This window comes from Hylobates moloch, unplaced genomic scaffold (assembly GCF_009828535.3).
Source record: "Hylobates moloch isolate HMO894 unplaced genomic scaffold, HMol_V3 SCAFFOLD_22, whole genome shotgun sequence".
Classification (NCBI taxonomy): Eukaryota; Metazoa; Chordata; class Mammalia; order Primates; family Hylobatidae; genus Hylobates; species Hylobates moloch.
The window spans coordinates 39,538,977-39,683,155 of record NW_026652297.1 but is presented as its reverse complement, the minus strand read 5'-3'; the positions used below and the strand labels follow the sequence as shown (position 1 = coordinate 39,683,155).

The following is a 144,179-nucleotide window of genomic DNA, read 5'->3' as shown; positions in this document are numbered from 1 at the left end:
TTGTTATGGATAAATGAGCCGGCACATGTTCGGCGGCCTGATGAATGGTGAGTTTAGAGAACTAAGGAGGTTTGATACAGCTAATGCTCAAGTGTGTACAAGATGAAAAGCAGCAAGAAATAAAACAGAAAAGGTCATCTGGTACCAGTTCCAATAGGGATTCTGCTGCTTGATTAAGGATTTTGATCTTTATCCTTTAGGTGATGGGAACCTCTGAAGGGTTTTCAGCAAATGAGTGACATAATCAGACTTTTATTTAAGGAGAGTAACTCTGATGAGTTTGGAGATTAGATGGGGTGGGAGCCTGCACCTTAGAGGCGGGAAGATGGCTGATTCAGTATTGCAGGTAAGAAAGGAGACTGAATCAAGATATGTGTGAATATGCAATTTTTTTCACTTTGCCCTTCATCATCATTCAAAAACTATTGTTTTCTCAAAATACAATTTTTCTAACATGTCTTAATAATTCTCTATTCAAACAGATTGAATAACACATCCTCATGGAATAAGCAGCAGCCACACTGCAGTCTACCAATATGCCTTGCACACTTGCACAAATGCTGCCAGAGTGCCATCCCTGCTGGGTCGACTGAATACCAGCTCATTTCTCACGTATACAATCATTGATTCCTTCTCTTCTTCCCTTCTGCATGGGCACTTTGCTGAACATAGTTTTGTTTTTGCTAGCCTGACTAGAAAAAAAAAAAAAGACTTGTTTAGGTAAGATGCTTAATTAACGAATAGTGCTCTCTTGTTCCTTTCAAGCTGTCTCCCACATTTTAAATTTACTAGACAATGCTAATAAACTCAAATGGGACCTAATGGTTTTCTTTGGGGATAGAGAAAGTTAGAAAATTGCTAAGTAAACACAGCATAGTGAAGACAATGCAATGCCAAATTCGAATCTTAATGATACCACACATTACACAGATAGTAAAGGAGAGGATGTCAACAACGTTTGCTTTCTCATACACATTAAAATTTTTAAGGGCTAACTGTTCCAGGAGCAACCATGTCAAATCTTTTTATGCACAAAATGATTGAAAAATGAAACATAAAAATATTTTCTTATTTATATTAAAGATTCCAACCTCTCAGACACATAATCTTAAGGTTTTTTTTTACTTTTTTTAATCACAATTTTCTTCTTGAATCCAGAAGTCAATCCTCCATTCATAATTTTAAAACTTTTTGAATTATATGCTTTAGCCTTTCTAAATCTGATTTTTATTTCATAGGAAGGAAGAGAAACCTATTACACGTGGGCATTGTGATTTTATAATCTTAGGGTACATTATTTTCTCCAAGTTATGTCCACCTGCCTTTAACAAATATATTTATTTCATCCTTATTGAATCTTTATTATTAGTTCTGTCTTTGGATGAGAGTCTGTTCTTTTCCAGAGAACATGTCCTCATTTTTTTCTTTGTTAAGGCATTTTCTTTTGTAGTAGCTGGCAATTTGTGATTTCACCACACACTTGGCAGATATCCTTATTCTTCATAATGATCACATCAACATCAGCAATGAATATCAATGATAATGATGTCCCTCTTCAGGCTCTTTCCTAGGCTGATGCATCTGGCCGCCTTGAATGGCATTCATTAGAACCAAGCACCAGGATAATAATACACCAAAGCCAATGATGCCAGCCTTTCTCTCTTTGACCAATTACCTCCTGGACCTTGTTCAAATGGAAACCAAACCACCCTGAATAACTTTACTCATCTTTAGAAGTTAGGAAAATACATGAGAAGCTACAAATAAAACCTCAGAGCTCTTTTTTTGGATGACATAAAGAGATGTTCCTTCTAACTATATAATATCAGCGTTTTCTTATGCCATTGTTTGTCAGTACTGCAGAGCAGAGAATGAGTTTTATACAGATATTCAAAGTGATAGTGTATAAAGTATTGAAAGTTTAGGGCATATGTTTATATCCTCAACTGTAGGATAACCTGATGGTCATTAAATTAAAGTCTAGGGCTACAGTAATATTGGATTAAGAGAGATTTCTGAACTGTTATATCAATCAAAGTTAAACGAATTTGATGATTAGTGGCTATATCAGTCAGACACTTATCACAGTATAATTCTGTAATGAATAACAATAAAAATAAAGCGTAGTATTATGATACTCATGTAGGATACCCGATTATTATTTTTTTAGTACAACATGGTAACTGGAAAATAAACACAGTAAAGAAATAGAGTTATTAGCAACACCACAAAACCAGATTGAGAATGAGTCAAAATGTCAGAGTGAAGATAAGCTTTTGTGGAAAGCAGCTGAAGATCCTAATTAAATCATAGTCTACACACTTTGATGATAGTACTGATTTCTGACATTGACATGTATATAAAACATACCATTTTATAGGCATATTTACATATATGTTGGTACACATATATAGATACACATATAAGCATAGATGTAGACCAAAACTCCTCATAAAAGGCTTAGCACAACTTTAAATAATTTTACACCAACCATATAATCGTTGTTAACTGATATTCTGCTAATCATATCTTTCTTTTAATTGGTGTTTCAGAACATGTACAGTACCATTATGTTTAATGACACTGTAGTATAGCTTAATAATTTAAAAATGGATTTTGGGCCGGGCGCAATGGCTCACGCTTGTAATCCCAGCACTTTGGGAGGCCGAGGCGGGCGGATCACGAGGTCAGGAGATCGAGACCATGGTGAAACCCTGTCTCTACTAAAAATACAAAAAAATTAGCTGGGTGTGGTGGCGGGCACCTGTAGTCCCAGCTACTCGGGAGGCTGAGGCAGGAGAATGGCGTGAACCTGGGAGGCGGAGCTTGCAGTGAGCCGAGATTGCGCCACTGCACTCCAGCCTGGGCGACAGCGCAAGACTCTGTCTCAAAAAAACAAACAAACAAACAAACAAAAAAATGGATTTTGGAGTTATTGCTTAGAAACCAACGAAAGGAAATTATTTGAGAACTACAATAGTGTTTCACCAGAATATTCCATTTTTAACAACACCAGGTAACAAGGAGTTAGTATTTTTATGTTAGTCATACCTTTACTTATGTTCACTGATATCTGCCTTTTATCTCAATTAACTTACAAACTTCTCAAGGACAGGGCATTTGTTAAAAAATCTTTGTTTCTATGTCTGGTTATGATCTTTCAATATAGACTGAAGGTTCATCTCAAATGATAAATGTAACATGAAATCACCTCATAGATTGTGCTAATTTAGATACTATTCTGTGTTAGTTGTGATAGCTCAATTAAGCTGTACACCCAGTGCCATAGGCAACAGATATCCAAGTGTTAGGTCTACCCAGAAGTAGAAGGATCCGGAGCTACTCACATATTGGATAAGAATCTCATCAACCATGAGCTTGGCACACATGAATAAGTAAGTCATTGTAAAACTTTGTTAAAAACGTTTTAATTTTGTTCAAATGTTTTAAGTGTTTAGAGAAAAAAAGTTTTGGTTCCTAAAGAGAACTACAACAAAACAAAAAAATAAAGAATTTATGGCCGGGCGCGGTGGCTCACGCTTGTAATCCCAGCACTTTGGGAGGCCGAGGCGGGCGGATCACGAGGTCAGGAGATCGAGACCACGGTGAAACCCCGTCTCTACTAAAAATACAAAAAAAAATTAGCCGGGCGTGGTGGTGGGCGCCTGTAGTCCCAGCTACTCGGAGAGGCTGAGGCAGGAGAATGGCGTGAACCCGGGAGGCAGAGCTTGCAGTGAGCCGAGATTGCGCCACTGCGCTCCAGCCTGGGCGACAGAGCGAGACTCCGTCTCAAAAAAAAAAAAAAAAAAGAATTTATAAAGTACAGTTAATCCTTGAACAACGTGGGGGTTAGGGGTGCCACCTCCCCCCAACCTGTGCAGTTAAAAATTCATGTATAACATTTGACTTTCCAAAAACATAACTATAAATAGCCGTCTGTTGACCAGAAGGCTTATCCATAATATAAACAATCCATTAACACATATTTTGTATGTCATGTGTATTATATACTATATTCTTACAATAAAGTAAGCTAGAGAGAAGAAAATGTTATTAAGAACATCATAGGGCTGGACGTGGTGGCTCACACCTGTAATCCCAGCACTTTAGGAGGCCAAGGCAAGTGGATCATGAGGTCAGAAGTTCGAGACCAGCCTGATCAACACAGTGAAACCCCGTCTCTACTAAAAATACAAAAAATTAGCCAGATGTGGTGGCATGCACCTGTAGTCCCAGCTACTCAGGAGGCTGAGGCAGAAGAATCGCTTGAACCCAGGAGGCGGAGGTTGCAGTGAGCTGAGATCGCGCCATTGCACTCCAGTGGGCAACAGAGTGAGACTCTGTCTAAAAAAAATACAAAAATAATTTTAAAAAAGAGGTTTAATGGACTCTCAGAGGATCCCTCATGATCATGGCAGAAGGCACAAAGGAGCAAGTCACATCTCACATGGATGGCGGCAGGCAAAGAGAAGAGAGCTTGTCTAGGGAAACTCCCATTTCATCAGATTGAATGAGACCCATTCACTATCAAGTGAACAGCATGGGAAAGACTCACCCCACATAATTCAATCATCTCCCACTGGGTCCCTCCCACAACACATGGGAATTATGGAAGTTATAAGATGAGATTTGGGTGGGGACACAGAGCCAAATCATATCACTTCTGATTTCAAATTCCCTGTTCTTTTCACTAGAGTATGAAAGGCTTCAACTCTAAAATGATGATATTTCTAAGTTCCACAATTCTGCCAAAGATTGGTTTTAAAATACATGTTAGAGGTTTACAAATGATTCGTAAGAGTAACTACATTTCTACATGAGGGAGCGTATGTTCACTGTTCAAAGGACTAGTGTAAGGTTGCAGCATATACATGTGTAATGTATTAAAAATTAAACATGCATTTGATCAGAAAACAATAGAGAAATTTTATTTAAGATCACAGGTGTTTTACCCCATTGTTCCCTCAGTGATCATATGTCTACCAACAAGCAAGTAGGCAGACACAGAGATCTGTTTGTCAGGCAATCTCATTTTCTTCCTGCCACTTCTAATGTGAGTATCTCACCACAATAAGTATGATTTGACTGTTTAAAATATTTTGTTGTATGAGCTTTTTTACCTTAGGCGTTGTCTTTAAAAACTAAGCTCTTGGGACTCAGCTCTACAATGTTTTTATTTGTTGTTTTGTAACAACGTTTTTGAACATGCCTGCATAATATTAGTTCTATATGATGTTATACAAATAAAAGAATAAATTCTGAGTCGTATTAATAAATTAACAACATTGACTGCAGGATTTTTCAGTTCGCTTCATATGCAAATGTGAGCGTGAATCTCTAAGTTCCAGGGCAGAGATATATTGGGCAAAATTTTCTAGTGTGTGTCATGGGCCTTGTGTACTTGGGAACACATTTTCGGTTTTACACACACACACACATATACACATGCACACACAATCATATATATATGCACATACATGTATATAATTTTTGTATATGAAACGTAGAGCTGTTAGCTTTTTGTGATGAAATATATACTCTCTAATGTTAGAAAGAGGAAATAGGCATTTTTGAGATGGTTGAAAGAAAAGAAAAGGAAAAGGAAGAGACATGTCTGGAAGTTTCCATGGTATTTACTGACTCAGGATTAAGCATCCAATTGTGAAAAGACTTGAGGTTGGAAAGTATTTTCTAGATGCTGGTCAAACTAGGTCCAAAGGCACCACATGGAAAGATTGAAGGGACACTGAGTATGTGCAGAAGAGAGCTGTGTCTGCTGCCATCCCCACTGTCCACCCAACCAAAACCAGAGGGTAGTCTGTTCATTTAAATGGGAGGGCTAACTAAACATCTAGCCATTCTGCAGCATCATCTGAAAATCTCAGGGTGGACCAAATGGGAAGGGTATGATACCAGTAAAGGATAATTTCTGAAGGAAATAATGTTTATGTTAGAAAAAGAGGAAGCTGAGCCCTGTCCCAACACTCTCTTTTGAAGCCATTTGCTTCATTCACCTTCAGGTCCTCATGAAGGAAACTATTATAAGTAATACAGCCTAATAGGAATGAGCATTCTGGCTTTTTCTGTGGGGGAGTTTGTGGGAAGACTTAGTATACACCATTGACCATCCCAAGTTGTTCTGAGAGGCATTATAGCCATGTTGGCTACAAGCCAACCTGCTGTACTAGTGTGGTTGACACAAACTACACATGAATCATCAAAGGAATTTATTTCAAGGAATTTTACCATAGCAACATTGACCTCTATCATTCTTGGGAAAATGAGTGTTAATGTGAGATATTCCCAACACATTTTTAGGCAATTACAGTAGATAGGATAGAATCCAATGGGACAATTCCAGGCATCCCTGGAAACTAACTAATTTAAAACTAGCCTTCAGGCTCCCCACCATCCTATCTTCACTCAAAGTCTGTGTTCTTCCACTGTGGAAGATATAATAATAACTATGGGCCAATGAGACCAGTGTGACAGGGAAGAGAGTCTGCAAAATACAAGTCCAAGGTCAGCCACGAGACACCACTTTCCACAAAAATCCATTCACCTTCATGCAGAGGAAATAATGGAACAGTTTTAAGATTGTGAAATTCATGCAGGCACATTTCAAAGTCATGTAATAATTTCTTGTTTAATATGACCATATCTCTCTGTTTAATTGGATCACAATCAAAAGGATAGTTTGATACTGTTTCTGTAACTGTGTTCAGAATCAGAAACCGAATTAAGCCTTATATTTCTTGGGATAAGAAGAAACAATTCAAGCACAGAATTCCAGGAAAAAAACAAATTTCAGAAGGAAAGGTAGAGAGAAACATATCTGGGTAAAGACAAGATAATCTTCACTTCTTCTTTAACATGGCATGCACACCCAAGCACATCCACCACACATCTATCTACACATAATTTTTCCTTTTATTGGACTTTATGCCTTCCCCTCAGCTTGAAGTAAGGCAAACTTTTGGACTATTGACAATGATAAATAATTGATGATACCTTATAAGTTTGCTCACAAACATCTAAATATCAGAGAAATACTCTGCACACTCCTGGAAACTATCTAGATGTTCATCTAGAAACATCTCAAGGTGCTTATTCATTAGGGTTGTTCTCTCTTCCTTACATTGCCAGGTTGGTTATATGTGTGGCTAAGAGGGAGAATGCTTACCTGTACCCTGTGATGTAGCACTCTAATAAGGGTTGCTGACAGAGCCATTCACCAAAAATATAGTCATCATATGTCTGTCACAGTGACCAAAATCCAAAATAATACTCCATTGGGGCCACTCATTAAAAAATTATGACATAAAGAATCATATATTTTAGAACCAGAAACAGGACTTACTGCCATTTTGTTAATTATTTTCAACTGTTTTTCACTTTTGTCTTCCTTTATGATAATTTTTTATGGTAGTTTACTTTGATTCTTGTTTTATTCTTTGGTGTATTTACTATAGGTTTTTAAATTTATGGTCACCACGGGATGTACGTAAAACATTTTATAGTTATAACATTCAATTTTAAACTGACAACAATTTATAAACACTCTACCCTTTAACTTCTCCTCCCATTCTCATTTTATGTTATTGATGCCACAATTCTTATTTTTTATATATTATGTATAATTAATAAGTTATTTTAACTATGTTTATTTTAATGCTCACCTTGCTTGTACAGCCTGCAGGACTATGAATCAAATGACCCCTTTTTCTTTGTAAATTTTCCAGTCTTAGATCTTTCCTTATAGCAATGCAAAATGGACTAACACAGATTTCATGGACATGGATGTTCATTTCCCTCTCCAAATTTGGGAAATTTTCTGTCATTTATTTCTTTAAATTAGCTTTCTGCCTCTTTTTCTTTCTCTGCTTCTTCTGGCATCCCTAGAATGTGTATATTGTTTCACTTGGTGGTATCTTATAAGTTCAACAGGCTTTTCTTTGCTTTTTCCATGTTTTCTTTGTTTTTTCCTCTGATTAATTTCAAATTTCTTTAAGCTCACAGAGTCTTCAATCTACTTGACTGAGTCTGTTGTCAAAGTTCTGTATGAAATTTTTTCAGTTTAGCCATTGTGTTCTTTAGCAGAAGAATTTCTGTATTTTTTATGGTTTTTATCTCTTTGTTAATGTTCTCATTTTGTTTGTATGTTATTTTCCTGATATTGTTCAGGATTCTATCTGTGTTCTTTTGTAGCTCACTGAGCTTCTTTAAGACAATTATTTTGAGCTTCTTTAAGATAGTTATGAACTTTCTCAGGCAGTTCATAGATATCCATTTCTTTAGTATCTGTAACTAGTGCTTTAATTTGTTCCTTTGTTGATGTCATGTTTTCCTGATTATTTGTGATCCTTATTGCCTAGTATTGATTTTTGTGCATTTGAAGAAGTAGGCACCCATTTCAGTCCTTACAGAAGGGCTTCATTAGGAAAAGCCCTTCACCAGTCAGCTTATCATATATTCTTGGCAAGCTCTCTGGTAGTGTCTGCAGTTAGGCTTGCTGCTGGAGTCTTTGGGCAGATGGGTAGGGTGCATGGGTCAGCAGATAGGCAAGAATGACACTGGGCTTACAGGTCATAGTCAGGTTTCTGTGTCTATATGATTGAGACTGGAACTTGGTTCTGCTGGGGTGGACCTGGATTCTGGGTCCATGAGGGATGGCCTGGTGCTGGAGTTCACCGAAGTAGACCTATTTACTGCATCTGTTGCAGGAAGTCAGGGACCCTGAATGGAGGGGGCTGGCTGGAGCCGTGGCAGAGGAACATAAATTGTGAAGATTTCATGGACATTTTTCAGTTCCCAAATAATACTTTCATAATTTCTTATGCCTGTCTTTATTTTAATCTTTTAATCCTGTTATCTTCGTAAGCTGAGGAGGCACGTCACCTCAGGACCACTGTGATAATTGTGTTAACTGTACAAATTGATTGTAAAACGTGTGTTTGAACAATATGAAATCAGTGCACCTTGAAAAAGAACAGAATAATAGCGATTTTTGGGGAACAAGGGAAGACAACCATAAGGTCTGACTGCCTGCTAGATCGGGCAAAAAGAGCCATATTTTTCTTCTTGCAGAGAGACTATAAATGGACGTGCAAGTAGGAGAGATATCGCTAAATTCTTTTCCTAGCAAGGAATATTAATATTAATACCCTGGGAAAGGAATGCATTCCTGGGGGGAGGTCTATAAATGGCCATTCTGGGAATGTCCATATTATGCGGTTGAGATAAGGACTGAGATACGCCCTGGTCTCCTGCAGTAGCCTCAGGCTTACTAGGGTGGGGAAAAACTCTGCCCTGGTAAATTTGTGGTCAGACCAGTTCTCTGCTCTCAAACCCTGTTTTCTGTTGTTTAAGATGTTTATCAAGACAATGCATGCACCGCTGAACATAGACCGTTATCTGTAGTTCTGCTTTTGCCCTTTGCCTTGTGATCTTTGTTGGACCCTTATCAGTAGTTCTGCTTTTGCCTGTTGTCCTGTTCCCTCAGAAGCATGTGATCTTTATTAGACCCTTATTAGTAGTTCGGCATTTTAGCCTTTGAAGCGTGTGATCTTTGTACCTACTCCCTGTTCTTACAACCCCTCCCCTTTTGAAACCCTTAATAAAAAACTTGCTGGTTTGAGGCTTAGGTGGACATCATGGTCCTACTGATAGGTGATGTCACCCCCCAGCAGCCCAGCTGTAAAATTCCTCTCTTTATACTGTCTCTCTTTATTTCTCAGCTGGCTGACACTTATGGAAAATAGAAAGAAGCTACACTGAAATATTGGGGGTGAGTTCCCCCAAAATGCATCTGTGGGAGTGGGCCTAGATCATCTGTGGGAGTCAGCCTCAAGCTTGTGTCTATGGGGACCAACCTGGTGCTAGGTTGAACCTTAAGCCTGAGTCCACAAGGGATGACTTGGTACTCAGATGGTCCTGCAGCCTGGGCCCATGAGGCTGGGCCTGTGTCATGGATATGCTGGAGCAAGTATGGATCCTGAGTTAACTGGAACTTGGGCCTTCAGGGATCAACCTGGAACCTGGGACCAGCCTGGTAGTGGGGAAGACCTTAAGCTTGAGTCAGCAAAAGCTGTTTTGTAGTCTGGGTTCATAGCATTGGTCCTGGAGCTTGGGTCTGTGGATGCCAGCCAAAGCCAGGCTCTAATAAGATGGGCCTGAACCCTGAGTCCACAGGAGCTTGGGGTTATTGGAGGTGACCTAAAGTCTAGGACCCTGGGTCTGGCCTGGTGCCTGGGGCCACAGGGAATGGCCTGAATCCTGGATCTGCAAGAACCATACAGAAGGCTAGGCTCATGGGGGCTGGCTTACAGCCTGGAGCCACAGGGGCTGGTCTGACACTGGATAGGACCTGAAAGCTACGATCTTATAGGGCAGGCTTGAACCCTGGGTCTGCTGGAGTGAGCCTGGACTCAGGGTCTACTGTAATGTTTGTCTGCAGCTGCTGGCCTGGAGCTGGGGCCATAGGGGTAACTCTGGTACTGGGATGGGCCTGGTGATAGAGTCTACAGTATAGTCATGTTCACTTCCCTTTCATTGACCCACATGAAGGGTGGCTGTCTTTGCACTATGGTGCCCAGGCTTGGGGAAAGGATGAAAAGGGTAATGTAAAACAGTGTTTCTACCGTCTTCAATATATGTTTTCTTGTTTCTTTGTTACACTCAGATGCTGTAACTTGTCACCTGGATTTTTTTGGCTCTTATGAAGATATTTTTGTGCATGGATAAATTTTTCAAATCAATCTTTCTGCAAAGGACCAGCACTGGAAAATCCTATTCCACCATCTTGCTGACACCATCCTTCAAAGTCTCCAGTTATTTAGAATCTTTCTATTCCTCCTGGTAAGAAGAGGAATCTTCATTCCTCACAAATGAAGATTTCCTTTAGTAGTGTAAATATCCCTTACAAAAGGATACCTTTCTATCAGTTTCTCCTGAGTGTACAGTTTCTCAAAATAATCAACTCAAAATAGTATTTATGCCAAAGAGGCATATTCTCGGGTGGGATATTCCATTTTCCTATAATTTATATACCCAGTTCTATTAAGTAACACTTAGGTTGTATCCTACCTTTTTGTTTTACTTCTATGCACGACATTGGTACATTTCCAACAAGTAATAGCTTTACACACTTCTTTAGTTCTTCCCTAATACTACATCTTTGTATATGGAATCTCCTAAGTCAAAAGTTTGCCAATATTCTTAAGATTCTGGTATGATATTGTCAGATGCATTTGAATTGGAGCAATTCCATCTTGAACAGGGACTGGATAAAATGAAGCTGAGACTACTGGGCTACATTCCCAGAGGGTTATGCATTCTAAGTCACAAGATGAGATAGGGGGTCAGCACAACATACAGATCCTAAAGACCTTGCTGATAAAACAGATTGCAGTAAAGAAGATGGCTAAAATCCACCAAAACCAAGATGGCAACGAGAGTGAATTCTGGTCATCCTCACTGCTGCACTCCAACCAGCACCATGACGGTTTACAAAGCCATGGCAACATCAGGAAGTTACCCTATATGGTCTAAAAAGGGGAAGCATTAATAATCCACCATTGGTTTATCATATAATCAAAAAATAACCATAAAAACAGGCAACCAGCAGCCCTCGGGGCTGCTCTGTCTATGGAGTAGCCATTCTTTTATTCCTCTACTGTCTTAATAAACTTGCTTTCACTTTACTCTATGAACTCGCCCTGAATTCTGTCTTGCACAAGACCCAAGAACCTTCTCTTGAGATCTGGATCGGGACCTTTTTCTTGTAACAATATAATAGCATCTCTTTCTGAAAATACAAATATATCTACTACCAGCTGTTCTCAGGAAAAGCTGTCCTCAATGATCTATCACTACTTCAATGCATTAACAAGATGGCATGTTCAAGGCTCTGTTTGGTGCCACTGTGTTCTATTTGCATGGTTTCTTTTTAAGCTTCTTGTTTGGAAAAGCCCGGGGATCATTTGAAGTGGCTAGGGATCAGACAGGAGAGAGGAGGAAGAAAAGAATGCAAAATATAAGAGGGAACCAATGACCAAGAAAATGACCCTTTGTTCTATCAGTTCTGGAATCAAAACTACACCATTGTCTAAAAGCAAAAGAAAGAAATATAGTGGGGCATGAAATTTTACTGGAATACTGGCCAGTCAAAGCAATTGCAATGATATTTTCCATTATGACCAGAAAGATATAATTTTCACTGAGAAGGGAAAATCAGGAGAGAGAGATGTAATGATGGTTCAAGAATTCCTATTGCCCTGTGTGTGTTAGTTGTAGCCTCTTCCCTTTGAGCAGGCTAAGCCCTCTTTAAAGCTCTCCTAAGCTACGGCTCCAGGGTAACATTTAAACAGCTTACACTCTGCCTTGAGTTACAAGCAAAGGTGAACTTATCAATTTTTGCAGCCATGCCATTCTGGGGAAGCGTTTGCTTTTTTAATTGCTCAGCTAGGGTTCATTGGACATAATTGAACAGCTACCTGATTAGAGGGCACAGGCTGAGAACAGCAGGAACCAGCTGTCATGAGTCTCCTGCACTTTGAGTGGGTTCCTCCTGCCGGCTTTCTCCCTGCTGGGGTGAATGAAACTGAACCATTCACTCATGCTACCTTGACTGAGGAAGTGAACAGGAAGTCCTTCAACGGAGCCAGCTAGCCAGCAGCAAGAAAATAGCCAGCCAAGTGTTTCTCTTTCACAACCAGATGTTAACTGAAAGCTTCAAATTTCAGGGATTTCATTAAATGTGAGAATTACACCTCCTCCTCATCACCTGCAAAAAGCAGCAGACTCCCTGGGGAAGAAAGGCAGCTCCACTTGCAGAGTGCCTCTTTCCTGGCTCCCTGCTGACATCTTTGAATAGGGCTGATGCCATGAAAAGGGATCTAGTTTCTAATCCCGAGGGGCCTTAGGACAGGAAGCATTCACATGGAAGGAAAGAGAACATTTTCTGTGAGCATTTGTCTTTGCCATTGCCATAGTTATACTAACTAAAGTTCATAAGCTTTTGAAAAACAATCATCTTGCAACGCAAACAGCTGCTCCAGCTTGATCTTGCTGATAGCTTTCTAAACACTGCAGGCAGAAACTTCTCCTTTGCCCACTCACTTCTTCTTAGCCCACTTAATTTGAGTAAGCAAATCTCTCATAATTATCCATAATCTCTTTATATCGTAACATGATAGAATTTTAAAGTGAGTAGAAGCAAAGTATTTGGGATAACCTTATTTTCATGAAATTTATTTATTTATGGTAGTAATAATAAAAGTGTAACCTTATATGACCAAAGATGCCAAAAAATAAGGCCAATTATGCATATGCTGTATTTGACTTAGTACATTACTTCTTTTAATCTCTATCCCACGTAGGGAAAAAATGGATAAACTTTCCCTTTAACCTCTGAAGTTTCACTGAAAAGTTAACTTACAAAGATAGGTTAATTTTGAAACCATCTTTACAAAAATCATAACAGTGAGAAAATAATGACAGTGAAATAGATCTGATCTAACCAACCCTCATCTTGCCTTTAACCTCCAAACTGCCCTAGGTGATTCCCAGGCTTGGGCCAAGCCCTTCCCCAATTCTAAACCACCTTTATAAAACTAATGAAAGGCCACCAGTTTGGGGGGATCAGGGGCCTGAATTCTGCTAAAATGTAGGTGTAATTAAATAATTACCAGCTGTTATTCTGGAGGTTAAAAGATTTGCAACTTCCCCAATTCACTATTGTGAAACCTAAGATTGGCCTTTTCAGATGTCTTTTCAGGCTTTTGCATTTCTGAATAAATGGCCCCATCCATTTGGCTCAACCTGTCCTGTGGCCCCCACCCAGAGGCAGATTCAATGCATGAGGACCATTTTCCACACTTTTATGATTGCATTCCCAACCAATTAGCACCACCCATTCCCCTAGCCGCCTGCCCACCAAACTACCCTTGAACCCTGCCTCCAAATTTTTGGGGATATTGATTTGAGTAATTACTGTCTCCCACATGTTGTGACCGACCTTGTGTCAATTAAAGTCCTTATAGCGATGCCATAATCTCAGTGAATTGGTTTTGTCTTTGTGTAAATGCCCAATGGGTTCACCTTGCTGCTGCCTACACAGGGGAATTACAATAGAGAAAGAGTAATTCATGAAGAGCCAACTGTGTGGGAGACCACAGTTTTATCATTACTCAAATCAGTCTCCCTGAGCATTCAGGTATCAGAGTTGTTAAGGACAACCTGGTGGGTGGGGGGAAGCCAGCGAGCCAGGAGTGCTGATTGGTTAGGTAGGAGATGAAATCATAAGGAATTGAAGCTGTCTTCTTGCACTGAGTCAGTTCCTGGGTGGGGGCCACAAGATCAGATGAGCCAGTTTATCAATCTGGGTGGTGCCAGCTGATCCTTGAAGTGCAAGGTCTGCAAAATATCTCAAGCACTGATCTTACGAGCAGTTTAGGGAGGGTCAGAATCTTGCAGCTTCCAGCTGCATGACTCCTAAACCATATTTTCTAATCTTGTGACTAATTTGTTAGCCCTACAAAGGCAGTCTAGTTCCCAGGCAAGAAAGAGGTTTGTTTTGGGAAAAGGCTGTTATCACCTTTGTTTTAAACTATAAACTAAGTTCCTCCCAAAGTTAGTTCGGCCTATGCCCAGGAATGAACAAAGACAGCTTGGAGGTTAGAAGCAAGATGGAGTTGGTTAGGTCAAATCTCTTTCACTGTTTCAGTTACAATTTTGCAATGGCAGTTTCATCCGCAGTGAGCAGGAAGAACCCATTACGCGATTACAATTGGAGAAAAGGCACACAAATTTATTAACGTGTACAAGGGGAAAATCACAGAGTGATTACCCACCTCCCAATGGAGTTCAGAAGCTTAACTATCACCCTGGCAAAATAAGTTACAAGAGGAGCAGAAGAGGAATTCTGTTGAGGGGCGATAAGTGATTACTAGAGAGAATGAATTGTTCAGAGAACTTGTAAATAGTTCTCTTTGGAATTTGAACGATACGGAGAGACAGACATCACCTTGGAAAAAGGTCTGTTCAGGTGTAGTTACATAGTTGGTCTTTTCTGCAATGGATAATGAGGTAACAGTTCCTCAGTCTTAGGGTTCCTGGAGGGGTCTGAAAATAAAACAGCTTCTACTTAAAGCCAACTCACCAAAGAAAACAACTCTTTTGTTTTGTTTCTTGTCACCGCAGTATGTTCCTTCCTTAGCAACTTTTAACCAGAATTATTTACTAAGGAGTCAGCGGAAACCAGCTCTAGAAAACAAGAAATGGATAACTCATTTCTTCATCACCTTTAGCCAATCATCTAAGGTCACAACTGACTTCCCTGCCCTCTTTGCGGTTCCAGTGTAATAGCTCCCCGGTTTCACAATACATCCTTCCTAGTAATATTAGAGACCACAGATCATAGAGTGGTTTTGGCCAGTCTAGGAGGATTTGCAGTGGGGGTTTTCATATTCACTTCTTCAGCATTTGATGTCAGAGGGCCAATAGCTGCACCCTCCAATCATACGATTGCCCTATTTTTTGTACATGGAACCCATGAAGAGGCATGGTGCTCAATTGTGCGTGAGCATGTTTCTCCTTTCATAAATATATGACTCTTCCTATGGCTTATTGATTAGTATATTTGGCCACCCCATTCAGCATAAATCCCTGTATTATTCTTCTGACATTTGAAGTCCTTATTTTTGGATTTCTGGCCAGAGGCTGCCCTTCTCAGTCAGTCAAAATGGCCACCTGCCGACTGCAACCCTTTATGAGAAATAAAACTCTCTTTTCCAAATGTATGAACCTCATCATTCTACAGCTGGCACCATAATCCAGGGATGTGCTGCTCCAGCAGCACTTTTTGCCATATTTATTGAGAAAAACACATTCTGCTTTGAAGTTGGCTTTATGAGATGTACTTATATGTCCAGAAAATGTCAATCGACATATTTATCTTGAAGTTGACAAGCTGGAAGGAAGCTTGCCTTTCTAGCGCTTATGTATCATGGCTCTTTCGTGGCTGCAGGCAATAATTTGCTATATTCTTGTTAACATCTATCCCTAAAAGCATCCCCTTCAAATGGTAGCTGTGAACTGAATTGACCTCAGAAGTAAAGAAAATGAAATTGTAATTAAAATGCAGATAGATTCACAGAATACTCTCTCCTAGTACACAAATGTTTGTAGGCTAATTTCCCAGTTGATGATGTGGAACTCAGCTTAGTCAATTGGTTTGGGCTTGTGAAAGCTAGTGTTGTGGACATCTTGTTGCTTTTTTGACAGAGAAACAATGTGAGGGTGGAATTGAAATAGATTCTGAGACATGTTTCTTTAGATCATGAATCCTTTAGATCATGCATTCTCAAAGAGTCTATTACTCCCAAAGGGATAGAATTGATTCTTACTTTTGTGGGTTGAAAAAGTGTATATGTTATACATACACACATATTATATATATATTTCTATGTGTATTTCATAAGTAGTATATCTATAGTATTAAAATTTCATGAGAGATGCAATTAGAAAAAAATTGTCTAAAAAAATCTTCCATGGAGGAAAATAAAATTGAAATAAAAGTTAAGAAACACAGCTTTAGAACAAAGATAAAAGAAAACTAAAATAGAAATAAAGACTGCTTAAAATTTTTATTTAAAAGCAAATTAAAATTGATAGAGCAGGAACCCGGTGAAAGAGAAGAAAAGACAGAGTTTTTTCTAGGGAGTGAAAATACACAAATCATTTTCAGCTTAGGGGCATAAATAGGCAAGTGCTTTAAAACTTATGTTTAGAGATAGCAAGCACCTGCTAACAGAAAGAGGAGTGAAAGCACAGAGGGCTCTTTTAATAAATTAAGCATATGCTGAGTTAGTAGAGTAACATAAAGTTGCACTTTTAAATTATGTTAATTCTATGTAATGTCTTTTAAATACCTTCTTGCTTTTGTGACACTAAGTTGCTCATTTAAATTGACTAAGAATGCTATACTTTAGAGGAGAGAACAGAAAAGAGTCTGGCATAGTCAGGGCCAGGTTCATGGACATGCAACCTGTGCAGTCATACAGGACACCATATGTAGGGGGACCCTGTGCTTGGTTCAAGACTCTTTGGGCAAAGGAACCAGCATTTCATTTTGTACTATGTCCTGCAAACTATGTAGTTGGTTCTGAGTAGAATACTAAAATAAGGGCTATCCTATATGAACAGATAAGTCTAGTCTTTGCAGAGATATTTCCCTTTGCCGATTTAGGTGTTATAAGAAGGAAGCTGCCTAGGGGAAGTTGTAGACAAACTCTTCTTGCTTAAGTGCTCTAGGGGTAATGATTTACTAAACATTTGCAGAAGTGAGATAACATAGTCTTTAAATGTCAACATATATTCTACTTATAAGAAAGTATTGCTACCACCAACTTCAGCTTCATGCTGTTACTCAATTGTTCTTCCTTTATGGTCTTCAGCTCCACCACCATTATGATTGCCATAAAAAATTGCAGGTGTTGGAGCTTGGAAACCAATAGCTTAACATATGATTCTTTAATATGCTGAACTGAAGAAGAAACTTCAAGATCTCTTTGACCTCCCTTCAACTATCTCTCCCAAAGAACAAGATAAAGTTGTTCTCTAAAGTTATTTTATCCACTTAAAGCTGACTCACCAAGGAAAACAACTCTTTTGTTTTTTTTTGTCTTCTCCCTGTCCTTTCATGGTCAGGAACTCAATTTTTAGGGTTTCTTTGGGGTTCCCTTGGCCAAGGGGGGATTCTTTCAATCAGTATTTTATTTTTTGTTTCTCAATGGGGACATTGCCATGGGACTAGAGAAAGAGTTGGATAGAAAGTTGCCTGAGGCTAAAGATAAAGGGCACAGATAGAAGACTTCAGCACTCTGGTCAGCTTCCCAGGCAAGGAAAGAATGGCCAAAGGCAGTTGTGAAACACGAACATGAAGTACCACTTTTCCTAAAGATAAGATCAAACTTTCCCAGATCTTTTTAAATGATATTATTGCATCAGTTGATGAATTATCTCTTCTAGTGCATGAAGACATGGCAAAAAGATTAAAGCAAGCACAAAGTATTTACTTCCATATAGCAACTAGCTAACCATGGAATGAGGTTTAACTCAGCTTGAAAGAGATAGCAAAATTTAAAGCGATTTACTGTCTTGGAATTATATTGCTTGGACCACCTTGAAATTATATTGCTAAAGTAGGACAGCTAGAAAAAATAAAGATCAGTGAAATCATCAAATCCCCATTGTATCTTATTATATCAGCCTTTTTTATGTTTAAACCTACCATAACAACTCCTGAAATAAAGAGATACACAAGTTTGCTTTTTCCATCTAGGAAGAAACTATATAGCAAGCAATGAAATGTCAAACTGGAAAGGGTAGAAGAGAAACAGGCAACAGTCTGTTGAGAACCTATGCTTGGTGAATAGAAAATCAGGAGACATATTAATAATTCCTAGTGGAGGACCCCATGATGTTGTTCATTGCTTATTTTTGCTTTTATGTTTTAATTCACCAAATGGTCATTGAGCACCTATTGTACGCAAACAATTATGCTAGATATTCTGTGAGATTGAATTTAAGCTATAGTCATTTTTCTTCCAAGCCTGCCTTCTCCAATATTTATATGTATTTACAGGGTTTTATTTATATTGCAATAGAGGCTCCCTTCATCTCTCCACCTCCTAGCATCCATACGTAGCTTTAAAGCTCTTTTACAATTAGCTTGAATGTGTGTGAATGAAGCCCATCCAGGAGCATGTAATGACTAACCTTCCCCAGGCCTGTAAAATATTCAGCAGTGCAGCATTATTTCTCTAGTCATATTAATCTAAATTTGAGGTGAGAAAGGAGCAGGGAAGATGAAGCTGGACCTTTTAACTGAGAAGCATGTTTCTCAAAGACTCAGTCCCTCCAGATCATAATTTTTTTCTTGCTGTAAGATCTATGATCTGCTTCATCATTTGAGGTACAAGAAAGACTACATTTTTTTTTTCAGTTAACTACTTGGAAACCCCATTTCCTATTACTATTAACAGACCATTCAGTGCCTGCCTATTAATAACATCCAGCATCATCAAACAATCCAATAACTTCAGTGGGTTTCCCCAGAGGACACAGGAGAAGAAGGGTTCCCTCTCAGGGTTCCTGGCGAGGTCTGAAAATAAAACTGACAAAGACAGACACAGGAGAGAAGCATAAGCATTTATTTAATAAATTTTACTTGACATGGGAACCTTCATCAGGAAATAAAGACCCAAATAAACAGGGAATTCTGTGTATATTGTCTGCTAAGTCTGATAAAGAAGTGGATAGTTGGAGAGAAACAATTGAACAAAAAGGGTTAGGATTTAAGTCATAAACTGGGGGGAAATCAGCAAGGCCTGTTTGTTCAGATTCTCTTCTGTGTCTTTGTGTCCTCAGAGATAATGACATTCCTTCCCTCTGGGGATAGGTAGGACCCCTTTTGGAAGGAGGGTCTTATGATTACCTATTTCAAGGCAAGTTCAGCTGGGCTTCATGGCCCACTTCAGGGGCAAGGGGCAAAAGGAATTCTGTTTCTGTGGCCCACTTCAGCATATAAAGGGATCAAGGATATTTCAGTTTCTTTGGTCCACTTCAGGAGAGAGGGAGTTGGGAAAAGTTCAGAAAGACCACCCTGCTTTTTCAATTTTCTCAATTTTTTTCAGCTTAAAAAACTCCATATGCCAAGGTGCCATACACTGGGATATTGTGTTCTGATCCCCAACGAGTGTAGTATTTGTAATTCTAAGAATGGGAATCTGATTGTTCCTATGAGCGCCTAGTTTCAGGACTTCCCTAATAATTCTAAATAGCTCCCTTGAAGAGTAAAACCACCCACTCAATTTACTGTCTGTATTATGAGTTGTCAAGCTATGGCTTGCGGGTCAAATCCAGCCTGTGGCCTCGTTTTGCATAACCCATGGGCAAAGAATAGTTGTTTTTTTTATTATTTTTAAAGCGTTATAAATAAAAGCAAAAACAAAAGCAAGAAAGAATATAAAATAGAGTACTTATGTGGTCCCCCAAACCTAAAATATTTATCATCTGATCATTTAAAGAAAAGGTTTGCTGACTGAAGCAGCTACATTTTCTGGGGTATATGCCCTGGGGTTCATTGTTGCATGCCAGGAAACTTTAAGACGTGGATATACATGAGGAGTTTAGGAGTGGAGCTTTAATAGGCAGAAGAGAAGAGAAGGAGAAACAACTGTCTCTCTAGAGAGAGAGGTCACCAAGTGGAAAGGACTGGCTAGCGGCATATGTGCCAGATTTTATAGTCAAGGTTGAGGAGAAGGTGGCTGGTTTACATACGGCTCACAGATTGGTTTGATCAGGTATGATGTTTACATAGTGCATGGGGAAGGCTTGTTGCCCCACCCTAATCTTATTCTGTAAATGGGCTTTTGATTTGACCGGAGCCATCTTGTCTGCTTCTTACTGTACACATGGCTGGCAGAGAAGAGAAGATGGAACCACCATCTTGAACATGTCTAGTCCCTAGTTCCTGCCAGCTTTCACCCTAGCGAGCTCCCAGCTTGCTTGTATATGTCTGCAGCTTGATTTTACAGGCTTCTCTTCATTAAAAAATGATTTGTAGCTGCTTTTCATTAAAAGGAAAAGCCTTACTGAGGACTCCCATACCCTTGCTATCTGCCTAAGTAATTTCTTCTTAACTCCTGTATCATTCCCCTGTCTGGAGTGGTAACCCTAACTGCTGTTATGCGGTGCTGGACTATGACTCTTCTGACTACGTCCTGCTGAAAAGGGGAGTTGTGTAGGGAACAGCAGCTAGGGCTCCTCCTGTGGTCGATCTAAGGGTCCTTGGAAGAAAAGTGTGTCTATTTGTGGTTCTGTCTGCAACACCATTTGGAGTTTGATTGCAGTCAGCCATCCTGATGGGCTGTAACACAGGTTTGCCTCCACCAGATGTTGCTGAAACGTTAGGATAAAAGTGACATTCTGGCTGGGTGCAGTGGCTCACGCCTGTAATCCCAGGACTTTGGGAGGCTGTGGCAGGCGGATCACCTGAAGTTGGGAGTTCGAGACCAGCCTGACCAACATGAAGAAACCCTGTCCCTACTAAAAATACAAAATTAGCCAGGTGAGGTGGCATATGCCTGTAATCCTAGCTACTCCGGAGGCTGAAGCAGGAGAATTGCTTGAACCTGGGAGGCAGAGGTTGCAGTGAACAGAGATCAGGCCATTGCACTCCAGCCTGGACAACAAGAGCAAAACTCCATCTCAAAATAAATAAATAAATAAACAAATAATTTTTTAAAAATTAACATTTCTTTTAGGATAAGTGGCATTGGGTTTGGGTGGCTAGAGTAACTTTAGTGTTAACCTTGGCCAAATCTTTCCTTCAATTATTAATCCCTTCATGACTTCCACATACCATCTAAGACATGCTTAAACACTCTGTCTTGTCCTAAACATCCCTCTTTTAAACAGCCAACTATTCTCTTTAGGAAAAGTATTTACCATACAAGCTCCTTTTTTATATAAAATCTCTTTTCTTTATAATCTTCTTTGCATAGACAGGATATGACATATTACCAAACCCAATAAGAAGTTCTAGAAGATTCGGTGATAGTAAAACTTTTATGCTTCCTTTATGCTGGTAACTATTATCCCTGCTATAAGAATAATAATTAAGCAAAATACTACAGCAATGGAAACTCTTTGTCCGATATTTCAGTTAGAAGATGCTACCTTGTATAGGTCTACTGCAAATAGCAGAGGGAGTATAGCAATTCCTGCAAGGGTGACATAGTAGAGTATTTCCATCTAAAATTTTACTTGTCAAGATATAAAATTTCCATTTGGAGGTCTATGAATTCCCTTGGTTTTATTTTCCCAAAGAAACCTCCAGGTTATCAGCATTCTACTCACTTTCATTACCTATCAGAATTTGCAGGTTAATTTCCCAGAACTAGCATATTGATCCAAATCTTTACATTTTTCATCCCTTTTTATTTCTTCCAAGCTGCAGGAGCTCACCATTTGATTCACAGGAATAAGCAGGGTTAGTCTACAATGTAGGCAGAAAGCTTAAAAACAATTAACGAGAATAGGATTTAATGGCAAATGTATAATAAGCTTGGGAGCACAATTTCTCTCTCCAGTCCTCATTTTCAGTAAAAACAAATTATGATAGGACCCTGTTGTTTGTAGAATAAACTGTAGTCTTTTACTTGACCTGATTATTTGCATAAAGTGGAGCAAGAATAATTATTTCTACATAGGCCTTTTTGATTGACTTTGATGAAACTCTGTTCCACAAAGAATCTCAAATAAGTCCTCTTTTAGCTAAGCCCTGCCATGGGTTTGTATCCTTAAATACCTGTGAGTTGAGTGATTCTTTTCTCTTAAGGTCACGTGATAAACTTGGGGCTCCTATACCTGTTAGAAAGTGACATTCTTTACAGACCACAGGTCAGGAACCCTATGCAGCGACTGTGTATGTGAGGGTATGAGGCCAGTTTTCCCCATGGGGCTTTCAGCTCTGTGAGTCGAGATTGACTCCTTAAAGGGAAACACAACCTTCCAGTCAAAGCCTTGGTAAAATAACCAGTTATTTCCAATTGTGTCCTGTTGCAAAAGAAAAAATGGATTCTTACTGAACTGACTCAAATGACTGTATTGCCATAAGAGTACTCACAGATAGTTTCCAAATTCTAGAGGAACCAGACAGAGAGAAACAAACATGCTCCAAGTTTTGTTCACAGGAATATACCTTACTAAATTATTAAAGGCCATAAATAGATCAAAATAAGTTTCCTTGATTCTGAAAAACAAACAAGGATCAACAATATTCCAAGCATGGAGTTGAACAGGTTGCTTTAGCTTTCTTAGGGCAGTCCATTTAGTCAGCTCTTGTTTTGCTTGATATCTATCTGTGAACATTTCAGTTCTTCACAAGTCCTGTATGTTTTTATTCTCTATTCTAACGTTACAATCTTCAAGGTATTAAAAACCTGCATTTGAGAACACATGTTAAATTCCTATAGCTTGATTATAAACCATCTTTTGAGAAGGAACAATGCAAAACAACAGTTATCTGCTAATTACAAAATTTCCAGGTAGTTAAAATTAAAAACATGACTGACAAAGAAGTTTAGTTATCCCCATGGTTTACAATGACTTTAACATTAATTATGATTGATAGCATATACTTAGACATTAGATTTTAGAAATCCCATACAATTTTGGAACATATGTTAGTATTACTCATCAAAACATAACCCAGAGAATATTGGACATGATTTTGGCAATCTCATACAATTAACAGGTCAAATAATCCTGTTTACCACTTCTCTGGATGTTTCATGGGCCATCTGAACCATCCAGAAAGCCAGGCATCAGGAAGACAATTTTGAAACTTGAAGTTTCAGTGTTGGGACACCTGTTAAATGTTGAAGGTTTAAAACACTTGATGTTATGAAATAGAATTCCAATTGCTATAAATTATATATTTTGCCAAAATGATGACTCAAAAGGCAAAAATCTTTATTAGCCTTTACTATTACATGAAAATCCTGTTCAAAGCCAAATTTTACATGTAAATAAGTTTATTAAAATTAAACCACCTTTTGATGAAACCTCATTGAAAACTTCATCTAATCATAACCAATTTGACCATGAGGTAAAATCTTTACAAATCCTTTATAAACCCTTTTGCTAAAAGGCAGACTAGCATCTTAAGACAAACATCTGTGCTTTTATTTCAATACTCAATTTATAAAAAGACCATGTAATACCCTTTTGAATTTAGTTAATGTTTACACATTTTTTGCAAGACTAAATTTTATAATCTTTCCACAACTTACTTGGATGTTTAGCTTTATCTTATCAAATTTAAGATAATCTCTTATCTCTGGGAAAAAATTTACATTTCCATGCTTTCTTATAATCTTTTACTAAAAACCACATTACTGTTTTTATACACCTTTCATGTAAAACCATTTAGTGATCTCAAATACGTTACATGGTTAACTCTTAGCAAATTTTACTTTTGGTGAAAAACCTAGTTAGTAAGCGATTTTAATTATGTACAAGGTGTGGAGCCAAGGACCCAGACAGAAGTGCAGATAAGGTCTGATTCTTTATAGCATCTAACTCCACGTGTCCCAGGCCTTACCTAGCTGTAAAGGGACAGTATACAACCTTGGAACATTTAGCAAACCTAGTATCTAAGTTGTATAATTTAGACTATTTGCATTTTGACAACACTTGCATTTTACGAATAATCCTTAAGACTATTTTTATTTCTTAAATATTTAAGGCACATGAACTAAAAAATACTTGATTTCAGTGCTTATTTTTCCTTAAGCCAATCAGTTAGAGCTCTTTTTATAGACATTACACACAACACATATATATCAACATAAAACTGACAGAAGATTCAGCACTTGCAAGATTTTTCATTTGCCAGTTTCTTAATTGGCTTACTGACTTCAGCATGGGGCCCTTGGAGGAAAAGCGCCAGGATAGTATGCATTTTTAGGTCCTAATAAGCAGAAACAACTGAAGGCAAAGACAGATCCCCAAAATTAAAAGTGCCATTTTGTACTGGATCTTGGATCTCTGAAAAAAGGGGAGATACTGTGGAAGAAGATAGTGCAGTTTCTACTACCCATTTCATTGCAAGGCAACCCAAAACCAATCACCTTATTTTGTAATCAACCCATCCCCCATGGGAGTCTCATCTCTCGGTGGGGGGGTGGGAATGTTTCCATAGCTTTCAGTTGGCCATGAGCATGCTTCTCTGATTCAAATGGGCAGAGTTAAGTATCCCTCCATAACTACTATTAGCCATCACTTAAAGTGTATTTCCTACCTAGTTATTACACACCAAAGCTCTCTCATAATGCAAGGTAATTTCTGATACCCACAAAACATAAAACTGTCAGGTAACACATTGCAAAACAGAACACAGTCTTTGATTTTGAGAGAAATCGATCCAATTTTAATTCCTGGGGTTTCATGAGGAAAACATAGGTTTTTTGTTTTTTTTTTCCCTCTCAAAACGAGGTCTGTGTCTCCTGTTTTTTCCAAGGAGTCCCAGGGTACCAGAAGTTATCTTAGGGCCTCTCATGCTTGAATTAAGAGTGGCAAGACAAAAAATGGAGAAAAATAATTCAATCGGCTGAGAAGAAAAAAAACCTTTTTCAAGAAAAACAAGATCCAAGAACAGAAAAACATAAAGGTATTTAAGTATACTTATAACTTCAATATCCACTTTTAATTAAGCTGAGCACTCTTTAAGAAAATTTATTTAAATCCCTTGTTACTCTACATTAGCCACACCAAGCAGTTAAAGTTTTTGGCTTTTGAACTTTACAAAAAGTAATTTCACAGGTGAAACCAACAATCCCTAATTAGGTTATGACTTAACCATGAGTGTAAAAGGCATTTTTAAAGACATGATAAACAGTTTTAAAACCATCATTGCAAAACTGTGACTGAGACAGTGAAACACATCTGACCCAAACAACCCCATTTTGTTTCTAGTCCCCAAGCTGTGCTTGCTCATCTTTGGGTGTAGGCCAGACCAACTTTGGGAGGAGCCTGTTTTACAGTTTATAGTCTAAAACAAAGATGACAACAGCCCCTTCTTGAGATATACTTCCCTTCTGCCTGGGGACCAGATCAAAAAATTAGCCACAGGATTAGAAACTATGGCCCACAAATCACGCAGCTGGAGGGGACAGAATTTGACCCTCCCTAAACTGCCCTCAAGATCAGTGCTTAAGATATTTTGTAAACCCTGCCCTTGATAGATCAGCTGGCCCCACCCAGATCAATAAACTAGCTTACCTGATTTTTTTCCCCCACCCAGGAACTAAGTACAAGAAGACAGCCACCATTGCAAAATGGCAGAGACCATAACAAAGTATTGCTACATGGTTACAGGTTATGTTCCCAAGGACATAAAACAAGATGGAGAACTGCAGCAAAGTTTATTACTGATCATTTTTTTGGCTGGCTTGAAGGGAAGGCTTATGGGGTCCTGGTCCTCCATTCTAACATAACATACCCTTTCTTTTGACAGAAAAATACAGAAAGACATAAAAAGCACACCAAATTGGCTATGGCTTAAGACCAACCTCACAAATTAAAAGTTTACAGAGAATATAAACAATGATGCTTATTATCCATTTTGCCAGTTTGAACAGGGAGAGAGAAGCAAAAACTCAACTGGTAAACTTTTACCCTTTTGCTGGCATGTCAGGCATCTGGGCTCCCTTCCCCCTAGCTCAACTCTAAGCCAAGCATTTTAAGATTTGGGAAAATTAACTTTTCAGAGTTTTGAGGAATATTATAAAGAAAGAGATAGGAGCAATTTTAAACTGTAAAAGAAAAAACACCATAGAAAAGTCTGGAGGTTCCAATTAGGATTATCAAGAGGTACTGTCCTTCTTCCTATTGGAATTAGTGTTTCCCGTATTTCTTCACCTTCCCTATTTTCTCTTTTCCATTATGGCCTAGTATAGGAGACCTATTGCTCATCTCTGAAATTCTCTGCTGTTTTCAGAGATGGATGCTTCTTAGCTGCGGTTAGGGTTTGGCTCAGGAGCAGCATAACATTCCTCCATGAGAGGTTAAATGTCTGAGTTAAATTTTGGAAGGCTTCTATATACCTATCAGGGTCTCAGAAAATCAGCCAAGTCTCCTTTTACTTGCCTAAGGTCCTTCAATGAGAAGGGAAAATGAACCCTAGTGGCATTACCTTCACTGGGCATTTCTTGTAGGAGTAAGAGTGAAGGTGAGGAGTAGGAAATTTTGGATATGGTGGAGGTGGAAGAACTTGTGGTGTGGTTGGACTAGAAGGGCTATGACACCCAATAGCTGCCTCAGATGGTTCCCCTGGAAGTTGCTTTTCTAGTCTTGGGGAATCATTCTGTTTGGGCCTGCCTTATATGATTGCTAAAAGGGCTGGGTTGATTTTGTAACACCTGCAAAGGTCTAGTAAGAAGGCCATGGCCCTGTGCAAAAGAAAATGAGCAACTTTTTCATCAAAGTCTCAGGGTCAGTGGAGTCTCTGTGCTTCAGAATGCACTCCAGAGGAGTACAGGCCAAATATGATAAACAGAAGTGAGAAAAAGGCATCCCTTTAGTCTCCTTCCTTTTGGTGTGACCCAGGGTGGAGAGGAAGACAGTGGAGTTGTCCCCTCTGCTGTTTTTCCCTCCATGGTTCCTGGGTCCCAGCACCTTGTTGAATGTGCTGCCCATGGTTGAAGACATTATCTCCAGCAATGGAACCAGGGGAATTAAGAGATTGGGGTTAGTCATGATCACCCATGTGGCTCTAGTCCTCTGCCAATGATTTCCCTTTGACTTCCTAGACTTGTGTGGCCTGCCTGTCTCCCCAGAAAGTGGATCTCAGGGGAGAGACTATGTGCTTGTTGCATTTGGGCAACTGTTGTACTTCCCTCCTTAACGGAGAAAATGTGCTGATTTGAGCTCTATATCCTTCTATTATGGCCTGTGCAAAAGTGTTTACCCTTAGAGAATGGTTTCAGTTAACTTCCTAAATTAAAATTCCCTTATTAATTAAGTACTATTCTAATTAGAAGCAGAATAGGTGCCTTGAAAGAATGTAGGGACAGAATGGCCATTTTCCTGCTGATGGGACCGTATTGAGACTAATATTTGGCTCTGGAGGATATTTTACTCCTAATTGTTGAAGGCAGAATTTTCCCATTTACAGAAGCAGAATAAAGCCTTGTCTCTAGTAGAGGGGCCCAAAAAGGTAAAACTGGGAAGTTAGAGCGTTTCACTAAAAGGCCAACAATGTGTCTCATGGAAAGGATCCCTATTCCACTAGGTGTCGCTGTTGACCTTGGAATGCCATGTGCTCTCCAGAACAAGAGCAGAGTGACCTTGACATGCCATGTGCTCTCCAGACCAAGGTCAGAGAGTGACCTGAAAGTGCCATGTGCTCTCCAGACCAAGGGCAGAGAGTGATGCTCACTGTGTGGGGGGACCCTCTTTTCCTAGAAAATAAAAAAGACACCTTCCCTTGAGCTATATCCCTGGTTACTACAACATTCCCTGATTTTCCCAAACAAGATTACTTCCCTAAACTGTAAAACTTCCCAGACATTGCATACACAGAGAGGATAAGAGGTATGACTCTCACTGACAGAAAAGGAGGAAATTGCAATAGAAAATCTAGAAGCCTTTGGATAACACCGGGGGTAGCCCCAGTCAGAAATCCTGTTGCCCCAGGACTTCTTTCATCCCCACATGATGGCTAAGTCCTCTGTGAAAGGAAGCTGGTTCAAACATGGCCAACATGCCCAGCAACCTGTGGGTGCTGGAGGACTCTCCATGTTCTCCCCAGTAAGCCACTCTAATTGTTTTTAAATGGCTGAAGGGGGCCCAGTATTTGGTTTGATTTGGTACTAAAATGGAGACTGAGATCCTTAAAATGAAAGGATCTAATTGGAGTCCACTCCTCTACTCACTATTTTGATATGTGTTGTACCTTGTTATCTTGGGCAAGCCCCCATTGTGAAACGGCTACATTGTCTGGGATTTGTTGTCATGCAAGAGGAAAATTTAGGACATGGACACATATGGGAGTTTAGGAGCAGAGGTTTCATAGGCAGAATAGAAGAGAAAGACAAACAGATCTCTCTGTAGAGAGAGGGGTCTCTGAGAGGAAAGGACTGGTTGGTGGCTAGTGTGCCAGATTTTATAGTCAGGTTTGAGGAGGCAGTGTCTGATTTACATAGGGCTTACAGATTGGTTCAATCAGGTATGATGTTTATATAGTGCACGGGGAAGGCTGGTGGCCCCACCCTAATCTTATGCAAATGGGCCTTCAAGTTGATCTGTGCCATCTTGTCTGTTTCTTACTGGACAGTTTGGCTGGCAGAGAAGGGAAGATGGAGCTGCCATCTTGAATATGTCTAGTCCCTAGTTCCTGCTTGCATTCACCCATGCAAGCTCCCAGCTTGCTTGTATATGTCTGTAGCTTGACTTTACAGGCTGCTCTTTGTTAGAAAATGATTTGAGGTTGCTTTTCATCAAAAAGAAAAGCCTTATCAATGGCTCCTATACCCTTACTATCTGCCTAAATAATTTCTTCTTAACTCCTGTATCACAACCACTAATATCCATTAACAAGATTTTATCATTTCATTGTCATTACCAGTATAACTTCACAATTCCAGGAGACTCTTGGAAAATAAATTGTAGATAACTTTATTATTCATTATAACAACTTCCAACTTCCAGAATGACTAATCAGCTCTTTAATAAAGAATCAACACAGGCAGTTTGCATCCTAATAATCTTGAACTTCTCTCTTCAAAATCTTCCTTTGGCTCTGTCTTCAAATCCTAAACTATTTTATCATGATTCTTGCCCAATACTAATCTTTTCCCTAACCCCCAATCCTAACTCAAACTTTATTATCTCAATAGATAGACTTTATTCTTCCTCCTCTGTTAGGAAGACTATCAGATTCCATTGAAGCAGTAGTCTCTCTTAATGCAATAAAAAATAAACTTTCCTTTGTCTTAGCAACATGCTTTTCAGATGACATTTGGGAAAGTTTTAAAGAAAAGATAACTCTGACACTTGTTAAAAGAGCGAGGAAGACTATACAAGACCATTGTAAAAGGTGTCAAAGCCATTAGAATAGTGAGGAGAGATCAGAATCAACTTCAAGTACAGCAAAAATAGCTGGGGACTTACAGCCAACGAGAACAGTGAAAGGATCAGTGGGTGCAAAATTACTGAGAGGAGACATCAAGGGTAGAGGAGATCCTTGCTAAACCTACTTAAGGAGATTCTTGATAAAGGCAGGCCAGGGTCACCAAGTACAAGGGTAGAGGTTGAAGAATTCCATCAGACATCATCAAGAGTGATCAGATATCAAGGGTGGGGGATTTTTGCTAGACTGACTTAACAAGATTCTTGCTAAGACTGAACAATGCAGACCCTGTGAGGATGGAGACCAACATGAAGGCCTTGTTAGGAAGAGGGCTCAGAGGAACCTAACTGAAGTTTGGTCACGGAAACTGTCTTTGTCGTGAGGTAGTATTCTCTAGCTACTCTCTGCAAAACTATTCTGCTTTCTTTCGTGTTGCGGGAAGTCAGGGACCCCTAATGGAGGGACCGACTGGAGCCGCAGCAGAGGAACATAAATTGTGAGGATTTCATGGACATTTACTAGTTCCCAAATAATACTTTCATAATTTCTTATGCCTGTCTTACTTTAATCTCTTAATCCTGTTATCTTCGTAAGCTGAGGATGTAGGTCACCTCAGGACTACTGTGATAATTGTGTTAACTGTACAAATTGATTGTAAAACGTGTGTTTGAACAATATGAAATCAGTGTACCTTGAAAAAGAACAGAGTAGCACTGATTTTCAGGGAACAAGGGAAGACAACCATAAGGTCTGACTGCCTGTGGAGTTGGGCTAAATAGAGCCATATTTTTCTTCTTGCAGAGAGCCTATAAACGGATGTGCAAGTAGGGAAGATATCACTAAATTCTTTTCCAAGTAAGGAATATTAATAATTAATACCCTGGGGAAGGGATGTATTCCTTGGGGGAGGTCTATAAATGGCCGCTCTGGCAGTGTTTGTCTTATGCGGTTGAGATAAGGACCGAAATATGCCGTGGTCTCCTGCAGTACTCTCAGGCTAACTAGGGTGGGGAAAAACCCTGCCCTGGTAAATTGGAGGTCAGACTGGTTCTCTGCTCTCGAACCCTGTTTTCTGTTGTTTAAGATGTTTATCAAGAAAATATGTGCACCGCTGAACATAGACACTTATCAGTAATTTTGCTTTTGCTCTTTGCCTTGTGATCTTTGCCCTGTGCCTTGTGATATTTGTTGGACCCTTATCAGGAGTTTTTGATTTTGCCCTTTTCCTGTTTCCTCAGAAGCATGTGATCTTTGTTCTCCTTTTTGCCCTTTGAAGCATGTGATCCTTGTTCTCCTTTTTGCCCTGTGAAGCGTGTGATCTTTGTGACCTACTCCCTGTTCTTGCACCCCCTGACCTTTTGAAATCCTTAATAAAACTTGCTGGCTTTAAGGCTCAGGTGGGCCTCACAGTCCTACTGATATGTGATGTCACCCCAGGTGGTCCAGCTGTAAAATTCCTCTCTTTGTACTCTTTCTTTTTATTTCTCAGCTGGCCAACACGTATGCAAAATAGAAAGAATCTATGTTGAAATATTGGTGGTGGGTTCCCCCGATACTTCCCTTTATTGTGGATAACCTATCTTAAATTATCTTATCTTTAGTTACTGACTTACTTTTAAATTTTGTGTCTCTGCTACCAGAATTTAATCTCTTTATTTTGTATTTGTTAAAGATGGGGTCTCACTCTGTAACCCAGGCTGGAGTGTAGTGGTGCCATCACAGCTCACTGCAGCCTCAACCTCCCAGGGTTCAAGTGATTCTTCCATCTCAGCCTTCTGAGTACCAGGGACTGCAGGTGCACACCACCACCCCTGGCTGATTTTTGCAGATATGGGGTTTCATCATATTGCCCAGGCTGGTCTCAAATTCCCAGGGTCAAGTGATCCTCCTGACTCAGCCTTCCAAAGTGCTGAGATTATAGGCTTGAGCCACTGCCCCTGTCCTACGCTCTTTAAGGGGAGAGATTATGTTGGTTTTGTTTGCTACTGTATTCCCAGATCCCTAGATGAGATCTCATTACATTGTAGTCACTCAAATATTTAGTGAAAGAATGTTTGAATTACCTTGAAGAGGGCTGTAAGATGTCACTAATGAAAATAAGTCTTATCCAGTTCTAAGCATTCTTGCTCACTGCTGTGTTGCCTTTATTACTCCAGATCTTGATACCATCTGCAATGGTACCTTACACTGAAGTTTGCCAAGCAGCAACCATTTGTATTTCCTAATCACATTCTCAGCTTTTGCTCTTAAAGCAAGGTTATCATGTCAGGGTTGCTGGATCCAGGAGACTTTCCAACCTCAAGCAGATACAGGAATCAGCACCAAGTGTCTTCAGTAAAACTTTTCAGTTCTCATGAAAAGCCTGTGTTATCAGGATGCTTTTCCATTTCTGTTCTTTACAGTTCCCCTTGGACAGTCTTGGTCCTAGCCTGCCAGCAGATCTCAATTAGAGCCTTTCTGTAGATAGATGAGATTTGGTGCAGAATTAAATCTCAAAAGGGAAGAGGTCAGATTTTCCATCTTTTTCCTCCAGGATGGTCTTTTGGCAAATTTATGCAGTGACCAGTTTTGCATCCCAGGATATATTTGGAAAAGATGTCTTTAGGTCACAAAAGGTCTTCCTGCTTATCCTCCGAGGTTAAGCTTGGGTGGCTACTAAACTAATATTTACATAACCAAACAGGGTTACTCAAAGGCTGCTCTTCAAACTTAGATTTGTTCAAGGTAAATTTTTGTATTTCTCTAAGCCTAGGTGGTATACCTTGTGATATGTGACACATCTAGATTCCTCTTCAGGAATGAAAAACTATATGGCAGTTGCTGGGAAGTTGCAGGAGACCATCTCCCTTTGGGCTTACAGGAGTTATCTCCCTTTGGGCTTACATCTGCTGAAGAGAGCTGAGGTCATATCCCTTCCAGGGAAATTGCCCACATTAATGACTGAACTGTGTGGGAATAGAAAGACCTGGCCATCTTACACTGACTTGGAATATCTCTGAATTTTCATTCCAGCTTCAGATTATCTGTAGTATTGACTAGGACTCCCAAGAAAACTACATGGCCGTTCAACTTCCCCAAACAATTCTATTCCCCATTCATTCCTTCCATGGCTATTAACCCTAAGGGCACCTCATGCATGGGAACACAACATGACCACTTGTAATGATAATTATTTTTATTGTTAAAAAGCCAACACTATTATAATGAAAAATAACCTGTGACAATTTACTTATAATTTGAAAATAAAGACACTAAAGTTTGAATAGTAGGCTAAACAATGGCTAAGTTTCTATTACAATAAAATGAAATTAAAAATGAAATGTAAAAAGATAGTTAAACAATAGAAATGACTATAGAGTGATTGAAATTAAGATGAAAATGTACCAGGGAAAAAGGAAGGTAACTTGCCTGAAATTTTGCAGACAATGCTGACCGGTGATCCAAATAGTAATTCACATTTGCATTTGCTTTACAATTTCTAAAGAATTTTACATACACCAACCTCTTTTGACATCTCAACAGATCCTGGGGGAGGAAGGTGGGTAAAAAATATTTGCTTTTTAAGAGTTAGTGAACATGCTGAAATATACTCTCTCCCCCTACAATGTAAGATAAATCTTAGATCACTCATTATAGGGGATCTGTGAGAATAAAGTAAAATGTTATTTGAAACTATTTAGCATAGTCATCAAATGTAGCAAATGCTTGATCAACGTTAGCAATCACCATCATCACCATCATCCTCCCTCCAGCTCCTTATAACACCCTTCCTGAAGGTACAAGATAGAACTTTGTAGTCCACTATTGAGTTCCATATCTTACCAATGTTGGAACTAAGACTCTAGGAAGATTAAAAACTCTACTCAAGACAAATGGGATAGTAAGAGTCACAGGTAAGAGTACAACCCGGGTCTCCTGAGTTCCTGTTCAGAAAGTTAGGACTTCCAAATGTGCTCGAGTTATGCATTAAATCTCAGAGAATCTGGTTTCTTCCATCTGCTAGATACCAAAATCGGAGAAACTATGTAAAAGAAAATGATTTTAGTGTAAATGTAATAGATTTGTGCTCATGGCAAGTCAATACATGGTAACAAGTTGCAGAAGAGAAAGAAATTTAATAACAGGGCTGTTGAATGAGGAGACAGGAGGAAACCTCAAATCAGTCTCCTTGAGGAACTTGGAGTTAGGGTTATTAAGGGTTTTGGAATGGACTAAAATGTGGAGATTATTGATTTGTCAAGAGGCTATACTGAAGTCATGAGACAGGGAGACAAAGAAACAATATTCTCATGCCGATTTGGTTTCTCTGTAGGGGTCTTCAAATTGGTTGGTGTCAGCTATTCTGCTGGAAGTCAGGATCTGCTTAAGCAACTCTTAAACCAAAGCCTTATGATCCTAACATGAGAAATCCCATCTGTAGAAACAATGGAGATGCAAATGATCCCTAACTAGTGTTAGGTGACTTTTGGTTACAAGGAAGTGGGTTGAAGGACTGCTTAATTATAATTATATTCCTGTTCAGAATTCTTATTAACCTTGTGACGATGGCTTCATTATTTAGAATGTAAGACAAAATCTACAAGAAAATTTTGCTCCCTGGATATTCAATCCAACCTATCCCATAACAGGATGAAAAGTAAACACCAGGCATTATACCTTCAACAGGGATGTGATGGACTTAGATTATGAAGTTGTGTGATTGGTTAGGTCTATGATTGAAACATAAGTAAGGTTATTAATGTGAGTTAATGTGACTTATTGACTCAACACCCTCAGACACCTCCCTGTCCACACTCATGTGTAAACCCTCTCCATCTCCCCCTTGCTCTCCCTCCTCTGTTCTTATGAAAGAAAAATGATGTATTGCATTTGTTTCCTTAATGCTCTGGAGATTCTGCTCAGTGGATTATTTTAGTTTACTTATCTATTTTTTTGTTTTAAATGGAGGTTAATTGAGGAGATTTACACAGGCTTGTGGGGTGCTTTTGGTACTGGCAAGATACTAGCTTCTAAGATCCTTTAGTCCTGACACTGAGTCACTCTGCTTTAACACCACAGAATCTGAAGTGAAGTGAAGTATTTGCAAAGAGTCTCTCTTGTGTTACTCAAAATATGTATCTTCTCCCTTAACACTGCCTAAGCAAACTCAAACTTGCCAATTAGCAGGTTCTTGCTGCTGAATTCACCCTTGCATTTCCCAAGTTGTTATTTTTAACTTAGGAGATAAAACTTCTATGTCTCCATTTCTAAGTAGAGAATACTAAGGGCAAAGGTGAAGAGCTACGAAGATGTTTTCTAACTTTATATCTGTTACAAAACAAAAGTAACAACACAGTTCATATTGAGTAAGAAACTTTCTATTAAAAAAAGGAAGAAAAAAAAAAAAGCAACAACAAATTTCCCTGAACCCAATTGCCTGAATAAATGCAGATGTTTTGCTACAGTTTCTACTGTGGTCTTCTTCAGTGGTTGAAAAGAATGCTGAACTTAATAAAACTGTGGTACACATGGAACCTGTGTTTCTCTTCTCATTTTATAATAATAAATGGCCAGATTAAGTAGGATAAAAGAAAAGATATAGAAAGTTCTTAGGCAGGTATAGTATGCTTCTAAGCAAGAACTGCTGAATATTAGAACCTAAAATATGGAAGATAGTACTTGGAAATTATTATGATACTTTCATTTCCTTTCTTCTCATTTAGTGTTTCTGAAATATTAGAGACAGCAGATTGGGGAGTTGTACTTATTCTTGATGAAATGGTCTGTGCAAAGTCTCTCAGCACTGATAGTGAAGATGAGGAGTTGAAACCAGAGGGGATTCAAAAGGTGAATCTGTGTGATGCTCTTCAGCATTTCTGAATAATCTATTTTTTATTGACGAAACCAACTTTTTCATTTATGTTAATCCCCACTCCCACCTCCAATCCTGAGACCCTGAGATGTCTCTTGGTAATCCTTTCATAGGCAAGTCTTAAATTTTAAAGTTTCTCACAAAAACAACAATAATAATCATAAAGGTCAAATAGGTACATTTGCATTTTATAGAAAAATTAAGTATTTATTCCCAATGTGTCTGGAATTGGTGGGTTCTTGGTCTCACTGACTTCAACAATGAAGCCACGGACCCTCATGGTGAGTGTTACAGTTCTTAAAGGCGGTGTGTCCGGTGTTTGTTCCTTCTGATGCTTGGATGTGTTCGGAGTTTCTTCCTTCTGGTGGGTTCGTGGTCTCACTGGCTCAGGAGTGAAGCTGCAGACCTTCACAGTGAGTGTTACAGCTCTTAAGGCAGTGTGGCCCCAAAGAGTGAGCAGCAGCAAGATTTATTGCAAAGAGTGAAAGAACAAAGCTTCCACAGTGTGCAAGGGGACACCAGCAGGTTGCCACTGCTGGCTGGGGCAGCCTGTTTTTATCCTCTTATCTGGCCCCACTCACATCCTGCTGATTGGTCCATTTTACAGACAGCCAATTGGTCTGTTTTACAGACAGCTGATTGGTCCATTTTGACAGGGTGCTGATTGGTGCGTTTACAATCCTTGAGCTAGACACAAAAGTTCTCCACCTCCCCACTAGATTAGCTAGATACAGAGTGTCGACACAAAGGTTCTCCAAGTCCCCACCAGAGTAGCTAGATACAGAGTGTTGATTAGTGCATTCACAAACCCTGAACTAGACACAGGGTGCTGATTGGTGTGTTTACAAACCTTGAGCTAGATACAGAGTGCCAACTGCTGTATTTACAATCCCTTAGCTAGGCATAAAGGTTCTCCAAGTCCCCACCAGACTCAGGAGCACAGTTGGCTTCACCCAGTGGATCCTGTACTGGGGCCGCAGGTGGAGCTGCCTGCCAGTCCCATGCTGTGCGCCTGCACTCCTCAGCCCTTGGGTGGTCGGTAGGACTGGGCACCATGGAGCAGGGGGCGGCACTCGTCAGGGAGGCTCGGGCCATGCAGGATCCCATGGGTGGGGGGAGGCTCAGGCATGGCGGGCTGCAGGTCCCGAGCCCTGCCCCATGGGGAGGCAGCTAAGACCCAGTGAGAAGTCGAGCACAGCAGCTGCCGGCCCAGGTGCTAAGCCCCTCACTGCCCGGGGCCAGTGGGGCCGTCCGGCCACTCTGAGTGTGGGACCCACCAAGCCTGTACCCACCCGGAACTTGCGCTGGCCCACAAGCACTGGGTGAAGCCCCGGTTCCCGCCCACGCCTCTCCCTCCACACCTCCCCACAAGCTGAGGGAGCCAGCTCTGGCCTTGGCCAGCCCAGAAAGGGGCTCCCACAGTGCAGTGGTGGGCTGAGGGCTCCTCAAGCACGGCCAGTGCAGGTGCCCAGGCCGAGGAGGCACCGAAAGCGAGCGAGGGCTGTGAGGGCTGCCAGCACGCTGTCACCTCTCACCAAGGCCAAGAATTTTATAGTGTTTAGTCCTAAAATCAATTTTGGAGACAAATTGTAAGAACTGCTAAGGCAAATTGCTAAAATGGAACTCTTCCATAAGTGTCTGTAACGAAGTGGCCACAGTAAAGGTGAGTCTGAAAGCACAATTTTCCTTCGTCTCACATCTCTGCTCAGAATTAGAATTGCTTCTTTGTCATGCTAACAGGGACAGATTTTGAACCTTCTGTTGAAAAGAGACCTCATGGCTAACATAAACTCAGGCTCTATCAAAAGCAAGGACAGGAAAGCATAGAGGTTTTTTATGCGTTTTTTACTTGACTTTTGTTTGCAATTTTTCAAAAAAAAATCCCATTTTATTATGAAAATTTTTAAGTAGAAGAGAAATTAAAAAGACAGTAGGGCGAATACACACATACTTTCTACTTAGGTTTTAAAATTAATCTTTTATTCTAATTGTTTTATTTAATACTACCCACCAGTCCATTCTTCTAATTATCCATCAATCCATCTAATTTCCTTGATGCATTTCATACTATAGAATCAAATTATAGAATTGTGTCCTAAGTTTATTCCTTCCAGTGGGTTCATGGTCTCACTGACTTCACGAATGAAGCTGCAAACCTTCATGGTGAGTGTTACAGCTCTTAAAGGTGGTTTGTCCGGAGTTTGTTCCTTCAGATGTTTCCAGAGTTTCTTCCTTCTGGTGGGTTTGTGGTCTTGCTGACTTCAAGAATGAAGTCGTGGCCCAGTGCAGTAGCTCACGCCTGTAATCCCAGCACTTTGGGAGGCCGAGGCAGGTGGATCACAGTCAAGAGATCGAGACCATCCTAGCTAGCATGGTGAAACCCCATCTCTACTAAAAAATACAAAAAATTAGCCAGGCATGGTGGCAGGTGCCTGTAGTACCAGCTACGTGGGAGGCTGAGGCAGGAGAATGGCGTGAACCCGGGAGGTGGAGCTTGCAGTGAGCCGAGATTGTGCCACTGCACTCCAGCCTGGGTGACAGAGTCAGACTCTGTCTCAAAAAAAAAAAAAAAAAAAGAATGGAGCCAGGGACCTTTGGGGTGAGTGTTACAGCTCTCAAAGATGGCAGGGACCCAAATAGTGAGCAGCAGCAAGATTTATTGTGAAGACTGAAAGCACAAGACTTCCACAGCATGGAAGGGGACCCGAGTGGGTTGCCCCTGCTGGCTGGGGGTGGCCAGCTTTTATTACCTTACTTGTCCCCACCCATGTCCTGCTGATTGGTCCATTTTACAGAGTACTGATTGGTCCATTTTACAAATCTCTAGCTAGCTACAGAGCACTGGTTCATTTTACAATCTTCTTTTAAAACAGAAAAGTTCTCCAAGTCCCCACTGGACACAGGAAGTCCAGCTGGCTTCACCTCTCAGAATCAACTACTTTTTACCACAAACCACTTCAGCACACGTTTGCTTGTTTTGTTAACTTACAATTCTGTTTGCAAGAAAGCTTTATAAAGAAGCCATGCATGTAAGATCCACAAAACGTGTCTCAATTTCAGACTTTTATAATTACTCATTTACTACCTCCATTATATTTAATATTATAATTTATATAAAATGTTATTCATATGAATTAAATATTTAAATATTATAATCACTTAATTTTATAACATTAAATATTATAATTCAATATTTTTAATAATAATATGTAGTTTCAAATTAGACCACACCATTTCATAAAACCAAACTATTATACCATACATCATATTGGAAAAACTTGAACTTTTTATTTTAAAGCAAGCAGTATATAATAGAATTAAATTAATAACTAAAGTTTCTTGCTCCTGCTCCCATTACTAGCCCTACTGATTTCGGCTGTTTCTGTTTTCACTTCTACAGTTGATGGTCACCTTAACTCAAAATAACTTAAATAACAATAACAATTTCATTTCTGGATACACCAACTTTAGACCACACAGCTCTATTGTAACAGAGAGGAATTCTTACCTACTTTTTTCTTTTTGTTCTGCCCTATTTTAAAAAATATGTCCAACAGCTAGGTAAGGTGGTACATGCCTGTAGTCTCAGCTTCTCAGGATGCTGCGGCAGGAGGGTTCCTTGAGCCCGGGAGTTCAAGATAGCCTAGGCAACAGTGAGACCAAGACCCTGTCTCAGAAAAAAAAAAAAAACAAAACAGGTTTAGTTTTAGTGTTTAATTTTACTTATAGTTATGTGTACAAATATAAATGATATTCCTGAACTCCTGTTTCTTGTTCTACCAACTTTAGGAAGTGCTTCTTAGCATCTCAGTATCATAGGAGAAAGACAGAGGTCTTAAAACCACCCTTTATCTCTTATCACTTTTCTGCAATAGCAACAGACTCATGAAGATTAAATAGATTTGGATATTTTGCAGACTTTTTCTTGCTCCCAGTGTCTAGTTTCTACTTGCTGTTGGTGCCCTCTCCAATTTTGGAGGCATGATCAGGACTGCATGCTCCAGGAACTGGCGAGAGCCAGGCAAGGGGGAGCTCTGCCCCTTCTGAATTGGTTGGGCAGGAGCTCCCTGGTTGCAGCTGCAGGCATCCATCCCGGGTGGGGACCCAGATATTTCTGTGCTCTCAGGGCCCAGGAAGTTTCCCTTGCTCTCCACAGGCTCAGAAGTGCCTGCTCCCAGTGCCTGGCCTTTCCCTGCTCCCAGGACCTGCTCTGATTGTGGAGCAAGGTTGGGGCTGTGCCTGGGTACTGTCATAGTGGGCATGCTCAGGGCAGTGGTGACATGCCTGCTTCCTGCCACCTCTGGACTTTGATCCCTAGGAGCATGGGAGAGACGCCGAGGGAGTGAGGCCTGCAGGCTCCCCTTGTCACAAACAGCCTGGGTGCCATGAAGCTGTGGGAGGCAGACTGGCTCGTGGGTGGAAGGAGGCTGCCACGGTGAAGCCCCACCTTCAGGCCAGGGAGGGCCTGAAGCTTGGGAGCTGGGCTTCCAGTCCTGTCTACCAGAGGAGGAACTCATGGTGCTTTTTCCTTGGCCCACTCATGGTTGCTCATGGACTAATCAGCATGTACTTCCCTCTAAAGGGAAGAAAATCCCTGGACTCAGCCAGGAAAAAGCAGACTTCTCCAGGGCTTCCTTTCTGCTGAAAGCTGCGGACAGTTGGGTTGACTAGCTGTAGAGAGGAGCTACCCTATCTTCTGAGAGCCGAACACTCCTCAGGATGACCTGCCTGGAAGGGAGGCCCCCACTCCAGGGCCTCCTCTCTGCTGAGAGCTGATCAGTCGATGGGACAACCTGCCTATGGAGAGGAGCTACCCATTACCCACCACAAGCCTCCTCTAGGCTGTTGTAACACTCAATAAAGCTCCTTTTTGTCTTGCTCACTCTCCACTTGTCTGCATACCTCATTCTTCCTGAACAAAGGATAAGAACTCAAAGGCACCATTGGCCACAGAGGTTTCTGGCCAGAAAAGCAACACCCCAAAGACCTCACAACAATAATATCCACTATATTACTTTCCATATCAAATGTATACAATAGAGTGAAATTTTTCCAAATTTATAAAAGAATTTATTGATACATATATATGAGAGATAGATACGCGCATTAATATAATTTATATGTACATTCAGAACTTGTTTTAAGTATGAAAAACAGCACAATGTAGTAGGGAAACAAGCAGCAGTCAGAAGTCTTGTAAGGTTGCTGATTAGCTAAAGAAAGAATAATCCCATAGATTATTGGTTGGAATGGACTCCTGTTACAAAAGATAGATTAACAAGAAAAAAAACCCAAAAGAAGTTAATTAGCACATATATTTCATATGTACATGGAGAGACCTAGGGAATGAGAAGTTCTCAAAGAGGTGACTTTGAATTTCAGCTTATTTATACAGCATCTTCAACAAAGAACAGTAAATGTTTAGAGAAATGACAAGAAAAAGAAAAAGGACTTTGAGTCTCTAAGGGTGGAACTTCGGGGAAGGCAAATAACTGGCAGATAAAAGCTGGTTAGTAAATCTGGTTAATGTAGTTTCCTCTGGTATAATCTCCACATGATAGGGGTCTAAAGTTGTTAACCTTTATTCTCCATGGTAGAGGGGAGGCAGGATTTTTTTTTTGAAAATAAATTTATATCCTGATTTTAAGTAGATAGAGGGAAGCCAGGGAGCTTCTAGCATCTACATCTTCTTAATTGCTTTCAGCTCAAGAATATTTTGGGGTGGCATATTATTGTCTCCCATAGTTGTGCATTTATAAGATGCAATTTTATATTCTTGCAATTTAGCTCCCCAATTTAAGATGGATGTTGCATTAGATTCATATATAAGGTTCTTTTGATATGTAAGTCAAAAGAATTATTAAATGAAACAAAACACCATAGTGTAATTAATAATTAATAAAGTATTATTCATTATCTACTATATTAATGACCTTTAGCTAGGAATGTCTGGGAATGCAAATATATGTATGTACATATATAAGAATTCATGCCCTCAAGAAATTATTAATACTATTTATTGGATATGTAGAAAATGAAAACAGAGTACAAAGATACCAATTAGTAATGAGATTTTTTTTTTCTTTTCTTTCTCTTTCTTGTTTTCTTTCTTCCTTTCTTCTGTGGAAATAAATGAAGATCAACCAAATGAGAACAAACAAAATCTATGTATTCTGAGCTTGCTGTAGCTAAGGAAGTCAGTCACTATCACTTGCATTTTGGTAAATACTCAAAGTCAGGCAGAGGAATGGGGAAGCTTCATAGTGGAAAGGAGGGAAGGCTTCAGGTGTGTCCAGATTGGAGGCTGTTGGCATGGGAAGACTGTGGGTAGGCTGACTAGAAAAAAGACATCCTCTGGGATTAGTTAGGGGGGTATATTTGGCTTTTCCTGGTTGATCCTAAATTTGAAGTAGGGATAAAAATTGGGGGACTGGTCAGCTATTAATCAAGCCCAGGCCATCTTGGATCTGTTGTTCTGAAAGTTATTGTTTAGCTTCCTGGATTGTTATTAGAGATAGCACTTTGGATTCCTACAAGTCTGACCTGTAGCAGGTTGGCTTCTTGGGCTGGTTGTTGTAGGTATGGGGGTGAGTTTTCTTAGCAGATTTTTGACTTCTGTAGGTTGTGGGTGAAAATTCTATTTTCATATATGGTCTGGCCATTGTCTATCTATTTGGCCTCTCACTTCCTTTCTTTCAACTGCATGCTCACTAGCTTTTTCTTTCCTTCTTTCATTCCTTCCTTTTGTCTTTCTCTCTTTCTTTCTTTCTCTCTCCCTTTCTTTCCTCCCTCCCTCCTTTCCTTCTCTTTCTTTCTTTCTTCCTTTCTCTTTCTTTCTTTTCTTTCTTTCTTTCTTTCTCTTTCTTTCTTTCTCTTTCTTTCTCTCTCAGCCTTTTTTCTTCTTTTCTTCCCTCCATCCTCTCTTTCTTCGCTCCCACTCTCCCTTTCTCTCTTCCTTCCTCCCTCCCTTCTTTCCTCCCTCCCTCCCTTCTTCCCTCCCTCCCTTCCTTCCTTCCTTCCTTCTTTCCTTCCTTCCTGTTTTTGTTTGTTTTAGCGTTTTTCCCCTGAGAAGGGAAGGAAAAGGCAAAAGACGAGAGTAAAGTGAAGAGAATGAGAAGAGAAGAATGTCGCAATGGGGTGAGTCTGGGACTTGTGTGCTATCAAAGTACCCCGAAGGGAGGTAAATGAAGGACATTTGATAGTAAATGTTGAGAAGGAGGAGGTTGAATGTCTACAATGAAGCTGTACACATGCTGCATTGTAAACCCCATACGTGTTCCCCTCTCCCCTTCTCCCTCGTGCTGCAGTTTCCTACTACCATACCCAGATGAATGAAGTAAAAAGCACATCTGTGAACACTCTGTGTATTTGTATATGTGTATGTATTTGTGTATATGTTTGTGTGTTTTGTTTTGTCAAAAATGAGCAAGTAGTTAACAAGAGCACACTCAGATGTCTCAGTATTTTAGGTAGATTAATCTTGAGTTAACATTCTCCTTCTTGCCTGACACATACAAAACAAAGTTCGTTGTTGACCAAAGAGAAATATAAAGGGAAAGACAAGATTGTTTGTTTTGAAAACCTCAGCATTTCCCATTGTAGCTAAAATGAGTAAGCAGGTAACTGTAGCAGATGACCTCGGCCTCACCTCCCTCATTCTCATTTCTAGCGAGTTGTCCTTTTCAGAAGTGCCCCTTCGAGTGATGAAAGCACTTTCTGTGAACATGTGAATTTGCCCTTTAATGCAGCTACAACCAAGCGGTTACAGATCATGCTCTCTTGGCTGTAATTTGCTCTGTTTTATAGTTCTCAGTCCTGTGTGGCTCCCCCTACTCAACATTCTTTCCCTGCCCCTAGCTTGAGAGATCAATTTCAGATTTACTGTAAAAGGCAACAATACTTTTTATACAACAAAAAAGGAAAACAAAACAAAACAGTGAAAGCCTAGAAAGTTTGATCAAGTCTCCCCACAAATTTAGTTACAACTTTTGGAAAAGAAAAAGCAGAAAAAAAATTACTAAATCCCAATTGGAGGCATGTGATCCACAGATCATAGGCAAGAGACACTGTCCCTGGCCCTATCTCATGCCTGTAATCCCGGCACTTTGGGAGGCCAAGGTGGGAGGATCACTTGAGCCCAGGAGTTCAAAACCAGCCTGGACAACATAGTGGGACCCTATTTCTACAAAATTTTTAAAATTAGATGGGCATGATGGTGTGTGCCTGTGGTCCCAGCTATTCAGGAAGCTGAAGTGGGAGGATTGCTTAAGCCTGGGAGTTAGAGGCTGCAGTGAACCGTGATTGCACCATTGTACTCTGGCCTGGGTGACAGAGAGAGACCTTTTCTCAAAATAAAATAAAGTAAAATAAAATAAATGAAACAAAGCACAGATGGTCAGTTTTGATTTTATCTAAATGACTTTTCTCTTTTCACTGCAATGCAGAAAGGTGATTATTCCTCCAATATTTTGGAGTTGTATATTGATCAGTGTTTGATTTCTAAATTACACACCACTTTTCTAAAATTGGTGCCTGTTTCACTTATGCAAATTTAAACTCACTTATTAGGAGATTTTATTGGAGGAAAGCCCAGTCATTCCTTCCCATTCATGGGTCTGCATCCATGGATTCAACCAACAGTGGATTGAAAAAGAAAAAAAAAATAGTTGCATTTGGACATAATATGTGCAGACATTATTTCTTATCATTACCCCTAAACAATACAGTGCAACATCTATTTAGCTAGCATTTACATTGTATTAGGTATTATAAGTAATCTAGAGATGATTTAAAGTATATGAGAGGATGTGCATAAGTTATATGTAAATATTACACTATTTTATATCAGGGACTTGTGCATTCACGGATTTTGGTATCCAAGGGGAGTCATAGAATCAATCCTCTACAAGTACTGAGGGACAACAGTATACCAATATATAGTCAGGTAAGAGCACTGGGGTCACACAATATGGTTTTAAATCCTCGCTCTATCACTTACTAACTGTGTGATCCTGAAAAAGTTATTTAATTTATCTGCACCACAGTTTCCTTCATCAGTGAAATGGAATAGCAACTGTGCCTAGCTCATAATTTTCCTATAAGGTTACATGAAATTATCTGTAGAAAGTTCTTAGCCCAATGCCTTTCTAGCTCATAGCAAATTATCAATTAATATTTAAAGTAATAATGGAAGCCAAATGGGGGATGGGTAATCACTCCTTCAAGGAATGTGGTGTTCAAGAAGCAGGTGTCATGAGAGAGAGTCTCATTCAATAGGTATTGCATTTATTTTGAATTTTCTGATATCGATATTTTTAAAAGCATTCATTTCTTAATTTAATACTCTTGCCAGAATTTAATATGCTTAAACATATTAAATTTTAAACAATACCCATGCCTAGGGTATTATGGATATTATCTATATTTTCTGTCTTTTTCTCTGGGGTTCATTACGATATTAATTATTATTTTATTTCATCTTGTGACTCTGATACAGTCTTTAAGCTAAAGATTATTATGAAGGGTGAATGATGATTAAAAATATTCATTAAAATCATGTTTATCTTCCTCTGGTCATATATTATCATATGTCTCCTTTGGTAGAGTGCTCCCTAATTTATTAAAATCATTATTGTGAGTGTAGATTGTCCTATTAAAGGACCACTCTTGGTCAATATTATTCAGTTATTCAGTAAAGTGTTTCAAAAGGCCTGGAAACTCAAACAATAAATAATTAAATGTTACAATAAAATGATTCGACTACCAGCTTTTCTGTTAGCAACTTCATACCAGCAGGGTAAGTATCTGTCCTGTTCATTTTCTTTTTTTAGTACAGATGGGGTTTCGTCATGTTGGCCAGGCTAGTCTTGAACTCCTGGGCTCAAGTGATCTGCCCCACTTGACCTCCCAAAGTGCTGGGATTACAAGCATGAGCCACTGCACCCGGCCTTGCCCTGTTCATTTTCATATTCTCACAAACACTGTGACAAATTGTAGATGTGTGATAAATATGTATTAAAGTGAATTAAAATAGATTATCTCAATTCCCTTTATAAGAGTATGGTTATTATTGAATACCAAATATTTGAGTAAAAGGAAGTTATTTTCATTAGACCAAATAATATTTCTTGCCCGCTGCAGAATATTATGAGAATTTTGAATTGTAAAGTAGGTGGTTTGGGAGATGGGAGTTTATTTTAAAATAATGGATTTAATATAAAAAGCCTAGGACTCTCATAAAAAAAGTTAAAGAATTCAATTTTTTTCTTAATTAGAAAAAATTAAGAGATTACAAGTTCAGTAATAGATTTTGCTTGATTAAAATACAATAAACATGAAAAATAAAGAAAATAGATAGATACTGTATCTTAGTTTATTGCTCACATTTTGCGCATGTCATGTGCTTTAAATTTTCCTATCCACCCATACTTCCATAAGTCTATTCAACCAGAAATATTTATTGAATTCTTATAAAGGGCAAGTACTAAATATACTCTCCCCAGGTCTCATGGAACATTCAGTCCTATGAGATAGGAATGGATCAAATTAAGTAATGATACTGTGTATATGTGGAAATGAGATTGGGGCTTGGAAGAAAAGGAATATGCTGGGGGAAGAAAAGTTCATCTCAGGAAGTGACATGAGTAGAGATCAGGGTGATTATGAGTTTATTCAACAACAAAGAGAGGATGAATATACAGACACAGGGAACTGCATCTGTCAAGATCCTGTTACAGAAGGAAATATGGCACATTTGGGGAACTGCAGCAGAGTGAGTGACAGGATTCCAGAGAGTGAGGCAAAGAAGATGTCAAGTGGGGCTTCCAAGGCAGGCAGGAGCTTTGACCAAACAATCCCTTGAGTACTGATTTGGTTTGGCTGTGTCCCCACCCAAATCTCATCTTGAATTCCCACGTGTTGTGGGAGGGACCCAGTGGGAGGTAATTGAATCATGGGGGCAGATCTTTCTCATGTTGTTCTTGTGATAGTAAATAACTCTCAAGACATCTGACAGTTTTAAAAATGAGTTTTTCTGCACAAGCTTTCTTTTTGCCTGCTGCCATCAACGTAAGATGTGACTTGCTCCTCCTTGCCTTCAGCCATGATTGTGAGGCTTCCCCAGCCACGTGGAACTATAAGTCCAATTAAACCTCTTTCTTTTGTAAATTGCCCAGTCTCAGGTATGTCTTTATCAGCAGCATGAAAATGAACTAATACAAGTACTTTCTGTTTTCTTATCTTTAAAGGAATAGAGAACACTAAAGAGTTTTAGATAGGGGTGACGTAGGGAGGACACAATCATATTTGTATTTTGAAATAATCAATTTACCATCATTTTGGAGAATGAATTATAGTAGATTGGGGGAGACCTCGTAATGAACTACTACAGGTCTTCAGGTAGGACAGGTTGGCAGCTTGGGCTAGGTTAGCAACCATGAAGATGGAAAGAAGGGATGAAATTCGACAGATATTTACAGTAAAAAGGCTTTGATGGGCCTCGGGAATGGATAAGAAATGTAGGCTGAGGAAGAGAGTTTCTGGTTTCTATAACTGGGTGAACGATGATGCTATTCTACCAGATAAAAGGCACTGGAAGAGAACTGGGTTGTTTTCTTCTGTACATGGATAGAGAATCAACAATTGGTTTTGGTTTTGTTGTATTTGAAGATATTTGAGGAAGTAGGTAGAAGTATTGGTGGACAGTTATACACATAGATCTGGAACTCAAGAAGAGAGCCCTGTGCTGAATCATTGGCATGTCAATAATGCTAAAAATATGGATTGGAATAAAATCCCTAGCCAATATTGTGGAGGGAAAGGAGGGTGAGAATCTGAACTTTAAGAAAAGAAGATATTTAATGCCTGTTTAGAGAAGGAATTTTCCAAGAAGCATAGAGAGATTGACCAGGGAGGCAGGAAGAAACCTAGGATGAAAGAGTTCCAGAGGCCAATAGAAGAACATATCAAGAAGAAGAAAGGGGTTAACTCTATCAAAGGCTGCTGAGAGGTCAATCAACATGATTTCATTGAGTACTCTAATAATAGCCTTTTCCTGGCAGTGATCAGGAAAGACACAAGATTTTTGCCTGAGTAAAAGATTAAGGATGGAGACATTGAGATTAAAAGTTTGGCTTTGACAGAGAGGAAATGGAGGATGAGACTTGAGTGTTATTGGGATTCAGGGAGAGTTTTTATGAATATAAGGGATACATCAACATGTTTAAATATCAGAGGGAAGATTTGACTTCAGGAAGCAATGAAATATCCAGAAGATAAAAAATATTAATATTCAGAGTTTCAGAGGTTTTAAGAAGTGGTGAGCAGGTGGGATCCAATGAACAGGTAAATGAAATGTCTAGCCTTAGGCAAGTAAATAAATAATATCTCTTATCAGAAAAAAAGATGGAATAGTGCAGGAACAGACAGTGCAATATTTGTTATCGTGAAGGTAAAGACTTTTGTCTGGTTGTTTCTATTGCTCTGATAAAATAGAAAACAATTATCAACTAACAGCATGAGAGAAGAGGGGGTGGCTTGGAATTCTGAGGACAGTGAAGAAAGTGTGAAATAGTTGTTGTGAAAGTGGGCGAATGAGTTAAGTTGAGACATATGGGGAGCCCATTTGAAGTTGATGATTATGTCTTCATGGAAGAGGTTTGCCTTTCTATACCAAGTAGTACTTGGCTATAGGGAGTAGTTGTGGAGAAAGAAGATAACAGGGGTCTTTCAGGGTTGGTGTTTGGCTGAAAAAAGTGATGAACAGCAGTGAGCAAAGGATCTTGCCAAACGGACCCTAGGACTTCAGCTGGATGATGGGGAAAGTGAAAAAGTAGAAACTGGAGGTCTAGGATAAGATAAAGGGTTTAATGTACAAGAAAACTTGATGATCTGAAAAACACCAGGAAGAACTGAAAAAATAGCTAGAAGGAGGGAAAGATGTAGTTATAGTTTAATACTTTTGAATTTGAAATTTTTGACAAGGAACAATTTCAGGAATTGACCAGGTCCTGGCTGTGTCTATAGAAGCAGATAGCAAAACTGGAGTGAAAGAAAAAGTCATTGAAGATGAGATCACCAAAGACTGATAAAGCCAGGATATGCAATGATATTGAAGCCACTCTGGATGATTTCACAGCTTGGAGTAGTGAGGAGGATTGTGATCAAGTAATAAAATCTTCAATAAATAGGCCTGAGTGACTGGTAGGTTCGTGTACCCAGCTGGAAGATAGAGCAGCATAATCCAATAGCACAGACCCCAAACTAACAGAGCTTTCAACATGGGAGAAAGACATGCATACTGATCTGTAGTAAGGGTGACAAATGTTCCAGTAATGACTGAAAGCACAGTGGGTATTACAGTGGAACGGATGGAGCTAACTACTTGGGAGGTGGGAACTCTAAAGAAGACCTCCAAAATGACATGAAATCTTAGCTGTTACTACTAATATGAATCGTTGCTGTTAACATATTAATTATGATTCAAATGCCAATTTCTATAACAAGAAATGTGTTCCTTATAATGTTTAAATCTAATTCCTGTAATGAAAACACTTAATTATCTCCAAACATATGTCCTCCTTTTGGCCCTGGACTTTTTCTTTTTCTTTATTTTTCTGAGACAAGGTCTCTTCACACTGTCACCCAGCCTGGAGTGCAGTGGTTTGAACACATTTCACTATAGCCTTGACCTCCTGAGCTCAAGTGATTCACCTCATCCTCTCATGTAGCTAGGACTATAGGCGTGCACTACTACACCCAGTTTTTTAATTTTTATTTTTTGTAGAAATAGGATTTCACTATGTTGCTCAAGCTGGTCTCAAACTCCCAGGCTCAAGTGAGCCTTCTGCCATGGCCTCTCAAAATGCTGAGATTACAGGCATGAGCCACTGCACCCAGCCTGGACTGTGTCTTAAACGAACCACATCCTTAACCATATTGCACCACTTCCAATAGTTTCAAAGCCTTAGGATTTGGATGTTCATTGCATTATTTCCAACACCACGAAGTAAGATAGCAAAGCTCCCAGAAGGGCTGGGCATGGTGGCTCACAACTGTAATCCCAGCACTTTGGGAGGCTGAGGCGGGCGGATCACTTGAGGTCATGAGTTCGAGACCAGCTTGGCCAACATGGTGAAACCTTGTCTGTACTAAAAATACAAAAAATTAGCCAGGTGTGGTGGCAGGCACCTGTAATCCCAGCTACTCAGGTGGGAGGCTGAGGGATGATAATCGCTTGAATCCAGGAGGTGGAGGTTGCTATGAGCTGAGATCACGCTACTGCACTCCAGCCTGACGACAGAGCGAGACTCCCTCTGTCTCAAAAAACAAAAAAAAAATAAAAACAAGCAAGCAAACAAACAAAAAACAAAGCTTCCAGAATATTCAGTGTCTATTAGGGGGATTGCTTAGGGAACAGCTGAGGGCATTGTTCTAGGCATGCCTGTCAGAGGGAAAACTGTGTCTTCATCATTATCTAACCCTCACATGAAAGTTCTTTTCAATACCTTGTCTTCATTGGATGCACATGGTTAATGAGGAAATGCTTTGCTTGCTGCATTCTTCCTGCCATCATTGCAGTTTCTGGCAAGTAATTTATTTAGTAGCTGTGTTGTTTCTGAGTATTATAGTCTTCTTTACTCACTCTTAATGTGTAAAGTGCTTTAAAAATCTTGCAACCTTCAAAGTAAAAGATGCAGTTCAGTGCCTCACTCCCCGGCATTGCCACAGGGCTCAATAATCTATAGATCATGTAATAATTTCATTTAGCAGCACAATAAAAGTCAAATTAGTTTCCATGAGACAGTTATGTATGATAATCTGGATTACTGTGGCCTCCTACTGACTGTATTAGCATTGTAATGTTATTTCCGCTTCTGGGATTCTGGTGGAATTTTTTCTTCAGTTTATATTTATTGAATCATTATGAAAACTGAGTTCTCAATGTCTTGAAGAAAGAGATTTATAAAAAAAATTAATGTGCAGTGATAATGATCTTCACTTTCAATGCGTCACTTTTTTTCCTTTAAAGTAGCTACTCTAGCTGCTGGGTTTTCAATGTACTTGAAAATGTGGCACTATGAGTTTGAAGCTGAAAACTAATGGCTAAAGCCTGTTTTCTATCCCTTATGGCTAGCCTTTGCCAGAGGCTTTCTCATCTCCTACAATGGTATTCTCCAGGTATATGGAGATGGAGAGTCCACTATTCTGTCTGAATTTCAGAGTACTTGGCCATGATACCCAATCTTCTATCTAAGCTCCTCCCATACTTCATTTCTGGGTTTTGGCACCAAAAACAAAGAACATAGGTGTGTGTGTGTGTGTGTGTGTGCACGCATGCGTGTGTGTGTGTGTGTGATACATATATACAACAGTTTCATAGTCAAGTATAGCCCTATATATCCTACATGACAAGTAAGAAATAGGTCACTTTTAATAGGATTAATCTGCTGTGTCTTCATGTTTCTGAAACATTACATTCATACATCTTCTTAAGACCTTTTGTAATATATAGTTAGCTGTGTAGCTATCTTTCAAACTGACCTTTCTTTTAAATATTTACAGGACTTATCAGGATGCAGTTATTGCTGGAGAGGGTGACAATTAGGAGAGCATTCCATCTTACGAACAAAAAAGTTGGTCCTATGGAGTTTCAGTATCAGACTTATAAAACTCATAAATATAGACTCATATTCAGCCCACATTTAGTTAGTTTGTAATTTGTAAACATTGGGCCATTCTCTCTGCTTCTGCTGTTACCTAGGAGCTCCTGTTGGCTGGATTGCTTATCTCCACGCTTCAGTACGTCCTTAAAGTGTTTTTTCACCCTTCTTACTTGCAGCTGACTCACTTCAGTTCACCAGACAGCATCGTCTCCATATCCTGTTATCTTAGAGCTGCCATGTGTGTCCAACTCGGCGAAGTTATGCACCGTAGAACATCATTCAGGCTTGGGAGACAGGGCTTGGTAGCAGGAACCCACAGACTTTTTGGACATTTTTCATTAGGCACAGAGGAAACTAAAGCAGTAAAATACACACTGTGTTGGCTACTCAAGATATGTTTATGTTAGAAATGGAAGGACATAGAAAGTGGTAAAGGAGAGAAGAGAAGAAAGAAACCATGAAGGAAGGAAGAAAAGAGAGGAGAGAATTAAAGAGGGAAAGAAGAATGGGAAAGGAGGGAAAAACAGAACAAATTTACAGCAAGAACCCTGACTTTATTCTTCATTTAAGATTTTACCTTCTTAGAGAACTTAACCTCTCAGAAAGAAAACACAACACAAAAAACAAAGCAATACAAGGCAGTGCTTCAGCACGATTCTGGAAAGTGTTTCCTTTACTCACAATGTACATAGATAATGACAAAATTGATAAGAAAATATGATTGAAATCACATCATGAAATTAGTTATATTCAGTTTACTTAAAATTAAGCATATAAAAAGAACATAAATACAAACTATGTATAATGAGCAGAATTAATGTGAAATCTTGCTTTTTATTTTATTTTATTATTTTTTTTTTTGAGATGGAATCTTGCTCTGTCACCTATGCTGGCGTGCAGTGGAGTGTAGCTCACTGCAACCTCTGCCTCTTAGGTTCAGGTGATTCTTCTGCCTTGGCCTCCTGAATAGCTGAGATTACAGGCATGCACCACCATATCCAGCTGATTTTTGTATTTTTGGTAGAGACAGGGTTTCATCATGTTGGCTAGGCTTGTCTCAAACTCCTGACCTCAAGTGATCCACCCGCCTCAGCCTCCCAAAGTGTTGGGATTACAGGAGTGAGCCACCACGCCTGGCCTGAAATCTTGCTTATTAATGACTAGTGAAATTTATAGTCAGGGGCATTTGTAATGAATTGTCTTTGTTTTAGTCCATTCCAGACCTTATTCTGGTTCAGTTTCATTTGTCAGTTATCTGTGCTGTCTTTATTTTTGCTAAAATGCACCATTTCCATGATTGTGGCTTTTAAAATAAATGCAGAGAATTCTCAATCTGCAACTGAAAAAAATCAGAATTTCAGGATAGCTATGCTTCATCAGTTGTAAACTCATAGCCCTACTTATCTCTCTTCTGATTTCTTATTTTGTGCCAGAAGCTTTGTTTCTTTCAATGCCCTCACTACAAAATGACTGTTGCAGGTGCTCGTTATCATTAAATGACAACTCTCTCTCTGCTTTGCTCTGTGATGTGACAGTTGAAGACATTATACAAACTTCCTTGTCTTTTTACAGGAGGAAAATAATTTTCAACTTGAGTATTAACTGAAAAAAAAACACACCATTAAGCAGAAGTCAATGACTTGATGCAACTTTCCCTCCTAAATTGCTAAATTGCAAATTAATTCTTCTCCTTCCCTTTTACACATTTCCTCTCCACTTTCCAGTAAGCAGCTCTGTTGGTACCAGTAGTTTTTCTGTTCAGAATTTTTATGCCTCAAATTGTGGATTATCTTGCCTTGGGACAATAGTGATTTCATGTATAAGGCATGATGTGAGGTGCAATCCCATTGGTCTTTTAGGTAAAATAAGTTACTCAGAAGTCATAAAATGTGCCATTAATTACCATTAATGGCAACTGACATTGGGTTCTGAGGATTTTGAGAAAGCTGTGCAACAATTAGTCAGAATAAGGAATGTATTTTTTTGTTGTTACTCTTCCAGATTACTCAAATTCTGTATTTCTTTTTTTTAATAACAATGCAAACTTGGTCATTTTAGTTTCCTGAAACAATATGCTGAAATGGGTTAAGGATCATGTACCTTCTAGAAAAAAATTAATTTGTTTTAGATTAATATGAATTCTGGTTTTTAATATTTCTGTCTGATTCCCCAAAATTCTTAGAAGATAAACACCTTGGATAGGGAAACATTCTACCCCTGGAAGGAACATTTGAGATATCAAAACTGAATTGTTGTTCTAACCCAACAGCGGTCATTAGTATCACCTACTATGTGAAAAACATACATTCCTGGAATTCTGTTTCCAGAGATTCCCATTCAATAAGTCAAAGATTGAGCACAAGAGTTTGCATATTGAAAGAGTTGCACAGGTTATACTGATTCACATACTTCATTTATCATATTGATCATTTGCCTAAGTTTATAGCACTATGAACAACTTACAAAATGGAAGCCAGGTATATTATATTCCAGTAATATTTCTATTGTTACTGAAGGAAAAATTGCGACTGTATCATCACTCCTGTGTTGTCATACCCTCAGGATGAAATATTAAGTCAAAGGTAAAAATCCATGCACAGATGAGATGATCTAGATTTGGACAGTGTTGGGGAGTCAAAGGATTTAATTGGTACAATCTAATGTAGTGCAAATAGCATATATAATCACAGCCTTAATTGGAACATGGATTAGATGGTAAAGAGTAGGTTAACATCCAGGGAGAGTAGACAGAGAGGTAGTAGTCAAGGTAACTGTGAGGCACAAAATGCTACAGGGAATATCAAGGTATTTAGATCAATATATGCAAGCAATACCCTTACAGCAAAATTCCATAAAATAGGCACTGTTGCTCCATCTGACCTGCATAAGTGCTTGTTACTAGGGCAGGACCCCCTCCCTATTCCCACCCCCTATTCTTTAAAGGGACTGGTACAGTTTCTGATCTCAATTTGAGCGATTGCTGCAGGATCAGTATATTGAGTTAGATTTTCACACATCAAACATCACGTTTGATCTCTGTTTACATCTTACAATACAACTAAACAATATTAAGGTGAAAATTTGGAACAGATGAAGAAAGTAACACTAACATCATACAGAAAAGCATAAAATAAGATTTTATAGTAGATGGTTCTAAAATTGGTACCTTAATCAGAACACATAATTCTTTCAAGGAAAATTGGCAAATTTTACTAATAGCGAAAAGTAATTTATAAAAGGCTTAGAAATCAACCATTAAAGGAAACAAAATGAGAGACAGCAATGTCAGAGAACAGAACCCAACCAAACCACAGGCTCAAGCCCTCTACATTTGCCCATGTAACCTGACACATCAAACAGGTATTTTTACTAAATTAGAATGCCCTCACAGAAACAAAAATCATAAAATAAGCTATTCCGAATCAAGACCAAAGCTGTGAATTCATTGACTAAAATCTTTTATTATATTAGTCCTACGCTAGGTGAAAGGGTTTCTGATTTTATTTTGTTGTAACCCTTACTGGGTCGAAATCAAATGGACAGATAAAGCAGTTGTATCCAATTCAATTCAATATATAATTAAATGCATATCTATTATATGCCAGTCACTTTGTTTGACATTAGAGAACACAGATGAATAAAATGATATTTTTCCTTTGAGGAGCTCCTGATCTGGAAGAAGAGACAGAACAGTAAACAATTAGTTGTGACATAACATGCGAATTGCACGATAGAAGCCTGATCCTAGTGCTGTGGAAATAATTAAACGTTGTCTAGGGAAGGGAAGGGAGGTGGGAAGGGAAGTCCACAGGGAGTGAGTGACATTGGAGACCTTGAAGGATGAAGGAGTTTCTCCAGGTGAGCACAGAGAAGAGAGGGAGGGAGAGGAAAACCCCACGAATGGAGAAAGCATGGAGTGTGTAGAGCATTCCAGAAGTAGCGGCCCAGTATCTAGTGTGGTGACAGCGAGGGTTGAAAAGGTAGCCTGCGACTAGGTTGCAGTGGTTCTCTGTCTTCAGTGTGGCCTCGGGGGCAGGGTGTGGGGCATATACGGGATGCAGAGTTGGAGGATTTGTATCTGCATTCTTTCTCACTACTAATAACGCTGTGATCTTTGACAAGTTATTCCTTAATTGTGCCTCAGTGTCCTCATCTGAAAATAGAGAATGATAAAAACAACTTCAAACTCATGGTATGGTTTTAAAGAGATAGTGAAATGAAGAACTTAGAACAGGGCCTGTCACCTAGAAGTTATACAGAAATAATATATGGTGGTCGTAAAATAACAGACAAATCCAGGCAACAGTTTTACATGATTAGTAAAAAAGAAGAAAAAAAACTGTTCAAATAACTGCACAAGCTAGAGGCTGATAAAACCATGAAAACCAGGGTGTGGACCAATCTGGCTAAAAACACTGGATGCAACATGGCCCTGGACTTAACCTATATTTTCTCCGAGGACCTCATTATCCACTCATTAACATCCTAGAGCACACACCCACCCATGCCATGACAGTTCTGGGAACACCCATGTTTGGTGTAAAAATGGGTGGCAAAACAGTTCTGAGAGATCTCCACCTTTTTCCAGGAATCTCCATGAGTATTTCACCCCTTGGTTAAAGAAACCCATAAATCTAGAAGCCCCAGGCCCCATTGCCCAACTCTCTCTTGAGCACACCTAAACTCCCCTTTCTTGAGTATGTACTTTTTGCTTTGCAATAAATCTCTGTACTTTCACTATTTTCCAATTTGTCCTTGAATGCCTTCTCACTACTGTGTCAAGAGCCTGGACAATGGCTGGGGTCAAGATCCTACTGGTGTGTGGGGACCTTCCCTAGCTCACCAGTATCAGAAGTATACTAAATAATGTTAACTACTGTCAATATATTTTGGTGGTAAAGAACTTGGAAGGCAAGATTGAATGATGATTAATGGCATGGACTCTGGTGTCAGACAGACTGGGGAAGTATTTATCACTTACCACCCATAGAACCTTGCAAGTGTTACTTAACTTCTCTGTACTTATAAATTACCAATCATTGTAAAGTATCACAATGTGGTTTTGAGGACCCAGAGAGTCCAATACTTAGCAAAGCCCCCACCACATAGCAAGTACTCAGTGAGTTTAGCTGCTATCCTTTCAGAGTCATTAAAGAAGAGGTGAGAGTCTGTGTGGGTTAGGAAGGAAATTAGATGTATTTGGCTCCTGTAGAAAAACATGATAAGAAAGCAACAATAAGAGCAAAATGTAAATAGTTTAATTTGGCTTTGGGAAGCAAATGGCTAATGCTTTGTGGTGGTGATCGATGATGGTGGTGTTATGTGTGTATGCGTGTGTGTATTTCCTTAGAAAATACAGCTTTTAACTGTTTTTAAAATAGATGGTCATTTGCTTGGTGGATACACTGGCTTCGAGTCTTTCCATTCTTCCAAGTATAATTTCCACAATCAAGCAGAGCCAAAAATCTCTCTCAGTGCAGTCAGAAGCAAGACTCCTGACTCTGAGCATTCAAAATGCATTTGGCCTATGAAGCTGTTTGGCATAGCCACTGATTTCAAACGGCAGAAGCCATGGTTTGCTAGGAGGGGAGAGGCAGCAGCATGAGGAATCTAGCCAGAATGCTATCTAGAAAGAAATCTAACTGGCATGCTAAACCATTTATGTGTTTGCTTGTTAAAAGGCACTTTAAAAATAATATATTTGAACTATCACAAATCATTCTTGATTACGATTAATCTGTTGTTTTTCAACTGAGGAATAGGAGTTTCAGACATGTTAGGTAAATTTGCCCAAAATTTCACAATAAGTCAATAGTGGAATCTGTTTGGTCTCCACATTCTCTGTATACATTCTAAAACATCTATCTACATGCCAAGTAAGGTGGTTGTTGTGGGCAGAAGTATAACTTGAACCATATGTTTTCCAAACGGAAGTAAACCAAAATGCATCACTCCACCTTCCTGGTCATAACATTGATTTAAATGAGTAACTCTGACTGTGCTTTAGAGATGGCTTTACAGAAGCATCTTTCAGTTCATGTGTACATTTCCCTGGAACATTATTAGTAAAATGGATCACTTCTCAAATTTGAGGAAACAAAGGCAAGCCATGGACTCACATAAGTAAAGAAGATTGTCACCTTCTTCAGTCTCATAATCCTACCCCATTCTCCAGAGGGGCAGGAACTGCCTTTAGGCTCTCAAGACACTGATCAGCATCCTGCCTTGCCATTCTTGAATTGTTTCTATTCCGTCTCAGGGCATTGATCCTTAAATTTGCTTCAATTGTCTCAATACCATGGCAAGACCCATTTCAAGTCTGATACATAAAATTCTTTAAGTTAAAAAAATTTAGTTAGAAGATGTAGAAGTCTGTAGATGTGTGATATGGATGTATATGTAGTGATATGGGCAGCGGATGCAAGGCTGAGGGAAGGGCAATTGCAGCTGCAAGCTTAATCTAATCTGCCAGCCCCCAATAAGACTCTTCCTCTTCCCTTTATTTCCAGGACCTGAAGCTCAGAAATATCAGGGTTAAGAGAAGCCAAAAATTTGGTGGCACAGGCGGAACATAAGAAGCAGTAAGGAAAGAGAAAGGGAAGTAATTCTTTTTTTTTTTTTTTTTTTGTGGCAGGGCCTCCCTCTGTCACCCAGGCTGGAGTGCAGTGGTGCTATCATAGCTCACTACAATCTCTAATTCTTGAGCTCAAGTGATCCTCCTGCCTTGGCCTTCTAAATAGCAGGGAATACAGGCATGCACCACCACGACCGTCTAATATTTTAATTTTTCATAGAGACAATATCTTGCTTTGTTGCCCAGGCTGGCCTCAAACTCCTGGCCTCAAGTGTCCCTGCTGCCTCGATCTCCCAAAGTGAGCCACCACACCTGGCCAAAAGTCATTCTGTTTGTTGTATTTTTATCCTTAAATTCTGTCTCTCATCTGTAAACATCCTTGTATGATCATACGACAGCCCACTTGTCCCTAGGCTCATTAACCTATGCAACCTTTGCTTTGATATAAAGCAAATAAGTTGGTTTGGACTCTCATGCTATCGTTTATGGAAGAAAACCTACAATCTCATCTCTTTTCCTTTGGGATGCCAGGTATTTCGGGAGGGTTTACAGTTTCTTTACCATTTTTTTTCCTCTCATCTCTTGTTTCTGATTCATCCTTGTTTAATTTTGACTCATTTTCTCTGTTCCACACCCCCTAGCTCTTCTCAAAGCTACATTTTGGGTGCTTAAAGTTTCTTTTTCTTTTTTTGTTTTTTGAGACGGAGTCTTGCTCTGTTGCCCAGGCTAGAGTAGAGTGCAGTGGCACAATCTTGGCTCACTGCAACCTCTGCCACCTGGGTACAAGTGAGATTCTCCTGCCTCAGCCTCCCGAGTAGCTGGTATTACAGGCGTGTACCACTACCCCAGGCTAATTTTTTTGTATTTTTAGTAGAGACAGGGTTTCACCATCTTGGCCAGGCTGGTCTCAAACTCCTGACCTCTGGATCCACCTGCCTTGGCCTCCCAAAGTTTTGGGATTACAGGTGTGAGCCACCGCGCCTGGCCAGGTGCTTGAAGTCTCTTAACCTTTAAAAATGTCACTCACACAACCAGCTGTGTCTAGCAGACTTTTTTGATGAAGATCAAATGAATGGGACTGCACACAGTCATCATAGAGTCAACAACTTGAAATCGAGCATTACCATGTCTTTTGTCATGAAATCCTCAGGCATCCTCACCTCCATCTCCTGGCTGTCTCAGCCCTTCAGATTCCTGGTCTTTGTGCAGGGCTACCCCTGGCCTCCTCTCGCTGGTTTTTGTGTCTTCTCCCCATTTATGGGTCTTTTCATCTTCTCTTACCAGCAATGCCTAGAAACTCATTTTTTTCCTTTATTTTATTATGCATAGCTCTTTAGCTTTCCCTTGCTCTTATTTCCCTCGTCTAGTCACTGAAATCTAAAATCAAAATGGCTCATTGAATCTTTTTGGTAAACAAAAGATTTCTCTCTCCTCAAACTAATTTTCCTGCCTTAAAACAATAAAGTCTTTGAGTGAAATCTTAGTTGGGATAAAATTCAGTAAAAATCTCTTCACAGCTTGTGGGGTTGAGGGGTAACACATTGGATTTAGCTCAGTAACCAGTGAACTAGCTTGAGCAAAGCATACAAAGAAAATATTGCCTGCTTTATTTTACTTTTTTAAAACAATTAAGTCAGAAAACATTAAAATCTACTGGGAAAATTAACATAAAGTTGCTTCTCTTATTGTAAGAACCAAAGGTTTAAAAGTACTTCCAGGCCAGGCACGGTGGCTCATGCCTGTAATCCCAGCACTTTGAGAGGCTGAAGCAGGTGGATCATGAGTCAGGAGTTTGAGACCAGCCTGGCCAACATGGCGAAACCCCATCTCTACTAAAAATACAAAAATTAGCCAGGTGTGCTGGCACACACCTTTAGTCCCAGCTACTTGGGAGGCTGAGGCAGGAGAATTGCTTGAACCCAGGAGGCAGAGCTTGCAGTGAGCCGAGATTGTGCCACTAAACTCCAAACTGGGCGACAGAGTGAGACTTCATTTCAAAAAAAGAAAAGAGAAAAAAATAAAGTGCTTGCTTCCAAGCTTTGTGTGTTTTGAAAGTTTCCATGAAATATATCTTGTCCAATTTAACATTTTTCTAGGGTTTAGATGTGACATGGGGCCTAAAAAATATTTGCAGCTACATTTGTCACGAATATATAAGGAATACAAGAATAATGGCAGGGCGTGGTAGTTCAAGCTTGTAATCCCAGCACTTTGAGAGGCTGAGGCAGGAGGATTGCTGGAGCCCAGGAATTTGAGGCTGCAGTGGGCCAAGATTGTGCCACTGCAGTCCAGTGTGGGTGACAGAGTAAGACTACTCTGTCTCTTTAAAAACAAACACATACACACACACACACACACACACACACACACACACACACACGAAGAAGAAGAAGAAAAGAAAAGCAGTTTCAAGCAGATCAGTAGCTCTGAATCTACATTCAATTCGGGGCAATCCCCTGGACAGCTGTGCTGCAAAATCCCATTATGAACCGGAAGAAGAGGGAATCTCAACAAGTGATTTGAAAAGGTTGGGCAAATAGGAAACATTCACACATACAAGAATGTCAGTTCTTACTGTCAACTAAGTATTAGATTGTTGCAAAAGTAGGCCGGGCGCGGTGGCTCATGCCTGTAATCCCAGCACTTTGGGGGGCCGAGGCGAGCGGATCACGATGCCAGGAGATGGAGACCACCCTGGCGAACACGGTGAAACCCCTTCTCTACTAAAAATACAAAAAAAATTAGCCTGGCGTGTGGCGGGCGCCTGTAGTCCCAGCTACTCCAGAGGCTGAGGCAGGAGAATGGCGTGAACGCGGGAGGCGGAGCTTGCAGTGAGCCGAGATGGCGCCACTGAACTCCAGCCTGGGTGACAGCGAGATTCCGTCTCAAAAAAAAAAAGTAATTGTGGTTTTTGCTATTATTTTCAAATGGCAAAAAACCACACTTACTTTTGCACCAACCTAATAGATGGGAAAGCAGGAGCTTTTTTATATCCTAAAAATACCTCAGAACTCACCTTGCCCATGTACTCAGCTACACACAATTCTAGTGGTTCAGAGAGTCCCGTTTTGTGGTGCACTTTCATTCTGAAAGACTTTGGTGAGTCAGAAGAGCAACTTGTTTGAAGCATACTCCAAAAACTCAAGAAATCTTGCTATTCCGAGCATGGATGCCCCTGTAACCTAGTATTTCTATTGAATTTATAGACTGGTATTATGAATAAGTGTTGGGTAGTGGGGCACGCGGCTGGGTTAAGGGTTCTTTCAACTATTGATCTCAGCAAAATAAACAGTAAGTGGTGCCACTGGAAATTGGGTTCTTATGTGATGGAAACGTGCTGAGTCATCAATTACAGTTTACCCCATGTGTTTCAGGGACATTTATAAAGCTGTGGGGCTAAATCAAATCTGACTTGGAGAATGTACAGAAAATATTTGCAGAAAGCATTGGTGGGGGCGGGGGGGTCGTCAAAAATATGACTTTAAAAAGCAGTGTTTAGGGAGTTTCTGGAATAATGCTGGGCAAACCACAGAGATGTCTAAAGCCACTTTGAGTGTGCTGAATTGACTTCCTAAAAATTAAATGCAAAATAGATAATTTTAGTAATGCAAAATGTAACAAGGACACAAAATAGCTTATGTGCTCTAATGCCTGTAAATAGCTTTTAAAAAAATCCCAAATGCTAGGCAAATAAAATATGACCCTTATACATATATTGACTCCTATTAAACTAGGGAGAATAAAAAAATAACGTCATGGTTTGGTAACTAGTAGATTTTTAAAAATGCTTGATAAACTATGTGAAGCAAGAAACTGGCACATAAATGCTGAGATACAAAAATCTAAAGATGCATGGAATTCTTTTTTTTTTTTTTTTTTTGGAGACGGAGTCTCACTCTGTCGCCCAGGCTGGAGTGCAGTGGCGTGATCTCTGCTCACTGCAAGCTCTGCCTCCCGGGTTCACGCCATTCTCCTGCCTCAGCCTCCCGAGTAGCTGGGACTACAGGCGCCGGCCACCACGCCCAGCTAATTTTTTGTACTTTTAGTAGAGACAGGGTTTTACCGTGTTAGCCAGGATGGTCTCGATCTTCTGACCTAGTGATCCGCCCGCCTGCCTCCCAAAGTGCTGGGATTACAGGCATGAGCCACTCTGCCCGGCCAGATGCCTGGAATTCTTAAGTGATTAATGATAAAGGTTAGGATTTAGAGCTGGAAATGAATAAGCATTTACTAAAAGATGTAGGTATTGATGATGTAAATTTAACTGAGGCCTCAAATTTGAATGGAAACCTCCCCATGAAGAAATCTGGCTTTGTTGTAAATATTCTGTTAATTACCCTTTCTGGTCTATTGAGGAATAGACCATGATAACTGCAAACAGTGATCAAAGTGTTGCAATGCATTTGTAAACCTAACCACACTTTATGATCTATCACCACATTTTAAGGCGCTGTGTTTCCTTTCTGTATCATCTCGCCTTGTCAAGGAATGTAAGAAATCCTTGTGGGGTGGCCAATGCAAGTGTAAAGCACTGAACTTTGAATGAAGAAATCCATAGTTTAGACTTCACTCTTCCATAACTAGATGTATGACCTTGGGCAAGCCATTTAATTTCCCAGGATACTTAGACTAAATAGTATTAATAATTCCAGTTTACTACATGCCAATACTCTGCTAAATACATTCTTATACCATTAATAACCCTTTGAAGTAAATATACTTTCATTGACACAGAAAAAAAACAGAGTTTTAGAGATGTTAAGAATATTGCCCAAGGTTGCAAGGCTAATAAAGAGAAGAAATAGGATTTTAATGGAGACCTTTCATTCTAAAACTTATGTTCTTACTCAGTATGCTGTGGTGCCATTCTAAAAATACATACATTTTCCAAGTTAGCTTGATAACATAATAGTTGGGAGCATAGACTGGAATCCAGAAAGCCTCAGTTTTAATCCTGGTTATTGACACTTAACTAGTTTTGTGACTTCAGTGGGCTACTTACCCTCTGTGTATCTGAATGCTCTCATCTGTAAAATGAAGATAATAATAGTATATCCCCTTTACAGTAGTTAGAAATTAAAAGTAACTCATTTAAAAGAGTGTCTGATGTATACATTATAAATATTACTATTTACTATTATTTTCCCTCACACTAAATGTATAGATATATACTGAGAAAAATGTGAAAATACAGTGAGATGAGAGAACAAGTATTTATTAATATCCTAATACAGTCAACAAGCCTGTCCCAGGTTTTAGGAAATGCAACATTAAAAAAATATTGACAGGTTCTGTTGTAAACAGCAGGCATTCCACAGAGTGAAAATTCTTGCCTTCTTGGTACTTCTCTAAATAAAGTCTCCTGGAAGGTGCATTTTTGCTTAGAGAAACTGATATCTATCACATTGCACTCTCCTTTATCACAGGTGACTAAGATGTCAGGCAAAGCATTTTTTTTGGAAAATATTAAGTGATAAATTACTGGAAACTTAGTTTTCTGATTATTCCTTTTAAAATGTATTCTTTTATGGATTTAAAGATATTATATTTTTATTTATTATGACTTATTTCCTTGTGGCCTGGAGAGGATGTATTAATACTTCATGAGAACTTATTTATATTTATAAAGCTTCAAAGAAAATAAAGCTTCAAAGCCAAAGGTTTTGAGTTTGAGACTTTTATGTAGTACAAGAATTGGTGTCTGAATGACGGAAAGGTTAATTTCACTAGTGGAAAGTAGTTTGTACTTAAAATAAAAAAATTAGTAATTTAATAGGTGACATTTTCCACCCAATTATTGCTGAGGTCTGATTAGAAGCTATGATATTTGAATACTTGGCAAAACATACATTTTACAGAAACCCAAAGTATTCTCTGATAACAGTATGTCAGAGATATAGAACTTAACTGCCAGATGAAATCAAGTGAAGCATTTCTGAATTTGCCTAAGGTTACAACCTGAAACAGAGCTAAAATCTGGTAATCATTTCTGGATCAAAGTCTAGTAAATCACTAAAATCCAGCTGTGTATCACACATTGTATATAGTGTGAGGGTAGAAAGAGAAATTCAATAAGTGAACAAATGTTTATTGAATGCCAATGTATGTCAAGCATTTTCTTTCCACTTGTCACAAAGCAACCTCAGAGTTCTGCATGTTATTACTACTTTTAGTTTGCAGAAAAAGAATCATATTGGGGTTTGGATTCAGCAAATAGTCACCCTTTCTCTGTTCTACTGGGGGTGGAGTATATTTTCCTACTTCATTGATGAGAGTGGGCTGGGCCATGGACTTGATTTGGCCAAAAGGTGTTGTAAAACATTATTCAATCTGAGACTTGAAATGTGCTTCTCCATTAGAGCCATCTCTCTGGGTTTTTGCCATTGCTACAAAAACAATGTGACCTTGGCAGCCCATTTGTCCACAAATAATTGTAGACATTTTGAACAGAGCTACCTTAGGTGACTGTCCCTGGAATCCTTGGTAACTGAGACAATCTAACCAATCTGCAGACCTGCAATTTGAAACAGATTCACCCCAATTTACCAAAAGACTTTTGAGCATAATAACCAGCGTTTATTGGTTTATACCACTGAGTTTTGGGGTGTTTTTTATGTAGCAATAGCTGACAGATATAATTATGTTGGCTGAAGTCACATAGTTAATAACTGGGGAAAGAAGATTCTTGCTTTCACATTGCTTAACAATCTAGTCAGTAAAGGAAGATAAATCCAGAGCAATAGACAGTAATTGATCATCTAAATTGTACATTTTAGACAATAGGATCTCTTAGAGTTTCCACAGATGAAAGATTAGTGAGAATTGGAACGTAGATGCAACATTCAAAATGGTAAAATAGCCTAATGTCTCCACTGAGGACACAAGGATTGTCACTTTAACATAGGTTTAAAAGCTCTAAAGGGCAAGTATGTTTGACAATTACCATCATGCCAAAATCCTGAACCAATGACATGAGTCCTAAGGCCATTAAGATGCTCTTTTCTGCAGTGCCTGGAAGAAATCTCAACAATCCTTGTTAAAGCAGTACTCTAGAGAGTGACGATCAATTGATAAAAGTTGGCATGTGAGCCAAAATCTGTGTCTCCCTTCATCTTGGCAGAAAATCTATCAAGAGATATTAATATGTTGGGGCTCATGACACAATATTCAAAGTATGGTGCTCTGGCCTGCTAAATAGTTAAAATGGAAAGAGATTAGAAGGGCCTGAGACCTCTCTGACTTTCTCTTGCCCTCCTATCTCTGACCCCTCATTCTCTCCCGAAGCCAATTATAGAAATCAGAATCCCTCTTCCCCAAGGTGGGTCATAGAGACTAGAATCCTTTCCTCCAAAGGAAATCATAAACCTAGAAAGGCCATTCTCTTCCTTCTCCCTTCTCCCTTGAATCTCTCATTCTAGAGAGGTCCTGCCCTATACCCAGGAGGAAAGAACGCTACACACAGCAGCCAAGAAGAATCTGAACAGACAGGCCTTGATGGGGTTCCCCACTACCTCCATCTATTACCATTAGGTCATATTGACTTTTCCAATCACATTTTTACATCACTGCTAGGCAGTTTTGCTTGGGCCTATGGGTATTCATTTCTGAAGGCTCTTGTGTCACATAAAATTTTGCTTAAATGAATTTGTTATGCTTTTCTCTTGAGAGCCTGTCTTTGTAATACACCTGTTGGCTGTGACGCTTATGATGGATGAGGAAAGGGATCACATCTTTCTAACCCTGCAGTTTTCGCACACAACCCAGGGTGGCTGAGACACCTGACTTGCTCCAGAGCCTGCAGATGAGAATCTGGAACAACTGACGAAAAGCCAGGCAAGAAAAGATAAGAACTTTTTACTAAGGTCAGCTCTCCTGGATCTCAGACTATAGTGCCTGATTGAGAATGGAAAGTAAACATTCCTCTTTATCCCTCCCTTTCTAAATTCAGGTTAACTGGAGAAAGTCATTTGTTTGGATTGTGAGTCTTTTGTAAATCTGGTTTTGGTTTGGGGATACCCATTTCTTGTTGGTCCTTTCCCTCTCAGGGACAGCTTTTTCTTTCTTGTTTGTCTCATTTTGTGTACTGAGAGTTCGGCCTTGTGACCAGTGAGAACACACTCCGATTTCTACCAGGTAGAGGACAATATTTACAAAATATCTATTTAAAAATTGTTTCAAAAATATATTTGGTAACTTACAACCTTAAAGTGCAATTAACAGATACTCATTATCGGGGTCATTTCTAAGTAAGTTAAAATACTGAAACATAAATTGCTAAGCATAAATTGAAGTTTATATATCTTGGCATCTCTTGTTTCCATATGGTATAGGGAAGCTAAATATATTTGGTTCTATTAATAAAAATTGAGGTAAAGTGAGTTCCTAAAAATTATAAAATAGTGAATGCTGATGTAATACAGATCACAATCCTTGCTAGCTTTCACTAGAAGTAAAGATAACTAAGAGTTAAGTATTACAACTAATTAATGTGACTACATTACTAGAAATTACAATGGAAACAATTATGTATGTGAGAAAAGTAAGGTGTATTTGATAAGGAAAAGTATGAGGAATTAGTTTTTCTTCAAGAAACAGAGCTGATTATATGAAAAAAGGTTATAGAAGGTTTGTGTAAATCTTATATTGTGTGATTAAAACTTACTGAGATTGAATGAATTTATTTAAAAGATTTCATTAAAAATTAGCCTTTGGTATTAATATTACACAGATGCAGAAGTCAAACTTAGTGTGTTAAAATGGAGTATTGATCTGAAAATTTAGTTTTCTTTTTTTACAAGCTGTTGCTTAGGAAACAAATATTATGTGTTTTATTAATTTTTTTGTAATTATTGTTGTCTTTTATCAGGCCTTTGATTACTTAAGAAAAGTGAGTCTTCTTAATGTTAAAAGAGGTAAGTTGCTTCTTCCAACTATGTGACCTTCTGTTTTTGCCTTTAAAATATTTTGTTGTTGCTTTGATTAAATAGATAAACAAGAAGACCCTATTTAATTGTTCAAACCTATTTACATTTTTGACAAACTTCCCTTAATCCTATTCTAAATTTAGTCTTTTGACCTTGAATTAACTTTGGAATTTCCCAGTTTTGCCACTGAAAAGCTGAAAAGATGTGTGTCTCAACTTGTACAACAGCAATAGTAAATGAATTTGTCTTATTTATATGTTAAATTATGTGAGAAGCATTGCCAAATAAGTGATGCCTGCCATTGATATGAGTATTTCAAAGTTTATGTAAAATTCCTAGGAATCTGATATGTTATCAATCATAATTTTGGTTATTATGTTAAAATGTTATATGCCATGAAAATAACCAAATTTCCTCATGAGTTGCACCATTAACTTGATAAACTCATCAGATTTTCAACCATAGTCATTCTAAATATTTGTAATTCAGTTATTGTTTTGATTCTTTTTAAAAAGCATTCACAGTCAGCTACAGTACAAAATAGTTCGATGATCAGTTTTTGGCTTGGCTTCCTATCCTTGAGAGGCTTCTTAAAAGCTTAATCTGAAGTTCCTTATGAAAATTTTCATCAAAGTAAACTTAAAGAGATCCTGTGTGGTCAGTCACTATTCTTGCTGTACTTATATAAATAATCAGACCAAGTTTAATGAGTTTAGACTTCTTTTGCAAACAAATTAGTGTCACTTTGATTATCTTTGGCAGAAATGGAAGTAATTGTAGAGAGAAAAATTACATTAAAAAACTACAGTATGCCGATTATTAGATTCTGGCTCACTGTTTCTGAGGATTTGTTATCTACCTGAAGTCTGGACTGGCTCTTAAATTCTTCCAGTTTCCTCTTATATCTGGCTATGATTCTTTAAACTAATATTTATAATTTTTCTCTCACCCTTCTAGCTTGGCCATTGAAATTAAGACTGCCTTCTTCCTGAAGCCCCACAAACTGAAGCTAAATGACTGATATAGACTTTCAAGAAATCATTACAACCACTTATATTGAACAGCTTTTGTGCTTGTTGCTATATGAACTACTCAATGTTTACTGGGACACCAGAAACAAATTGCAAATCAGAAAACTCTCTCAGAATATCACTGCCTGTCCTCACTCTAACTAAGAATGCTTTAAGCCCAAAATCTAGAAATCTCAACTGGTTCCCCTCTAGACCCCAAAACTGAGTTCATAGTTTGTTCTAACCATTAACCCTTTTTTTTCTTTTTTTTTTTTTTCATAGAAATGCTTCTCATGAAATACCTGATTTTTCAAATTATATACAAGCCTGACTTTGGATTGTATGTTGCTCTTCATGTCTTCTTATGAAGAGCTGTCTTTGAACTTACGGAGTTAGCCATTTTCTGTCTTGCTTAGTTACTGCTGTCAGTCTACCTGTTCTTTAGTCATAGCAGGATTTTAAACTCACTAAATGCTTCTACCCCTTGTCTCTCAGACTCCTCTTGTATTTCTCTTTTCCTTATTCAATTTTGAGTCAACTAATTCAGCAAGTCTTTTAAAAGTACCCTAAATTCTCATGACCCTTTCATTTTGTCCTAATAAATTTGTTGTCTCATTGCCTCTAATGCAGATGGGGCATGCACCAGTCTAGGCCACTTTGAGGCAATGGCAGAGAGAAGAGGAGAAAGAAGTGGGGTAGAGGAGTGGAAGGAGAAGTGCAAGCAGGGATGGCACTTACCTCCCTGACACAATGCCTGGTTGGCTGAAGATTCTATGGTCTTTCTAACTTTAATGGACTGAGCCATTCATCTATTAGACACAGAACCTTTATTGTTCTACATGAAATTGTCATTTTGTTGCTTTCAATGACAAACTCTCATTCAAATGCACTCATTTTCTCTAGTACTCACTTGCTATCATCCTTTTCAGAGATCCCTTGGCTCTTGTTTGGTTAATGGCATCAATCCCTAGCAAACCTCTCAGATTTAGTCTTGTTCTCTTACAGTTCACCCAGTATGTTGTTTTCAGGGTGAACCTTTTAACAGTTAGAATATGATTTGATTATTCCTGTTTAAAACCCTCCTACAGCTTTCCATTGCTCTTGGAATGCAACTGAAACTTTTTGGGAGTATTTCTCCCATAATCTGTTATACCTAACTCTATAGTCTCTTATCAAGCTCCATGAACTCTTACATTTTAAAATTTATCATGTTGTATTTGTTTTGGATATTCAAATGTTCTATACTTCCTTATTTCATGGCAGCTGAACATGTGTTTTTTTTTTCTTACCCCGAAGTTACATTACTGTTTTCTTTTCTCAGTTCCTCAAGCCAGCTTCAACCTAAGCCTCACTGCCCTCAGAATGCCATTTCTAATCACTAGATAACAGTAGTTGCCCTTTTAACTTTTCTAATTTTCCTTATATACTTGCTAAGTAGTAGTTATCAGAATTTATCATTGATTGTTTAATTGTGTCTCATTTCTACTAGACTGAAAGTTCATGCAGTAGTTATCACAGATGTCTTATTCATCCCTTTATCTCCAGTGCTTAGCATAATACTTGGAATATGATGGAACAAAAAACTATTCATCAAATAAGCAATTACTTTATTATAGCCTTGGTTAGATGTACCTCTATAGACTCAGTGACTCAGTACCTTCTAGGACAGGTTAGGCTGATTCATTTTGAGTCATCGGGTCCATAGGAAACATCAGTAGTGAGGAAGCAAGGAAGATAATTTGAGGATATGTATTTGAGAGACTTGAATCCTACTGTAGTTGATGTAGGCAATAAGGGGATACCTACTTTCCTGAGGTAACTTCACCTGAGTGCCCTCTGGTCAGTTTATTGGCAACTTTATAGCAAGGAAAGTTAGCATAGCTAGCAATTACTTCTAATCATTTTTGATTCTGTGGCATCTAGACACAGCATATCATCTGCAATTATGCTGGCAGCTAAAGGGCAAAAATTGAGGGAAGATTTGATGTAAATAGAACAAAGAAACTTTGATCTTTATTGAAGACACATATTCCATTGCACTTGAAAGTATTCATTACTCTCATACACAAATGAGGTGGCAGAAATTCATATTAAAAGTGGAAGGTTAAAATTTGATGGGTTGTTTGTGTCACCCTCAAACATCTTTGTGATCATAGACAACTAACGAAGTATCAACAGGCATATCTCCTTTCTTAAGAAAGCCGGAGAACAAAGAGCTTCCTATCTTACTTTGCTTTCCAATTAAGGGTGTGGTATTTGACATCTGAACACATGGAGAAATGCTCACCAAATCTGATCTTTGTTGTTGTTGTTGTTGTTGAATAAAGTCGATTCAGAAAAAAAAGTCATTCAACCCATAAGATAAAAGAAAGTCTGTCTGTGAATAAATTAGAAGTAAATGAATTTGAGGAGAGAATACACTGATTCATATCTCAAAAGGCATGATTTAAATGCTTTTGTGTAATGAATGTTATGTTTTATATTTTTAAAAATCGGTATATCACTATGAGATATTTTTAGCATTGTTAATGTTATGTTTAATATGTAATTGTTATGTTTACCATTGTCATTTACTTGGCTGTAGCTACCCAATAGTACAGAAAAAGAAAGGGCAAAATATAGATAGTAATGCTAGTTCAATTACATAGACATCTCTCATGTTTTCAAGATTCATTTGCAGCACAGCATATTCATGATTCATGTAACTGCTGCTCCCACTAGGATGAAGGACCCTACAAACATGCTCAGCCTCAACAAATGAACTAAGGATCCCTTGGGCTGCCTTTCAACATCGAGAGATTGTTCTTTGTGTTCAAGGTGATGCTACTGGTGTATTAAATACTTATTTCCCACTAAACAAATATCAGTAAAAAAACCAATGTGTAACCACAAACTGAAATGGAAAAAAAAGTATTAAGGTTTGTTTTGAGAAAGCTCTAATGCTCAGATGTTCAGTGAGTTTCCCTAGTGGACTTTCCTATCTCATGGCCCTCTCAAGTCCTCTTTTCATACATTTAAAGTTTTCCTTTAACAAATCTCCTCCCTATTTGTTTGCTTTCGACTTCAACTGGCAAACAATGTACCTTTTCAACTCCACAATACTAGCCCTCTAAAAGGAGAAAATAGAACTATCTATTCCATGTCAGCTTATCCCCAAATGAGGTCCCAGAACTGCTTCTTCATAAAGAATAGCCTGGAATATTTAGTATAAGCACTTATTTCTGGATCTTATCCCAAATTTATGAAAGAATCTCTGGGGTGCATCTCATGAATGCACTTTTTTTTTTTTTTTTGAGATGGAGTCTTGCTCTGTATCTCAGGCTGGAGTGCAGGTGGTGCGATCCTGGCTCACTGCAACCTCCGTCTCCCAGTTTCAAGCAATCCTTCTGCCTCAGCCTCCCGAATAGCTGGGATTACAGGCACTCACCACCACACCTGGCTAATTTTTGTATTTTTAGTAGAGATGGGGTTTCACCATATTGGTCAGAATGGTCTGGAACTCCTGACCTCAGGTGATCCACCCACTTCAACCTCCCAAAGTGCTGGGATTACAGGAATGAGCCAACGGGCCCAGCCAAGAATGCTCATTTTAAATGATCTCCCCATGTGACGCCTCTGACACACACTACAGTTTGATGTTCCTGTGGTTTGACAAAGAGAGAGTTGAGATGGAGTAGGCCTTAGCTGAGGTTGTGCCTGTCACCTAGGGAAAAGCTAGATTAATTCATAAGTGTGGTTTATATTATAAATAGAATAATAGTGGCTAACATGTAAAACTTATTGAGTTCTTAACACATGCCAGACACTGTGTTAAATATACTTATACATACTACTTCATTAATTTTTTACAATATGACCATGAAACGGAAGCTATTATCGCCCCTAAACAATAAATGAGACCTTTTTCAGGGTTGAAGATGTTAAATAACTTTGGTAAAGTCACACGACTACTGACACCTAACACTTAAAACCATTTTATCTAACCATTGTCACCATAGTATCTCCCAGAAAGAAATAAGCAAAGATTTGGTATGTAATAATCAAGTCCTCTACAGACCAGTGAGATTACATAATCCTTGCTCTTCTTATATATGTAGAAAAAATAGTTTATATGTAGAAAAAATGTTAGACACAGCCTCTTAAATGTGATTGTAACTTTCTAACTTTTCTAGATTGTCTCTTAACTGCAGGTCTGATTCTTCTTATATGCTCTAAAGAAAACACCATACATCAAAATTCCCTCATTTAAAGGATCTCCTCCTTCTTTCTCTCTAATAGTATACCTTCCTACATTTTTTCCCCTCTACAATAGCTCTTTTTTGCAATTCATTGATATAAGAGGTATTTATTGAATATCTACTGTGTATCAGCCACAGCAGTAATGTTAAGGACACAGTTATGGACAGCAGTTTTCGTCTATGTCTTCAAAATAAATAAGCCATATAAATACTTAGATATAATGCTTAATGTTAAGAAGTAAACATAAAGGCATGAGATATAAAATCTCTGGAGAAACTAATTTTATTGTTTATTTATTTTTTAACTTCACCAGGACCAGCTGAAAAACAAATCAATTTTAATTAAGATTATCAAAACCTTTTTTTTTTGAAGAGCTGACATTTATGCTGACACCTACAGCAAAGTGAAGAGAGGAAAATGGTCCTATAGAGAAAGAATGACAAATTCAAAGTTTCTGAGATGACAAAGATCTTGCATGTCAGAGGACTTTAGAGAAGGCCCATGGAGCTAGCATTCAGTGAGAAATGAGGCTAGTGGCCCAGTTCTCAGTCGGTATCCTGCAGGGAGGGCTCAGGAAATTGGGTTATCTTCTGAGTTGAAAGGGAAGCCACTGAGGGGTTTCATGCAGGGGAGTGACATTGTTATTTAATTTATTTCTTAAGAGGCTGTCTTTTGCTAACATGTGAAGAAAAGATTGGAGGGGAATGAGTCCCTGAAAGACCAGTCTGTTGTCTATTACACTATTTCAAATAAGAGATGATGGTGGTCTAAGCGGATGATTTTGGAAATAAAGGATGTGGATGATTCTGAAATATTACATACACGTGTAATTAACAGGATATGCACATGTGTTAAACAGAGGGCAAAGGGAGAGAAAAGAATCAAAGTTGACCCTTAGTTTCTAGATCTAACACCCTTGAGAATGCTGAGATGAAAAATTTAGAAATAGGGGATATTTCTGGGATTAGGTAGGGGAAAGACTGGGAAAACAAGATTGATTATAATAAAATTTTGTTTTAATAAAACTTGAGGTGTCTATGAGAAAAATTAAGTGTAACTGGCTACTGGCTATACAACCTTAAGACTCAAAAGAGAATTCTGTAATAGAAAGATACATGTAAGAATAATTAGCATACATATGCTATTTAAATTCATAGAAGTAAATGAGATCATGTAGTCATAGAAAAGTATTTAGAATGGAACCCTGGGAGGCTCTAGCATTTAGAGGTCAGATGAAAGAGGCTGAGAAATCAAAGAAACTTAAGAAAGAATGGCCCTAGAGGAAAGAAGAAAACAAACAGAGCATGTTGTCATGGAAGCCAAGAGAAGAGTGTGTTAGAAATAAGAGAATGTGGCCAAGTATATTGAATGCAGGTCAAGTAAAATAAAGACAAATAATTTGTAAATTCAATTTAGCACTATGGTTATCATCAGTGACCTTAACAAAAGCAGTTTCAGTGAAGTGAGAGAGAGTAAAACCAGATTACAGAGGGTGAAAGAGTAATGGAAACAGAGCATGGTTTCCTACCATAATCCTACCATAATCCAATGAACTGAGTCCAAAAATTTCAATTGTATAAAATGTGGAGGGCTGTTATTTCAAGGTAAATAAAATGACCTGTGCAGCAATCATGCTGGTAGTTCTAAGCATCCAGCTGTGTGATCCGCATTCATGCAAGTTCTGGCTATAGTTTGCAACCACATAACAGTTGTCCACTCTTGTTCAAATATAGACAGGGATGATTCTGGATCCTGTGACTGTCTGGACTCCCATGACATCTGCAGTGATTGTGATGTCTCCTGATATTAGAGTGATTGAAATTGTGCTGGAAAAATACTAGGGATTTAATGTCTACTGCATGCCATCCTCATTCAATCCTGCCATTCCTCAGCCTAGACACTCTTCTTATTCTGCATTCCAAGGTAAAGAACTTTAGCCTACCCTCTCTTGAGACTGTGGGTTGGTCAGAGAACTGGATCAAAGTGCCAATTGCTTTATATCAAAATTTGAGTTGTAAATTTTTATTATGTCTAAAAACTTTTTGCTGCAAAGAAAAGTTAAAAAAAAAGAGTGATATATGAGGTGGAGTTGAGAGGGTTTTTGTTTGTTTAATGTTAAGATGGAGCTAGTTAAATATGCAAGACGCTAATGGAAATAATCCAGCAGATGAGCTTCCTTAGGAAAACAAAACTGCTCACAGTAATGTGGGCAGCAAGGACTGGCAGCACACGGCAAGATGAGAGCCTACTTGTCTGGATTTAGTGCAGGATATCTGATCCTGAAAGGGCAAAAGGAGAAGGAAGTAAAATTGCTGATTTAGGAAAATATGAGACTCCTGCAAGAAATTAGAGCAAGGAGTTGGGCTCACATCATAAGAAAAGACTCAAGTTACTGGAACTGGGACATGAAGCAAAAACTTGTTTTAGAAACAAAGCACAAGTTTAGAGGCAAAAGATCAGAGCAATAGCAGCAAAAGGTCCAGCTCAATGTTAAATTTTAGGACTACCAATTGTGATTCCAGTCAAGAGACAGCTTAAGAGACCTCTCCCCCAAGACACGGCTAAGTCAATAGCTGGTAATTCAGTTCTTACCAAAGAGCTGGACATTGGATTTATATATGATCAAAGCTATGAATACTATTGGATATAACTCTTTAATTGAGTATATATTTCTCTGAAGACTCAAAACATCACTTAAAAATTGTCTATCAACTCTACTTTCATTTCAGATTACTCAGCATTTAACATATTTTTCTATATTACATTTTATAATACATTTCCTGCCTGACTTTTTACATTTCTATTGCAAAATGTCATAAATCAGAAGAATACAGGTTTTATAATCCTACACACCTAGTTTTAAATCTTCAGTCTACTACTTACTACATATATAATATTTTACAACTTAAATCTAAGTACTGATTTGCTTTTTGTAAAATAGTGTTAATATCTGATAATTTTAAGTGTTTTTTAAAAGTAAAATGGCATGTATGTAAAATATCTAGTGTGATCGAGTATATAGTAGGTACTCAATAAATATGAGTTTCTTTTTCCTTTCACAATTTAACCAACATAGATTAGAAAAATACATGGTGAAATCTCCCCGTTCTGTTTGCATTCTTTGTCTGCTTTATTCCTTTGACAATAACTTTGAGTAAGTTCATATCCCTAAAATACCCTTAGTTGAATGTTTAATAGATTATCAACAACATAATCTCTAGATTTAGATCTCCAACTATCTTTTATGTAAATTATCAAATTCCAAGTCAGACTTGGCCATTTAATTGCTGCTTAAAAATGTGCTTCTTCAGACTAGTGTTTCTCTCCGCTGCTTCTGTTTAGAATGTTCTTCCTAATTCTCTCGACCTAACAAAGCTCTATCCATCAAGGCCCAGATCTGGTAGTGTCTTTCATCCACAAAGCCTTATGGTATCCCTGAGCCCTTAATGAATGTTTCTCATCCAAAATCAGCACTTATTTTTTTTTACCCCTCATTTGGCAATTAATCTTATATAAGAATTGCCATCTGCAATGCTCCCCAACAGTGTTAATTCTTGGTTCATTCACTGCTAGGTAACTAGGAATTATGCTCTCCTTTGCTAGACTTTACTTAGTACTATACTACTTTCTGGAACTAGACTTGGATAAGGCAATGGACAGGAGCAATACTACTTGGTGTACTTCATTCATTTAAGTACCTGAAGGTCCTTTCCATGGAATCCCATAAATATCTGGCTACCTGCCAACATTTCAAGGATCCTCATGGCCCTTCTCATTCTCCTTACACAAATATTCTTTGACTCTCCCTTGGGAATTACTTTTTCTTTCAAGAAAAAGTGGTTTTGATGTTGGGAATGAAAAGAAAAAAGTAGAATAAAGGAAAAGAGAGAAAGCATCTGTCCATATACACATAATTCAAGTAATGAACCATCAAATATTTTCACATTTCTATGCCTTTTATAAAATAATATTATCCAATTTTAAGTTTAGTTTTAAAGCAAATAAAATAAATCTAAAAGCCTCAGCATGTTATAGAAGATTTCTTGAAGGACAACATAAAAATGAAAGAAAAGAAGATAGCTGAAATTTCTGTGGATGATCTTTATAGGAGATAAATTAACTTAGGCAGTTATTCATTTATCCATTCAATATATATTTACTGAACATGAACTAGATGCAAAGCAGCTTTGCTCCAACCCAGGCACAAAGATGAATAACCCATTTGCTTCCTGGCTATTAGGAAAGATACATGTTAATCAACTTATTAAAAAACATGAAATTGGCTAGGCGCAGTGGCTCACGCCTGTAATCCCAGCACTTTGGGAGGCTGAGGTGGGCGGATCACCTGAGGTCAGGAGTTTGAGACAGCCTGGCCAACATGGTGAAACCCCATCTCTACTAAAAATACAAAAATGAGCTAGGTGTGATGGTGGAGACTTGTAATCCCAGCTACTCAGGAGGCTGAGGCAGGAGAATCACTTGAACCCGGGAGATGGAGGTTGCAGTGAGTCAAAATCGTGCCATTGCACTCCAGCCTGGGTGACAGAGTAAGACTCTGTCTCTAAACAAAGACAAAAACATGAAATTATGATAATGTCAAGAGCTGTAAAAGGTGCCCAGCACTATGGTAGCCCTAATAGAAGGACTTTGTCCTAGAAAGGAAGCACATAGAAAGCTTTCTTAAACAAAATAGTAATTACCTAGGTAAGGAAGTGGAGATTTTCTAGGTAGAGAAAATCACATGTGCAAAGGTCTATGCTATGAAGAAATGTGAAAATTACAATGAACCAAAAGAAAAGTCAGTGGCATGGGTGAGAATGATTATGAAGAAGAGCAAAGGGCAAGAGGAACCTGGAGAAGTCAATGCCAATGACAAGCCTTCCTGGCCATGAGGAGGCACTTGCTCTTATCCCAAGATCATGGAGCTATTTTTAATTGTGTCCGACATGAGGAAGAGTGACACAGATTAATTTTAATTTTCAAAAGATCACTCCAGCTGCAAAGTTGCAAAAAGAAGAAGAGCTTTTGGGGTAAAAGGTTAGGACACTGTTGCCATAATTTAGGCAAGAGAAGATGGGGGAATTAAAGATTGATATAGAGATAGAGGGATTCATGATATTTTTATGGGTAAATTAATAAACAGCAATTATCAAAGTAGACTACCAGGTTTTTGGCTTTTATAGCTAGATGATAGGTGGTAGCTCTCACTGAAACAGAAACATTGGAGAAAAACCACATTGGTGGCAGACAACATACAGGTGATTTGTTTTGAACATACAGTTTGAGATACCTCTGATACATCCAAAAGAAGGCATCAACCATGCAGTTGTACATACAATAAAAATAATTGCTAAACTTATAAAGCATTTAACATATTCCAGGTTCAAGTGATTGAATATATCAACTCAAATGTGTTCTGGAAATCCAAGGAGAGCTTAGCTAGACATACAACTGTATGAATTACCTGCATTTAGATGGTAAATTTATCTAAGAGTTTGTATAATATTACCTAGAAAGAAAATATGGAATGAAAAGAGAAAGATTAGGATTGAGTCTTGAGCAACTCAAATTTTTAATGCCTCATAGATGAATTTAAAAAACAACGACAGTGAAGAGGAGTTGCCAAAAATGTAGAAAGAAAAACAGGATACTGTTACTTTAGAAAAACTAAGGGAAAAGAATGCTTCAAAAAGGACAAAGTGATTATCAACACCTAGTGCTACCAGGAAGTCAAGTAAAATGAAGACTCAAGACTATTTGTTGATTGTAGTGAAACACAGCCCGTAGTATCAGTAGTAAGAGCTCATTCACAGGCATGGTAGATTAGATTCTTTTTTTATTGTGTAGACATGTGAGAGAAAGGTGAGAAATAAAAGAATGTAAGAATAAATAGACAGCTCCTTTGAGAAACTTTACACCAAACTGAAGGAAATATGTAGAGGAGAGGAGGGAAAAAGGAATAGATACACAGATGAGAAGTTGAGTGAGCATGTTTTCTTTTTTAAAAGGAGAAAAATTTGAATGAGTAAAACAACAGCAACAGTTATCATATCCACAACAACAACACAAACATTGGAAAAAAATCTATTAGAGATCGAGAGGCTGACTACAAAATGGAGATGCAGTAATTGTGCAATTGTTCTTGAGAAATCAACTGAAGAAGTTAGGCTTGTACAGAAGAGTGACAGAGAACGTGGATTTATTTTTTTGGTATCTTGAAAATGAAGAAGTTGCTGTTTAACAGATTATATTTTATTGGTAAAATAGGAAGATGAGAAAACTAAATGGAGAGTTTGAGGAGAAATAGTCTAAGAGGTAGTGGGTGGTAGAGTGAGTAAACAGAAATGTGGTAGGACTTTTGAGTAGTATTGAAGGATCATTTGAGATTGAATCATAAATGTATAATGGATGCCATCTTCTGTGTTGTCTGTCTCTTACTAGCAAGATCAATGAGCTACTAAGAGATGGGCATGGAGGAGTGGATAATTGGTATATTGGCTATCATAAGGTTCAACTGTGAGTAACCAAAAAAAAAAAAAAAAACCAAACCAAACCACAACAACAATTGATGATAACAATAACAGTAGCTTAAGAAAAAGAGAAATTTTAGCTCCCTGAACATTCACTAACTTTGGGGATGTTCTATCTTTGAATGTTGGTCATGCTCCAGTGTTCCATCTAGTTCATTTGCTGTGTGTGGCTTTTTTCCACATTTATATCATGAAGCAAAAGAGTTTCTGAATTCCAGTTGTTATGTCTAAATTTTAACAAGCTTTAAATGGGAAGGAGTGAGCAGAGCCTGTACTCTTTCTCCAATGATACTTCCTGAAATTGCACAACGTAGTCACATGGTCACCACTAGCTGAAAGAGATGTTGACATCTTTGGTGTTTATTTCAGACTTCCATGTGCCAAAACAACATTCAAATGTTCTGTTACGGATATGAAGGGAAGATTAGCTATAGATGGAACCTTGAAGTCTCTCTCACAGTTGGGATAATCCAGGAAAAAAAAATTTGTCAAGGTGGGTGGTGGTAGTAGTTGCAAAAGAAGCACCTGGATAACACAAAGGCTATCACTGAAGTGAGATGCTTAGATTGGAATTCGATAGGTGAGGCAATGATAAATAATGAAGTAGCCAAGGCATGCCAGAGGATGTCCGTGGACATGAGGTGAGAAGCCAAGACCCCTGTGATTGAGTCTCAGAAATTCATGTTAATGCTGTTTCAAATGAGAGCAGAGTTTGGAGCAGGGAGAAAGCACATCCCAGGAACTGAAGTTGTTCCTGAATTAGAAGTTATCAGAGGCATGGCAAATTATAGTAGGAGAGGACAGGAGAGAAGGATATGGCTGACTATCATGAGCTTTGGAGAGATAGGCTTTTAAGATTATATTGGTGGGGTGATGATCTGAAAGCAGCAACAAGTAGCAAAGATAAATCTAGACCAATTTCTAGTTTGAAGATGTAAGATTTGGGAAAATAAACTGCCGCCATCTCAGAGGGTCTAGAGGAATCAATACCATCTGAAGATCAGCAGGTGTCAGTTAAGGTAATGAGAAAAGAAATTAAAGACTGAGAAATATTTGTTAGTCCATGAGCTGCAATTTCATAGAGAGAAAGTTTAGGAAATCAGAGAGGCCAGGATGAGGGAGGGTTTCAGATAAATATGGAGTAGATAGTGGGGAAGATGATGAATGGGAATTGTAGGAAAACAGGGAGCAAGGGAAGGGACATTTGGTTTCTACAGCCACCTTGACTTGGATGGACCCCGGGCATAATGGCCTGGAAACTTCTCACTCTTGTGAGGTGATGGCAGACCCAGAAGGCAGAGACTCCACATGCATCAGAGACTAGATGAAGAGAGTCATAGCTGGAGGCTCCCTGGTTAGTTGTTTTGGATCATAGTGATTCCAGGAACTTGGAGGCATCACTCACTATCAGTGGGCTGATATTAGACCCACTCAAATCACTCCCCACTAAAATACTTATTTAAAAAAATTTAAAATATTTAGTCTTATGTCTAAATTAATATATATTTTATAAAATATAGATATGTATCAAGAAGAAATTTTTAATCACTGGTATTTTCATCCTTCCAAGCAAATATCTTTTAAAGAACAGGGAAAATATTGTATATTAAGTATATAATGCATGTAGAAATTAATGCTTTTGTTAAAAAGTAATTAAATGTATTCAAACTCTGTACCTTTTATATTATTTTTGGTTCTTTTGCATAATACATGGATGCTGTACCTTCACATTTCAGTTATTGGACTCTGATTATAATTTAAATGATTACCAAGGTTTAGAGTTTGCATTTGCTAGGTTATTCTTTCTAGCTTTGATTTATGTAATATAGAATGAAGGGCAAGGAGTGCAACATCCAATGGTTCCATTATCATTAAAGTGGTCGATGGTAAAATGCAGTTTCCTAGGATCATAAAAAATCGAAGCTGGAGATAAAGTTAGAAATCGTCGTCTAAAATCCTCTCATTTTACATGAGGAAACTTGAGCACATGAGTTCTTGAGCACAGCGCGGTCTTGTCATCAATCACTGCGCTAGTTAGTAGTAGGGATGAAACTAGAACAGTGCTCCTATCTACAGAGACCATGCTCTCCCAATGCTTCGCTTCCATGGTATTTTCTGTTACCCTCTAAGTACAAACTGCTCTGAGTATCTGTTTGAGAACAGGGGAGGCAGCCATCCCCTATGCTGAGTGGTGACATCTTTTGTGCCTCCACTTAAGCATCCCTGTGTATAAAGTTGCCCTTCCTCTTACATGTCATCTTCATTGTAAGTTGCCTATGGGCAGAGATATGATCTGGTTCACTGCGTATTCCCTCAGCACTAAGCAGACTATTGCAGACAGATTGGACCTTCAATAGTGTTTGCTGGATGAACACATGGCCAAATAATCCTACTTTTTCTCCTTAGGTAGGGTGGGATAGGAATTTTTAATAATGTGTAATATTTGGTTTGACAGATGGGTAAATAAAGAACACCTGAGTGAGAAACAGCGTTGCTCCATCAGAGGCACAGAGTGATCCCCCTTAAATGGTGGCCCAGCAAGAAAAATAGGTTGTTTATGGTAGGGGATGTGTCCTGAGGGGGGACTCCCTGGTGAGGCGGAAGCTGGTTTCCGGAGGGATCATCTCATTTAAACAGAGATGGGAACATTCAGGTTAGTTTGACATATCTTTGAATGTTTTTACTATCTTTGTAAACCAAAGTTCTGAAGTGTATCAGGGCTCAAAGCCAGGCTCTCACTATGAATAATGAACTTAAATGAGGCCTTTTGTGTTGATTATCTGTTGATTCATTCTAATGGAACTGTCATTTTGAGCTATACTGAGAAAAAATACAGGATGTGTTCAGGTGGCATTTTTGATTCATGGCATTTCTTTTATAATTTATTATTCTGAGGTATTCAGTTTGAAAAGCAAATAGTTTGATACCACGTGATAGATTATTTTTATTCAGTGTGAAGAAAGCCATGTTGACAAGCCCGGAGGAGGGACTAACAGTAGGAGGGGAGAAATTTCTGTCCTCATGATCCATCAGGAAGAGGGACTGACTCTGAAAATGAGACACTCTTTGTATAAAATAATCATTTGTTGAAGCCTTTTATTCCTTTAATAAATAATTTTGAATACAAGCCTAATTTAATGTCAAGGCCTTTACTAAGTACAGTGGAGGAGTAACAAAGTGGAAAACCTGCATAGGCTCTTAGGGAGAGACAAAACATGTTACAGGAAATGACTCAAGAGTGGTGAAAAGGCCTCATAACAAATGCACACCAGAGTCAAGCAAAAAAATGAAGGGAAAAAGAGCAAGGAAGTGATCATAGTGAGATAGAATTTATCAGGAAAGGCTTCGGAAGAAAACCAAAGACGTTAAAATCAAACTGAATTCAGGCATTTGCAGAAAGCTGGGCTCTGGAAGATCAGGTGTGTAGATGTGGTTGCAGAATCTCTGCTGTCTTGAGATTACTTTAAAAATTCTGAACAGAGAGTAGGGAAGAAAAGAGAATTGTGAAACTGTACTAAGGGCTGTGAGCGGTGGCTCACACCTGTAATCTGAACAGAGGGATTTGAGAGGCTGAGGCAGGTGGATCTTCTGAGGTCCGGAGTTCAAGCCCAGCCTGACCAAAATGGTGAAACCTCATCTCTACTAAAAATACAAAAATTAGCCAGGCATGCTGGCAAGTGCCTGTAATCCCAGCTACTTGGGAGGCTGAGGCAGGAGAATCACTTGAACCTGGGAGGCGGAGGCTGCAGTGAGCTGAGTGTCATTGCACTCCAGCTTGGGCGACGAGAGTGAGACTCCATCTCAAAAAACAAAAAACAAGCAAACAAACAAAACTGTACTAATGATATTTTAAAAGATCAAAATAAATGCAAAATACATATTATTTTATGGAGAAGAATATTGTGATAATATAAACTCTACCCAAGTTCATCTATATATTCAAGCCAATTCTAAAATATTCCCAAAAGACTTTTATGAACTGGATTCTACGATTGTTAAATTTATCTGGAAGAGGAAAGTGCCAACGATAGCCAAGAACTTGCTATTTTTTTCAAAAAGAAGTAGAAAAAGGTTCTTGCTTTTAGGACTTTTAATAAAGCGATTGCAATAGCCTAAGGTCGTGAGCCTAGGAATAAATAAATTAGGCAGAGGGATAGACAATAGAGCTTAGATCCGATCCACATCTTTCTGTGTCCATGTTAGAGAAAGAATATAAAGCTAATTTGGGGCGAAACTCTAATTTCACCTAGCAACTTTTACAAAAATGTTGTTAGAATTTAAAAAAAGTTGTAAGTACTTGGCTAGCTAAAATAGATCTCTTTAATCTTCAGTTCTATTCTCCAGTGAATGTCACAGATGTGGATGTCATTCATTTGGTCAATGTTTTTTACAATATATATTTTTGATTTTTAAAATTCAAAATTTAATTTTTAATCATTTCTTTATTTTAAATATATAATTCTCAAAAAATTGTAAGTTGCATAATGGCCTTATTTTGACCCTTTTAAATGTTGATTCCTTGGTGAAGGGGCTCCTGACTCCCTGTGACCAAAAAATTGCTGTGCTCTTTGAGTTTCCCCAGCTATCTGAACAAATACTCATTATAATGTATTTTATTTAAAAAAAAAAATCTGTCTTCCCTTCTATACAGTGAGGTCATCAAGGGAAAAGGCAATATCTTTTCATCTTTGTGTCACTTGGGCTGAACAGGGCAGTCAGTTTATGGTTAAGCATTAAATAAATATTTATTGAAAGAATAAAAGAATGAATGGATCTTTCCAAGATGGTTTAGATAAAGTGCTTTCTGAATGCCAGGACAGAGCCTGGAATATTACTTAGGGAATTGTTTCCAGCATTGTTTTACAAGTCACTGATGAAACAGGAATGGGGATGTTAAAGACCCAAAAGTAAAAACAAATGAAAATTCAATTTATCCAGAAAACATTTTCTTTTCCATTGCAAGCATTTTAAAGTTACATAATTTATTCTCACTACTAAACTAGTAACTTCAGAATAGCAAAAAAGTTATATTTCATGCTTTCGCATTAGAACAAAACGTATTAATTAGATTGTGTGAGAAAGAATAAAAGGTGCTTTAAAATTCCAAACAAAAGTGATTTCTCAATGACAGGAGGCGAACAAATTAAAATCTGATACTGAAAAGAAAAGTTTGGCAACTGCATTGTAACAGACATTTTTGAGAATGCTGCCGGGACAATGATGCTTGTCTATCATTTATTTCAACCTAAATAAGACTAGGAGCAAAAGAGACCTGTCTGGAATATTGCAGAAATTGAGTTATGAACTAGCCCAGTGCATTGGTTTAGGATACACTTGTGAATTCCCAGAAGAGGTTTCTATATCCCTCTTCATATAGTTAATCACCAGTTTAGTCACTTGTTCATATATACACATCTCTACCCAACTGTATGTTTTTATTAATACAGAGAATATGACAAAAAAAATTACACATCTTCTGTAAGTTAAAGCCCCAATTTTCCTTCTTAGAAGCCTTTATTAGGCAGGACTTGCCATGTTGCCCAAAATCAGTAGTTTATTTTTATAATTCAAAACTGTGAGCTCTAGATATACCTTTACAATCATTAATTTAGGTAATTGGTATAGTTTGGGTTCTAATTTCATTATGAAGATCTTTTTAAATAGTAATTCTCATTTGCTGTATTCTACTTGCATTTGTTGAGGCATATTTATCATCAGAACATACTGTTTCATAGCCATTCCATAGACTTCAAAAATTAAAGTAGCATTGTATAGGGGTTACAAACGGAGACTCTGGAGCCAGAATACCCGGCTTTGAATGTCAGCTGTCACTCACTCGCTTCATGATCTTGGGCCCATGGCATAAGTCTTCTGTGCCTCTGTTCCATCATTTGTAAGATAGTCATGATGACAATGAAAGTACCTACTCATAAAGTTATTTTAAGATTTGAGAAGTTTATTCTCTATATTAAATCATTTACTCATTTTTTTTTTTTTTAGACAGGGTCTCACTCTGTGCAATAGTGCCATCTCCGCTCACTGAAGCCTTAACCTTCCAGGTTGAAGTGATACTCTCACCTCAGCCTCCTGAGTAGCTGGAACCATAGAAGTATGCAATCACATTCAGATTTTTTTTTTTTTTTTTTTTTTTTTTTTTTTTGTAGAGATGGGGTTTTGCCATGTTGCCCAGGCTGGTCTCGAACTCCTGGGCTCAAGCAACCTGCCCATCTTGGCCTCCCAAAGTGTTAAAGCATTTAGACCACAGCCTAGCATACAGGAAACATTGTATGTGCTTATTATTGCTATTATTATTTTTGTTGTTATTGTTATAGGCTTCTGCCAGGATACCATACTATTTTAACCATAACATCTTCAAACCTACTCACTATAAGTGATCCCCAGAAAGGCAAACAATCCCCAGAAAGGCAAAGTGAAAGACTAGTGTGGAATCAAACATGTATAGACTGGCACTGTAATGTATTTAATTGAAAATAAAACAAATACTGTCTATGAGTCACAGAAGTACCACCCACCCCTTTCATAGCACCACTATCCCTGGATACAATTTGAGAAACTTTACATGATTTACTTTTGTGCATCATTGAAGAGCGTGGGTCAGCAAATTTTTCTGTAATAGTCAAGAGATCATGTATGTTCAGCTTTGTTGGTCATACAGTCTCTGTAGTCATCTGGTAGTGCATTATGAAAACAGCCACAAGCCAAAAGGTAAACAAAGAGATGTGACTGTTTTCCAGTAAAGCTTTATTTAGAAAAATAAGCCTGGGCTGGCTTTTGCCCATGGGTTATAGTTTGGTGACCCCTGATTCAGAGCATCAAAGATACTGATTATAGTTTTGAGCAACTCTGTTGACTGCACATGTTATGATTTTTTGCAGAGTAAAGGGTCACTAATATCAGCTTCTGCTTTCTTCCCTGCCTCTAAGTTTTCTAGCTCTATCCATGAAGGATTAAGTTATCAGTCCCAACTATAGATTTGGACCCTTGTTGACTTCCTTTCTTTTGCCCTCCAGATCAACTCTCCACACTGCAACAATCTTGTTGGGCTGGTGTATTAGTCTGTATTCATAATGATATAAAGAAATACCTGAGACTGAGTAATCTATAAAGAGGAGAGGTTTAACTGGCTCACAGTTTCACAGGATGTACAGGAAGCACGGTGAGGAGGCCTCGGAAATTTACAATCATGATGGAAGGCAAAGGGGAAGCAGATATGTCTTACATGGCCAGAGCAGAAGGAAGAGAGCAAAGAAGCAGGTGCTACACACTTTTAAACAACAAGATCTCATGAGAGCTCACTCACAATCATGAGGACAGCAAGAGGGTAGTTCACTCCATGATCTCATCACCTCCAACAAGACCCCTCCTTCAACATTGGGGATTACAATTCAACATGAGATTTGGGTAGGGACACAAATCCAAACCACATCATTCTGCCCCTGGCACATCCCAAATCTCATGTCCTTCTCACATTACAAAATACAATCATCCCTTCTCAACAGTCTCCCAAGTTCTTTTGTTTTGTTTTGTTTTGTTTTTTGAGATGGAGTTTCACACTTGTTGCCCAGACTGGTGAGCAATGGCACGATCTCTGCTCACTGCAACCTCCACCTCCCAGGTTCAAGCAATTCTCCTGCCTCAGCCTCCCTAGTAGCTGGGATTACAGGCATGCACCACTAGGCCCAGCTAATTTTGTATTTTTTTTTAGTAGAGATGGGGTTTCTCCATGTTGATCAGGCTGGTCTTAAACTCCTGACCTCAGGTGATCCACCTGCCTCGGCCTCCCAAAGTGCTGGGATTATAGGTGTGAGCAACCACGCCAAGCCCCAAAGTCTTAACTCTTTCCAGCATTTACTCAAAAGTCCACAGTCCAAAGTCTCATCTGAGACAAGGCAAGTCCCTTCCACCTATGAACCAAAATCAAAAACAAGTTAGTTACTTCCAAGATACAATGGGGGTACAGGCATTGGGTAAATACTCCCATTCCAAAAGGGAGAATTTGGCCAAAAGAAATGGGATATAGACTCTGTGCAAGTCTGTTACACAGTTCCAAAGTTGCTTCCAAATTTTCAGGTATCTTTCTAGCAACACTCCACTTCTGGTATCAATTTTTGGTATCAGTTTATTCTCACATTGCTACGAAGAAATACCTGAGACTGAGTAATTTATGAAGAAGAGAGATTTATTTGGCTCACAGTTCCACAGGATGTATAGGAAGCATGGCTGGGGAGGTCTCAGGAAACTTACAATTATGGTGGAAGGTGAAGGGGAAGCAGTCACGTCTTAACACGGTTGGTGCAGAAGAAAGACAGCAAAGGGGGAGCTGCTACACACTTTTAAGCAATCAGATCTCATGAAAACTCATTCACTATCATGAGAACAGCAAGGGGGAAATCCACCCTCATTATCCAGTCACCTCCCACCAGGCCCTTCCTCCAACATTGAAGACTACAATTCAACATGAGATTTGGGCAGCAACACAGACCGAAGTTACATCAGTTGGTGTGATGAGAGTGGTAAGGTTGGATGCTAGCCCATGGGGACTACATGACTGGGTTTCCACATCCTCTAGCTTTCAGTTACGTTCATCCAATAGGGATCCCAGTTAGAGATCAAAGGAAAAAGAGAATTGAGGTCAGGGTACTTCTTTCTCTATGTTCTCTAACTCCCTTCCTGTGACTACCCCAGGGTGGCTGTGTTCTTCCACAGAAGTACTAGTCTTCTCAAGGTGAGCAACACACTACAGCACTCTTTTCCTCTTTGGTTTTATGCACTCCTTTTTGACCTCATACTTTTCAGCTTATGAGGAATAAATTCTGGATGACCAAACTCTTTCTTGTGATTCCCTACCCCGACATCTATGGAGGTAATGCTTTGAGAATGAATCATTATCAACATGTCCTAATTTGAATGTTTGATCAGTTTCCTGTTGAGACCTAGGCTAACAAAGACTTGGTCTCTCAGAATAAACCCTACAGGAACAGAACTGGCATCAGCAGGCTCAACATCAATGTCTTATGAGCCTTAGCATTTGTTTTATTACTGATTATTCCCACACTGTGAGGTTGGAGTTTACAATAAAGAGTAGTCGGTGTTGACTGTACAGGTCTTTGAGCCACACAGCATGTTGGGAAATGTTTCTCAAGAAGTTCTGAAGAGAGGGAGTTATCAGAAAGTTAGCATGGTAGCAGAGAAATGAAGGCAGGGATGAAATCTCTGGGAGATACAACTGGCAATTCAAGACTCAACACAAATAGATCAACTTCAGTTTTAGGCCAGGCACCAGATGAGGAGGAATTTGATCTGGTGAATCAGAGAAGAGCACAATTTTGCTGCTGAGACAGAAAGAAGTGGGTACTGAGTGTAAGAATTTCATATCCAATGTCACAGGTCCGTTGTGCTGGATCTATGAGTTAACCCATAGGTCTGCTTCTGTCTTGCCTTGGGTGTGGTACTGAAGTATACATATCTGAAACTGTCTTCTTGAGAGATTCCTTCAGGACATTGGAAGAAATTCCATCCAAGTCCATAGTATCCACCAGATACTACACCAATCCCTTCTATTTCCCTACCCCACTGTGTTGAGTCATCATTCTTTGTATTCCTAACTACAGGTTGGAGTCCTATTATATCACAATATCCAATAGCTAAAATGCAACAACTCCTTTGTAGTCAGAGTTCTTCTGAGAAATAGAATCAATAGGATATATATACCTAATATATATGTATATACATATTATATATGTATACATATATAATATGTGTATATGTATACATATATTATATATGTGTGTGTGTGTGTATATATATATATAGAGAGAGAGAGAGAGAGTTTTCTTTTAGAAAACTCTTTTAGGAAAACGCTTGTATGATTTTGGAGGCTGAAGATCCCATGATGTCATCTGGAAGCTAGAGATCCAGAAAAGCCAGTGGCGTAATTCCACTTTGAGTCCAAAGGCCTAGAAATCTAGGGTGCTGATGGTGTAAATCTTAATTCAAGGGCAGAAGAAGACCAATGTCTAATCTAAAACAGGCAGGCAAGAAACAAAAGAGGGTAATTCCTTCTTCCTTTGCCTTTTGTTCTATTTGGGGCCTCAGTGAATTAAATAATGGCCATTCACATTGGGGAAGGCAATCTACTTATGGAGATCACTGATTCAAATATTAATCTAATCCAGAAACACCCTAGCAGACACACACAGAAATATTTAATCTGAGTACACGTTGGCTCCAGTAAAGTTATCACATAAAATTTACCATTATGCTTTATTTAGTAAATTCTTGCCTTCTGTCTTAGATTGATATGTTTTCTCATCAGAATTGAATCTCCAGGAACAAACTCATTGTATTGGACCTTCTAGCTGTACTTGTGTAGACCAATCTCTATAGCCAGGTTAATTATCTGAGAACCATGTCATAAAAGTCAGAGAAAAGGACTCTGACCAACAGGCTTCACCTTCATTCACTGTGTGCTGCACATTCTAAATGCTTTGCTACTCTAACTGCTTTCTATTTTGAAGTTGGCCTGTCTGAAAATTCACTGTGCTTCTTGACCTTGAAACGTCCACACATTTATACACATGTGCACATGCACATACAGGGAATGCAAAATGCTCTTTGATTTCAAACTGCATTTGGTTAAAAGCAACAAAATCTAAGTGTGAAGTATTGAGGAATCAGAAAACGCATCTACTGAGAGTCAGGATGCAGAGACAGTCATAGTTTTCATCTTTACAAGAAAAAAGCCAGGCCAGAAGTGATATATGGAGAATGAGAAAAGTGCAAACTTATGGGTGGCTGGTTAAATTAATCTTCAATAATTCATTTAGATATGAGTAGCAGAATAGAGCCTGAGAAATCTGAAAATGTCAAGAAGAGAGACCTATTAAATGACTTTCCAACTGTTATCCAAGGTCAGGAGAAACATTAGCTTGAAACCATGAACGTCCTGGCTCCTAGGTTCCAATTTTAACAACCAGATGATGTGTCCTGTTTTTCCAGGTGCAATCTTCATTCACTGAGGAATGAAAAGGAAACAAACCCAGAGATAAACAAATTTAATCCAGATTATTCTGGCTTTATCTGTTAAAAGACATTTGTTTAGTAGAAGTAGCAGTGAGTGTGAATTATTCAACGCCCATATCCTTCCCAACTTTAAGGATTTTTTTAAAGCTAGGTATAAAGACCGTTAATAATTGATAAAAGCATTTGTAAACCCTTAGCAAATGAACTGTCAAGGGACACATTAATAAAACATCTTTTAAAATCTCCATCTCTGGGCTGATTCTCATCATGCTGTCCCAAAGCAGAGTACACCGGGCTGCTTACCCTGCAGCTCTTGGTACTGCCCAGCATGTGTAGCAAGGTGAGACAGAAGACAGAGGGCAGGGCCTTTTAGGAAACCAGTGCCATCTTTCACACAGGTATCCACACCCCTCCAGCTGATTCACAGCTTAGAACCATTCCCTAAGTAAATAAATCCTTAGCCAGAATTTTTCACTGGGTCACTAAATATAAATTTATAGATGGACCTTTTGACATTTCTATTTGCAAAGCAAAACATTCAAGATCCTAGGGGAATTGAAGTGTTAGGCATTTAGGAGGAGCCAATGAAAGTTTTCACCTTGTGGTCACTGTTCACATTCAGCCCAGGCTAAAGGAGCGGTCAGGGTCACTGAACAGCACAGCTTCGAGGCAGTTAAGTGGCTTGGCTCATCTTATTCTCACTGGTTAATGCAAAAGATATAAAAATGTATTTTACTGACATGGCATCTTTCTTCTTCACAATGAAGAGCAGTGCAGGCACAAGAAGAAACCAGCTATTAGCATATCAACCTGTCACTGCCCTTGGACAGAGCAGGGGTTGTCAGGAAAGCTCAGTGTAAATAAGATCAACAGCAAGGATCCAGAATCAGGAGCAGGAAGCATTTTCTACAATCCTATAGAAAGAACTACCCACCTGGGGTGTGACTAGAGGTTACCTAGTAAGGATGTATTCATCAGGTAATCTGTCCCTATGTCAAGGCACAGAATAGTCATTTTAGGTATGGTGAAAAATTTTGTCATTAGTAGCCCCCCAAATACTTATTGAACTCTAGCTATATGAATGACTTTGTTGGCACTGAGTGTATAATGATATCATAAGAGCCAGTCTGTGCTTTCCTGATGATATCATCCCATTTTTGAAGGTAAAATTCATAGGTAAACAGGAAAATAATTTTTCAAGGTGGCACAAAATTTCAAGGTATCAGAGTAGAATCAATTTTACAGAAGTACTGAGATGAGATGGGTGTTTTAAGAGTCTACAACTGATATAATTAAGGACATTATAGGATAGTAAAACAAAGATTTTCTTGATTCCTATACATTTTGGCCTAACTTACTTAACACTGAGCCCACTTAGAATCCCATATGTCAGTTCAGTTCTGCTTCATCTAAATGAAGGATGTGAGCCTCTTATTTGCCGGAACACTAGTTGAGACGCAGAGTTTATATTTATTGCTCTGAAGAAAGTCTAGAGTCTTTGGTTTGTCTTTTGAAAGTAAAACTTTATCAAACCTATATCCAAATTTCCAAAGGAGAATAAAGCCCTTTCTCTGTATAATTTCCCCGCTATTCCCTTTAGCTTGTGGAAGGTTTAGAATTTGGGTTAGGTAAGGATTAGAATTCATGTTGCCCCACATTTTCCTGATTTATAAATAAAGGTTGCCAAAATAAAGACACGTGTTCATTCCAGGAAGACTTCCTCTTTGTTTCATTTAATTGTCTACATATTTAGTACTCAACAACCCCAGGGTGAAATGATATAATCCGCCTTGGTTCAAGACTCATTCACTCTCACCTGGACTAACACATCCTCCTTATAACTGGTCTTCCTCTTGTCATTCTGGCACACTTATAATCCTGTTCTACACAACGTTCAGAAGGATCTTTATCAATGAAACTTAGTCTGTATTACCCGTCTGCTTAAGATGCTCCTTCTCACAGCCCACTAGCACTAGCTAATGGTTTCCCCAACTTCTATCCATCCCTTAATGTTTCCAAGAGCACATACCCACATACTAGCCATTTTTTCTTTGCTGTGCCTTCCAAGTTCATAATTATCTAAGAAAGAGGCTTGCTCTCTGTTGCTTGTCCATAAAACACTCTAATAAGATACATTTGCATCTTCAGTTCTTTCTTTTCCTTCAGGCCTCAGCTTGAACATCCCAGAAGCCCCTTCTGATTATTCAACTCCTCTACTATCTACCTCCTCATGCATAACAATCCACCCCACCTCCACTGCCTGGTCACTCTCTACAACATGACTGTTTTGTATCTTTTAAGAACGTTTACAGTGTTAATATGTTTACCTTATTATTTTATTTGCTTCTTTATTTTTTATTTTCTCTACCCCTACCTTCAATTAGAAATGCATTCCAGGAAAACAAGACTATGTTGAATGTTCACATTTATGTGACAGTGCACTTAAGATATAGACCCCACTCTTAAGAAAGATATGTAGTAAAGAAAATTGGAATGCACCAAAATAGGTATGAAAGACAATGTGCAAGAAGTATTATAAGTGAAGGTGAGCCACAGGTTAGAAGAGGTCAGGGAAAGATGACTTCTACCTACAATGAATAAGGAAAGCATTGTGATCGAGGTGATCCTTTAATTGACAAAGGATCTGGGTTTGACGGTGATTTGGGGGGACTATTCCACTCAGGCTAAAGCATAGGCAAATATTTTTCAAGACATGTAGAAAATGAATCCAAGCTACCATCCAAGAATGATGGAACAGAGACCAGGTGAGGCAGCCAAGGCCCTCCAGAGGATTTTATTATTTCTTTCACGATGTGGCAAAAATATTTCCCATCATTCAAACTAAAAAATTCAAGGCAGTTTTTCTTAAAGATTTGGAAGCAGTAAATAAATAACTTATTTTAAGGAATTATATTACCTGGCACGGTGGCTCATGCCTGAAATTCCAGCACTTTGGAAGGCCAAGGCGGGTGGATCACGTGAGGTCAGGAGTTCAAGACCAGCCTGGCCAACATGGTGAAACCCCATCTCTACTAAAAATACAAAAATTAGCCAGGTGTGATGGTGTGCACCTGTAATCCCAGCTACTCAGGAGGCTGAGGCAGGAGAATCACTTGAACCCAGAGGCAGAGGTTGCAGTGAGCGGAGATCACACCACTGCACCCCAGCTTGGGGGACAGAGTAAGCCTCTGTCTCAACAAAACAAACACAATAACAACAACAAAATGACCCGTTGGCAGGGCGCGGTGGCTCACACCTGTAATCCCAGCACTTTGGGAGGCCAAGGCAGGCAGATTACCTGAGTTCAGGAGTTCAAAGTAATTTGGGCAACATGGTGAAATCTCTACTAAAATACAAAAAAAAAAAAAAAATTATCTGGTCATGGTGGTGAGCACCTGTAATCCCAACTATCTAGGAGGTTGAGGAAGGAGAACTGCTTGAACCTGGGAGGCAGAGGTTGCCGTGAGCCAAGATCCAGCCACTGTACTCCAGCCTGGGTGACAGAGTGAGACTCTCTTTCAAAAAAAAAAAAAAAAAGGAAAAGAAATTACATTCTTCTGTAAAAGGAGCATATGCACATAGCTTATATACATCATATAATCAAATACTTGGCTACCTATAATAAACCATGCTTTACTTCCCTTGGACAGGAGATTGTTGCTTAAATAACAGTAGGGATAATCTCAAAGAATCTTAAATCCGATGTTTCTTCTTCTCAATTATTGTCTCCTCAACGACAAGATACACACTATTTTTGAATATATAAACAAACTGACTATCTAAAATAAAAAAAATAGCTGTGACTGTAGATTCAAAAGGCCTGGAAATTATTCTTTGTTACCAAAAATGGTACTCTCTTCTCCCAGATGATATTTAAGCCCGGCCAGCATCCCAATCGCTCACTCCCGTTCCTAACCCAGATATTTGCTCTGATAATAGTCTTGTTCTTCTTGCAGCAAGACAATTCTCTCCAACAACCTCCTATATCCTTATAGACAATGGGCTGTGTCCATCCCTATCAGCACGAAGGATGCAGTGAAATAGATCTTGAGGTATATACCGTGCAGTGCAAAGCCCAGGAAAGAGGTTTTGACTATGACATGGCCCTGGTTGCTTATGAGCACTGTCCAATAAATCACCCAGTTAGACCCTTACTGCCACTTAGCTTCTGTGCTGCTGTAGTCTGATATTTTTCAAAGCAAAGTCCACCCAGCCATTAAAATAAATAAGGAAACTATTACTGACTTTCAACCTCTTCACAGAAAAATAAGTTAAGAACACCCACACGCAAACACACATAGACATAACACACTCCGAGACCAGTGGCACTGAAGATTTCATCAGCTGTCTGACAAGAAGATATTTAATTAACTCTCCTACCTGTCTCTCCCTGCATGAGACAAACAAGTCAAACAGCTTTGGAAGAATAATTAATTCAAGATGTAAAAGCAGCATCAGATTAAAAAAAACAAACAAACAAGAGACAGAAGCGGTAGGAGTCTGGAGTGCTTAATTTTTATTAAACAGCACCCTTGCTAAGAATTTTGCCACCAAGCATGCCTCTGAGGTCAGGACTTAGCATGTCCTGATCCACCAAAATATATACAATAAACCTGAGGGCCCTAACAGAGGGCCACATCAGAAGGTGAAAGTACGCCTTTGGAAATGAGTGCACCCAGAGTATTAAAGTAGCTCTCCAATCTCATCTTTGGAAGTGTGTAGGTTGGGAGTTATTTTATTTATGGTGAGGATGGGTGTTGGCTCATGCCTGTAATCCCAGCACTTTAGGAGGCCGAGGCTGGAAGATCACCTGAGGTCGGAGTTCAAGACCAGCCTGACCAACATGGAGAAACCCCATTTCTACTAAAAATACAAAATTAGCTGAGCTTGGTGGCACATAACTGTAATCCCAGTTACTCAGGAGGCTGAAGCAGGAGAATCCCTTGAACCCAGGAGGCAGAGGTTGTGGTGAGCCAAGATTCCGCCACTGCACTCCAGCATGGGAACAGAAGCAAAACTCCATCTCAAAAAAAAAAAAAAAGTCAACTATATCCTGGCTGGGCACAGTGGCTCATGCCTGTCATCCCAGTGCTTTGGGAGGCTGAGGTGGGAGCATCACTTGAGGCCAGGAGTTTGCTGCAGGGAGCTATGATTGTGCCCCTACACTCCAGCCTGGGTGAGAAAGCAAGAAAGCAAGACCCTATCTCTACCAAAAGGAAAAAAAAGAAAGAAAAAGAAAACAATTATTTCCCTTCTGTCAATTTATGTGTGCAGAGGAGCTCTATCCTCTCCTCCTATCTATAATCATCCCTACCCAATGGGAAGAGATGGAACTTTCTTAATTGATGAATTTGGAAGAAGTACTTGAGTGTGCTTAGTTCTGCTCTTCCTGCTCTCCGCTTTTGGCCTGATCTTGTCAACAAGAAACTTCTATTTTCTGATAGTTCCTCGCAAGGGAACTTCGAGTTTCCTGTTTTTCCTGTCATGGGGATGAGGCATTAACAAGATCAGTATATCACAGGTATTACATCACATTCTCCAGATTTGCACTGTTTTGTAGTAATGAAGCTACTATTTTGTTCTCCATCTCTCTGGTGTCTCCATCTTTCTCTCAATGATTGTGGAATTTGGAAAAGGAGGATGGAGGTATTTATTGGTACCACAACATCTCTTTCATCTTGTGAATGGAATGTTTAGATACCTGCTGTGGTTTAAATGTGTCCTCCAGAGTTCAGGTACTGGAAACTTAATCCCCAATGCAACAGTGTTGGGAGGTGGGGCCTAATGGTTGTTTAGGTCCTGAGGGATCCACCCTCATGCAGAGATTAATGCTGATTATGAAAGAACAATGTCTGTGGTATTCTTCTACAGAAACACAAAATGAACCAAGACAATACCATAAAGATAATTTCAATGATTTTCTGTTTTCTTTTGCTACATTAATAGACTCTTAATAACTTTTTGACTTCAGGCAAACCAGGATAAAATTAAAGGGAACAGTCACACAATCAGAAATTGTTCCTTTTAATGTGTGTTGATTTGAAGTTATGAAAGTTAGAAAATGCTCTTAGGAAAGAATTCGCAAACAGAGGGATGGGGGTCAGGAAACCCTACATGCATTTACAGGAAATGTCAGACTGAGAACAAACTGTCATTTACTTCCTATAGCCTCTGTCTACTACATTTTCATTAATAACAGTTTGAAGAAATTTATGTATTTTTAAAAAGTAGCCACACTTGCCAAGCTTTCTGCAAGGAGAGTCATTTGCTTCCCTGGTTACATCTTTAATACTAGTTTGTTCTCCATGCATTGAAAACAATCCTGCTCCTGGTGGCCTCAGGCCCTGTCTTCTGACTCTGATTTTCCTCTCCCAAAACCTCTTGATTAGCTGACTTTGCAGATCCCTTATTTCAGGTCAAGTTTAGTCCACAACTTTCTTCCAAATACACTTGGTGCTTTCAACCATCTCCTGATTTTCAAGCTTTATCAGTCAGAGAAAATTCTTTTTCTTCCTCTTTATATACCAAACATGTACAGCCAATAATAACCTCCTCCTAACATTGATACCTCAAACACTTCTGGATATGAGCCTAGACCCTCTACAAATTTGGAAGGGTTAGTGACTACTTTTGCTATATACCCAACACTTTAAAAATGTTATGATACTTATACCAATACAAAAGTACATAAGCACAAGGTTATTCACTGCAGCATTCTTTGTAAATGCAATATATTAGAAACAACCCAAATGCCATAAATAGGAGAGCATTTGAATAAACTAAGTTGTAGCCACACAATAGAGAACTATGCAGCAATAAAAAAAGAATAAGAAGATATTAAGTCAGATGGATGAATTTCTTGGATGTATTGTTAAGTGAAAAAAAATCAAAACACATATAAATATCTATAGTATGCTACTTTTATTTAAGAGAGAGGAATATAAGAAAATATATATGTACCTAATAACATATGCAAAAATAAATATAAGAATAAACCAGAGACTAATGAGATAAGTTACCTAGGTGGGGAAGATGATATTAAGGTAAAAAGAATGAGTAAATGAAAATGGGATAAAAGGATTGGCAGGAGTCATACTTTGCTGAGTACAACTTTTGTTACAGCTCTGATCTGTAGAACATATCCAAAAATGAATGAATGAAATTAATTCATTGCTAGAGAAATCATATAACCATATGTGTGTGTGTATATATATATATATATATATATAGCCATGTGTATATGTGCATGTGCATATGTGTGTGTTTGTATTATACACATATTTCCTAAAAGTCTTTATTGCAAACACCTAGAAGCAATAATATCTTAGTAGGCATCAGCTCACCTAGCATATGGATCTTGATTTCTAAATGCAATTTCCCAATAAAGACACTAGGACTCCTTGGAGAAACACCTGATTCCAAAGTTGAGCAGAAAAAGTACAAGTTGAGCCTGGAATTTTTGTGGTTACAGAAAGCAAGCAAATACTCAAAAAATGATGGGAGTACATTCAAACAACTCAGAGTCTAATTTGACATAACTCTCAATGGTCAAATCTAGGAAGATTCAAGCAAAGAATATACACTGATGGAAAGAGATTATAACCCATATAATAAAATAGATGTACATGAGTCCATACTGATGTAAGTAAATAATTAAATAAATAGATAGGGAAGAAGAGATAGTTCTTCCTTACAGTAAAATTCCAGTTAATATGCAGGAATAGTGAAAAATAAGTCACCATTAGGTAGTCAGCACATAAGGGTTGCAGGTAGGAATCATGGATAGATAATACAATTAGTGGACCGAAGTATGAGAAAAGGGACACTTGTATGGTCACAAAATATCTCACCAGAAGACATTCATTACAAAGAAAAAATGGTCACCTTACAGTGATAAAATCTGGCAGGCCCATCTTCATCAAGTGATCAAAATTAATATCACTAATAACAAGCCATAACATCATGTTCTCGCTGTTTTGCTGTACTGAGGAGGGCTCATCACACAATCATCACAATGCTACACACTGGGCTGCATTCTTGAAAAAAATGTGTAATCTCAATCTAATTATAAGAATAAATCAGCCAAGTCCAAATGGAAGGAGAGTCTAAAAAATAAATTGTTAGTACTATACAAGTCAAAAGTGTTAAGGTCATGAATGACAAAGAAAGACTGAGAAACTACCACAGACTGGAAATCACTAAACAGACTTGAAAACTAAATGCAGTACCAAATTCTGAATTGGATCTTGGACCAGAAAAGAGGACATTAACGAGAAAATTGATGAAATTTGTATAATACACATACATTAGTTAACAATCTCTAAATTTCAATGATATCAATGGTAGTTTCCTGGTTTTGATAATTGTAGTATGGTTATGGAAGGTGTTAACATCAGGAGAAGCTTGATGAAGAAACTTTGTGTTACTTTTACAACTCTCTAGTAAGTCTAATATTATTTCAAAATAAAATTCTAAAAAATTCTATACTTCATCCTCTCATTAACACTATTGTATAGATATTACTACCCCCACTTCATAAATGAAGAAACTGTAACCCAAAGAGAAAGCACCAACATTAAGGTTGCTAAACAAACGAGATGCTGGATCCGAGTTTATTTGACTACTACTATGAACAGGTATTTTCAATATACTACACTGCTTAATCTTTCCTTGGTTATTTAATTCTAAAATTAGATGGGCTCGGTGTCATCTCTTTTACTTATGGTACAGACGATAGTAATAAAATATTCCTGCTTTAGATAGACAACAGAGGCCAAGAGTAATTGTGTGATATTACAACAAATTGAAGAGTGATTGAGGACATGAACACTTCCAAACAGACCTAGAATTAAAACCAGCTTACCAAATTCATCAGAGAAAACAGTAATATCTCTGGAATCTTTATGCTCTATATTAGATGACATTCTTTTAGTGCAAGGGCAGTCACTTAATGTAGAGTATAAAGATGCTGTTGTCTACCTTATCTTGAACAGCTAACATTTTTCAGGGATCTACTATATAGCAGACCTCATACTAAGAGCTTTATGTAATACAGTGTTGCATTTCTTCTTTGCAGTCTTCCATGAGTTAGGAACCAACATAATCTCCATTATCTCAGAAAGATATGTCATGGGCTAGGTATCTTCTCTGATGGGAAATTTAGATCCAGACTTTCCATCTGACTACAGAGCCCACGCTCTTCCCAACTGCACATAACACTCAGTGTAAATGGAGGATAAGTGCATTTAACTGTAATATGTTGTTCTCTTCTTCCTTTGGTATCTTTGAAAACTCAGTCTGCTTCTAGGACACATTTATGACTGCTGGTTTCTTGAAAAGGTCAGGCAGTACCCCTGAAGGTGCATTTTTCCATCACACACCATGCAAGCATATCTCTTCCAGCTCTGTCGTTTATTGTTATGGATTTCCTATATTTTCAATTACGTTCTTTTTTTTCAGCAGGTTAAATCAGATTTGAGGAAAATAAAGGGTTAATGAAATGATCTTGGTGTAATTACTCATTATAAAACATCTCCCTCTTCTTTGAGGACTTATTTGGAAAAAAAAGTCTCCTGTGGCAGCAGTAACAAAGGAAGCTGATAAAGGAAAGGAGAGCTGCCTATTCTTTAGTGAGTTTTATTGCAACTGGAAAAAGCATGTTACTTGTCAAAGGCGTTATTAGGAAACTCACTGAAAGATAAAAAAAAAAAAAAAGAGCCCCCCCGCCCCCCCAAAAAAAGTAACACACTGCTTTGCTTTTTCTCCTTGCTCAGGAATGTTTGTATTTGCTTGTTTAAAATGACAGTTTGAAATGTAAGATGGAAAACGGCTGGTTGACACGAGCCTTTGTTTTCTACTCTGTGCCTATTGTATCTGCATGCACGGTATATGCATAAATCTTGCCAACCCTCCCTCCTCCCCTCTCCAAAGTGTCTTGATAATGACATGATTGGAATGCTTATAACTCAAAGTTGTATCTTAATTGAAAGAGAAAGAAAAGGAAAACAAAAAAGACAGCAATAATAAATATCTGGGGTTGTCTTTTACCTAAAGTCAAATGGATTTACTCTATACTTAATCTTTATTACCTAGTCATTTTGTGGAAGGTGTTTTGGTTGATGCCTGGCTTTTTTTTTCTACAGCAAAAAGCATTTATATAACTCAAGCTGTTAAAATCATGCATAGAAATGCCAAGGTTTTGAGGTTTTGCCTCCCTCCGGTGTGGAAGCATGGTACATCGCCATCCACGAACCTGAAGTCATCAAATCCCCTTTTCCACTGATAAATTGGTGCTAAATGAAGCTGCATAAAAAAGCAAAGATCAAAGCAGAAAATCTCAAGAGATCCGTGCGCTTCATATTTTAGACAGCTTTCTACACAAAATTACTTAGGAGTAGATGGCAGAAAAACACTGGGTTCCAGTCCTATCTCAGCCCTTATCTGATTTGAACACTAGAAAAGCTTCTCACTAACACCTTTACCACAAGTCTCATTGCATTTTAGTTTTTAGTTGCACAGGTGTCTTCCTAAAAAGCAAAGTTAATCATGACATTTCCCCATACAAAAGAATATTTTAATTACCTGAATACAAAGAATAAAATTAAAATTGTTCAGATAGACATTTAAGGCCCTTCACAACTGTAGACTTTTCTAGAATCTTACCACTTGTTTGTCATCTTTGTCATGTTTGACAGGCTTTGAAAAGTGGAATAGGAGCGTCCGTAGCCTCTGACAGGGCTTGGCAGATTACTAGATGAGTCAATATGATTCTTTTCCTGGAGTTTGTGTTAGGAAACCTGGAGGGAAATCATCAAATTGTTAACAGAAAAGTAAGTGGACAGATAAAGAGGTAGATCTGAGTTAATAGTAAAGAGTTAGAATAAAAATTGTGAAGCTTTGCTGCAGAGATTTCTAGAGCTGCTTAGGATTCAAATGATTGACTTGTCCAAGCTCAGAGACTTTAGTTTTGCTACGGTTTCTGCTCCTTCTTAGCTTGGATGCTTTGCTTTGCCTGGCTTCCCTTGAAATCTATGCATATGGCTGAAATCCTTGTTTACTTATTTACATGTCTATCTTTAAAATAAACTCTACATAGTTTAAGGTAGCCATAGTTAATCCTTGAACAACATGGGGGTCAGCGTTGCTGAACCCCCAATCCTGTGGTGTCAAAAATCTGCATATAACTTTTGACTCCTCAAACACTTAACTGCTAATAGTCTACTGTTGACTGGAAACCTTATTGATTACATAAACAGTCAATTGACACATATTTTATATATGTATTATATACTAAATTCTTACAGTAAAGTAAGCTAGAGGAAAGAAAAATGTTATTAAGAAAATAATGAACTAGAGAAAATATATTTACTATTTATTAACTGGAAGTGGATCATCATAAAGATCTTCATCCTCGTGATGAAGGTTGAGTCGGCTGAAGAGGAGGTGGAAAGGGAAGGGATGGTCTTGCTGTTTCAGAAGTGGCAGAGGTAGAAGAAAATCTGTGTAAGTGGACCCTTGTAGTTCAAATCTGTTTTGTTCAAAGGTCGACTGCATAGTGAGCTTATCATTCCCAAACATCACCAGCAAGACCAACTTAAGTTCTGCCAACAGGAATGAAATGGTAGATTGGCCCTAAACTAACTTCACCTGGAAAATACTTACTCTTTTTTAAAGTTCTGGGTCTAATATCATGTCCATTGGAAAACCACATTGCTCCAGAGAGAGCTTGGTTCTACTCCGTTTCACCATATATTTTGCTTCTATCTCTGTTACAGCAGGTAGGGAGTTCCTTGGGCTGCCACAACAAACCACCACTTGGTAATTGGAGACAGAGGACATTTCTGTTCTCACACTTTTTAGGCCTGAAGTCCAAAATCAGTTTTGGTAGGACCATGCTCCCTCTGAAGGCTCTAGGCAGGAATACTTTATTGTTCCTTTTTGCTTCCAGGGATTCCTGGCATTCCTTAGATTGGGAAGCATAGCCCCAGTCTCTGCCTCTGTCTTCACGTGGCCTTCTTCCCTGTGTCTTTGTGTGTCCCCTATTCTGTCTTTTTAAAGTACATTCATTGTTGGATTTAGGGACTGCCAAAACCAAGATGATCTCATATGAAGATCCTGAACTTAAGTACATCTGCAAACATTCTAATTCCAAATAAAGTCACATCCTGAAGATATAGGTGATCGTGTCTTTGGGGGACCACAATTCAACCTGATACAGAGCAGTTATTACATTATTTTATAATTCACTTGGCTTTTCTTTGAGACTACAGTCCCTCAACTTCAAGACTCACACCTTACTTTTTTTATATCCTGGTATTCAGCAGTATCTGACACATAGTTGAAATTCAATGAATAACACATTGAATAGACACACGAATAAAAATATTAAGCATTTCTCTCTATATTTCTAGGTTTAATTTTCCGATATTTAAAATGAAAGTCTTACCTTGCTTTTTGGCCACTTTTAGCATTTGATTAGTAGAACAAACAGGAAGAACACTAAAATGTGGGCCTCCCAACCTTCCAGCAAATCTTTCTGAAAAGATCGTCCCTTATATTCTTTGATAATTTAAAATACCTAGCCCTGAAAATAAGTCTTTTTTTAAAAAAAGTTATTCTATCCAATGCTTGCTTTGGAGGTAAACCTACATACAGGATTAGCAGTATACATTAATGCCCTTATGGAGATACATCTATTTTATGAGTCAAAAAACTGGGACTATGAACAGATAGGTAAGAACATTTTTATGGCAATAAAGTAAAATAATATTTTAAATCAAGCGTAGTTTATACTATGCTGTACAGCCCAGATTACTCCTTCAGGACTGAGACAAACATTCTGCCCACAGCTGGGAGTAGCTGTGCAGATGACCGTGCACAGATGAGTCACTTTCAATGCCCTCTGTGGAAGAGAACTTTCTTGCCTAAATCATGATCTTCACTGGGTCCAAAGCTCAACCAATGGCAGGTCAATTGTAGGGAATGGTAGGGGATCTAAAGGCCCAGCCCCCATTCCTCCAGGATAGGACACTTCTGAAGGGCCACCTTGGCACCAGAGATCTAATGGGATCAACATTTCAGTTAAAATTCTCCTTTGGCTTAATCCTATTTCCAGTCAGGCATCAGTCCTGAGGGCACCCTCCAATAATTTTGGGTACACGTCTCTGTCCTAGAGTCTCTCTCCCTTGGGCCTACACCTAAGATACCAAGCCTGTTCCAGAAGATAATTTAGCATATATTCTGTTTAGCTTTAGTCTTTTCAAATTTAGTTTTTAATTGTTTAAACTGAGACATTGTAATTGTACATATTGAGGGGGTAAAATTTGATGTTTTAATGCATATCTATGTTGTACAATGATCTTTCAGGGTCATTAGTGTATCCATCACCTCATACATTTATCATTTCTTTGTGGTGAGAACATCCAAAAGCCTCTCTTAGCTATTTTGTAATATCCAATAGTTTACTGTCAACCATAGTCACCCTACTGTGCAATGGAACACCAGAATTTATTTGTGCTATCTACTTGTAACTTTGTACCCATTGACCAACCTTTTTCCATCCTCTCCCTAACATGTCCCCTTGCAAGTCTCTGGTAGACACTCTTGTACTCCCTGTTTCTACTCTATTTCTTTTTTTTTTTTTTAATTCTACATATGAGTGAGATCAAGCACGATTTGTCTTTCTGTGCCTAGCTTATTTCACTTAACATGATGTCCTCCAGGTTCATCCATGTAGTCACAAATGACAAGACTCCATTCTTTTTTTATGGCTGAATAGTATTTATATATCTATATCTGTATATCTATCTATCTATCTATCTATCTATCTATCTATCTATCTATCTATCTATCATCTCCCCTTTTCTCCACATCCTTACTAACATTTATTTTCTTTTGTGTTTCTGATAATCGCCATTCTACCTAAAGTGAAGTGGTACTTCGTTGTGAATTTGATTTGCATTTCCCTGATAAGTAGTGATGTTAAGCATTTTAAAAACATCCCTGTTGGTGATTTGTATGCTTTTTTTTTTTTTTGAGAAATGTCTATTAAGGTCTTTTGCTCATTTGTAAATCAAGTTACTTGTCTTTTTGCTGTCTGAGTTTCTTATGTAGTCTGGATATTAACATCTTGTTAGATGTGTAATTTGCAAATATTTTCTTTTATTCTGTAGTTTTTCTTTTCTCTCTGTTAATAGCTTCATTTGTTGTACTTTTTAGTTTGATGTAATCTCATTTGTCTGTTTTTGTGCTTTTGAGGTCATGTTTAAAATATCCTTGCTTAGCCAATGTCATGCGACGTTTCCTCTGTGTTTTCTTCTAGTAGTTTCGTAATTTTCCATCTTACACTTAATTCTTTACTACATTTTGAGTTGGTTTTTCTATATGGTGACAGATAGGGGTCTACTCTCATTCTTCTTCATGTAGACATCCAATTTTTCCAGCACCATTTATTGAAAATACTGTCTTTTCTACAATCTGTGTTCTTAGAAACTTCGTTGAAAATCAGTTTGCTGAAGATCTATGAATTTATTTCTGGGTTCTCTATTCTGTTCCACTGATCCATGTCTGTTTTTATGCCATGGTTACTATATGTTGGTAGTATATTTTAAAGTCAGGTAGTTTGATGTCTCCAGCTTTGTTCCTTTTTGCTGAGGATAGCTTTGGCTACTCAGAGTATTTGTGGTTTTATATAAATTTTAGAATTTTTTTTCTATTTCTGTGAAAAGTGCGCTTAGGATTTTGATAGGGCTTGCATTATATCTGCACATCTTTTTGGGTAGTTTTAACTACCATTATTTTGGCTATTTTAACAATACTAATTGCTTCAATCCATTCCTGTGGGACATCTTGCTATGGTTTTCTGTCTTTTTAAATCTCTTGCATTAATGTTTAATAGTTTTCAGTGTAGAGATCTTTAACCTCTTTATTTCTAGGTAGCTTATTTATTGTGGCTATTGTAAATGAAATTATTATTACTATTTATTTGTTTTCAGATAGCTCACTATTGGCATATAATGAATTATGTATGTTGATTTTGTATCCTGCAACTTATCTGAATTTATTTATTAGTTCTAACAGTTTTGTTGTCTTTGTTGAAATCCTTAGTGTTTTCTGTATATAAAATCATGTCATTTGCAAAAGGTACAATTTGACTTTCTCTTCTCAATTTGGATGAGTTTTTTTTTTCTCTCTTGGCTAATTTCTCTGGCCAGCATTTCCAGTACTATGTTGAATAGCAGTGGTAAAAGTGGGCATTCTCATTTGTTCTTGATCTCAGAGGAAATGTGTTCACCTTTTCTCCATTCAGTAAGATGTTAGCTGTGAGTTTGGCATATATAGCCTTTACTGTGTTGAAGTACATACCTTCTATGCCTAATTTGTTATAATTTTTATCAGGAAGGGATATTGAGTTTTGTCAAAGGACTTTTTTGCATCTATTGAAATGAACATATAATTTTTATCTTTCTTCCTCCTAATGTGGTGCATCACATTTATCGATTTCTGTAAATCGTCCTTGCATCCCTGGGATGACTCCCAGTTGATCACAGTGAATGATCTTTTTAATGTGCTGATGGCTTTGGTTTGCTAGTGTCTTGTTGGGAATTTTTTAATCTACGGTCATCGGAGCTACTGGCCTGTAAATTTTTGTTTTGTTTAGTTTTGCGTGTGTGTGTGTGTGTGTCCTTTTCTGGTTTTGCAATCAGGGTAATGCCAGCCTCATGAATAAGTCTGGAAGTATTCCTTCTTCCTCAATTTTTTGGATCATTGATATTATTATTATTTGAACATTTAATAGAGTTCAGCAGTGAAGTAATCAGATCCTGAGCTTTTCTTTGATAAAAGACTTTTTATTAGATTCAATTTCCTCACGCATTATTGGTCTGTTCAGATTTCTGTTTCACTATAATTTAATCTTGGTAGGTTGTATATATCCAGGAGTTTATCTATTTCTTCTATGTTAATAAATTATTTGACATTTAGGTGTCTATAATAGTCTCCTATGATTCATTGTATTTCTGTGATATCAATTGTAATGTCTCCTTTTAAACTGTTTTTATTTGAGTATTCTTTCATTTTTTTCATAATTAATCTAGGTAAAGGTTTGTTAATATTGTTTATCTTTTCAATAAACCAACTCTTCATTTTGTTTAGTCTATATTTTGTTTATTTCTACTCTGAGTTTTAGCATTTCTTTCTTCTACCAATTTTGTGTTTAGTTTGAACTTGTTTTTCTGGTTCCTTGAGTTGAATCATTAGCTTATTTATTAGAAATCTTTCTTCTTTTTTGATATAGTAGACATTTATTGTTATATATTTTCTACTTAGAATTGTTTTTGCTGTGTCCTGTAGATTTGGTGTGATGTATTTCCATTCTTGTTTGTCTCAAAATTTTTAATTTTTTAAAAAATTTATTAACTCCTTGATCTTTCAGAAGCATGTTAATTTTTATGTATTCATAAAGTTTAGAAAGTTTTACTTATTGTTAATTTATATAGTTTAATATCATTGTGGTTGGAAAAGATACCTGATATTATCTCTGTCTTATTAAATTTAAGGCTTGTTTTGTGGTGTAACATGTGATCTATCCTGGAGAATGTTACATATGCAGTTGAGAAAAACAAGTATTCTGACACCGTTGGATGAAATGTCCTGAATGTTCTGTAAATGTCTGTTAGGTTCATATTGTCTATGATATGATTTATATCTAATATTTCTTTATCTATTTTTTTTGTCTAGATGACCTGTTCATTGTTGAAAGTTAGGTGGTAAAGTCTCATACTTTTGTGATATTGCTGTCCTTCTCTCTGCTTAGGTTTATTAATATTTGCTTTAGTAGCTGAGTGCCTCAGTGTTGGGTGGACATTTATTTATAATTGTTACAGTCTCTTCTTGAATTGATGTCTTTACCATTATATAATGACTTCTATGTCTTTTTATACAATATTTGATTTAAGGTCTAATTTATGTGATATAAATGTGGCTACTCTTTCTCTTTTGGTTTCCATTTGTATGAAATGTCTTTTTTTGTTTCTTCACATTCAGTTTGTTTGTCTTTAATGGTGAGATGAATCTCTTACAGGCATCATATAGTTGGGTCTTCTGTTTTTTGTTTGTTTGTTTTTGTTGCTGTTTCTATCCATTCAGCTACACTATATATTTTTATTTGAGAATTTGACCCACTTACATTCAAGGTTATTATTGATAGATAAGAACTTAAGGATTTACTCCTTTCTTTTTGTTAATTTTTTTTCTGAATATTTTGTAGATCCTTTGTTTCTTTCTTCCTCTGTTTGTTGTTTACTCTGTGGTTTGGTGGTTTTCTGTGGTGCTGAGCCTTGTTTTCTTTCTTTGTATTACTTGTATATCTGCTACAATTTCTTTCTTTTAGGTTACCATAAAGGTAACATAAAAAGTCTTGTGGTTGTAATAACCTATTTTAAGCTGAGAGCAATTTAACTTTGGTGGTATAAAAATACTCTAGACATTTTCTCTCCTCTCCACAATTTATATTTTTGTTGTCTTAATTTACTTTTAAAAAATCTATTGTGTGTTCCTTAGCTGCTAATGATAGCTTACTGTTTTCGACTATTTTGACTGTAAACTTCCATACTAAAGGATTGAGAGATTTACATTACACTGTTACATCACTGGGGTATTCTGAGTTCAATTTATGAATTGGCAAGTTTTCTATTTTATTGTATTTTCATGATAGTGATTATCGTCCTTTTGTTTCCAGATGTAGCACTCCCTTAAGCAGTTCTTGTAAGGCTGATTTAGTGGTCATAAATTTCCTCAGATTTTGTTTGTCTGGGGAAGTCTTTACTTCTCTATTTCTGAAGTATAGCTTTGTTGAAGGTAGTATTCTTAGTTGACAGTTTTTATTCTTTCTGAATTTGAATATATTATTTTATTCTCTCCTGGCCTGCAAGGTTTCTGCTGAGAAGTCTGCGGGTAGTCTAATAGAGATTCCCTTATATGTAACTTGGTGCTATTCTCTTTCATCTTTTAGAATTCTCTCTGTTTTGAATTTGATAGTTTGAGTATAATATGCCTTCGAGCAGATCTTTTTGAGTTAAATGTAATTGGGCACATTTGAGCTTTCTGAATCTGGATGATCATATCTTTCCCCATATTTGGGAAGATTTCAACTATTATTTTATTAAATAGGTCTTCTGTGCCTTTCTCCCTCACTTCTCCCACTGTAACTCCTATAAAGCAAATAGCTGTTTGTTTTGTGGTGTCCCATGAGTCTTGTAGGCATCCTTTAGTTTTTATTACTTTTATTTATTTTTAATATTCTGAGTTGGTTATTTCAAAAATGCCTATCTTCAAATTTAAACACTTTTTTCTTCTGCTTGATCTATTCTATTGTTGAAGCACTCAGTTGTGTTTTTCATTTTATTTATTGCATTATTTAGCACCAAGGTTTCTGTTTAATTCTTTTTTGTAATTATGACTTGATTTTCATTCAGACCATGAATCGTTTTCTTAATTTCACTGAATTATTTGTGTGTATTTCCTTGTATCTCGATGAGTTTCCTTAAGATCATTATTTTAAATTTATTTTCAGGCATTTTGTGAGTGTTCTTTTCTTTGGGGTCTATTACTGGAGACTTATTGTATTCTTTGTAGAGTGTCATGTTTACTTGATTATTCATGTTTCTTGTGTCCTTACATTGATATCTGCATATCTGCTGGAATAAAAACTTTTTACAATTGTATGCAGTAACTTCTTAAGATTTTACTTATTTATTTAATTCAGAAATGGGATTGTGCTCTGTTACCCAGGCTGTAGTGCAGTGGTGTGATCTTTATGGAGTAGCTTTTATGAGAAGGCTCTTTCCTGTAGATGGGTTCTGGGGTTTTATTTGTTTATGTTGCATTGAATTTGGTTCTGAGTAGACTCAGTAGCATGGTGCAGTCTCTTAAGCTGTAATCCCTGTCAGCATCTTTTGTGTCAGCAATGTCTGCAATTGCCTCAGTGGCCTAGGCTGTGAGAATTTGTGATGACAGTGTTATGGTTATCTTATGCTGAGGACTAGCTTGGCGTGTATGGGCACAGCTAGGCAGGCATCTGTCTCTCTGGCTGCTGTTGGGTCACCTTTCATGCTGGGTGGCTCTGCAGTGGTGTGTCAGTGGGACATGGCCACTGCAGGACCAGCTGTTGGGGCAGATGTGAGTATGTATGGGAATGATGTGACCAGGCAGCTACACTGCAGTCTTCTTTGGGGGACAAATTGCAAAAAGACTGTGTTTTGTTGTACAGCTGCACTATCCAATATGGTAAGCACTAGCCAAATACAGCTAGACAAATTTTAATTAAATACAATTGAATAAAATTAACAATTCAGTTCTTCATCCACATTACCCAAATGTGGCTAGTGACAATAATGTTGGACATCACAGATATATAATGTTTTCATCATCACCACAAAAATTTCTACTGGGTGGTGTCTTAGTCTGCTTGGGCTATCATAACAAAATACCATAGACTGGTGACTTAAACAGTAGAAATTTATTTCTTACAGTTCCAGAGGAAAGATCCCTCTTATTGGCTTGAAGACTTCTGCCTTCTTGTGTCTTCACATGGAGGCGAAACAGAGAGAAAATCAGCTCTCTGATATGTCTCCTTATAAAGGTACTAATCTCATCGTGAGAGCTCCACTTTTATAACCTCATCTAAAGCTAATTACATGCCAAAAGACTAATCTCCAAGTAACTTCACACTGGAGGTTAGAGCTTTAATATATGAATGTTATGGGAACACAATTCAGTTCACAGAAGTCAGTGATATGTTAGGTTACAGAATCATTTTACTTATACTTCTCAGCCTTTCCTGCATTCCTACCTTAACCAAGAACCATTTCTATAGTCTTTGATAGATGGGAGAATAGAAATGTAGGAACCAGGGTATCTTGTTTCCTTATATAAATAGTGTTCTGTTGATCCTCTCCAATTGCTTTTTGGGAAGGAATGCTGATGCCTGTGGCCTGGCAGGGCATGCACAGCCACTGTCTTGTATGCTGGGCATCTTTCCCTACACGTATGGACATTCCCCCCAATTCTTGAGAATGTGGCATCTGTGAAAAGCAACCGGTGGTATTTTAGAAATCTCTGGAAAAAAAAAAAAAAAACCCAGAAAGTGAAGGAGCTCATTGGAAGACCTAAAATTATAAATACTATAGAGATATGTATGGAAAATGAGAGTGAGATAAGAAAGAAACAATGCACTAAGCTGCTTTTAGTGATAAACTTCTCATCTATTTCAGGGGGAACTGGAAAGTATGAGGCATAAAGTACTAGATTTGAATCTTGCCTCTTTCACGTATACTGTATATAAACCTGAGTCATCTTCTTTGTCTCTTTGAGCCTCAATGCTTTGCCTGCACAATAGACCTAAATTATATTTTGATAGTTAAATAAGAAAATATGTAAATTCAATTTAACCTTTTACCTAATACAGTGTAAGCTGGCACCAAATATTTGTTCTTTCTGCATCCTATTCCATAAAGTTCCACAGGAAATAATTTTCTTAGCCATTCTTTTTAGAGGTTGCTTCCATTTACTTCTGTTTACCTTTATTCGAAAGTATAAACAGTGAATTGTATACTATCATGGCCTGAAGTAGACTGAAATAATGCAGTATGAGAAGACGGCTTGAATTTGGGCTCTGAAATCAGATAGATTCAGCTTTGAATCCCAGTTCCATAACTTACTTTATTTATAACCTTCGACAAGTTTGACTCTCTAAGTCTCAGTTTCTTCATTTATAATATAAAAATAATAATTGTAGTAATTATCCTTTGGCGATTGCTAGAATAAAATAAAATAATGTCTGCATAGTGCTTATCTCCATGTCTGACAAATAAAGTGGAAGATAAAAGGGGAGAACGAAGAGAGAAGACGAGCATTTCGAAGTCATAGAAAGCTTTAGAGTAAAATCATTTCCATGGCTTCAAACTTCCTTTGGTTCCACTTCATTCCTAAGAAGTGGAGGCAGTGTGCCACAGGAGAAGGAACACTGGTTCAGGGGGTTATATTCATTTTCTAGAGCTGCAATAACAAAGTATCATAGACTGAGTGGATTAAAACAATGGACATTTTTCAAATCTCCCTATTTGTTTGGTCCTGTATGTCTATTTCTGTGTCCCTTGTTGTCTTCTTATAAAGACACCAGTCATATTGGATTAATGGTCCACCCTACTCCAGTATGACCTCATCTTAATTAATTAATCTAACTCATTTGCAATGAATCTCTTTTCTTTTCTTTTCTTTTCTTTTCTTTCTTTGTTTTTTTTGAGACAGTCTTCACCTTGTTACCCAGGCTGGAGTGCAATGGCACGATCTCAGCTCACCACAACCTCTGCCTCCCAGGTTCAAGTGATTCTCCTGCCTCAGCCTCCCTAGTAGCTGGGATTATAGGTGTGAGCCACTGTGCCCTGTCCACAAGCCTATTTCTGTATAAGCTCACATTCTCAGGCACTGGGGATTAGGACATCAATATCTATTTTTGGAAAACACAATTTAACCCATAACAGGGGCCAAAATTCCTGGGTACAAATTGCATATCACCTTCATCACCCTCTAGCTGTGTTCATTGAGTCCATTTATTTTAACCAAATCTCCCTTCCTTCTTCTCTAAATTTGGAATTATAATACCCATTTAACTGTTTTTTTTTTTTTTGTAAAGAGTAAATGAAATATTTGATATCTGTTATATAGCAGGTATCCCAAAACTCTGGTGGACACATACACACATAATCATTCACCCACAGAAATCCATATGTGTATGTTTAGCAATATATTCTGTTATATAAAATATAATTGAAAGTACTGGAATAAAAAAGGTTATTCTGGTTCAGAGAATTTTTTCATATTCTAGTTTTTTTTCCAAGTGAATTTTTTTAGAAACTATATCAGAACTCTGTTCTGATAACATTGTTTCATAATTCTCAGTAGAAGAAAAGAACCAAATAAAGCAAAATTAAAAATTCTACAAGCTCAATTTTGGAGTCTTAATACTCATACTACTTGTTATCATTTTTAGTTGACAATTTAGCCCTATTCAAGTCCCCGGTAATTACTACAGTCATCTTGGTTTGTGTAAAGGATGAGTGGTTTTCCTGTTATAGAGTGATTATTTATTTGCTCTATTGCTTAGCGAGACTTGTGGGTGTAGCAGTAAATTGAAATCAAAATGATAATTTAAAATGTCCTCTTTGTTGTTGATTCATCTTCAGCTTCCAATGAACTGTGACAAGCACAGCAAACCCATTCATGCCTACTACACTTGTGTATGTCCTCATAAGACATGAACGCCTCTGCATTCAACTGGATGCTTATAAATTGGATCTCCATATCACTCTTAAATGAGAAGGTAGGAACACAATATAGCTTAACATAAGAGCAGACTTGTACTGGATGCCCGAGTGAAGTTAAAATAGTAAAAGCTCTGTCCTATTTTCAACAAGTTGTGTGTGCATTGTACATACAGCATTTTATTTTTAACAGAAGATCATTGATGAAAGTCATTGCATTGCAGAAAGGAAATAGCATAATTGAAGGAAAACAAACCTGCCTGAAGTACTAACATCTATTTTGTCCCTTTGAGACACTACAAGAATGTTCATGTGGCTGAGTGTTGGACCAATAAGAACTTGGAATCAATGCTAATTTTATAACAGGTCAAAATTTTAGGAATTAACTTTTTACAAAGATTCAAAATTAGCTTTTTTTATTCTCTTATTGTTATATAAGTCAAAATATTATTAAGAGTATTTCACACTGGACTTTCTCATTCATTTGCTTGCATTCCCTGTCTCTCTGTGTGCATTTATATCATGTTTAGTAATTCCTCTTTGACTTTTTAGGTCCACTGGTACTTTAATTTTGGAATTTTACATTCATTACTTCCTTAGGTTTCTCCTGCTATAGATAACAATCTCTTTCCTTAGCTTTTTAAAACTTATTATTTCTAAATGGATCTTTTCTCATTTTTCATACTCATCACTATGCTTATAATTGCTTGTTTTCCATCTGTCTCCCTTCTTTCTTGCCTCTTGGGGCTTCTTAAAATCTCATCAGAAGCTCATCAATGAACCACACTGTTAGGAATCAAAGTGGAGTGCTCATAGATAACTATTTACATCAAATAAAAGAAATATGGGAGATTATCAGGGCTTCTGGCTAATTCTGCTCTTTTCCAGGACAAATACCCATAAATCATATGCTAAGAAAGATTGTCTCATAGCTTCCCCAGACATTAAGGACAGCTCTTAACAGAAAGGCAGGAAAGGGAGATTGAGAGGGTAAGTTCCTCAGGTAAAGAAGTGCTTAGTGCATTGAGAACCATAAACTAAGGGGAATAGTATGAGCTAAGGCTATGGGGGAAGTGTATCTCGCAGGTCATTTCAGACCCATTAGTACAATCCTGGAATCAAATTGAAGTATAACTGAAAGTTATTGAAATGGTTCAGATAGGACAATAGTATTATCCAATTCATTATATGTTCGAAGGATTTTTCTGAGCACTATGAGGATAATGGATGGAGATGGATGGTAAGAATAGATGCTAGAAGGTGTATGGTCACAGAAAGTTAAGGGTTGCTTCAGCAAGATGAGAGAAGAAAGTGTGAGTATTTTGTAGGTATTTGTAACACAGTCTAAAAACTTCTACAAATCAGAAAGCAAAAGTATGAGATTGGTGTTTCCAGGTATTTTTTTTTTAAGGACTGCTATTTTGAAAAGAGAAATCCCTGGAAAAATAAGAAAGTTAAATTGGTTGTGATACAATTATGCCCTTTTAATATTAGCATTCCCCAAGGCTTAGTGTCCTGTAGTAATTTGGGTTGTAGGGATATACTAACTACCAGACTATTTTTTATTTTAATATATACTTTATTATATTATTATATATTATATATACAATATGTTATATTTTATACTAACCACCAGGTTTTTTTTTTTTTTTTTGGAAGGACTACTAGTTTGAAGAGAGAAATCCCTAGAAAAATAAGAAAGTTACATTGGTTGTGATACAGTTATGCTTTTTTAATATTAATATTCCCCAAGACTTAGTGTCCTATAGTAATTTGGGATATAATATCCACCAGACTTCATCTGCATACCCTGTTCCAGGACCTTGCCACTTTACTAACTGCTGAGTTTATGTAATTAAGATTTGGTCACATAGTCTTGCTGTCATAGTGTTTTGATCAAATTAAACTGTGATATAATATTAAATCATGATTGTAAGAAAGAGTTGAATTGAGTGTGCTTTACTGCTGGTTAGCTGCTTCCTGTGGATGGTTGAGCAGGTTGTGCACTGTACACCCATACCTAATGACCTTGCATCCACACCGATGACCTCTTTTTGTGGCAGTGAAGTCTCCACCCCAGCCTCCATCTCTTTCTGCTGCAACTCCTCATGCTCCATTGCAGGTGCTTCTCTGGCTTCCACTGCCTGTACTGTCCTTAGTTTAACTTACCCCATCTTGATTCTAACAATGCTTAATGAACTTTCCCTCTGTACTATTGCAACTTTGTTCTCCTGGAAGTATTGGTCTAAAGCATCCACTATAGGTTTTGAAACGCATCAAAGAGAAAAATGAGAATGCCCATCACAAAGCAGCCAGCATGTGAGATGTGGGATGCATGCACATAGCTGGATTAACATGCACTACACCAGAAGGTAAATCCTTTTCTCTGTTCATTCAGACAAGTCATTTGGTTCTTTACAGGTGCTCACTCATTTCTTATCACTTATGTTTATTATGCCTCCTGCTATAGTTTGCCTTTTTTCCTTACTATCTTTCCATTGGACACAAATCATGGTTCTTCATGAAAACCAAAGACTACTATTTATAAAGGCCTTTCAGGTGAAATTGTTTCATTTCTTAGAACATTCCTATAAGGTACCAATTTATATCCCACTTGTGTCCTTCTTGGTTTTGTTTCTTTGTTTTTCCTATCATTTGTTAGATCTTGATTAACTTAATAAAACATCAGTGAGAAAGGTTTAGATATATCTTTTTTTTCCTCAGCTTCCTGACCTAGGATATTTCTGACTTATTTTCAAAGCCCTTTCTAGGTTGTTTCTAAAAGGTTTTCAATTCAATATAATGCAATTAGCTGTTTCCCTGGTGTTATTTTTTAAAAGAATGGCAGGTATAAATCTTGAAGTCCATCACCATCAATGCTGTCATTTCTATCCATTTGTCTAATTGCTATTGACCATGGAAAAGTAGTTTTTGATTGAGGCACAATGTAAAGTAATATTGATTATAGTAAATGAACTTTTCTGCAGTTGCTGAATCAATTAGGGAAAAAATATCTAGAGTTGCTTCTAATGTAATGAAGTCCAATTTTCATGTCACTGACTCGTAGCCCTTGTTCCTTGCTTGGTTTAGGCCTAGATATTTAAAATAAATCCCTTCTTTTGTTTAATATAAAAATCCCATTGCTCTAAGCAGAAGGATAGTAAAAATAAGTCTGTACTCCGGCTGTTCAAATAGAACAGAAGGAAATGAGAACAAAACCAGATTTTACTTTTAATCCTTCAGATAAGAAGCTTTTCTGCATGCATTTTATATCAAAGCAATATACATTGTATTCTAGGTTAACAATCAAGAAATCCATATCAAGAAGAAATCAGCAGTTTTCAGCTGCTATCACACGGGAAGGAGGCTCAGCTCTGATTTTTCTGAGATGACTGATAATGATAGCATTGTAGGTGGATGAAGCACCTTTCACCCTGAAATGCTTTATAGAAATCACTCATGTCAGCTGTGACTACTGATGCTTAGGCCTCTAGGGACTTATATGCAGGAACAGAAATGCCACATGGAGGGAAAATGGAGAGAGAAAAAAGAAAAGACTACAGTACAGGTATAACCTTATGGCTAAAGACCCATTGAGGAGCAGGGAGGAACTCTTCAGGTATACAGTACTCTCAAGATCTGAAGATGGGGGTCTGAAGGTGCACAACCTTGTGATCTGTTGTTTTAACATAACTATTGAAATTCATGCTAGCCTTTGATCTTGGGGCCTCAGTGTCTCTGGGGTGTAAAAGTTAGCAGGCTCAAATGTAACATTAGAATAGCTGTTATTCCATGTAATTGTTATTGAATTTTCATAGCAATCTCTGCTGCGTCACAAATGGGTGGGACTATTTCCGTGCATTTGGGTGCTCAATGTCTAGCAAATCTGTGTATCATTATTACCTAAAATTCATAGCTCACCTTTAATAAGGCATTGCAACTTACAATGTTATATCATATGTTTTTTCATTTGCACCCTCACCTTTCATATGTGATAGGAAGGAATATTTTTGTAGTTGTTTTGTTTTTGTGTCATAGAAGGAGATATTAAGGCTTTCAGAATTTAATAGACTTGTACAAAACTATGAAGGCACAACTGATTATCTAACAACAGATCCACTAATGTCTTCCTCTAGACAATATTACTAAATGATGATTGAGGTTCCATTTTTTTAAAATTTGTCATGAAAATATTCCCTAATAAAACCTTCCACTCCTATGCCAATGATTCTGGAACCCCTAATCCACTAAATAGCCCTTCTTTGTGAATACACATTTTCTTGGCAATCTATATATCTATGACTGTAGTCACTTCATTTGTTTTAGAGTTTAGAGGGTGTTTTTAGAGTTAAAATTTACTTTGTATAATTTGAGTGATTCATACTGGTGTTTATGATCAGCTTTTTCTTATGCCAACATTAGCTTGATATGCTTTTAGAAAAAAATACTGAATATGTCTGTTTTATAGATTGCTCAATGAATTTCATTCTTCTGGTTCCCAGACTAAAAGGACTGAACATATTCATTACAAAACTTGATTGCTACTAATTTATTGTAAGATAATAATTAGTGTAATTATATTATACTCCTGAATAAATCAACTACTCATCTCTCACCCTGCCTTCCTGAAAATATAATACTTGCCATGGTTCTAATATGAGAGTGATCAAGACTTTTGCCAAGGTAATAAATAATGTAATCTTGAGCATATGCAGAAAAGGAATTAAAATGAAAATTTTCCACTCACCCCTTATATATGGCTCTATAGCATTCTTAAGAATGTTAAATCATGATTCTAAGGAACGGTTTTATTTAGTGTGCTTTACTTCTGGGGGGCTGCCTCCTGAGAATGGTTGAGCAGGTTCGGCACTGTGCTCCCATATGTAATGACGTTGCATCCACACTGATGACAATAATTATTTCATTCAAACATTAAGTGCTTATTTTGTCCCTTTTTCTAAAAGATAGGAACATCATTAAACGAGATGGCCTAGGTGTCTGCTTTCATAGAACAAATATTTCAGCATATGTGTGTGTATTGTGCATGTGTGTCAGAGGGATGTAAATAAACAAGAAAATATATCAGTTATTTATGTGATATGAATAAAATAAAATGGAATGATGTGTAAGTGATTCAAGGGCTCTTTTAGACTAAGTGGTCAGGAATTGTATTCCTGAAAATGTGACATTTAAGCTAAGATCTGAACAATAAGAAGTATACAACCAAGCAATGTTCTGAAAGGAGTATTTTAGGTAGAAGAAACAGAAAGTCCCAAGGCTGTATGAAGAGAACATGTGTGACTGGAGTTTAGTAAACAAAGGAAAAGTGATACTAGATAAAGTCATAGAAGTAAAGAGATAAAGAGCAGGTTGTGTAGTAACTAACTAACAAGAGTAAAGCATTAAGGTTTTATTTTAAACTCCATATAAAGGGATAGGAGTGTTTTGAGCAGTGGAATGACATGATCTGACAGATGTTTTTTAAAAGATGCTCTGGTTGTAGAGTGTCAAATAGAGGATACCCAGCAGGAATACCAGTTAGTAGTTGCTTCTGTTTTCCAAGTGAGAAATAAAGATGGTGTGGTTGAGGATGCTCTTCATGGCTGTGGTCAGGATATATTTTGAAGGTACAGACAATATAATATGCTAATATCCTACAAATAGGATAGATATTTTATATGTAAGAAAGTAAGGCATTAAAACCAACCCTTGTGTTTTTATCTTTTTATCTTTTTCTTTGTTTCTTTTTTTTTTTTGAGACAGAGTCTTGCTCTGTCGCCCAGGCTGGAGTGCAATGGCACGATCACGGCTCACCACCACAACCTCCACCTCCTGGGTTCAAGCAATTCTCCTGCCTCAACCCCCCAAGTAGCTGGGACTACAGGCAAGTGCCACCACACTTGGCTAATTTTTGTATTTTTAGTAGAGGCGAGATTTCTCCATGTTGGCCAGTCTCAAACTCCTGACCTCAAATGATCCACCTGCCTCAGCCTCCCAAAGTGCTGGGATTACAGGCGTGAACCACTGCGCCCAGCACCCTGTGTTTTCATCTTAAGAACCTAAAAAAACTTTGTTGTCATTTACTGACATGGAAAAGTCCACTGTAGAAGCAGGTTTGTGGTGTTGAATGGAGAGAATAAAGAGTTATTTTCTAGATACACTAAGCTTAATATGCTGTTTTTAGATACATACTCAAATGAGTTGCTGAGTAAGCTGTTTGATAAACATATCTGGGGCTCAAGGGGTGATTGCGGCTACAATTAAATTTTTTTCAATATTTGAAAATTCAACAGAAACTTATTGAACATCTATTGAGGTCAGCCACTATGCTAGTAATTAAAACACAGAGGCAGAAATATCTATTCTTAGTCTGATTGTAGTACCAACAGAAAATCTGAACACAATATTTGTGTTATGATATAGATACGTAAAGGATGCTATGGGTATCATGAAGTTTAGAAGAGGTCATGAGTGAACTGAGTCTTTAGAAAAAAGTGAGAGTTAGCCAGTTGAAGCAGGCAAGTTAAAAATATTTTATGTGCAATCACATGGAGGTAAATGAGAGCTTAACTTTACCATGTGATTTTAATATAGGTGACTTGTGGTAAGGCCTTGTACATTACATTACACTGTTTACATTTTCTTTTAAAGCTAATGGGAAGCAGGGAAGGATTACAATCAGATTTTGTTTTTAGAAAGAATTCTCTAAAAGCAGCTTGGAGAATAGATTAGAAGGAGGATAGTACTGAAGACTGGTTAATCATTGCATTCATTTTCTGTTAATGGATGAGAAATAACTACTAATGCACAAGGGACTTAAACAAAACCCATGTATTAGCTCACGGTTCTGCAAGTAAGAAACTGCAGTGGGTTTGGCTGGTGTATTAGTCTGTTTTCATGCTGCCAATAAAGATATACCCAAAACTGAGCAATTTACAAAAGAAAGAGGTTTAATTGGACTCACAGCTCCACATATCTGGGGAGGCCTCACAATCATGGCGGAAGACAAAGAGGAGCAAGTCACATCTTACATGGATGGCAGCAGGCAAAAAAAGAACTTGTGTAGGGAAACTCCACCTTATAAAACCATCAGATCTCATGAGACTATCATGAGAACAGCACAGGAAAGTTCTGCCCCCATGATTCAATTACCTCCCACAACACGTGGGAATTCAAGATAAGATTTGGGTGGGAACACTGACAAAACCGTATCAGCTGGATTCACTGTTTAAGGTCCCACAAGGTTGACAGCAAGGTTTGACTGGGACATACTTTTATCTGGAAACTCTGAGACTATCCTAAGCTGCACCTCACTGACGAGCATCATCAGAAGCTTAACACCATGGAAGGAAAAGCTATGCCACTAAAATAATGAGTCATGAAAAAATAAATAGGCAAACAACAATAATAAGCCCCAGGTGAGAGGCAATACCCAGAGTTGTCAAAATAATATATTTTAGGCAGGGTGTGGCGGCTTACTCTTATAATCCTAGCACTTTGGGAGGCTGAAGCAGGTTGATCACAGGTGGATCATCTGAGATCAGAAGTTTGAGAACAGCCTCACCAACATGGTGAAACCCCATCTCTATTAAAAATACAAAAATTAGCCAGCCATGGTGGTGGGCACCTGTAATCTCAGCTACTCAGGAGGCTGAGGTGGGAGAATTGCTTCAACCCAGGAGGCAAAGATTGCAGTGAGCCGAGATCCACCACTGCACTCCAGCCTGGGTGACAGAGCGAGGCTCCCTCAAAAACATACACACACACACTCCAAAAATATATATATAGTCCAGTTTCCAAAAACAAAAAATTATGAGCTACACAAATATAAAAATATGACCCATATACTAGAACAAAAAAAGCATGCAACAGAAACTGCCTATAAGAGTGACCAGAAGTTGGATTTAAGAGAAAAAAGACAACAAAAGTAGCCATTATAAATATGTTTAAATAACTAAAGGAAACCATTATTGAACAAGTAAAGAAGATATAATAGGTGGGAGTAAAGTTGTATTAGGCTGAGGAAATGACTCCAGATGGCAACTTTAAAATCCACAAGAAGTAATGAAGATAATTAGAAATCTTAAATAAGAATGTGAACATTCTTATTTAAGTTCTTTTTTTCTTACTTTCTTTCCTCCTCTCAGCTTCTTTGAGACATAAAATTATACACAGTAATAATCATAACAATATATTGTTGGATCTGTACCATTATTAGATATAATGTGTGTAACAGTAATACCACAGAAATAAGAAATATAAATAGAAATATACAGGAATAATGTTTATATGTCTTAATGAAAATAAGGTAGTGTAAACCTGAAGCTGGTTCTGGTAAGTTATGATGTATGTGGGAAGCTGCAGAATAGCCACAAAGAAGCTACTTAAAAAAAAAAAAAGAGCAAATTACTAAAGAAATTTAGTGCCTTATTAGAAAATATTTGCTTAAGGAAAAGGAAAGCAATGAGAGAAGAGGAACAAAATAGATATGAGAGACATGTAAAGCAATAATTAAAATGGCAGGTGTAAATCAAATTATGTAAAAAATAACAAGTGTGAATGGATTAAACAATCCAATTAAAAGGCAGAGTTCATCAGATTTGATTTAAAAAAACTATATACTATTTACAAGAGACACACTTTAGATTCAAAGATAAAAGTAAAAGGTTAGAAAAAATTTTATCATGCAAAAAGTAATTACAGATAGCTATAGCAACTATAGTAGTATAAATCAAAATAGACTTCAAAACAAAAAGTTACTAGAGATAAAAAGGGGACTTTTATAAGGATAAAAGGATAAATTGATCAGGAAGGTATAACAATTGAAAACATGCATGTATTGAAGAACAAATAATCAAAATATATAAAGAAAATACCTTACCAAAGTGAAGAGAAAAAGGGGAAATTTACCATAATATTTAGAGCTTTTAATACCTTACTTTCATTAATGGACAGAACAACTGGCCTAAATATCAACAAGGAAATTGAAGATTAAAATAGCAACATAAATTTATTACACTTAATGATGTCTTTAGAACACTCTACCCAATAAAAATCAGAAAAGGAAAAGAAGGAACAAAACAAAGAAAAAGCGCAATAAATTTAAAATAATAGTAATAATACAAAGTGTGTTCTCCATTCACAGCATAATGAAATTAGAAATCAATAACAGAAAAAGATTTGGGGAACTCACAAATAATGTGGAAATTAAACAACAGACTCCTAAATAACCAATGGGTCAAAGAAAAAAGTCAAAAAGGAAATCAAAATACTCTGAATGAAAATAAAGACTGAACACATCAAAATGTGTAGAGTGTAGCTAAATAGGTGCTTAGAGGTAAATTTACAGTTCTACATGCCTTTCCTAAGAAAGAGGAAAGATTTCAAATTAATAACCCAAACTTCAACTTCAAGACACTAGAAAAAGAGGAGCAAACAAACCCTTCAGCAAGCAAAAAGAAGGAAATAATAAGAACTAATGTGGAAATGAAGTGAAGAATATTAAAAATAAAATAGATAAAATCAGCGAATTCACACTCTTGTTCTTTGAAGAAATGAACAAAATGGACAAACCTTGAGAAGGGGGAGGTAGGGGGAGGTGGGGAGATAAAACAACATGTAAAACTAATGGAATTATAAATTCATAAATGTAAGATGGGACATTATCACAAACTATATACAAATAAAAGGAATAATAAAGCAATATTTTGAACAACTGCATGCCAATAAATTAGATGACTTAGATGAAATACACAAGTACCACAAAATAAACAAACTATTCAAAGTGACTTTTGAAGAAGTAGACAATATAGAATATAGATGACACAGAATGTAGGATAGACCAAGAACAAGTAATCAAAAGCTGCCAACAAAGAAAAGCTCTGGACTTAGATGGCTTCACTCGTGAACATTTAAAGAATTAAAATCAATTCTTCACAAACTTTTCCAAGAATGTAAGAGGAGAAACACTTCTCAACTCATTCTATGAAGTCAGTATTACTCTGATACCAAAACCAGAGAAAAACAAACATCTAAAGAAAAAAAAAAGCTACAGACCACCATTGTTTATAAATATGAACACAAAATATACTCAAGTAAATATAGTCCAACTAATTCCAGAAACATATAAAACAATTATTCACCCTGACAAAGTGGGATTTATCCCTGGATTGCAAAGTAGATTTAACATTCAAAAATCAATTAATGTAATACACTATAACAACAGAATAAAGAACAGACACAATATGATCATCTTAATAGACATAATAATAAATTTAATAACATGCAATACAATTTTATGATCAAAACACTCAACGTATTATAAATTAAAGGGAACTTCCTCAACCTGATAAAAGTCATCTAAGAAAAACTCACAGACGACATTATACTTAATGGTGAAAGACTGAATGCTTTCTCCCCAAAATCAGATGACATAATCTTGTATGCAGAAAAATCTTAAGGAACGCACCACAAATATATTAGAACAAATAAACAAGTTCATCAAGATTGCGGTGTACAAAATCAGTATGTGAAAATCAATTGTGTATTTATACATATGCAATGATCAATCTGGAAACGGAATTGAGAAAACAATACAATAAAATGCTTAGGGATAAATTTAATGAAAAAAGTGCAAACTTACTCTAAAACTACAAAACATTTTTTAAAGAAATTAAAGAAGATCTAAAAAAAAAGAAAATATTCCATGTTCATGATGGAAAGACTCCATATTGTCAAAATAGAAGATTTCACATTGTCAAAATGGCAATACTTCTCATACTGACCTACTTATTCAATGAGATCTCTGTCAAAACGAGATATATGATAAAAATGTTCTAAATTTTATTGAGATAATGGTGATATAACTCTGTATGTTAAAAAAATTGAATTATCCACTTTACATGAGTAAGCTGTATGGCATGTTAATTATATCTGAATGAAGCTATTAAAAATACAATGAAAACTTAACAAAGAAGGGGGGGAAGAGTTAACACTGATTCCCATAAATTTTTAGTTCTAATATTTAAAATTATACAGAAATTTACATTTTAAAAATAATAAACTGTAAAAAATAGCAAAACAGCAGCAATTTGATTATGCTGTTCCTTCTCTTACAATGTTGCTTTGAACATGTCCACTATTTTGATATTCTATTTTGAACGACCTCCAGGTTGTCACACTGAAGAGATGGTGTTCCTAAGTGAATTTATGGCCCAGGATGGAGTGTTTCTCTCTCTTCCCTTGTCCTAGACAGTCTTCTTCTAAAGATACAGTCAAATAGCTCGGTAAATCCTGCTTTCCTCTCTAAATGCTCACAGAGCACTGTTTCATTGGTGAGTTCTAAACTGTGGAGTGGAATGGGTATCAAACTCACTTTTAATAATTTCAACAACTTACCTTTTTCTACTCCTTGAAATTGCATTATCTCAATTTCATTCTTTCCCAATCATAAAGCTGCATTTTCAAAGTTTCCTGCTCATATTTTAGGGATCTCAGTACTTTGAGCTCAGCTCCTTACTTCTCTTAGACTTCAATTTCCCCTTAACGATGTTTCTTTATCTATCTGTCTGTCTATGTATCTATCTATCTACCTATCTACCATCTATCTATCTATCTATCTGTCTGTCTATCTAAAGAGGGGTTGACAAATTTGTCCAGATAGCTTTCATTCATTATCACTGTGTCTTCAATACCAAGCTAAAGATCTGTTATCTTTTCCTTTAGAAAATGTCTTTCAAAACCTCTTTTTTTAAAGTTGAATTTAACTTTATTTTATTTTATTTTATTTTATTTTTTGAGACAGGGTCTTGCCCTGTTGCCCAGGCTGGAATGCAGTGCTTGATCATAGCTCACAGCAGCCTCAAACTCCTGAGCTCAAGCTATCCTCCTGTTTCAGCCTCTCGAGTAGCTAGGACTACAGGTGTGTGCCTCTAGGCCTGGCTAACTTTTTCAAAATTTTTAAATTTCTAATTTTGGTGGGTACACAGTAGATGTATATATTTACTGGGTATATGAGATGTTTTGATATAGGCATGCGATGTGAAATAATCAGATCATGGAGAATAGGGTATCTATCTCTCCAAGCATTTATCCTTTGTGTTACAAACAATTCAATTACTGGCTAATTATATTCTTTTTTGTAGAGACAAGGTCTTACTTTGTCGCCCAGGCTGGTCTTGAACTCCTTTGCTCAAGCAATCCCCCTGCTTTGGTCTTCCAAAGTGCTGGGGTTACAGGCATGAGGCACTGCGCCCAGCATTAGCTTTTTTTTTTTTTAATATTAATTCATGGGGTGCCCTTTCTATTATATACCATTTTAATAATAATAAATTATTTCTAGCATATTATTTTGAAAACTGTATTTCTCCAAAAAGTTTCTGTGTGATTTCCTCCTTTTTTTGTGGTCTAAGATCTGAATTTTATCAGACTAGCTTGTTTCCCAGCAAGTCACTGTTTTACTCATCTTTGGCTATGTAATGAGTAATGAAAATACTAGCTGATACTTATTTAAAGTTTACTATGTGTCAACTTCTTTCCGTCAGTTTGATATGGATTATCATATTTAACCATTACAACAACCATATGCAGGAGGTATCCTCTTTAGATGAGGAAACCAAAGCACAGAGGATGCATAACTTGCTTAATCTTATGTGGCAGGAGAGTGGTAGAGTTAGAATTGAATTCTGAAAGTCTGACCTTAGAGATTGTTATCTTGATCATTATTATAGATGTTGTCTCCCTTCAGCCCCCTGACCTCTGTCCTTGGTTCCCGGGTGTCCCAGGAGTTTTGTGAATTTTTTTGCCTGCTTGATTTTTTTGTATGTGCACGGGATCAAGTACCTTCTTTTCTTAGTATCCATTGCACCAGATGACGTTTTGCGTCTGCTCCATCCTCATCACACAAGCCTTCTCTAGGATATGTTAAAACAAATATAGATGAGGTTTAGAGGTAGAAAGATTTGGTGTGTATATGTTTTATACCACTTGTTTTGTTATGTAGGTGTCAGTTAAGTTTTGAAAGGTAAGCTGAATACCGTGGGAAAGAATATTTCCAGTAAAAGGAGCAGCCCATGCAAAGGCGTTGCTAGTGGTTTGGTAGGTAGGAGGGCAGGGCACCTGGGAGGTGGGCCAAAGTGAGGCTAGAGAGGAGGAAGTAGAGGGGAGAAAGATCATGATAGGGTGGTAAGTTATGTGAAAGAGTTTATGATGTTGGCCTGGCGCAATGGCTCACGGCTGTAATCCCAGCACTTTGGGAGGCCGAGGAGGGTGGATCACGAGGTCAAGAGATCAAGACCATCCTGGCCAACACAGTGAAATCCCGTCTCTACTAAAAATACAAAAATTAGCTGGGCTTGGTGGCACGTGCCTGTAGTCCCAGGTACTCGGGAGGCTGAGGCAGGAGAATCGCTTGAACCCAGGAAGCAGAGGTTGCAGTGAGCTGAGATTGTGCCACTGCACTCCAGCCTGGGGACAGAACAAGACTCTGTCTCAAAAAAAAAGAGTTTGTGGTGTTATCTTTAAGTTTTTGTCAGGGGAATAATCAAATCATATTAAAATTTTAGAATTTAAATTTAAAATCAAATAATAAAAACTATGCTACTTTAATTTTTGTGTAAAAAGATATGCAGCAAATGTGGCTAAATGTTACTGTTTTTTAGTATTTGTTTGCTAGCAAAAATAACCATTTATAATTAAATATATGAATTAATATTACATATATTTTAATAGTTTATAATGGAAATAGTAATAATAATAAGCAACGCCATGGTGGAAGTGAGGGGGAAAATTGTGAATCTAAAGCAAAGAAGAGGCTAGAATAGAGAGAGATCTTGGTAATAAGAGGGAAAGGAAGGAAGGAAGGAGAGAAAGAGAGGAAGAAAGAGAGAGAAGGTAGGAGGAAGAAAGGAAAAAGGAAGAAATGAAAGAAGAAGAAAGGAAGGAAGGAAAGTAGGAAGGAAGGAAGGAAGGAAGGAAGGAAGGAAGGAAGGAAGGAAGGAAGGAAGGAAACAAAGAAGGGTGTTTAAAGAGAAAAATAAAATGAGATGTCAAATATTCAGATGAGTATGTATGGGTTAAAGGTCAAAGTTGGCATCTTTCTCATTTAGAATCTAAATTTTAGGTAGTAGCTAAAGATGTGGGAGTGTATGATATGGCTAAGGAAGACAGTGTAGAATAAGAGGAGGAAAGGGAGCACAAAGTGTCTAACTGTGGAAAATATCACATTTAAGGGGCAAGAAGAAGCAGACATGCTCAGCTTAGAGTATTTGAGAAGGGTTTTTGTTTGTTTGTTTGTTTGTTGCTGTTTTTTGCTTTTGCCATGACTGTATTGTTGACCTAATTGTGGGGGTGAAGACCTTCTACCTGTACCTTAAACCATCCAGCCTCTTGGTGGTGAGCCAAAATGTGTTCTCTCAAGTATACCTGAGTTATGTGCTGTTTCCTTTCAACCTGGAGGCCGACCCAAATTGTGTCTGAAAGTGACCCCGCACTTGTTTATTGTCTGTTCTATATTACTCATCCCTGATCTTTAAGATATAATAAGTTTCATTGAAATAAGGTACAATTCCAGGATTCTTTTTTATTCATCATTCCAATATATTTGCCCATTTTCCTGCCTCCATTATAGTTATATTAAATAAAGTCTGAAGATTTTTTAGTCGATTACTGGGAAGAATTCATCTACTTGCTTCTATTTGCTTAGGGTTAGAACTTCTTGATTGCAATATGAAGATTGATAAAGTGACAAGCAACTTTGTCTACTACACTATATTGTTGTTGACTGCAGCAATATAAAAACTGAAATTAAAAATCATGCTGTTAACCTTCATTTGAGTCCTCCCAGTTATTCCAGACATAAATCAGGTAAGTGAACTTGGAGTGTCCTTGACATTGTTTACTGGTGACCTTAGTACTGAGCATAAAGCTCAGTACTGCAGGAGCACTGCAGCCACATTGGTCTCTTTGTGGTTTAACTCACTTTGTATTTATTGTCAGCACTGCACAACTGCCAGGTTGTTTCATTCGTTAATTGTTCTATAAAGTTATTGTCACTATTGCTTTCTATAAACTTGTTAATTGTTGAATGTATATAGACCATCTTTCAACAGTTAGTATAAGGTCTTCTTTAGGGGTGAAAGCATGTTTTATACACCTCTTGAATGTTGCAGTTTTTGGCATATTGCCGAATACAGGCAAAGTACTCAATAAAACCTTTTGATTTATCAATTAATGTACTGATTACTTACTATCATTCTTATAAAACCATGGTAGGTAAAATAGAAATACTAATGATGCCTTTGCCTTTTATATGATTGTTGTGAGGATCAAATCAGGTATGAGAGGGGAAATTACTCCACTAATATTATGAAGACCTATTAGGTCATTAACATAAATTCAGCTGAAATTGTTCTTTATTTTATAGGATATGCTTTTTTTGCCTCCTGCTTTGGAATTTCATCAAAACAAAGAAAACAAACCAATCCTGAATATACCCTGAATGGTTTGACTCTAGTTAGAGATTTTTAAAGTTTTGCTCCAGACCTTGGCTGACTCCAATTCTAAAGACAACTGAGCAGGTGAGTTAGGAAATTCTTATGCAACTTATAAAATAGAGACCCCAGACGGTTTTTTGGCATAATAGAATAGAATAGAATAGAATAGAAAAATACTTTTGATGTGTTGTCAGGGTTTAATCCCTTCCTCTTCGTCACCATTAAGGAAGAGAAATACTCCTCTAAGATCAAAGCGAAGATTTTGACCTGTATTTCCCAAACACTGTGCAGAGGTATTCAATACCATGTCATGGCACCTTCCTTTCAATGACATATCTTTGTGAAGTTCAGTTTGTAGCAGGTATGATAAAAAGCAAATATGAGATGAAAATTGGGGTGGAACAGGAAATGAAGATGGCTATATGCAATCTTATTCTAAGGTTTGAGAAGTCGTGCGGTGCCTAACAATGCTCACATGCCAACCCCAAATAGACTAGTGCCCCCTTATCCATAGGTAATACATTTCAAGACCCCCGATGGATGCCTGAAATCGCGGACAGTACGAAACCATATACATACTGTGTTTTTTCCTATACATACATATCTCCAGTAAAGTTTGATTTATAAGTTAGGCACAGTAAGAGATTAGAAACAGTAACTAATGATAAGTTAGAACAATTATGACAACATACTGTAATGCAAATTATGTGAATGTTTTCTCCTCTTTCTCTCAAAATACTGTAATGTTTTTAGATCATAGCTGATGGCGTTAACTGAAACTGCAGAAAGTGTAACTGTGGATAAGAGGTGACTACAGTTTTGGGGATAAGAATGAAATAAGAATATATTTTTATTTTACGTATTATATTTTTGGAGTGCTAATAAGTTGTTAAGACATAAATACTTGCTAAGGTGTTTGGATCTACTTTAATAAACTGAACTGTTAGGTCTTTATTTTTGCCCAAGTATGCTATAAAAAATTATTGAGACATTGTGAGCACTGAAGATAAAGAAAGTTTGGGAGCTACTCGCTTAGTGCAATGAAATATGTTTGATTTTCCATAAGCCAAATATTTTATATCTGCTTAATTTTTATGTCAATTCCTTTACTCTCCTATGACAGTTTTAAGAGTTTTCTTGTATAATCTATCTAAATAAAATGTATTTTTCTCATAGGGCACCCAGGAGAGGTTCTGATATACGAGTGTCACCCTTTGGATTAAGAAAGTCACTTCACCACTGTTGGCCTTGATCTCTCCACATCTGTGAAATAATAGTGTGGATTATTTGATATTCCCAGTCTCTTTCCAATCTAGAATTCCATAATACTATAAACTTAGAAGATTCTTATAATATAATGAGAAGGCCATCAGATGGTGGAATCAAGAGAGTTCTCCACCCATTGTTAATTGAAGAGAGAATTCGCGTTCTGTCTGGAAGCAATGGCCTACACTTTTGACGTCTGATATGCTGCACTGATGTGGGCATTGTCCAAAGTAAAGGGTACCAGAGAAAGACCCTGGATCAATAGGTGTCAACGCTCATGGTACATGAGACAGGGATGTCTGAGCATTGTGGAGCAGGCAATTCTTCAGACTTTATAATTTTGCTTGGGTCTTGGAGTTGGAGGAAGGATGGTGTAGAAGAGAACGTGCTACCATATTTTTGATAGCAATGTACTTAGAGCTCAGTCCTGTTCTTTCAAATGTCCTAAAACTCATGTCATATTTGTAAAGAAAAAGTTCACAACCATTTTCTTTTGCTCCTCTTCAGGGAGGTTTATAACGTAGCTAAATTGTGAATGCAGGCAGAATCATCTCGTTGGATATTTATGGTGATATAAGGGTCCCTGACATAAATTTTCTAATATTGCAATAGCTGCTTTTATGTATAAATAACTCTTAATTACAGTTTAAGAATACTTTTGTCATCCTGTTGATGCTCATTCAAGCAATATCAAATGCTTTTGCAGTAGATTTAAAAACAAAATCAAAACTCAGCCTATTTGCAGTTTACATTTTCCTTACACCCATCACCCACTTTTGCTCTTCTATGCTGTGAGTAGTGCTCTCATGCCGTCTGTTTATTGTCTTAATATCTGTCACTTCCTCAACACTTTTATCCTTTTTGTCTTCATCTTTTGGTTCCTCTGATTTTTTTTTTTAAAGTAGTGTGTGAGTAGTGCTCGCATGCCTTCTGTGTACTGTCTTAATATCTGTCACTTCCTCAATACTTTTATCCTTTTTGTCTTCATCTTCTTGGTTCCTCTGATTTTTTTTTTTAATTCGCCATGCAGTTTCTCTCTGATGTTTTTCTCGCAGTACTTTTATAATCTGTAATGCATTTATTGTTCTTTGCAGAACCTTGTCGTTGCCATGTTCATTTGTTTTCCAATAATCTTTATTAGATCTTTTACTTTGTATTTTTTCAAGTCTTTTAAATCCCTTCTTATGCAAATTCTATTTTTTATTTAACTCGCTTAGCTTGCCTTGTCTCTGATCTTCCTTTGACAATTTTATTACAGTTTCTCTCATCATCTTTACACTTTTTTTATGTCTTTGAAATATGATCTTCCCACTTTTACTGTTTCTATGATACCACTCCTATGTCCCCTCTCCCATTCTTGGCCTTATAATTTAAAATAATTCATTATCTTACCTCATCTTTTTGCCTCTCCCCCTTCCTTTGTTTGGAATTGGTCCTTTACAAAAGAATTGGTTACCCAGAATGGCTTTCTTAGTTGTTTAAAGGAGGACCAAACTTATATTGCCAAATACCTAAAGCTTTACAAAAATCAAGGTCTGAGAGATGACAAATTGAGGGTCAGGGCTGAAGGGCAGCTATATGACTTGAAAGAAGAGGTTTAACTCAGGCAAAATTATATCATTTTGTAGGTTATATGTGCCATATACATTCCATAGTTTTCTAAATAAGCCCTCCAAAATACAGGTGATTTCTAGGTTCTTGGCATTTTTAAAATTTTTATCTTGCTCTGTCACTTTGGCTAAAGTGCAGTGGAGCAATGATACCTCACTGCAGCCTCGAACTCCTGGGCTCAACCTTCTGACTAGCTGGATTACAGCCCAGCTAATGTTTCCTACTTTGTACAGATGAGGTCACTATGTTGCCTAGACTGGTAACTCTTGACCTCAAACCATCCTACCACCTCAGCCTTCCACCCTCCCACGTGAACCTCCCAAATATCTGAGATTACAAACACAGGCCACAGAACCCAGCAGGTTCCTGGCATCTTTTATTTTCTCTCTCACCATTAGAAACTAAAGTCCAAATTTCTAAGTTAACGTAAGGCCTATAATTAGAGGGAAGACAGTCTTTTCCAACCTCTGAGCTAACTTGGGATGGGGAAAAAATGTAGTAGACACTTGCTACGTCTCTTTTTTCCTTTTTTAAAATATTTGCTTTTAAAGCTCGGCTGCTTCTTCAGAATGGGGTAAAATAAAAATAAAACTCGGCCGGGCGTGGTGGCTCACGCCTGTAATCCCAGCACTTTGGGAGGCCGAGGCAGGTGGATCACCAGAGGTCAGGAGTTCAAGAACATCCTGGCCAACATGGTGAAACCCCATCTCTACTAAAGATACAAAATTACCCAGGCATGGTGGCATGTGCCTGTAATCCCAGCTACTCGGGATGCTGAGGCAGGAGAATCGCTTGAACCTGGGAGGGGGATGTTGAAGTGAGCTGAGACTGCACCACTGCACTTCAGCCTGGGTGACAGAGCAAGACTGTCTCAAAAATAAATAAAAAAAAATAAATAAATAAAACCAATTAATCCCTTCTTGCAACAGGATGGTCCCAGAAGAAGGCATAATTGTTTGACAGTAATTGATTAGTGAGTATTCTCCTAGTAAGGCATTGCCAGTGTCCTTGCTATTTTTAGATGCTAAATATCAATTTAGTATACTGCTCTCTAGGATGAGAGGCTCAGCAGAGTGCTGAGCTCAGGAACTGATCCAGCTGCTATTGGATACGAGCATTGGGTAGACAGGACAGCAAATCTTAGCTGCTGATAGTAACGTAGCTACTGCTGAGTCTTCCCTCAAAACAAATGGCACGTTAGGCAGAGCATCCTGTTATGAGTCTGTTAACCTGAATCCCTGACTGAGTTACTGACCTGGGGCTGTAGTGTGACACCTGTCGTTTCTCTCTCTCCTTCTAAGTTTGCTCATGCAGAAGATGAATGGGTTGCACTCAGTGTTGTCTAAAAATTCCTTTCAGCTCCTTCTCCTTTGTCATAATGTTTCAAGTTCCATCATTAAACATTGATTTCTTCTGGTTTCTAAGGCTTTTACGTTTTCAAGGATTGCCATTAAAATGCGAACCTGAGGGGAGAAATAACATATTAGAGTGTTTTTAGCCCATATATTTGAGGAGGTTTTGAATGATCTCTTAAGGGGCAGGCCATTTGGGAATAAGGCATGGGTGATCCGCCAGGACAAAGGGGGCTAGGAGGATCAGGGAGGGACACAAATGGGGTGACAGAGGAGACAACAGAAAAAGAATAACTAAATGCTAGTTTCTTTTACATATATTTTATCAATTCCTGCAGAAAATCTGGGATTTAGTCATTACCATACCCATATTTCATATGAAAAACTGAACTTCAAAGACCGAACATGACACATGTACAGTTACTTGGTGAAGCAGAGATAGCATGGGAACCCAGGTGGTAGGATGCCAGGGTCTATGCCCATATTCTTCCCACTGCAACCAGCTACTTTTTGCTTATTGTTGTTTACAATGTTACCTAGAGTGAGATCTGCACAAATAGAGTACTTCGCCTAGATTATCACATTCAGTCCTCACCAGTGGATACCATTATTTTTTTTCCAGCTTTCCAGAGGAAGACCCTGAAGTTTAAAAGTTAAGTAGTCTGAATAACAATACATAGCTCATATCTCAGGGACAGATATAATAGGTATGTACATATACATGGAAAAAATGTCTTGGAACTTTTGACAAAGGCCTTAGCTCACACTGTCTTGAATCACTACTGCTGAAAAAAAAAAAAAAAACCTTTTATTTCCCTCTATCTCTTTGGCTTTTCTATCATATTCTCATTTCTAATAATCTAAAGTTTTAAGAAATCGATCCCCTTTCCCATCTTTATTTTTTATCAGAAAACTATTTCCTGTGGGCCTCTTTCAATTCAAACTGCCTCAGTCTTGGATCTGAAAGTCAGGTTATACAATCTGGTTTATTCTTTTTAATCAATTCAAAATTTTAAGAGGCATTTTTTCAGGTGTCAGATGTCATAATTAATTTCCACAAATGCTTGTTGTTGAATAGCTAAGCCACTTCTGTAGTCAAATTTTATAAAGTTTCTCTTCTTTCAGTATTACTAGATGGCATTGCACAAATTACGTCATTTCTCTAAGACCAATTTTCTGTAACTATAAAAGAAAGGAGTTGCACCAGATCATCTGTAAGAGGCCTTGCAGCTCCCAATGGTGTGCTTCTTACCATGCCAAAGCCTTCACTAATTTATTTGAAAAACATTGAGAGCATAGAGTGTGCCAAGTACTACATAAGGCATTGTAAATATGATCATTAGGTAGCCCTGTGTCAAGGAGGTGAGAATCTGCTGCAGAGCTCACTGTAGTAGAATTACAACATTGATTTATGTTTGCGTGCTGCTTAATATATTTAACACACATTTTCTATGTAGTTTCCCTTGTGTCTCACACTATCCACCCCATAACAACATGCATTTCTACTCTTCTTCCTTACCACCATCAATGGGTCCATTCTCAATCTGCCCAGATTTCAGGCTTCCCCAGCTTTCTCTTCCATACATAAAAATCATAGACAGAGGTAGAGTTAATAATAAATTGAGTAGATGCCTGATTTCCTGAGAGGGCTTAAAGGGATTTTCTGCTTGTAGCTATCTATATCTATATCTATATCTATATCTATATCTATATCTATATCTATATCTATATCTATCTATCTATCATCTATCTATCTATCTATCTATCTATCTATCTATCTATCTATCTATCATCTATCATCTATCTATATATCAGGCTGAAGTGCAATGGTGCAATCATAGCTCACTGAAGCCTTGATTTCCTGGGCTCGAGTGATCCTCCCACCTCAACCATAGCTAGGACTACAGGTACACGCCACCACACCTGGCTAATTTTTAAAATTTTTTGTAGAGATGGAGGTCTTTCTATGTTACCCAAACTAATCTCAAACTCCTGGGCTTAAGCAATCCTCCAGTGGCCTCTCAAAGTGCTGGGATTACAGGCATGAGCCACGGCACCCAACTGAATTTTATTTATTATTTTTATAGTGTTCAAAGAAGAATAGAGATAATAGAGGTTTTAGGGTGGGAGGAGACAACCTAGGGAAAAGTAATAGCAATGGATATAGTGATGAAAGGGATGTTTTGGTGTGAAGGATATACCCACTAAAGGTCTTCAGCCTACCCCAGTTTTTTTGTGGCCTATCACACTTTTGAGCTGTTTTAGTCTGAGTCATAACAGTTGTCAGCTAGTTTAGAAATATATTAATGTCTTGGTGTTTGTATAGTTTGTTATTCCTTCATGGACCATTTCTCCACTTAGCTTCCTGGACGCATACCCTCCTGACTCTTCTCTCTCCTTCTTTGTTCCTTAGCAGCCTCCTTTGCTAGGTTCTCCTTCTATTCTTAGAGGGTCTCATGGCTTAGAATTTGCTGATAATCCTACATTCACCTCCCACCACCACCCTTCCTAAACTTCATATTCATATACCAAACTATCGACTTAACATCACTAGCTGGGTGCTTAAAAGGCATCTCAAATTAATATATCAAAAACGCAGCCTCTGATGCCCCTGCATACTCATCCTTCACTAGTCTTTCCTGTATTGGTTATGATCTCTTCATTCTAATTACTTGGGCCCAAAATCTGGACATCATCCTTGCTTCTTTATTTTTCCTCTTTACTTAGCACAACAAATCTATCAGTAAATCTTGTTGTCTCTACCTTCAAATTATATCCTGGAAATAATATACTCCTACCTCCATCTCTACCACCCTAATCCAAACCATCCACATTTGTACCATAGACCAAAACAATAGTCTTCTAAGTACTTTGTCTGTCAGAAGCTATTTTTCTATTTTTCTCATTACAGCCACAGCAATCTTTTTAAAATCTATTTTTTTTTTTTTTGAGACAGTCTCATTCTATCGCCCAGGCTGGAGTGCAGTGGTGAGATCTTGGCTCACTGCAACCTCCACCTTCTGGGTTCATGTGATTCTCCTGCCTCAGCCTCCTGAGTAGCTGGGATTACAGGCACACACCACCACACCTGACTAATTTTTGCGTTTTTAGTAAAGATGGGATTTCTCCATGTTGGCCAGGCTGGTATCGAACTCCTGTCCTTAAGTGATCTTTTTGCCTCAGCCTCTCAAGGTGCTGGGATTACAGGCATGAGCCACTGCTCTTGGCCTAAAAATTTAACATTTAATAGACTGTGAAACCTCTTACTTGAAATTCAACATTTTCCCAATATATGAACTCCCTACCATAGCCTTCAAGGCAGTGCATAATCTTGCCCCTATACACCTTTTCTATCTCATCTCATGATTCTTCCTGGCTTGCTTCACCAATATTACAGGTCCTTTTACTGTTCTTCCTGGTATACATCATCCCATTGTGATTTTGTATGACAACTTGGCTAGGCTATAGTTTTTACACATTTACTCAAACAACATTTCAGGTGTTGTTATGAAGGTATTTTGTAGATGTGATTAACATCTACAATCAGTTGGGTTAAAGTAAGGCGTATTAACCTTGATAATCTGTGTGGCCCTGATACAATCAGATGAAAGGCTTTAAGGGCAGAGCTGAGGTTTCTGTAAGAAGAGGAAATTCCACTTGTAAACTACAGTCAGCTCCCGCCAGAGAGTTCCTGATGGTCTTCCTTACAGATTCCAGACTCACCTAGCCAGGCCCTAATGCAAGCCAATTCCTTGGAATAAATCAATCTCTCTCTCTCTCTCTCTCTCTCTATATATATATATATATATACACACACACACACACATATATATATACACACATATATACACACACACACATATACACATACATATACATACACACATATATATACACATATATATACACACACATATATACACACATATATATATACACACACATATATATACACACATATATATACACATATATGTATATATAAACTAATAATCAGAGTGCTATGAGAAATGGAGCAATATTATACATAGGTTTTATGTGTAATTACATACATATAAAACCTATGTAAAATATTATTCTATTTATATATTGCACTCTCTCTCTCTCTCTCTATATATATATGTACAATGGTGCAAGCCAATTCCTTGCAAGAAATGACTCTCTCTCTCTCTCTCTCTCTCTCTCTCTATATATATATATAAACTAATAATCAGAGTGCTATGAGAAACAGAGCAATATTATACATAGGTTTTATGTATAATTATATATATATATAACCTATGTAAAATATTCTATTTACATATTGCACTCCCTCTCTCTCTCTCTATATATATATATATATATTTATATACATGTACAATGGTGCAAGCCAATTCCTTGCAAGAAATCAATCTCTATTCACATTTCATACACACACACACATATGTGTGTGTGTGCCCCTGCATACTCACCCTTCACTAGTCTTTCCCATAGTGATTATCATACAGTAAAGAATCCCTCCAGAAAGAGGAGCTAGAGACACATTGGGGCTTAAGAAAATATATATTTTTAAGAAGGTGGCAGTATATATATGGAAAAATGAACCAAGCTGCGCATTTAAGATTTGTATACTTGACATCACTTGAGAATAATGTGAAAACAAGATCACTCTCTCTATGAATTAAATATGTAGCTAGTTTGGCTTGTTAGAACATACCTATTACAGTGAATATTCTGGCGCTCAGGTAAGTTAAACCAAGTAAAATAGTTCTCGCCTCCGGCCGGGCGCTGTGGCTCATGCCTGTAATCCCAGCACTCTGGGAGGCCGAGGCGGGTGGATCACGAGGTCAGGAGATGGAGACCATCCTGGCTAACACGGTGAAACCCCGTCTCTACTAAAAATACAAAAAATTACCCGGCGTGATGGCGGGCGCCTGCAGTCCCAGCTACTCCGGAGGCTGAGGTAGGAGAATGGCGGGAACCCGGGAGGCGGAGCTTACAGTGAGCCGAGATCGCGCCACTGCACTCCAGCCTCGGCGACAGAGCGAGACTCCGCCTCAAAAAAAAAAAAAAAATAGCTCTCTCCTCCAACACCCATGTCAGCGTTACAGGGTTCCTGCTGTAGAAGCCTATTTCTGTTTGCATGTGCAACGTATTACTCCATAAACATGAGAAAAAGCCCTGATATAGCCACAAGAGTAATTTCTTTCCATCTGGCCCTGCCGAGGCTTTCAGCATTTATAAAGAGCTGAAAGCAGTCTGTTTTAGCATCTCATAAAGCCCCTTCCTTTAACCAAGGGCCAGCTTTCTACTTCTTTGATGATCATGGCTCTTATTAGAGAATGTACACTTGTGTTTGTGGCTAAGTTGCTACTATACACACCTTCAAATGCCAGAAATCACAGGCAGTCTCTGGGATCCTTGCGTCTTGGTGCAAAGTCCTTCACACTCTATTGGTAAGTGGCCCTCCCTCCTAGAAATTCTTTCTCTTCAGCTCTGCTGAGGCTTGCTCAAGGCCAGGGCATTGAGTGGTGTGTGCTAATGACATATTGGATGTAGTGTGAAGACGAGAGGGACGAATAGCAAAGAAGATGAATTAAGTTCCAAAATACTAACTTTAATTGCTTTTGCCTGTTGAAATAGAGTTAGGTAGAAGGACAGCTAGGGTAGAAATAGACAAAGCATTATGTGTTACTGAGAACATCCCAGAGGCTGCTAATACTGGAATCTTTCATGGTTTGAATTATTTTCGATTCTTCTATAAACTCTTCAAATTATAACTTTACATTGCCTAAGTGTTTCTTGGTGTTTTATCATGATAATGGCTAGCATTTATACTCCACCTGTAACACCGATAGGTCTGTGGGTAGTTCCAGAATGGTACATAAATTCTAATATATAAACTAATTAGAGAAAACCCCTCTGTTTCAATCAGATCTAGAGAAGGAATAAAAATGTACAGTAAATGTGTCAAATTTAATATACTTGGCAAGAGAAGGCATAAATATGATATAATACCAATACTCATAATGGAGTGCTTGAAAAAAATGTAATGCCCCTTCCTATGGATGTTAATGGACTTTTCAGGAATTAGCTGGTGGCAGATGTAGAAGTCACTGCAGAGGAAACACATGAGGTTTAGTTGAGTTCAGATGTAAGGTTCTGAGCTTCTTTCTGCCAAGCAGACACTAAGTGATCTTGAAGCAGTGAATTTTGACTGACACGGGGGCTTTTCTTAGCCTTGCTGTTGGCTAGACAACTGAATTTAAAAATGACACCAGCCCCTTAACTCTTGGTGTCCTTATCTCTGAAATGGATTCAATAATCACTGTTGTTAAAGGTGGTATGAAAATTACACAGGTGGTCAATAATTAGTAGTTTTATCTTTACTCTGCTTCCTAACATTTATGCCAAGCCCATTGTTTCCTGAAAATACTTCTCTTACTGTACCCTTCACATGTTCTTCTAATTGATTGTTTATTATTTGTCTTTATATTACATTTTGAGCTTCTTGAGGTTGAGGGCTTTGTTCTATGCCTGTTTGCATCCTCGTAGGCCAGTGCAGTGACTGTCACATAGTAAGTAATTTAAAAATGGTGAACCAAGGAAATTGTTTAATGCCTAAATTTTATTAAATGAGTTACTCATTCAGTTAATTAGTCATTTTTTCAGAGGCAAAGGAATTAAGATAATAGGATACTTAAGCCACTGTGATTTAGTAAAAGAATTGATGGGAATATAAGGTTGATTAGAAAGCTGTCCCCATGGAAGCTGAACTAGCCGGGCCCGAGGGACAACTGGAGCACTCTGAAGAGCACCACACAGCTCTGATGACCAGTCATTCTGTCATTCTCTCAGGAGACCCTGCTCCTCCTGATTCTGGACATAAAAGGAACTTGGAGAGTCCTGATATAGTTTGGACATTCATACTTGCCCAAATCTCATGTCAAAATATAATCCCCAGTGTTGGAGGTGGGGCCTGGTGGGAGCTGTTTGGGTCACAGGGGTGGATCCCTCACGCCTTGGCAATGTCCTTGTGGTAGTGAGTGAGTTCTCTCCAGATCTGGTTGTTAAAAGTGTATGGCACCCCCACCCCCTCACTCTCTCTTGTTTCTGCTATGTGATGTGCTTGCCCTGCTTCACCTACAGCCATGAGTAAACGCTCCCTGGGGCTTCATCAGGAGCCAAGCAGATGCCAACACCATGCTTCCCATAAAGCCTGCAGAACTGTGAGCCAATTAAACCTCTTTATAAATTACCCAATCTCAAATAGTTCTGTAAAGCAATGCAAGAGCAGCCTAATACAGTCTCATTCAGAATGAGAGATCTTCTGATGCCAAGACGTAGTTATTATCAGGGTCCACTTATTCCTGGGCTGAGCCTGTCCTCACCTGTGCTAATGGTTTCAAAAGTACAATATATCACATATGACATATAGAGCTATGGGTTTCCATTTACCTCATCTCAGGGTAGCCTCCAACAAATTCCATGATATATGGGTGTTATTTCCCCACTTTTCCGCATGGAAAACAGGCCCAGGGATATTCAATCCATTTACTAAGCTCACATAGACAGTAAGTTAGAGGGCTATAATTTAAATCCAGGTGTGGCAGAAGCCAAAGCCCATGTCCGTGCTTTCCTCAATATTTTGTTGCTGCCTCAGGATAAAGTCTAATAGACACAATTTATGAAAGGCAATATTTTTGTAGAACAAAATACCTCTAAAACGGGTATAAAACCTCATTTACCAAGTAAATAAATGCCACTTTGTTTTTACATGACATACCACACTCTGCTGGGGCTAAGGAACTTTATGGGGATTGCTACAACTCAAGGGGTGGTCTGCAGACAAGGGCATGAGTCATATCCTTTCTTAGATTCCAAATCTGTCCAGAATTTCAGTCATTTTGCCTTCACAATGGGAACACGACTCAAGACGTGAAAAGCAAAATGGCAGGTCAGATGGGAGGCAGATCATGTAGAACCCTCTGAGTATGGCTCTAGTGTGTCCATCTAGACATAGAAAAGGGAGGACCATGGGTATCTTGGTTATTGGTGATAAACAGCCTAATGGTCTCACCACCCTCTTCACCCACCCACATATATAAGGAGTTATGATCTCTCAAGTCACTGATTCTCAAGCAGGGAGACCTCACTGTGGCTGCCTTGAATCTGTAACGAGCATGGAGTTTTTTAACATAGTTTATTTCTTGAATATGGAGGGTACACCCAATCTCATGTTTGGTTCTGAATGCATTCTAATGCATCTCATTAAAATGCACAGTATATTTCAGAATAGCTGAAGACTAATGTGAGACCTGGGAGAAGGGCTGAAAATTCCCCTTGAGAATTGTGGTTTGAGATATTTCTGGGACTATTCTTCCTCTCTTTCCTGGTGAAGCATGAATTGGGGTGAAGGTTTTCACTCTCAAATTAAAGCTATCCCTTTTAGAGAATCCAAAGAAAAGGATAGATGGTCTAGACTATCACATCCTGATAGACTAACATATCCTAAAGAATGTTTCTGCTTCTTGCCACCTGAGACCAAAAGGTAGGGTCATTTCATTTTAATTTTGAAGGAAGGACTTGTTTGCTCTTCAAACTTGGCAATGGAACTAACAATCATTTCATATCAAATGCATCTACCTACTGTTGTTCAAAGCAGTCCTGAAGTGAAAAGAATTACCTCATTCCTTTCCTTTTTTTCTTAGATGCTAAGCCTGTAAGTTTTCATCCTTTTTTTTTTTTTTTCTTAAGACAAGGTCTGGCTCTGTTACCCAGGCTGGAGTGCAATGGGTCACTGCAGCCTCCTCCTTCCAGGCTCAAGTGATCCTCCTACCTCAGCCTCTCAACTATATATACATATATTCTGTGTTTATAGGAACTTTGCAAGTATTATGCAGATTTCAAAGTCGAGGAAACTGAAGTTCAGACAGTTTTTTGGTTTGCCCAAGTCCATGAAGTAGGTAGTTGAGAGTTGTTGTTTTTGCTCCCTCATACCAAATATGTGATACTTTTCCCACTTCAACAACCAGTTTTCCAATTATCTAACACCAACTAGGTATCTAACAATTCAATTCAATTCTGAAACTATTTGGAGTAAGCCCAAACCCCACAACTTAAGCGCCGAATCCCAGAAGACTTTCCTATCTCAGGCATTAGCTGCAAATGAAGTGCGCAGGACACCTACATTTCTCCCCAGCCAGCTACAAATTGAGTTCCCATAACTCCTGTCTGGTTTGTTAATTCCCAGAACAAATCACAGAACATAGCAAAGTGCTTTACTTACTGTTACTGGTTTATTATGGAGGCACACAGAGCTTCCATGCCCTATCTGGATGTGCTACAGTTTTAACACCACAGTGTGTTCACAAATGCAGCTCTCTGGATGCCATTACACTTTTTTTTTTTTCTTTTGAGACAACAGATCACTCTGCTGCCCGGGCTGGAGTGTAGGTGCGTGATTATAGCCTCAACGGCCTGGGCTTAAGCGATCCTCCCATATTAGCCTCCCTAGTATCTGGTACTACAGACATGTGCCACCACTCTTAGCTAATTTTTGTAGTTTTTATAGAGATGGGGTTTTAGATCCAAGGTGGATCTAAAACTTCCAACCTACTCATAAATGCTTAGTCTCTCTGGCAACCATCCCCAACCTCAAAGCTATCTAGGGATCCCCATTTCCTGCCTCTGGTAAACCACTATTCTACTCTCTACTTCTATGAGACATTTTATTTTGTTTTAGATTCTACATATAACTGAGGTCATGTGGTGTTTGTCTTTCTATGCCTAGCTTATTTTGCTTAATGTTACATTTTACAGGTTCATCCATGTTGCCACAAATGACAGAATTTCATTCTTTTTTTTGTAGCTGAGTAGTATTCAATTGTGATATATATATAACATATATATACATAAAAAACATTTTCTTTACCCAGCCATTCTTTGATGAATACTTAAGTTGAGTACATCTCTTGGTTATTAATAGTGCTGCAGTAAACACAGGAGTGCAGATATCTCTTTGACAAACAGAATTTTCCCCCACCTTTGGATATATACCCAGTAGTGGAATTGCTGGATCATATGGTAGTTCCATTTTTAATTTTTTGAGGAAATTTAATGCTGTTTCCTGTAATGACTGTACTAAATTACATTCCCACCAACAATGTATAAGAATTCCCCTTTCTCCCCATTCCTGCCAACATTCATTTTTGTCTTTTTGATTGCAGCCATTCTAATTGGGGTAAGGTGCTATCTTATTGTGTTTTGATTTGCTCTTCCCTGATGATTAGTGGTGTTGAGCTTATTTTTGTTTATCTGTTGGCCATTTGTATGTCTTATTTTGAGAAACACTTATTCATGTCCACTGTACACATTTTAATGGGATTATTTGGCTTATCCCCTGTTGAGTTGTTTGAGTTCTTTTGTATTCTAGATATTAACCCCTTGTCAGTTGCATTGCTTGTAAATATTTTCTCTCATTCTGTTTCTTTATTGTTTTGTTTTCTTTGCTGTGCAGAAATATTTTAGCTTGATGTGATTACATTTGTCTATTTTTGCTTTTGTTGCATGTGCTTTTGAGGTCTTATTCAAAAAATCTTTGCCCAGACCAATGTCATTAAGCATTTTCTCTATTTTTTTTTTTTTTTTAGTAGTTTCATAGTTTAAGGTCTTACATTTAAGTCTTTAATCTATTTTGAGTTGATTTTTTTTTTTTTTTTTTTTTTGAGATGGAGTCTGGCTCTCTCACCCAGGCTGGAGTGCAGTGGCGCGATCTCAGCTCACTGCAAGCTCCGCCTCCCGGGTTCACGCCATTCTCCTGCCTCAGCCTCTCTGAGTAGCTGGGACTACAGGCGCCCGCCACCACGCCTGGCTAATTTTTTGTATTTTTAGTAGAGATGGGGTTTCACCCTGGTCTCGATCTCCTGACCTCATGATCCGCCCGCCTCGGCCTCCCAAAGGAGTTGATTGTTATATATGGTGAAATATAGGAGTCTAGTTTTACTGTTCTGCATATGGATTTCTGGTTTCCCCAGAGCCATTTATTCAAGAGACTGTCCCTTCTTCAATGCATATTCCTGGCAACTTTGTTGAAAATCAGTTGATGTAGATGTGTGGATTTATTTCTATGCTTTCTAGCCTGTTCTATTAGTCTGTGTCTGTTTTTCTGCCAATGCCACGCTGTTTTTGTTATTATGGATTTGTTGTATGTTTTCATACCAGGTAGTGTGATGCCTCCATCTTTGTCTCTTGGCTTCAGATTGCTTTGGCTATCTAGGATCTTTTATGATCATATACATTGTAAGACTGTTTTCTGTTTCTGTGAAGAACGTAATTTGTATTTTGATAGGAACTGTGTTGAATCTGTAGATCACTTTGCGTAGTATGAACATTTTAATGATATTTATTCTTTCAATCCATGAACATAGGATATCTTTCCATATATTTGTGTCATTATTTCTTCAATGTTTTATAATCTTCATGTAAAAATCATTCATCTCCATGGTTATATTTATTCCTATATATTTATTTTGTAGCTATTGTAAATAAGATTGCGTTCTTGTTTTTCAGGTAGTTCACTATTAGTGTATTTAAAAACTACTGATTTTTGTTTATTGATTTTGTATCCTATAACTTTATTGAATTTATTAATTCTAGTAGCTTTTTGGTAAACTCTGGGACACATATATATGAATATATATTATATAATGTATATGGATATATATAATTATATATTCACATATATACTACATATTAAGATATAAATATATAATTATATATGTATAGCATATATATTAGGATGTAATCTGCAGACAGGGACAGTTTGATTTCCTCATTTCCAATTTGGATGCCCTTTATCTCTTTCTTTTGCCTAACTGCTTATTGCTCTGGCTAGAACTTCCAATACTATATTGAATGGGGTGGTGAAAGTGAATGTCCGTGCCTTGGTCCAGATCTTAAAGAAAAACTTTTCTTCCTTTAGTATGCCATATATGGCCTTTATTATTTTGAGGTATATTTTTTCTATGCTTAATTTTTTTGAGAGTTTTTATCATGAAGAGATGGTATATTTTGTCAAATGCTTTTTTTTCTGTTGAAATGACTATATTGTTATTGTTTTTGATTCTGTTAATGTGATATATCACGTTTATTGATTTGTGTGTGTTGAATCATCCTTTTATCTCTGAGATGAATTATAATTGATCATGATGAATAATTTTTAAATTTGTTGCTAAATTCAGTTTGCTAGTATTTTGTTGAGAATTTTTACATCTATGATCATCAGAGATATTGGCCTGGAGTTTTCTTTTTGTTTCGTTTTCTTGTCGGGTTTTGGAATCAGGTTAATTCTAGACTCAAGGAATAGTTTGGAAGTATTTCTTCTTCTTAAAATTTTTCAGAGTTTGAAAGCAATTGGTGTTAGTTCTTTAACTGTTTGGAGAATTCAACAGTGAAGCCATCAGGTGCTGGGCTTTTTTGATTGGGAGAGTTTTTATTACTTCAATCTCATTACTTATTATTAGCCTATTCAGGGTGTCCATTCTTCATGGTTCAATCTAGGTAGGTTGTATGTATCCAGGAATTTATCCATTTTCTCTAGATTTTCCAGTTTGTTAGCATATAGTT

The 144,179-nt window shown here is 37.9% G+C and overlaps 1 long non-coding RNA gene across 1 annotated transcript; it reads right to left on the bottom strand.

Annotated features, from left to right (window-relative positions):
• Positions 1-39,116: 39,116 nt before the first annotated feature.
• On the bottom strand, positions 39,117-131,678 carry LOC116461707 (uncharacterized). Its single transcript, XR_004246171.2, has 3 exons — positions 131,477-131,678; positions 100,197-100,330; positions 39,117-39,219 (listed from the first exon to the last, which is right to left on the bottom strand). It is a non-coding gene; the product is annotated as an uncharacterized LOC116461707 (long non-coding RNA).
• Positions 131,679-144,179: the final 12,501 nt, after the last annotated feature.